Source organism: Scomber japonicus, chromosome 22 (genome assembly GCF_027409825.1).
Source record: "Scomber japonicus isolate fScoJap1 chromosome 22, fScoJap1.pri, whole genome shotgun sequence".
Classification (NCBI taxonomy): Eukaryota; Metazoa; Chordata; class Actinopteri; order Scombriformes; family Scombridae; genus Scomber; species Scomber japonicus.
The window spans coordinates 13,845,787-13,972,500 of NC_070599.1; the positions used below are offsets into that span (position 1 = coordinate 13,845,787).

At 40.2% G+C, this 126,714-nt stretch overlaps 9 protein-coding genes and 2 non-coding genes across 16 annotated transcripts; 8 read left to right on the forward strand and 3 right to left on the reverse strand.

The window, feature by feature from the left end:
- The first annotated feature begins 8,387 nt into the window (after nucleotides 1-8,387).
- On the forward strand, nucleotides 8,388-12,591 carry LOC128383857 (claudin domain-containing protein 1-like). Of its 2 annotated transcripts, XM_053343445.1 has the most exons (5): nucleotides 8,388-8,679; nucleotides 9,137-9,148; nucleotides 10,545-10,652; nucleotides 10,875-11,012; nucleotides 12,299-12,591. In XM_053343445.1, the coding sequence occupies exons 1-5, from the start codon at nucleotides 8,388-8,390 to the stop codon at nucleotides 12,517-12,519; spliced, it is 771 nt and encodes a 256-aa protein (XP_053199420.1). In that variant the 3' UTR covers nucleotides 12,520-12,591. The 2 variants fall into 2 exon arrangements, with proteins under 2 accessions (XP_053199420.1, XP_053199421.1); XM_053343446.1 differs by lacking the exon at nucleotides 9,137-9,148.
- Nucleotides 12,592-15,257: 2,666 nt separating this feature from the next.
- LOC128383881 (N-acyl-aromatic-L-amino acid amidohydrolase (carboxylate-forming) B-like) lies at nucleotides 15,258-17,654 on the reverse strand. The gene is made up of 6 exons (XM_053343471.1): nucleotides 17,407-17,654; nucleotides 17,112-17,307; nucleotides 16,918-17,011; nucleotides 16,737-16,844; nucleotides 16,495-16,607; nucleotides 15,258-15,503 (listed from the first exon to the last, which is right to left on the reverse strand). Exons 1-6 carry the CDS (start codon nucleotides 17,652-17,654, stop codon nucleotides 15,258-15,260), a joined length of 1,005 nt encoding a protein of 334 aa, XP_053199446.1.
- A 2,612-nt stretch (nucleotides 17,655-20,266) lies between these two features.
- LOC128383730 (oxysterol-binding protein 1-like) lies at nucleotides 20,267-33,343 on the reverse strand. Of its 2 annotated transcripts, XM_053343320.1 has the most exons (17): nucleotides 33,052-33,343; nucleotides 32,074-32,246; nucleotides 31,506-31,714; nucleotides 31,211-31,379; nucleotides 30,777-30,888; nucleotides 30,468-30,651; nucleotides 29,560-29,677; nucleotides 29,199-29,256; nucleotides 28,956-29,120; nucleotides 27,480-27,725; nucleotides 25,044-25,164; nucleotides 24,652-24,755; nucleotides 23,908-24,003; nucleotides 23,529-23,716; nucleotides 22,535-22,776; nucleotides 22,352-22,390; nucleotides 20,267-22,221 (listed from the first exon to the last, which is right to left on the reverse strand). In XM_053343320.1, exons 2-17 carry the CDS (start codon nucleotides 32,208-32,210, stop codon nucleotides 22,079-22,081), a joined length of 2,331 nt encoding a protein of 776 aa, XP_053199295.1. In that variant the 5' UTR covers nucleotides 32,211-32,246; nucleotides 33,052-33,343; the 3' UTR covers nucleotides 20,267-22,078. The 2 variants fall into 2 exon arrangements, with proteins under 2 accessions (XP_053199295.1, XP_053199296.1); XM_053343321.1 differs by lacking the exon at nucleotides 22,352-22,390.
- Nucleotides 33,344-36,309: 2,966 nt separating this feature from the next.
- Nucleotides 36,310-36,397, reverse strand: trnar-ucu (transfer RNA arginine (anticodon UCU)). Its single transcript is given in 2 exon segments — nucleotides 36,310-36,345; nucleotides 36,361-36,397. It is a non-coding gene; the product is annotated as a tRNA-Arg (tRNA).
- A 3,961-nt stretch (nucleotides 36,398-40,358) lies between these two features.
- Nucleotides 40,359-48,498, forward strand: coro1b (coronin, actin binding protein, 1B). The gene is made up of 12 exons (XM_053342963.1): nucleotides 40,359-40,652; nucleotides 40,769-40,921; nucleotides 42,287-42,492; nucleotides 42,734-42,856; nucleotides 43,123-43,252; nucleotides 45,185-45,366; nucleotides 45,541-45,660; nucleotides 45,938-46,042; nucleotides 46,125-46,270; nucleotides 46,351-46,408; nucleotides 46,531-46,860; nucleotides 46,957-48,498. The coding sequence occupies exons 3-12, from the start codon at nucleotides 42,289-42,291 to the stop codon at nucleotides 47,077-47,079; spliced, it is 1,521 nt and encodes a 506-aa protein (XP_053198938.1). The 5' UTR covers nucleotides 40,359-40,652; nucleotides 40,769-40,921; nucleotides 42,287-42,288; the 3' UTR covers nucleotides 47,080-48,498.
- Nucleotides 48,499-48,971: 473 nt separating this feature from the next.
- On the forward strand, nucleotides 48,972-52,977 carry si:ch211-119e14.1 (acidic leucine-rich nuclear phosphoprotein 32 family member B). 3 transcript variants are annotated; one of them, XM_053342965.1, is made up of 4 exons: nucleotides 50,348-50,362; nucleotides 50,893-51,024; nucleotides 51,219-51,370; nucleotides 51,691-52,977. In XM_053342965.1, exon 4 carries the CDS (start codon nucleotides 51,693-51,695, stop codon nucleotides 52,287-52,289), a length of 597 nt encoding a protein of 198 aa, XP_053198940.1. In that variant the 5' UTR covers nucleotides 50,348-50,362; nucleotides 50,893-51,024; nucleotides 51,219-51,370; nucleotides 51,691-51,692; the 3' UTR covers nucleotides 52,290-52,977. The 3 variants fall into 3 exon arrangements, with proteins under 3 accessions (XP_053198941.1, XP_053198939.1, XP_053198940.1); XM_053342966.1 differs by lacking the exons at nucleotides 50,348-50,362; nucleotides 50,893-51,024 and adding an exon at nucleotides 48,972-49,014; XM_053342964.1 differs by lacking the exon at nucleotides 50,893-51,024 and having other exon boundaries at nucleotides 50,141-50,362.
- Nucleotides 52,978-53,629: 652 nt separating this feature from the next.
- trnaa-cgc (transfer RNA alanine (anticodon CGC)) lies at nucleotides 53,630-53,701 on the forward strand. The gene has a single exon. It is a non-coding gene; the product is annotated as a tRNA-Ala (tRNA).
- Nucleotides 53,702-54,495: 794 nt separating this feature from the next.
- Nucleotides 54,496-67,538, forward strand: dtx4a (deltex 4, E3 ubiquitin ligase a). Of its 2 annotated transcripts, XM_053342962.1 has the most exons (9): nucleotides 54,496-54,570; nucleotides 54,782-54,996; nucleotides 56,803-58,009; nucleotides 64,146-64,207; nucleotides 64,523-64,684; nucleotides 64,807-64,868; nucleotides 65,319-65,639; nucleotides 65,741-65,830; nucleotides 65,913-67,538. In XM_053342962.1, the coding sequence occupies exons 2-9, from the start codon at nucleotides 54,789-54,791 to the stop codon at nucleotides 66,141-66,143; spliced, it is 2,343 nt and encodes a 780-aa protein (XP_053198937.1). In that variant the 5' UTR covers nucleotides 54,496-54,570; nucleotides 54,782-54,788; the 3' UTR covers nucleotides 66,144-67,538. The 2 variants fall into 2 exon arrangements, with proteins under 2 accessions (XP_053198937.1, XP_053198936.1); XM_053342961.1 differs by lacking the exon at nucleotides 54,496-54,570 and having other exon boundaries at nucleotides 54,717-54,996.
- Nucleotides 67,539-70,555: 3,017 nt separating this feature from the next.
- msantd1 (Myb/SANT-like DNA-binding domain containing 1) lies at nucleotides 70,556-72,394 on the forward strand. Its single transcript, XM_053343595.1, has 3 exons — nucleotides 70,556-70,809; nucleotides 70,892-71,185; nucleotides 72,103-72,394. The coding sequence occupies exons 1-3, from the start codon at nucleotides 70,556-70,558 to the stop codon at nucleotides 72,392-72,394; spliced, it is 840 nt and encodes a 279-aa protein (XP_053199570.1).
- Nucleotides 72,395-74,021: 1,627 nt separating this feature from the next.
- rgs12a (regulator of G protein signaling 12a) lies at nucleotides 74,022-110,838 on the forward strand. Its single transcript, XM_053342988.1, has 18 exons — nucleotides 74,022-74,062; nucleotides 75,913-77,744; nucleotides 79,941-80,033; nucleotides 94,464-94,485; nucleotides 96,727-96,896; nucleotides 97,675-97,767; nucleotides 98,526-98,669; nucleotides 99,356-99,538; nucleotides 99,648-99,798; nucleotides 100,557-100,654; nucleotides 100,881-101,072; nucleotides 101,692-101,765; nucleotides 101,876-102,002; nucleotides 102,423-102,519; nucleotides 102,846-102,904; nucleotides 103,379-103,490; nucleotides 103,737-104,294; nucleotides 110,551-110,838. The coding sequence occupies exons 2-18, from the start codon at nucleotides 75,936-75,938 to the stop codon at nucleotides 110,829-110,831; spliced, it is 4,263 nt and encodes a 1,420-aa protein (XP_053198963.1). The 5' UTR covers nucleotides 74,022-74,062; nucleotides 75,913-75,935; the 3' UTR covers nucleotides 110,832-110,838.
- A 297-nt stretch (nucleotides 110,839-111,135) lies between these two features.
- On the forward strand, nucleotides 111,136-125,606 carry LOC128383466 (hepatocyte growth factor activator). Its single transcript, XM_053343084.1, has 15 exons — nucleotides 111,136-111,150; nucleotides 114,693-114,756; nucleotides 115,136-115,229; nucleotides 116,382-116,455; nucleotides 116,544-116,690; nucleotides 117,576-117,707; nucleotides 119,173-119,283; nucleotides 119,800-119,974; nucleotides 120,860-120,957; nucleotides 121,786-121,788; nucleotides 122,048-122,309; nucleotides 123,340-123,479; nucleotides 123,834-123,974; nucleotides 124,739-124,881; nucleotides 125,433-125,606. Exons 1-15 carry the CDS (start codon nucleotides 111,136-111,138, stop codon nucleotides 125,604-125,606), a joined length of 1,773 nt encoding a protein of 590 aa, XP_053199059.1.
- Nucleotides 125,607-126,714: the final 1,108 nt, after the last annotated feature.

Genomic DNA, 126,714 nt, shown 5'->3' on the forward strand with positions numbered 1-126,714 from the left:
AGAAACAATATCCACAGCAACACAAAAACAACTAAGTTCACCCACAACAGAATTGTCAAGAACATCAACTGAAACTACTTCATCTGTGGTAACACCACCGCAAAGTACAGTTGTAACCACAGGATCAACAACTCCAATACAAAATAATATATATGAAACAACAGAACCAGTTACACCTACATTAACAATGGTATCATCCATAGCTGTAAAACAAGGTACTGGAACAACAACAATTCACAACACAACACTAACACACAGTGGATCAGTGACCACAACAACACAAACAGCAGAATCCATAGGAAATGCATTCACAACACAAACTACAACATCGGCAGAAATAATATCAACAGCAACACAAAAGCAACTAAGTTCACCCACAACAGAATTGTCAAGAACATCAACTGAAACTACTTCATCTGTGGTAACACCACCACAAAGTACAGTTGTAACCACAGGATCAGCAACTCCTACACAAAGTACAATATCTCAAACAAACGAACCAGTTACATCTACATCATTAACAATGATATCATCCACAGCTGTAAAACAAGGTACTGGAACAACAACAATTCACAGCAACACAACACTAACACACAGTGGATCAGTGACTACACCAACACAAACACCAATGACATTCACAACACAAACTACAAGATCTGTGGATACACTTTCCACAAGTACACCAACACAATCTATTTCACCACCACAGATATCTACACAAACTACAACTGTAACCAAACAACCAACAGCTCCAGCAGAAGCTGCAACACCTACATCAATCAACTCAGTCACCTCACAAACATTGGCATCATCCACAGTTACGAAAATAAGTACTGAATTAAAAACAAGTCATAGCACAACACCAACAGACCATAAATCAGTGACTACACCAACACGAACACAAGAAACTGAAAAAGCATCATCTTGGGTAACACCAAGGCAAACTACAGTTGATGAAAGAACAGCAGAATCACAAACAACAATTCATACACTGAAATCAACAGAACTAAAACAAAACAACGAAACAACATTTCGTAGCACAACACTACAAAACACCAGCTCAATAATTGTTCAAACAAATGCAAAAGCATCCACAACAGCATCAACCACAAATTTAAAAAAATATTCCACACCCAAAACAGATTCACCACAATCAACAACTCCAGTACAAACTACAATTACTGTAACAAGTGGATCTCCAAAAGAAATCTCAACTAACACTCATGCATCAACACCAAATCATATAACATCTACAAAAAGTCCAGTGTCAAAAACAACAGCGTCCACAACAATGCTAACTCAATCTATGACATCTTCAACAGAAACAATATTCACAACATCAGCAGACATTATAGTATCAACAACAAATAAAAGAGAACAAGTGATACCTTTTACAACATCATCACAGATCCCTTCAACACAAACTAGATCATCTGTAACAACAGAACCACAAACCACAGCTGATGATAGAGAGACAAGAACAACAAAAACTACAATACAATCAGCCACATCACAAACTGCAGCATCATTAACTATGGTACCATCCACAGCTGTAAAACAAAGTACAGTATCAACAACAATTCACAGTACAACACCAACACACCATGGATCAGTGACCACACCAACACAAACAGCAGAATCCATAGAAAATGCATTCACAACACAAACTACAACATCTGCAGAAACAATATCCATAGCAACACAAAAACAACTAAGTTCACCCACAACAGAATTGTCAAGAACATCAACTGAAACTACTTCATCTGTGGTAACACCACCACAAAGTACAGTTGTAACCACAGGATCAGCAACTCCTACACAAAGTACAATATCTCAAACAAACGAACCAGTTACATCTACATCATTAACAATGATATCATCCACAGCTGTAAAACAAGGTACTGGAACAACAACAATTCACAGCAACACAACATTAACACACAGTGGATCAGTGACTACACCAACACAAACACCAATGACATTCACAACACAAACTACAAGATCTGTGGATACACTTTCCACAAGTACACCAACACAATCTATTTCACCACCACAAAGATCTACACAAACTACAACTGTAACCAAACAACCAACAGCTCCAGCAGAAGCGGCAACACCTACATCAACCAACTCAGTCACCTCACAAACATTGGCATCATCCACAGTTGCAAAAATAAGTACTGAATTAAAAACAAGTCATAGCACAACACCAACAGACCATAAATCAGTGACTACACCAACACGAACACAAGGAACTGAAAAAGCATCATCTTGGGTAACACCAAGGCAAACTACAGTTAATAAAAGAACAGCAGAATCACAAACAACAATTCATACACTGAAATCAACAGGACTAAAACAAAACAACGAAACAACATTTCGTAGCACAACACCACAAAACACCAGCTCAATAATTGTTCAAACAAATGCAAAAGCATCCACAACAGCATCAACCACAAATGTAACCGAATATTCCACACCCAAAACAGATTCACCACAATCAACAACTCCAGTACAAACTACAGTTACTGTAACAAGTGGATCTCCAAAAGAAATCTCAACTAACACTCATGTATCAAAAACAACAGCATCCACAGCAAAGCTAACTCAATCTATGACATCTTCATCAGAAACAATATTCACATCATCAGCAGACATTATATTATCAACAACAAATAAAAGAGAACAAGTGATACCTTTTACAACACCATCACAGATCCCTTCAACACAAACTAGATCATCTGTAACAACAGAACCACAAACCACAGCTGATGAAAGAGAGACAAGAACAACAAAAACTACAATACAATCAGCCACATCACAAACTACAGCATCATTAGCTATGGTACCATCCACAGCTGTAAAACAAAGTACAGTATCAACAACAATTCACAGTACAACACCAACACACCATGGATCAGTGACCACACCAACACAAACAGCAGAATCCATAGGAAATGCATTCACAACACAAACTACAACATCTGCAGAAACAATATCCACAGCAACACAAAAACAACTAAGTTCACCCACAACAGAATTGTCAAGAACATCAACTGAAACTACTTCATCTGTGGTAACACCACCGCAAAGTACAGTTGTAACCACAGGATCAGCAGCTCCTACACAAAGTACAATATCTCAAACAAACGAACCAGTTACACCTACATTAACAATGGTATCATCCACAGCTGTAAAACAAGGTACTGGAACAACAACAATTCACAACACAACACTAACACATAGTGGATCAGTGACTACACAAACACAAACACCAATGACATACACAACACAAACTACAAGATCTGTGGATACACTTTCCACAAGTACACCAACACAATCTATTTCACCACCACAGATATCTACACAAACTACAACTGTAACCAAACAACCAACAGCTCCAGCAGAAGCTGCAACACCTACATCAACCAACTCAGTCACCTCACAAACATTGGCATCGTCCACAGTTCCAAAAATAAGTACTGAATTAAAAACAAGTCATAGCACAACACAGACACATCATAAATCAGCAACACCAAGACAACAAGATAACACTGTAGTATCAACAACAGATAAACAGATATCAGACAGCACGTCTGTAGCAGTGGAATCAACTGCAACACCTCAAAAAATCACTTCATCACGAACTACATCATTAGTAACAAAGCAGCCACAAACTACAGCTTATCAAACAACAATGAGGAGATCAACACAAACTGCTTTTGCAACCACACAATCAGCATCTCCAGTTCAAAGCACAGCATATGTGGCAACTACATCTGCACTTATATTAGCGTCTGCAACTGTAAAACAAAGCCTAACACCAGCACACAGTGGATCAACAGTAACACACACTACAACACCACTGCAAACTACACAAACTAATGTTGTGACCACACAGTTATCAAATCGAGTACAAGCTACAGCATCTGAATCATTCAGGTTACCAACACACAGTGTGGCTTCAACAGCATCACCTACAATTCACACATCTGTGATACAAGGTACACCCTTTGTAAGCGAAGGGAAATCCATACCAACACAAACTACAGAATCTGTCACAACAGCAGTACAGACCAACACACTGATGGCAACAGAATCCATAGCAGTGGCACAAACCACAACATCCACACCAGCACATACAGTCAAACCACAAGGTTTTACTTCTGCAGCAACCTCTTCATCAACATATGTACCATCAACCTCAATGACACATTTCGGAGAGACTACCAAGCAACCAGGAACAACATCCCCAACTGTAAACAGCACCAGTCTGCCGAGTTCAACTCCTCCCATCACACTCATTCCATCCTTAACTAGTGCTTCAGTTAATACACCAACAGGACACTCATCAGTTCTTCCCGACACATTGCCAACCGACGGATCAACAGTACTTACAACACGATCCACAGGCATCTCATCTGCCTCACAACTGCAAAATGTCTCATCTGTTCCCCACAATGCATCATACAGTACTGCTTCAAACACAACATCCCTTACAACAGGATCAATGCATACAACCCGTACAACGTCAACATCTGTGCCAACAGATGTTACTCTTACCCAAAATGCAGATGTCAAGGGACAAGTGAATGACTCTTCCACAGATACACCAACAAACATGACGGTGACACCAACTTTGTCAACTGATGACCCTGTTTCATCAGATACAAATACTGCAGCAGCAACAGTACCATCAAGCTCTTTGCCATCAACTGGACTTGTGTCTCAGACCACATTATCTGATTCTAATTCTATGGGAAATATAGTGTTCTTCGAATATAGCCCAAAAATTGCAACTGTGAGGCCCCTTGTGTTCGATCATCCAATTGTGATCCGGACCACTTTCAACTTTTCTGAGGAGGATCAGGAGGAACAGAACAGCACAAGTGAGGTAATTACAAATGTTTTAAAGGAATGTTTTTGGAAATACACTTATTTGGTTTTTTGCCAAGAGTGAAATGACAAAAATACTATACCACTCTCATACCTGTATGGTACATATAAAGCTACAGCTTGCAGCCATTTAGCTTAGTTTGTTATCATGAATGGGAATGCCAGGGAACAGCCAAAGGTAACAAAATTTGTATACCAGCACCTCAGAGCTTGAAAGCTCACTAATTAACACATTATACCTAATTAGAAGGTATTTATAGGAATGCTGGAAGTGGTGCATTTGCTAAATAAGCTTCAGTTAATGGTGTTGGTAGGCACATTTTGTTACCAATGGACAGGCAGATTGTTTAAAATTGTGTAAAAATGAGATCTACTTTGTCTCATATTAATTATTAAATATTCTTACAATTTCACAGACCCCCACAGTTCCACAGTGATTGTGAAATAGACACTGCAGAGGAAGAGTGTCTGTCTGACTGATGATCATCTCAGCCTTCTTTTATTAAGCCACAACACACCCCAATTCAATGTATGTGGAAGAGCAGTGTGGCAACAATGATGGACTGCCCTCAAATCCTTTTAAATGACCCCCCCTCCCAAAAAAACCCCCCAAAAGAACAAAACAATGAAATGTCTGTGAAACTTATAAATTTCATGTCCTACACTCATCAAATCTCCATTACTTAGATATACTTGAGGTTTCTCACCCTGAATGTTAGTTTGCTCAGCTCAGCTACCCATTGATTGAGTGCAGTGGACTGTAAAGTAACTGTAACAGTAGTTGTCATGTACACAGTACATAGCTATAAATAGTTATATCATTCAGTAACAAATGCCATGGATCGTTATAACAAGGACTGTGAAAGTAAGCCAGGCACTGGATGATGTCCACAGGGCTTCTTCTTTCATGTTTGTGGTGGGTAGGCTAGTTAAACACCCAATTATCACTGTGTGTGGCTATCACTATGTCTCAATATGCTGCCCTTGAGGAAGATGACACTCAAATACTGATACTATCTTTAAACACAATATTTTAAAAGATACATGCTCCTAAAAAATCTCATACATGATTCAAATGGATTTTATTTGTTTGATTTATTGTTTAAGTTATAATTTATTTGTGTATATGTTCTTGTTTTGCTATGTATTTTTCATAAGTTCAATTGTTATTTGATTCACAGTTATATTCAGGTTATCATTCTTACTTTTATTTAGATATTGAGGTGTCACATTTTTTTATCTGGCTTGCAAAATTAGAGAATACCTTTTCTCCTCTGCTCTCTTATTTGACATAATGTCCATAATTCATACCTAACATTAGTAAGGAGGAATGCCTTTACCTACACTTTCATTATTGATTTCTTGAGTTTTTTTAATTATATTTTGTGTTTTACTTATCAGTGTGTTGTTGTTTTTTGTGTTGTTCATATTATAATTTTTATTGGAAAGTTGTTGTGAATTTGGCTGACTCAGCTGCAGACCCCTAGTGTTACTCTGCCCCTCTCTGGTGTTTCCAGTGCTCCTCTGTTTGTCTCTCTCTGTCGCTCTCCTTTTTTGTTTTTGTCCATGTGAACCTGGCATGGGTGTGGTTCTCCTCCCAGCTCTCCCTGTCTACTGGCTCTGCTGTGGCACTCACACCTGCTTGCAATCTGTCCAGTCAACACACCTGGCTGCCTCTCATAAAGTCACCTACCCCGGCTCTCCTCGCTAACAATCCTTGCAAGATTGTTATCTCATCTCAGTGGTAGGTACACTTGAGGCACGGCAATTCTACTTTAGTGACTTCTCTGCTTGTTTTTTGCTGTTTACTAATCACATTTTTCCTTGTGCCTCAGGATCATCTTCACCTTATCCTCAGCCTGCCAGCCAGCTATTCCCACGTCAGTCCGCTCCTTCACCCCGCCATTCTACCAGCAGCTCTGAGCACCATACCTTTCTGCCCTCGGCCTCCATCAGAATTCAACCTGGCAATAAATACTACTTTACACATTATCCTGCTCTTGGGTCTGACTCTTGTTCATAACAAAAGTCTATGGGAGGAATGTTTTAAACTTGATATCTCAAACAGTGTCAAAGTATTTATAATTCATGGACAGGTGTTGCAAGTGAAAATACTTAACATATTAAATCATGGTATCTATAGCCCCACCAGTTATGTGTTTTAGGTTTTGGCTTATAAATCATGAACCATGAGGCCTGGCAAAGCAATATGTGTGCAGTGTGTTCTTTGAATGAAGGTGATTTGACTGGTCTATGCCCTGTCCATTTGGACCTGGAAAAAAATTCTGCTATTCCATATTTTAACCCATTTTTGGCTTCTTTTGGTACATATTTAATCTAATCTTCATGGAACATGGGATATGCCATATTCTGATGACCCAAAAACAAAACTGTTCACTTACTGTTTGTCTGTAATTGGTTACCAAACTTTTAAAGGAATGGCCTGATGTCCTTAAAGGGCCATAACTCTTTTAATGTTAAATTTGAAAAAAAAGAAAGAAAAGATTAACAGGCTGTTGCTGAGGCTTATTGTTCAACTTTTTAGGGAAATGATTGGGAAATTTCTTTTTTCCCCAAAACATACAACTTGTCTCTTGTGATTCAGTAAATGTTTATCAAAGTCCAGGAGGAATAATAATCTTTATGTTTTTAATACCTTTAGTTTGAATGTCCCAAATAGTCTATTCTAGTGATCTAGAGCTGAAACAATATTGATTAAGTCAACAAAAAATGGATTATCAACCTTTTTTTTATGAGTGAGTAATAATTTGCTTTACACATGCAATATTTTTTAGAAATCAGGTTGACAAAATGTGTAGCTTAACTTTAATAATTTCTCTGCCAGGATTTTATTTAATCATCATCTGCTATTGCTCATCTTGACTTCAAAAAATGCTTTGTGTTGTGTGTCATGCGCTTTACAAAGTGACCGGCTGTGAAAATGTTATTTTTATATCTGCTGATCAGCGGAACCGGAAGAGGAAAACGCATGGATTAGTGTGTTTACAACTCAAATCATCCTGGGTGCGTTCGGCATCACCTGCCGCTCTAAAACGGACGTAGCATAAAATCTGCATTTGCATGCTGGTGCTGCCAACGACACACTGTGTCTTACAATATAGGCCAGTTTTTGGCTCGTGTCTTTGCTGAGGACTGTTATTGCTCTGTGATATCAAACACAGCATCGGGCCACCCACCATCTGTGGAAGTGGGACAAGGGAACAGATGGCGCATCCAAGCCGGGCTTCAGGGCTGCTCACTGTTAGGACAGCACTGGAGATGAGTATCAATCATTAAAACAAAAGGCTGTCGTTGGCTATTGCACGGCACAGCCCAGCATCTTTTATAGATTTAAGGATGCCAGAGTGACTGAGAGAGTGAGAGAGGAGTGGGAGACAGGAAGCATCGCAGATCGGTTAAATTGGATGCGCGGCGACTCGGCCACCGGCATCAACTTAATCCCTTTTGACGTGTCTCTGGGTCGGTGAACAATGGTTGACAATCGCTACGCCACAGCTCTGGTCATCGCCTGTGTGCTAAGCATACTGGCCACCGTGTATCTGTCGGTGGCCATCGGGACGCAGCACTGGTACCAGTACAGCAGCCCCACCGTGCGCGGAGAGGCCAACGTGTCCGAGTTGCGCTCCCTGTATGAGGAGTTCATGGACGGGGAGTTTGATGAGAAAACCTACAGTGACACCTTGTTCCGTCTCAACGGGACCGTGGGCCTCTGGTGGCGGTGTGTACTCGTTCCTGTCAGCACACACTGGCACAAAGAGTCAGGTATGTTTATATAACCTCACTCTTATTACACCTCTTTAGACAGGTGGGGCCACAAAGTAAGCACCTGCCACCAGCCAAATGCAGGTAAAATATTCAAGTAGCTGCTGGTAGATTTGCCTAACTCACTTTGGCAGGTGGATAAAAAGTAAATTTTGTACCCTGGCTGTCTAAATATGAGCCTCACCTTGTGTTAGGTAGATTCCACCAGGTGTGGCTCATTACCCTAGCAGGTAGCCACCTTGGATTATGGATGGTATTATCCCTAGTATGTGTCTGGCATGGATTATCATTACAGTCACAGAGCTAACTAAATGGGCCATGCATATCCCTTTTCTAGTCTTCCAATCACTGGAATTGGCAAAGTTCACCCTCTCATACACATTTATATAGTGATAATAGAAGCTGTCATCAATAAGCATTCCATTTTCTGATCAGTAATCTTTGAAAAAGTCAGAAGGCAGAACCAAATGTGCAAGAGTTATAAAGTTATTGGGTGAATTTGATTTAGTTTTCACATGTTTGTCACTGGAAACAGTTGAATGAAGGTGGTAAATATTTGTTTCATCATCAATTTAGTTAATACATGAGGCCTAAATAATAACTTAATATAATGTGTTTTGAGGGTAATGTCATACTATACCACTGGTATAACAGACACATTTCAGTACAAACACATTCACGTAAATCATTCATCTGTACACAGAACTTTAAAAAAAATCAGTATCTCCCATAATCAATTCACATTTAAAAACTTATTTTTCTAAGCCATAACATTAATAGAGTGATGAATGTCATATAAGGAATATAATTGCGTGTTTTGGCTCTTGTGATTTTATAGCAGTTAATTTCAGCTGTCAGCAAAAACCTCACAAAAACTGCTTCTTAGTGGGATCATGTTTCTTATGTATGGGGTTAATGGAGTGAAAATTTAAAAAATCAATTGTCATATCAACAAAAGTTATGGAAATGATCTTTATTTGGTTATTGAATTTCCTGAATAAAAACAAGTGGCTTCTTAGTCTCACAAAATATGTTAAATAATGTACATTTTTATTGATATTAAGTGCAAACAATTTCTCCACAGAAGTGAGAAAATATAGAATTGTACTAATACAAACTTATATACTGGTGCTTTAAGGAAATATACATATTACTCTTATTGAGTATTATATATTCTTAAAGTTTTGGCTAGACAGCAGACTATATTAAAGATTCATATTCAGCATTTTGACCCAAAAATTAAAACTCTAACTAGGCCTCTATAGAATTAAAGGCTGTCTGTCTTCTTCCAACCGTAAAGCTATTGTGCAGTCAACCGTCATATCTGTCCTCTAGTGTGCGGTTATTCTGTACTGTCACGCTGCCCCATCATCACTGAGCTAAACTGCGTGTATCATAGTGTATCATAGGCTTCATCACAAATGACAAACCATCATCGTTCTCTGTATCCCTGGGCTGGATAGACTTCCCTACAGTCAAGAAGAAATAGTCCTTTCATATTATTCATCTATAAATACATGAAGCTTGATGTTTGAGCGTTTGAAGCTTCCAAACTTCCTCACATCTCTTCTCTCATTTAAATCTATCGATTCAGTAACTACTGAACCTCAGATATCCCTCATGTTTGTACTAATGTTGGCAGAATCAGTTTCAGGTACCATGCACCTTTTTAAATGGAATGGAAAAAGCTTTATTACCTGATGTTTTTTATGACTCCTCTAATTGTTTTTTATTAATTCCCTTGTTATTATGTAGTCTTTTTGCTGATGGTGTGCTTGTCTTATGAATGTTTCTTGTTCTCAGGTCTCTCTTAGAAAAAATATCTTAATGAGACAAAGATTAAATAAAAAAAAAACCTCTTTCAGATGCCAAGATGGTGCTGGAGTGTCGGAGCTTCACTCTACCTCAGCAGTTCACTCCTAAATATAAAGAACCAGGAAACCACAATAGCGGAGAGGACTTGGTGCGCACCTGTAAGTTCAATCAATTTAATCTTTTTAAATGATACCATAAAGATGCAAAAAAAAAATCAGCCTCTTCTCATCATTGTGCATTAATAATGACCAATATGTCATGTTGAATAATACATTGACCCCAATCAGGGTGCCGTTTTCTGTCCAGCACAAGATGGTCAGTAACTGTGATGCCTCCAGACTCATTCCTGTATCTGTGTGTGTGCATGTATGTATTTGTAGACCTGTGGAGGTGCCAATTTCTGCTGCCACTGATCTCTCTGGCCCTTGTGGTGTTGGCAGGCCTGACTGGGTTCTGTGCCTGCCTCTGCCGAAGTCTCGCACCCACACTTGGCATAGGAGTCCTTCACCTGCTGGCTGGTAAGACCTGTGCCAGGCCGTTTGATCGAAAACCGACTCATTTTTAAAGTATTCAAGAAATCAGCCTTAAGCAGTAAAAGGGTTATTATTACAAGCTTGTGATTGTGGATTGAGCCATGTCAGTGAAAAGGATTCTTTAATTAAATAAGGAAACAATTACTGGGCTGATGTAAAATATTTTTTGCAAAAGGTTTCACTCAAAAAAAACCCCAGTCTTAGCTCCCTGCAGTTTTAATATCTTTCAGCTCATCGTTTTGGCTTTGCGGCCCATAACTTTACTGTTTCGGTTTCACTGCCACCTTGATTGCAGCTACAGCAGGCAGCAGACAAAAAGCCCTCTGTTTGCCACCTACCAGGCACCAAATGTGCAGAGGAGGTGTAGTGTGAGCAGCCAATACTCGATTTGTGTGTTATACTGGAGGAGATGTTCAAGTACAATGTAGGTAGAGTGGTAGGTCACCTGAGTTTTGGAAGAGCTCAGAGCCCATGTTGCATTTATGGGTTGAAAGCAGAGGAAAATAGGCTTGAAGCTTAAAAATAGTAGCAAAGCTGTTCAGTCAGACTCTTGTTAGGTGGACACTGCAGCATTTCACAACTACATAGCCAGATATTTCAGATATTAATGGGAACAAAACAAAGCTTAAAAGAGAGCAAATACTGGATATTTGTCAGATGAATGAAAACATAACTACAAATGAATGCTAATGATGCTTCATGTCTGCCGGATGTAAGAATAAGCAACTGTTTGCTAACTGTTCTGTGTATAGTTTATTGTGCTATGCTCAACAGCTGGCCTGTTTTTGAGAAGATTGGGAACAGTATTTGGTTTTAATAATCAATATAAATTCTCACATCAGTTTAAGAATCATTTGTAGGTTAATAGTCGGCATCACTGCCATCCAACTCAGGGAGACCTCAGACTGCATCTCAACAGATTCACTGGAGGATTTTTTGACCTGTTACAGTAGAAGAAGCACAGATGATGATAATAATAAAATCAATGAATAGCTGTATTTCATTAAGCTTCGGTTTTAGGGCCCTGCTATTGTGTATGCTGGCTCACTGTCACGCTTAAGTGGGATACTTGAGTTGAGCAGAGCCATGGTTAATGTTATTAGTAACACTTGTGCTTTTTCTATTAAGAAATCAAAATGTCTGCTGTGAAAAAAGCAGTAGCACTAGATGAGTGTGTGTGTTTGAAGTATCAAAAATGTATACATACGAAATTATAAGCCCAAAAAATTCAGCTAGCAAATGTTTAAGCCCCCTCATCCTGTATCCTGCAGGTCTCTGCTCCTTAGCCACAGTTTGCTGCTACCTAGCAGGGATGGACCTGCTCCACCGGGTGTCGATGCTGCCCGACAAGGTGGATGGCTCCCTGGGTTGGTCCCTCTATTTGGCCCTCATTTCTTCACCGCTCCACATGATGGCCGCCGCGCTGCTGGTGTGGGCAGCACGCAGCCACAGTCAGAACTACTACCGCATGACCGCCTACCGGGTGGCGTAGACTGAGATTCAGCTCTGGATCTCTGCCCTGTTTCAATTCAAACCCCACTCTTGACACCAAGTGGCATTTTATAATAATCTCAGTGGAACAGGATGTGGGTTAATCTTTGCGTTTTGCCCTGTGATGGATTAAAGTGCATGTACACTATTGTAGGGACCCTATCTGCTGTATTAAAAGATTTGATTTTTATCTCTCTAAGGGTTAAAGAAGCAGTCTGAAAAAGGTCAATCAGAGAAATGTGTCAAGTTAAGCATATGTATAGTTTAGAATAACTTGACACTAAGCTGAAAAGTATTAACTGTGTCCCAGTTTCATACTACACACTAATTAGATCCTGGGCTTTGAATATGGGATGGATTCCCACTTGAAAAGAAGGTACATTAAAGGATCATTCTGGATGATTACAACTTAAATCTTATTTTTACAGTTTTGGCCATAATTTCAACAACGGTTATGATAACATTGTACTTATAAAGTTATTGTCCAACAAGACAAAAACGTGTGTTTGGATGATCTGACAGTTTTTAAGTAAACTCCAAAGTTAGGGTTAGGGTTATGTATTATTTAAAGAGAAAAAAAATAGTTTTTCTGAAAGTTTTTTCTAAAAGTGATACTGATGCCAATACAATACTTCATTTGATACCTTTTTCCTACTTTATTCAATACCCAATAATCATGTGAATTGAAGTATACATTTGCATAAAATGCCATCATTCCTTCCCATCCAAATAATATTTGTACAAATACATTTTGAAAGTGTTCAAATATTTATTAAATAACTGTACAAAGAAATATTACAGCCACAGACTGCCACGGTGTAGTAGAGGGCCAATCACATGTCACATTAAATTAAATTAAATGCTTGTGGTGAAGAAATAAATAAAGTTGTGTTTTTTGAACTCTTGATACAAAAAGGATTGACTGGGGAAGTTTCAATACTAGACGGTACCGTATTATTTTAGTTGATACCTTTTAAAGGTAACAAGTACCGATATCCAGCCCCACTTTATAGTGAAGTATAAGACATCTTACATCCACTTTTGAAATGTACCTAATTTGCATATTCTTAGATTACTAATTTCCAAAGAGGGAGAAGGAATAGATGTGCATATAAATTATTAATCAGTTACAATTTCAGACATGCCTTATATTATTATATTTCTCTCAACATTTCTGTAGGAATCTTTAACGGCAAGTTTTCAGACAACTACTAGTTGTGTATGCACATTGTTCCCAGTACAATGTTAACACAATAGAAGTAGTGTAATTAAGGTCAACAGCAGGGAACGAAACATCTGTCCAAATATATGTGTTGTTTGGAATTTCATCTCCTTTGTTATCATAACCAGGAGAAATGATGGCCAAAAGGCAAAATAGGGGAGTTACTCATAGCTCAAAATATTTAATTAAATTGTGCACGCTTGGAGAGAAAAAAAAATCGACCAATGAGTGTGCTGGTTGACGTGATGTGTGCACCTTGTTGCACATGAAAATAACACTTTGCAGGTGCTCGGGACAGCCTGAGCACAGAAAAACCTTGAACTGAACCAGAAGGTATTTATTTTTGACAGAGGTTTTCTGTTGTGTAGTGAAGTCTTTTACATCAACGGCTTTAAAATATACTTGGTCAGTGGGAGCAAATGAAGAGCACAGCGAGAGACAATGATTAATGTGTTTCTGTTATGACTCAAGATTTGCATTTCTGTTCACCTTTTTTTCAAACTTAAGTGATATTTATTTATTTCTGACAATTATTGAGGTCAGACTGTGTTCATGTTTATAACTTTTGTACCCAATGCATTGTTTTTGTTTGTTTTATTATTATTATTATTATTTAAGGATATTTTTAACGTTTTAAATGATTTTGTAGGCTTTTGTAGAAAACATGAAAAAGTCCTTATTTATTCAACATAGTCTTTTCACCATTTTGTGTTTTGTTGACCTCATATAATTTTAATTTCATACAACTTTTCACTTCTTATATGAATTAAATTGTGTTTAGTTAGTTATCTATTTGATTTGTATTTGTTCTTTGATGTTTTTTAATTTATTAATTCCTATTTATTATCACTATTCTGGGAAAAAAAAAATGACAAAGAAATGAACTGACAGAACAGGATTTAGGGAGATCAATTTCCCTGTTAGGCATTATGAATGTACTTTAAAGGCCATATTGTGATACGCTACTGTATTCCTTTGCACTTAAATTGTTTCTGAACATATCCTGAATATTGCAGTAGTGGTCCGTAGTGAATTTATATTTTTTGACAATATAAATGTCCCAAATATATCAAATACATTTTGAAAAAAAAGCCCCATTATTACCCAAAGAACCATGCTTAAAAGTTGAGAATGTCTGTGAAAATACACACCGTGTGGTCTGAAAGATGTCATGATAAATCCGATTGTACTTTACAGATTTAGCCTTCAAATACAAGAAATGGTTCTGTCCTTGAATCCGCTAAATGTCACCATATCGCTCTATGACTGTGCTTTTTGTGAACCTACAGTGAATGTGTCGTACATTCTCCAGTTGAGAGCTGAAATGGTCAATTTGTCCACTTAAATATTGTGTGTGAGTGTATGCCAACTTAAACAAAACATATGTGCGTGTTCAAAGCAACCGCTGTCATTTCAATAAAAGCTTTTTAAAAATTTATTTCATAGTCACATCAGTCTGTTTTCGCCTCTTATCACGTGGACTCTCACTTTCAAACACTGTCTGTAGCAGGTGTTTCTCAGTCCTCGTCTTCTGAATCGTACGCCTGGGGGTTAGCTAGTTGCTCCTCTTCTGTCTGCACCCGGATTGCGGGAATCTTCACACACTTCTTTCTTGCCAGGGAGAGAGCAATGCCCTTTTCGTAATATGCACATTCATTGATGAAGAAGGGATAAAGAGGTTCGCTCCCTTTATACCTCAGCGTTTCACCAGAGAAAGTCTGAAACAGAGGGTCCCCAGGATGGAGCGGACAGAAATCTCGGTCCTGTGAGGAAAAGTATTCAGTTATTGCTAATTGCTAAGATGACTGCTAAATTATTGAGTTAAAAAGTTCTTAAAAGGGATATTTTGATATTATTATGTTAGTTTTGTGGTTGAGTCACCAGCTACAGAAGAGGATCAATTAAACTTGATTAGCTTAGTTAGCATAAAAAGTAAAAGCAGGGAGAAACAGCCTTTTTAAACCTTTGGACACAGCCCAAGCTAACGGTAAACTCTTCCTGGCTCTATAGCGCCATAATTAATGCACAGACACGATGGTATCAGTCTTTTCATCAATCTGTTTTCTAAAATGTTGAACAATTATAACAGTTGTCCTTATTGTTTCATCGCTTTTTCATCAAAAATGGATGATACCCTTGAGAAAAGGTAATTGACAATGAGCTGACCATGTGTGAGAATTCAATTAACTAAAATGAAGCTTCTTATTACTGAACTGAAACAACATAATTTACCTTTTAGGTGAAAAAGCACAATTTATTAGTTTACGTTCAAAACTGACCAATATGATTTTATACACTAAGAACATTAAAAGAGTGTTGCAGTGATTTTTATAAGGTGTGTCACAGTGCCAAATTACTGTTTCCAAACACAAAATACACAATCTTAAAATTGTGATGGATCCAACAGAAACTACACTGCAACATTCATATGCTGGTTATTTACAGAAAGGCTGCCATTCATTTAAATGTGTCCCAAACAGCAGGTGTGTTCACGTTAGATATTAACAATGCCCTATTAGTCCTCTCTCTTTTTTTCTTAGGACAAAAGGTCTAGCTTCTTTGTTTAGGTCATTATGTATTTGATGCTTCTCTGCTCTCTATTTTTATACGTAGTTTATTTACATGTTTCTGGGTATTTTAGTTATTTTATCCACTCCCTTGTTAAATCATGCTCATATTATAAGGTATAAATTAAAATAGCATTTAAATCAGACAATGCAGGCAACTCTGGAGGCCACAGATCTCAGACTGTACCTGGAGTTGAGGATGAATTGCTGCTGTGATGTGGTGAGTCTCTTTGTCTCTTGGATAGTCAATGTGTTTAACCATGGTGTACACCTCAACAAATCCTCCTTCAATAGTAGCACCTGAACATAAAAGCAGAACAAGCACAAAAACAGCTTAAACAATGACCAAGTCTGGAAAAATTTCGACCAATTTAGGGCTGTTTTGTAGGGCACAAACACTCAATTGGTAACCTGTGTTTAGAAGTATACCTGAGTTGAAGAAACGGATCCAATCAAGCATGTGTTGGACCCCAAGTTTCATGGCTGTGTAGACGTTTGACCTCACCACACCATGGGGCTGAGGACCGATCTCAATGGCTGCAGAAAATGAATTTTAGATGAAAACTATCACAGATGATACAGTATATTGCAATAAAAATGTAAAACTTACCAAATCCGTGTTTCCCAACTGAATCTAGAGAATATGATTCTTTATGGGAGACGTCAAAATGGATGTACCTCACTGGTATATCTGGCATCAGCCTCTGAAAATGACATGTTAGACTTAACTTTAGTTTTCTAGCATTACCTGTCCCCAAAATGCTGGGTGAATTGAATATACTTGTAGGAGCTGCTTGTGCTTGCCTGCAGATGTTTGAATATGTGCAGGCAGATCCAGTCACTGTCTGAGTAAGCGATGAGGCACAGGCCCATGTTGGCAGTGGTGTTGTGGAGGTCACAAACAAAATCCATCGCCTCAGGACTCCCTTTAGGCCCCAGCATGGCGTTCAGTTCTCTGGACCTGATCATCTCGAGGGGGGCCATATCTGATAAGGGACCACTGGGAGACAGAGATACAATCTGGTACTATCACAACTCTTCATCATCAGAACTTTTCACCATGAGTTTCATCACCTCTTCATCATCACTGCTGCCTTACTTGAGGATGGCGTGGGTGAAGCAGCGGTTCAAGTCGGTGTCGATGTATCTACGGCACTGCAGCATGGCCCGCGGGTTCGACAGCACCATCAACACTGACATAGGCGGATCACCTTGCTCCTCCTCCTTCTTCTGTACCTTCAGCAGCTCTCTCACCAAATACACCCCAGACAGCTCGTTGCCATGGGTACCGCCGCATACAGCAACCCGGGACAACCTTGGCAGACTCACCACCTCCTCTACCTCCATCTGACTGCAAGCTGGCAGAGGAAAAAGTGAAAGAAAAGTATATGCAGCTGGTTTATGTAAATTTCCAGTCCTCCTGTATTATATCAAGCATCCAGTTTGAGCAGATCACATGCACAGATTGGGTTGCATTTTCTCTGTTAATACACCATCTGTATCTCTTTTCATTCAGTATGCATCCATGTCAAATGCTGTCAAACCAAATTTGATTTCCCTCTTGTTTCACTCAGTGGGAGGTATCAGTTTCTCCAGTGCGGATGTCACCGGGTACATTGTAGACAACACTGCAACACAAAGCAGAGATATTGATTTAGGATATCTTACCTCGCTTTTCTGGCTTGCTGAAAACTGTCAGGGCAGTTCCGGCTTTAAAAAAGCTAGACGTGTGCTGTCTGTACTCTAAAGCAGCTAAAATGAAAAGTCTGTTTAAAGTCTGTTAAGTGAAGAGAAAAGCTCTTGAGGTGTATCTCGGTGAATTGAAAGCTCTGCAAATAAGAAATGAAATGAATGACAAGGCATCACACTGTACATCTTACCCAGTTTACCCTGGCTGTTACCTTTCCCCTTCCCTCTCCCCCTGCCGTTTACCCCCTTCCACCCTCTCCCAGGCTTTCATGCAGTTTTCACTGATTCAGCATTCCCATCCCTCCCTCTGTACAGGCTGTGGCTGCCTGTACACTGTTGTGCAAACTCTCACTGTGCCTCTCACTCCTCTTGTCCACCGCACTGTACTACACTGTACCATACACAGGGTGTGTCCTTAGTGTGATGTGGTGCAACGGTTGCTTCCTTTGGTCCTAACAGCTGTCAGGTCAGCCGAACCGTAAGCCCCTCCCCAACTTTCCCCAACTCCCTGTTTCTCTCTCTGCCTCATGTATAGGATGGTAGGTTCCAGTCTGCCTTTCAGAAAATTGGCTAAAAATAAATCTGCTGGCATGACACAGCAGAAGAGGCGCCTGTGAGGTGTACAGTGGAAGAAATGGCTCTTCTCACTGGACAAATAACAAGAGAACCAGCCAGTGTTATAAAAAGAACAGAGAATTAAGCTTAAGGTTTAAATACACAGAGATTACCGCTCCAAGAAAACACAAATACATTTTGATAAGGATGTCTTCAATTTATTTTTGAAGGGATTGAGACAAGTACTTAGCAGGACATGTCGCAGTTGAACAAATCTACAGCTACAGTAGCAGCTCTGTGAGGCAGTACAGTGGTGCTTGTTCACAGTGACAATGCTAACATGCTGATGTTTCATAGGAATAATGTTTACCATGTTCATCGTCTTTGTTTAGCCTGTTAGGATGCTAGTTGTAGCTAATAAGCACAAACCCTGAGGCCAAACCAAGATAGATCAAAATTCTGAACAAATGTTGACCTGATGATGGTGTGAAAGAAAAATGAGGGTGGCACCAATGTATTTACAATTCAGCCAATGGGGAACAATGTTGGTCAGACTGACAAACCCAGGGATGTATAAAGAGAAGTGGATACAGTCAGGGCCCCGTTCACTCATCACTATGAAAGTTGTTTAGCGGCACATGACATCAAAAAGGCCACATGACGCTGTGAAAAAACTACCCAGATGAAAACATGGACCACACTCCATGGGCCCAATGCGTCCTTGGAGCATGCTCACAAGAGGCTACCGCCAGCTTAAACAGCCAACTTCCAGTTCTGGCTAACTTTAATGGGGATTAAATAATTAAATAGTGTGACTCTATTAGACTTTCGAAATGTGATAGAACCAAGTGGCTCAAATTCTGATAGTGAAACAAGTCATTTCGTGGGAGTCGTGATGCTCAAAAAAATCTATCTACTGTTGAACTGCTCCTTTTTCCATGACTGCGTGTGGAGAAAATGCTTTCAGGACCCTTGTTGGACCTGTTGTAATTCCACAGTTTGGCCACTAGGTCAAATTGGCCTCAAAAACGGGCACTGTTCCTGCATGGGGTCTTGAGCAAATGCACATCTTTGGCTTTTGCCTACTGCAATTTCTTGTTATTTAATGGTCAACATAATGAATACACCAATACTAAAATATCTGCAGTAAGCTAATATCGGCCAAATTAGCCCGGATATAACGGACTAGCTCAAATTATTACCTAATGCAGGTGTTTTAATGTTGCTACTTTTGTCAAGTCTATATTCTTAAATGTGGAAAGGACTGAGGTTTTTTGTTTAAAATATATACCAAAAGCTTAAATGATCAAAAAATCAGATTTTGTTAAACCTAATTATTTTCATTCTTGATTAATCTGGTGATAAAATAATAGATTCATGTTTTCATCTCTTTGATTGTCATCATGGTGTAAAACAGTGGCACAATCTCCTAAAGCTTAGGTTTTCTGACCAACAGCATAGAATAAAAAGATTTTCAATTTACAGTGTCATAATAACTGTGAAAACCAACAAAGCCAACATATGAGGAGCTGGAATTAGGGGAGATTTTGTATTTTATTTTGAAAATGGAAAAATATCAAAATTGGTGTTGTAATTGTGACATTTCATAAAACTACTGTTAATATGAATTAAAATAGACTAGAACGCAAAGTAATGGGAGCTTGTTTTCATTGCTTTATTATTATTTTTACTGTCAACAAAAGCAATTAAACTGGGACAGAAATTCCTAAAGACTCGGCAAACAGCTTTCAACTGTCTAATTATTAACTAATGGAAAACGTTGGGAATATTGGAACAAGTAAAAACCAGTATGAAGAGCTATTTGTTTGACATCACAGCATTTGTTTATTACAGATTTTTCTTTTCTTTGTTAATACAAAATACTGAACAATGTCATGTGTCCCCCTCTCACTCAAGAATGGAAACTCCCTTTTTTTCTGAAAATGAAGACAATCCTCTTCCAATAATATGAGAGGAACCAAAAATACATGAAAAAAACTACCTCACAGTTATCAATACTATAATATGAATTTCTATACATTTATAAAATCATAGTTATTTGCAATGTTTTTAAATTCTTTGTTTCTTTATTCTTCATTTTTAAGTACACTTACAAACAAAAATTATGAAATCCACACACACACACGCACACACACACACGCACACAATATATCTCGTGTTTTTGGTGTCAAATATACTTGCATATGTATGAACTCTTTAACTGGGGTGTGACATTTATTTTCGCCGCCTTTACTTTTGTTTTCTTTGCTCATTTGTCTGTTTTACCTTTAAAACCATTTTTACTGTCATGTAACTCACTTGTAAGTCACTTTATTGGCAAAATGGTGCAGTGTTGTTCCAATAATGTGAAATATTGTAATTTCATTAACTGTTATTGAATAAAAGTGTACTAGTGTGAGATTTTCACAGCATTGGAACATGACTTTAGCCATTTTAGCAAGCTTTGTAGTTTCCTTTAATATTTCTTGAACGTTTTTTTTAGTTTGTTCAAGAAACCATCGATAAATTGGAGCCTCATATCCATTCAGTTGGGACGTAAGTATAAGTGATAACAGGTTGCTTGTGTCTAAGGCGAAGAGAAAGTTAAAAAAAAAAGAAAAAAAAGTTCATATTTCACCATCATAATTTCCATCAGAAAAAAGTGTCTTTTACAACTTAAAAAAAAAACATGACGATGTGGAGGGTCAACAATTATTTTGAACAATCTTTTTTCTTTTCTTTTTTTTAATTACACATTTCTGCACAGTGGCAGTGTTGTAAAGTGATGGAAGAGCAGATATGCAGTCATACGCACAAGCACACTAGAACCTTCACTTCATTACATTAAGACACTAAATCAGAGAGAGAAACAAGAAATCCTCACTAACTTCTTGAAGGCCACCAGTTGACATTTTAATGAAATTATTTTAATCATATATAAACGTATATATATAACCAGGTCTCACCCCCCCTCCCCTTTTTTATTTTTTTTAGTTATTACCAAAGCACACAATGCTGTGGATGACGATAAGAACACTATGTTATCTCACAAGATGTTGTCAGCACAGAACCTCTTCTGCTCATGATCGGAGAGACTGAACAGACGTGAGCACAGAGACAAAAAAAAAAAAAAAAAAAAGAGATCTACTATAGATTTGGAAGCACTGCCCATTTCATTTTCGTCCCCCTGTTATATGCTCAGTCTGATCCGAGTCAAAGCGCGACTTCACGATACTTTTCATTCCCAGTCCTCTCAGATGTGTGACAGCAACAAAGGCGTAGATGCTAAGACTCTGGGCAAGGAGACAGGAACCAAAATTGGATGTGAGGGGAGGGGCCGGAGGGAAAGCCCTGCTCTCCCTCTGGATCAGACAGCAGGGACCGTCCTGGAAGATCTCTTAGAACAGAGAGCCTCTGGAGGGAAGCGGCCGTCCAAAGTAAGGGACAAGCAGGCCTTTGCGGTAGTTGTCCACCAGGGGGCTTCGATGGATCAGTCTCTTTAGGGCACTTTGCAGTCAATGCCGAGGTCAAAATATGTCCGGGCAGCCCTCCCAGGTGCCACGATCCTTGGTTTCCCAGTAGCCTCCTTTATAGATATGCACTTGCTCACCTGTGATCTTGTCCTCGCAGCGATCGAACCAAAGCGCTCTATAGCTGTCATGAGGTGCACCTGGTAAAGAAAATACTTGTGTTACCAGAAAAGACAAAAAAAAAAAACAACCATATGGATAGAAGATTGGAAGAAACACTAAAAAGAAAGGAGTTGACACACAAAAAGACAAATAAAGAGGAATACTTGCTTTTTAGGGATGGATCAGTAAGAGAATCCTCATCGATAGCTTTTGGAAGAGAAAAGGGGGGACCACAGAAATAGTTTTTTACCCCTAACTTCAATGTTTATTTTTCCCCATGTAAGATAGAGAGGAACACAGAAGGAGTAAAGTATTAGAGCACAAATAAAAAAATAAATAAAAGAAACTTACTCTCCCCCTCCTCTGACTGGCTGGAGGTGCGTTGGCTGGCAGCCTCCCTCTCTCTCTCACGCCGGGCGATGCGCTGCTTCTCCTCCAGCCGCTGCTTCTCGGCGTTGGCTTCTTCCCAGCGACCGTCTTCCATCAGGCGCTGGTCGGGCCGGCGCCGGCTGTCGGTGGGCGCCATGCCCTCCTCTGGCTCGTTTAGGGTCAGAGCCAAGGCAGTGAAGAAGTACATGGACTCTGCTCCGTCACTTTGGAAAAGCAAAGATGAAGAACAGCAGGATCTAAAGTCAGAACTTTGTGGGTTTACAACACACAGGAATACAAAACATCAAACACACTGCTCTGTATTTGATGATACTAATGACTTTGAATCTAGTACATATAGATGAGAGGACTTATTCCTACTACAAAAGCGGTTATAAGGCACGTGATTTTATTCAACTGCCAGTCCGCTGCCACCACCTGCACGTCATCTTCGTTCAGCCTGCTGTTGTGTACCTTACACCCCGGTAAAATATCAAAAAAGTACGAAAAAGTAGATAACGCCCAAGCCTAATTGAGAGAGAGAGAGGGTTGAATCCTGTTTATATTCTCATCTGGGTGCAAATGTCAGATTATCAGTTCCAGAAAGGTACAGAATTACAGAAAGTCTCATTTATGGCTTCCATTAAAATAAAGTGTGATAAAAGATGAAGTATTATATGATTCCATTTAGTAGTTTATTTGTTTAATAAATAAAAGTAACAGTAAATGCTCTGTTGCATTTGAAAATCATTACAACTGTAATGTGTGCTGATGGATGTGTGACTGATGATGTAGACAGAAGTTTGATTGGACGAATTGATCAATTTTAAACTGGTTCAAATTCAGACCTGATGATCTACAGTACTTGCACTAAACTGAGGTCAGACCGCAAACGCAGACTGCTGTGGTGTGGGTTAGTTTTAGTGTATGTGTGAGTCAGGTTTACACACGTGTATCTAGCAGTAATTATACTTACAGTATAGGGTTCTTCCTCCAGACCTCTCTGGCTTTCAGGGTTTGGTAGACGGTCTTTTGTTTGCCCTCAGTGCCGTTCTCTCCTCCTCGGCTGCTCTGCATCACTCTGGAAAACTCCATCTTCTCATCCCATGTGCCTGAGAGCACGTAGTGGGCCTTGCCATCCTTATCCATCACTACACCCGTCACCTGAGGACAGGAGCAAGAACGGGTTAACAGGGAAGGATACAGAGGAGCAGAGCATCAAGAGACAGGCCACAGTGCAGTGAATTTGGAGGGCATATAAGTCCCCAAGTGTGCATCAAAACAATATCTGAGAGAAAATAGAGCAAAGAAAAGATGAAACTCTTGAGTCAAATCATTCTCTGCATGTCTCTCACCTTCCTGGCGACATCTCTGGAGAAGTAGCTGTACGGGGCAAACTTCAAATGGCAGCGGTCTCCTGTAGTGTGGTTCACGACATCTATCTCTCCTGACTGGAAGGGAAACGGAAAAAGAAAGTCTGAGGGGCAAATTAAATTACCACAGAGAGTCACCCTGTTAAGAGCTGCTGTGGCTGTAGGTACCAGGCATTTACCAAAGTGAGGCCCTTTTGCACCTCAGGGACCTGCAGCCAGAGGGCAGTATAGTGAAGTGATGATTTGTGCTATTGAGGTCTGAGGAGTCAGGCGTGCAAACATTTATTATCTCGGTAGCAGTGTTGGTTATACATGTGACTTTGCCCCAGTTTGTGACAACATATCAACACATCTCTTATCGTACAAGCAGGAAATGCTTTCACATCAACGAGCAGGTATGTTTCATAGCTACACTGGATTTGCAGGATGTTTTGACAGAAAAGCAAATTTGCTAGAATGGATGTGGTTTCAGTTGAACTTCTAAAACATGTTCACAACACGATACATAAATCAGTATTCAAATATAACATTTCATATGTTGACACAAGATTTTTATCAATGTACTCCATCTTTGCATGATTTCCTGTTTCCCTCTCCCCTTATTCACATCTCTCTATTGACCTTATTAAAAGCAGAAAATGCCTACCCTCAAAATATTTGCTACTACTTTAAAGACATTCCAGCTGTTTGATTCTGAGCTGCTTTGTACAGGCGATGCCGTCTCACCTGATCGATCCATAGTTTTCCTACGATGATGTTGTGCACTGTGGTGGTAACTTTCTTCCATGTGTAGTGATTGTTCCCCTTTTCAAAGATAGCGTGAATTGTGCCTGAAAGGAAGAGGAAACAGACATGAGAAATAAACTTCCTGCGACAAGAGAACATTGTTTGTTATTTGATAAATGGCTGACTGATGATCATCTATTAACCAAAAAGGTGTGACAGGTGATTCCTCAACTTGTACTTGCTACTCTCTAACAAGGACACAGTTATAATCAGGTTGTGTTCTCCGTCAGGGAATAATCGATGTGTTCGTATCACACTGTCAATTTACTTCATCATCGGACTGCAAGGCATCCGGTCTTATTGTGTTAATGTGCTCTGAGCGGATCTCTTACCTAAAGGCATGATAGAGAGGTATTTGCCCCTGAACTTGCTGGCAACAGTGATTTCCTGTCTCAGGGTCCAGCCACGATCGGAGATCACATGATGAGCTGCTGCAGGAGGGTGGTGACTCACCTGGCGAAGAGGTGAAAAGGTAATTACAATCTGCTTCAACAAAAGAACATAACTTTGGGCATTGTTTAGTAGATTCTCATCCACCCTAATGGTCATGACTCACATTTAGTTTCACTGTACATCAACATAGACACGGTGACCGACCATACGAATGAAAAAAAATAAATCCTTGCTGTTATAATTATAGTGCAGTGCATGAAAATCCCTGCTGTAAATCTCAAATCCAATTATATTACTCATCTACAACAGGATTTACTAGTTTCCCCCTTTGCCCAATCCTGTTTAAACCCTTTGAGGCTGATCTGAACCAGACTACATACACGACCATCAGCCACGATATTAAAACCACCTGCCTAATATTGCGTCGGTTTCCCCTCGTGTCACTCTGACCCAATCGGGGCATGTACTCCACAAGACCTCTGACAGTGTCTTCTGGTATCTGACACCAAGACGTTAGCAGCAGATACTTTACGTCCTGTTAATTTCAGGGTTTGGCCTCCATGGATCTTGGACTTGTTGTTTCTAACACGTCCCACAGATTGGTTTGAGATCTAGGGAATTTGAAGGCCAAGGCAACACCTTGAAGGCTTCCTCAAATTCCTAAACAATTTTTTGCAGAAATGTGGCAGGGTGCATTATCCTGCTTGAAAGAGGCCACTGCTGTCAGGGAATGACTCTGCCATGAAGTCCTTGGTGTGCAACAATGTTTAGGTAGGTGTTACATGTCAAATAGAGACGAGACTGTTAACGGTTTCACGATAAACTATGGTACAATTCCTGGTAGTTAATATTACTGTGTCAAATTTGAATTATTATTAAAGCCACACTTTGAAAAAAAACATCAAACAAAAGGGTAGCAACAGTCTCCGAGACGCAGGTGCAGCATCAATGAGGAACATGATGGAAGCAGTGATAGTGCTCCAGACTACTTCACTAATTCAAGGCCAATTCATGATTTTTGTGTTGCACATACACAGACAGACTTCACTGAGGTTCGTAGACCAAGGCAAGTTCCCAGATTCCCCCTAAGTAATCACGGTGGCAGTGTGTTAACTGCCCAGAGTAGTAAAATCCACTCTGAGAGTACAAACCACTGTACAACTGTTCAACCTTTAAATACAGTCATCTGTTAATCCAACCGGACTTGCTGGATCATATTTCATTGTCTCACTGGCACCTTAAATAACACACCCTAACCAACACAACTCTTTTCTACTGTTATACAAAGGACAGTTTCAGTCTGAGTGCAGTGAGGAGTTACCTTTTGTTATTGACCAACAAGAAATTGAAAAAAGAAAAGACAGACAGCAGAATACAGCACGTACACAAAAAAAGATGAGACTGTCATTCCTGTTTGCTGCAGTCCAAAGTGCAGTTACTTGTTTATATATTAGGCGTTGGTTATTATTTTAATGTTAATGCAAACAAGTAGTGCATAGTATTGCGCTGCTCATTTTATTTGTGGTTTTCAATTCAGAACTTCAAAACTGCTTCCTCTTGATGCTGAAATCATTTTAGTTCTGTACTGAAAACCACAAATAAAATGACTTGAGATGAAGACAAGCAAAAAGTCACGCAGATCCTTTCCCATCCTTGCCCATTTCCCTGTTTCCAACACACCAACTTCAAGAACTGACTGCTGACTGGCTGCCTAATATATCCCCCCCCCCCCCCCCCGACAGGTGCCATTGTAACAAGATAATTGATGGTATTCACTTCACCCACCAGTGGTTTTAATGTTGGGGCTGATTGGTGTATAGAAAAGCTTATACTCTAAATACAGCTTTCTCCACAGCTGCTTGAATCACCGGATTTGCTGCATGAAAGCACAATTTAATGGATTATTTATTGAACTGGATATATGTTATTAGTCTTCACGAAAAGAAACCTCTCTAAGCTGTGTCCGCCAAAAATACTTTTCTGCTGTTCTTATAAAAATCTTTGCTTTTTAAACACCTTGTGCATCTATTTTAATCCCTTTAAAACAAGGTGCTACATAAAATATACTCAATAATTTTAATACAAAGTGTTCACATTGTTGAATAAAAATTGCAAACAATGACATAATCACGTATTTTGACCACTACTACATGTCTAACCCTTGATTTGGATAAAACTACCTTTCTATTCCTGAATGACTCAGTAGTGGTTCCTTGTAACGAGTGCTACCCAGAAAAAAAAGGAAGCAAGATTTTTTTCAAAATGCTGAGTCAATGGGATTTTTAAAAGGCATCCTTCCTGACATTCATTCTTTGTTCGGGTTTTTGCTTTGTTGCTGGAACCTCTGGGCTCCTCTGTCTCTCTCTCTCTCTTACCTGCTCGCAGAGGGAGCGGTAGCCGCTTTCTCTCCGGCGGTCCAGTTCGAATGTCTCTCCCAGCAGAGGGTTGAAGGGTTTGCCCGTGCGGTGGACGGTGGTTGAGTAAGAGGACACGGAGAAGGCGGCCACGTAGCACATCTGCTCCAGGGTGCTCTGGCACTTGGCGGCCTTATCCAGAAGCTCGTGGTACTCGAGGTCCTCCGACAACCGCTGCAGCATGGAGATGGGCTCATTGAAGTTCACCTGGAGAAGTGATGACAACGTTTAGATTCAATTAGACTTGCTCTGAATATCTAATAAAAGTATAACATTGAACAAGATTGTGCACATTAATTAAAAAGAACCAAACCCAGCCTTATTATTATTATTTTTTAACATCATAAGTCTTTTACTTCTGGCAGGAGAAAGGTAGCACTGACAGATGCTTAATGGGTCCTATTCACCTCAAGCTGTGAGCACAATTATGAACAAATACACAGTAGACAGATAATTGAATTTCACATACAATTAAACAACATTAATAAACTGCCATAATAATTTAAATATGGCTTTTATTGGTTTGTTTTTAAGATATTTGCCTGTGGGGTTGTGCTGTGTGTGTATACAGGATTATATACTGTAGCTGAGTTCAGAGGTTCAAACCAGATTACTGCTGCATTTTAATGTAGTTAATTCAATCATGAAACAAATGTGATGACTACAGTAATGTCTCCAGAGCTTGAGAACCAAATAATTACAAAACACAAACAGCACTATGAAAATACTTTTCTGTCTAACCCCACCTTCAACAAACAGCTATCAAAAAAAAAGAAGCTCAGCAAGTATCGATTTGAGTCATCCTACAAAGACGAAGCTACAATCGGAACCACAACAGTAACACTGACTGAGACAGAAGTGTGTTTATTTAAAGGTATTCAAACTGTTTTGGTCCAGCTATGTGGTAAACAGATTTGATCAGCGCAGGTATTTCTGTCATTTGTTTGGTAGACTCTCTGTCTACGTGACTAAGCCTAAGTGCCGCCCTTTAAAACAGTAATAGAGAAGGCGTGAAAGCAGAAGTCACTGCCAAATATAAAACCACAAATAAAAGACAGTTGATATTTTATGCATGACGGTCTCTGAAGTTCTTCGAATAACAAACACATCAGAACATCTCGTCATAGCTGCTTCCCACAAGAATGCTGTTGAACCTGTATCGATGTTTTGGTTAATGCTCGCGTCACATGAACGGCTGCTGCCAGATGTCTGTGATATTCTGACACGAGTCCTGACCAAGCGGGCTGTGGGCGGCTTGTTCAAGTGATTACATTTTTGTTGTGAGTGCACAAGGACACGACAAGAGCGGCCAAAAAATGATTACAGAAGAGGAGGTGAAACTGTGTGAGGCCTTTACAAGCCAGGCCAGCAAATCTACTTCCTGTGGGGTCAGAGAGTGGACGTTGAGTAACCTTCTGCTATGCTAGAAATACTCACAGGCATCGGGATCTTGGACAGCTCTTTGCCGATGCAGTTCTTCATGATACTCCACAGGTTGAGAGAGTAGTTGGGTTTGTCTGGGATACGTGTCCGCCTCTTCTTCAAGGGCACCAGCTCCTGAGAGGGCGACTCCTGGTTCATCGCTAAAGGCTCCTCGTTAAGCTAAAACACAATAAATGATGTAATAACACTAAAAAACACAGATGAACTGTTTTTCTCAGAGGTCAGAAAGAGACCTACCGACTGATCATCAGCACACATTTCACTGTTGAAACCGCTGACGTTACTGCTCGACCGTCTGCAAGAGATTGAAAAACAAAATTAAAACCAAGAGACTGTCATTGTGTGGAAGGTTTAGAGCTTAATTTAGATTAACCAAAAGGGAAATGAAGCATTGAACCGGTTAAAGTGCAACTAAGTAGCAAATAAAGTAATCAATGACGGCACAAACACAGGAAGTGTGAAGAAATCGACGTGCGTGACATTATGATACATCGTGTAACTTGCTCACATAAAGGAACTTGATTAAAAAGGAGATAAAACACAGAAGAGGTTTTGGGGAAATTCAAACATGAGTAACGGTTGATGAGTGATAACTGACTTGTGGAGTTGAGGGTCTGCAGGTACAGTGATAAACTCAGGAGCTTCTTCCATGGCATCAAAGAACTCGTTGTCGTCGTCTTCGTCACTGGCTTCACCTTTTCCCGGTCCAGAAGCACCTTAAAAAAACACATCAGTTCAATGACATGCTTTTACTACTTAAAACTCATTTACCTGTTTTCTAATGAAGAATAAAACCTTGGAATTCATTTTCATTTACTGCCAATTATTTTCTTTACTAATCAATTGCAAATAAAATGACATCAAATATTAAGAAATAATAAAAAATTGCCCATTAAAATGTTTTAAAGCCCAGTGTGGCAGCAAATAAAAGCTGCAAATCCTCACAATTGATGAGCTGAAGCTTTATTTGGTATGTATTTTTTGTCCTTAATAAATTAACTAATGGCTTAACTGAGTTTCAAAATGTGCCAAATTATTTCACTGCTAGACAATATCTAAATTGATCAAGGAAAAATGTTAAAACTGGTTGATTTCTTCATCTGGAGTCATCAATAGGCATTGCTTTAATTTAGGAGGCCATAAGAATAAAAGATTTATTCAACTTTTCAGAGTAAGTCTTAATTTATGTTGTTTTTTTTTGGATGAATTACTAATGTGTTTGATCAAAGAGTCATATGCATTTATGAGGCCTTAACATTGAAGCACTAGCAAAACATTTCACATTAATACCAGTTTCTCCTGTTGATTATTCATGTGAACTGCAGTGTGGCTCTCACAGCAACAATAAACCACTGATTAATGGGAGGTGTTCACAGTCACACCATCAATAAAGTGGGCAAGGGATTTCCTGGAATGCTAATTATGTGATCATAAAGAGAAGAAGGAAGTGGAAGAGAGGGCGAATTGGGCATTGTAACTTGGAAAGTGATGAGTGTCAGGTCTTACTTTTACTGTCTGTGGCGGTGTTAGACTGTGACGCTCCTCTGAACGCTCTCTCCAGGTGATTGTGCTGCTTGGCCAGCTGCTCTAAAGTCTCCTCCAGCCTCACCCGCTGATCTCGCTCTGCTTGCAGGGCTTTCTGCCATCGCTTGCTGTGGGCCTGAGCCAGTGCCAGGAAGTCTCGGCATGCCTTAGGGGCAAAAACATCAAACACACTGGGTGGAGTTTGGTTGCTTTGTTTATTTTAAAAAAGGGAAAAAGACTTGTGTAAACTTTCGACTTGATATACCGAGGGAGGGAGGAGGTGGCACTTACATTAATCATGGCATTAGAGGTGATGCGGAACAGTGTGGCTCTCTCAGTCACCTGACGGATTTTATCCCCTGCTTCTCCAGTCAGACGCAAACTGTCCAGTTCTGATAAAGACCTGAAATGAAAATCAAATCATCTTTAAGTTTCTATTATTTAAGTACATGAGCTTCAATAAGTTAATTATTATGACTGTTATCTGTTGTTTATCTACCTGGGTGCAACACCTCACCTAAAGTTGGCAATGACCTTCAGTATCAGTATCTTTATTTGATAATTAGGAGGTAAAAACCTGTCAAAAATATTCTAAAATGTACTTCTCAATGCTTTGAAATCTTTATAATTGAAAGTTTTTGTTTGGTGTGTTTTGGACATGAGAGAAACTTATTATAGTTTGAGGAGTAAAGCAAAAAGTGAGCGACAGTATGTTAAAGTCCAACCTTTGGAGGGCAGAGCCGTGCTTTGAGATCAGGTCGTTGCATGTGCTTAGATCCTCCACTTTGCTTCCCAGAGTTCTGAGTGCGGACTGTACTTCTGAATTCTGTGAAGCACCACCTTGTCCAGGCGCCGCCGGAGGAGACGATGGTGAGAAGTCGTCCCCCGAGTCGTCTGTTGACAATGCAAACAGCAGCGAAGCAAAATGAGAAAAACATCAGCTTAAATAGGTTTCAGTTTCTCTTTGTAATTTACACAAGTCACTGCGTAAGGCTCCTCTTCTTCACTTGTGTGTTTTACCTGACTCAGCCTGCATGCGGGCTGCTTTGGCTTTGGCCAGCTCCAGGGCGGTGATCCAACGCTGACGTTCCACCTCGCAGCTGGCTTTCAAGTGATAAGTCTGTGCCCCGCCGTTGGAGATGACAAAGTTGCAGGCGTCGTCCACAGTGATGGTTGCCGTGGCCAGGTTGATAGTGCCCCGACACGTGTGGCCCATTTCTGCCTGGGTCCTAACAATCAGAGGGTTTAGATTTTATTTGTTGGGGGAACAGAGAAAACAACACATCTGTATTCAGGAGTTGAAAGCCTTTTTTAAAGTTGTCCAGCACAGGCAAATTGACAGTATTAGAAAAGAATCGCATCTCAATGTGTCATCAGAGTACTGGATCTGTGTTTAATTATTACAACATTCACTAGGCTTTTGTCTGACATGTAAATTCAACTCAAATATGAAAGAAATATTGATTAGGTGAAGCTGCTGAGTCATTAAACATTAGTTACATAATGTCAACGATGAGGAAGCTGATATTTCTGGTGATATGATCAATGCCTCGCATCGTTCCATCTGCATTTTTGCAGGAGAGCGTACCTGTAGTATGACAACAATCCATTACTGAGGACAAACCACCTCCGCTGATAACCCTTGATGTAATTTGTCCACTTGAACACCCATCCTTTGTACGTGTCGCCAGCAGGGGTTGGAGTGGGCGTCTTGGGCTCCGACATCACACCCCCAAAAATCAAGAGACAGATTTGAGGAAGCTTAAGAGAAAAAAAATGAAACAGAAAAAAACAACATATGAATAAATAAATTATAAGATGATTACACACTTTTAAAAACATTCCCTTCATTGTTTAAGTCATATTTTAGCACAAAAAAAAGAGACAGATTCATTGAAATGTGAATACATTTTCTGGATATTAAACTAAATCTCTTTGGATTTTGGACTAACTTCATCATTGGCCTATTTTCTCACATTTTGTGGACCAAATGATTTAGTCTATGAATACAGTACACAATCAGTAACTCATTGATCATTTTAACAGCTGTTATTTGCAGCCCTACTTTCCATACCGCACTATCTCAACACTGTATAAGACAGTGTGACGATCCATTGCTGGTGGTTGCTGTTGATTTTTCAGTGTGGTGCGATCAAAGGTCAAACTAAGAGATCAATACAAATTCACTACTGACACATTTTTACTTACTAGAAATCTTGTGTTAAAACCTGGATTAGATGTTCTTAAAAAAGAGAGGCTGACAATGTGATTAAAACACTTTTGTGTGACTTTGTCATTTAATTCATATAAACTAATAACGAATATTAGCTGAATTACATATTTTAAAACAAGACACTGTCATTTTCTTTTTAGGGAAGTGTGTTATCAAGTCATTACAACAAAGACAACCACATGATAACAGCAAATTTGATTTAGTACATCACACTGACGAAGTTTACAGGCTTGACACTCGTAAATTTGCGACGTGGTACAAGAAAGACACACAGCTTAAACATTTGTTAGCCTACTAGCTCGCTTTCAAACTCGCCGATAGCTAAATGTTTACCTTGACGTGTCCGAAATGTGAGCTCAGGCAACCAGACACCCGGTGAAGTCACGGCTGACTCTGACACCCATACGCCGCTGTAGCTACCTAGCTGAAGGGGCTAACTAGCCGACACGGGACAGCCGCTGATGAAAAACAACTAATACCGGAGACGTCGACGACAACAGCAGTGTGACATTAACTTAAAGTGACTCCGACTTGTTTCATTAATATATCTCGATAATCGTGCGTGTAATGTTCATAATATAGCTGCGTACGCCGACAAGAATCTAAAGCTAGCTGGCTACATCTAACTAGCCTAACGTTAGCTCGTTGGTTACACCCCGGCGCAACGCTATTTCGTCCCGTCCCGAAACAATCCAGCTGCCTTCAACGTAAAAGCACAGTGTCCGTATTTGCCACGTTTCATCATCTTAAATGACTTTTATGTGTTAGGCTGAATATTTATCCACAAATAAACATACATTCAATAACTAAATCTCAATTCATAAACTCATAGTACGTTTACTTTGCTACACTCACGCTTAATAGTGAGTTTTATTTTGAAAGATATAACCGGAAACTCTGATTTTGACGTGTATTTTTTCCTCACCTGCATTCCGCGAGGACCCGCCCTATCCTGTCTCTGATTGACTCTGACCATGATATCCTTACTCCTCATGCCAACATCTAACCAATAGAACCAACGAAAGCAACAAGTACTAGCCAATCAGAGGCAGAGTAGGGCGGATCATCATGGAATGCGGGTGGAAAAATAAATATGGCCATTTGATGGGTAGAACCATAGACATATAAAGAATAGACGCCGCATTGACTGCTGGTGCGCGAGAAATACGGCGGCCATCTTGGACCGGTCATTCTGCGAGTTACCTACAAGCAGAGTAAACGAGAGAAGAAAGATGCCAGAGCATTGCGCTGCATATTCTTGTGCCAATCGGCGGACTGTTGAGAACCGGGCTCGGGGGATTACTTTTCACAAGTAAGAACATCACTATTGCTTGTATTTTGTAAATAGAATATTATTTTACTGTATTTATGTCCACCAGTGACAGCCAGCTAGCTAGGCTCTGCTTAGTGCCGGTGCTCACCCGGCTATGAACTGAGACTTTATGAGTCATCTTCCATAACACAGACTTTACAACTGACAAAAGAATGCTATTGTACAAAAAAAAGAAATATTACTGGTAGTATATTGACGAGTGAATTTTTCACAGGTGGCACAGACTGTATTAGTCACATGTAATCCATCCTAACAACAGTAAGATACCTGTCATGTCTCATGCCCACCTCACCTAGAAAAATACAGAACATCTGACTGTAGAAGAGTTTGCAAACAAACCTATTCACAAGTTCCATCACAAGGCACAGTGAAGGTTTGATTTAATTATCTTGTTTTTTAAAATATTGGAATCTTTGTATATTAAAGTTGCTTTGTTCTTTGTCTTTATTTTCTCTATTCTGTAAAGTGTCTTTGAGCACTGTTTATTATTATTAATATTATTATTATTATTATTATCATAAGGTGCTGAGAGTTGCAGAGAGGGTGATTCGCCAAGCTGCCACAACTCCAAAGCTGTCAACGGTCACCCACATTGTCCGGGAGGAGATTGGCACGGAGGATGCATTTCTGCTTGGGGAACACGTTGAGGAGACACAGTTTGGCATCGACAACCACCACTACAACTTGTTGTCTTAGGTTGTCTCTGTGTTTCATAAGATCAGGCTGCACCACATAGCAAAAATCACCTCTGTTGAATTACAGAAAGGGAGCACAAGAAAGAAGCTGAGCAACTCTTTCAAGGGTTTTAGGGGTCAACAAATGCCACTCCTCAGCAGGCAGACTTCCTCCTAAGGGTCTGGGGGCTGCCCAGTACAAGGCATTTTATTGTCTTGTAATATTGTATATTATAGTATAGTTTTGTCTATTGTATTATAGTATATTATAGTGTATTTTATTGTGTATTGTATTATAGCATAGTATACTATATTATAGTTTATTTTATTGTGTATTGTATTATAGCATATTATTATAGTAGGGGTTATATTGTATTGTATCATATTATATCATGTCATATATTATATCATATTATATTTATTATATGGAGGTATAAATATTATATTAAGTTTGTTATGTGAAACTAGGTTATCTAATACTATGTTACATTATATCATGTTATGCTATTATATCAATTTATTACATGAGGTCATCCAATTCTTTTTATTTTATTTTCCCCCTACATTATTATGCTACATTGTTTATTTATTCATCTCTCTTTAAAATATATATGTATATCTGTATTTATTATTATAACATACTATTGGATATAATTAACAATATTACAGTATTATACCACTTAATTATACACACACACACACACACACACACACACACACACTGTATACTTCCTACCCTCACATGTAAATATTTTGTGTTATCAGTGTTTGTTCATTGTGTGTAATGTACTAGTCATATTGTTATATATACTGCAGGTATATAATGTGTCCATATATTGTTTATATATGTATATAGCCCGATTTTGTTTCTTCAACTTATTAAAACAGCTGACTTTACTGCCACGATCTGCTTCTGCCTCTATCTATATTTTAACGTGTGTGTATAGTGAGTGTTTTGCTAAATACCGAATACATCATATATCAAGACTTTTCAATTACTGTTAAACCCACTATGAATATTAAAATACGTCAAACCATGTGTCCTGTATCATAGCTACATGTATGACGTTTGCAGCAAAGGAAACCGCGTGAAAATCAGTTTAGTATTCAGTGAGTTATGATTGATTAACTGCGCTGACAGTTCATTGCGCCTGTCAAACACATTACACTGAGTGGAGCGGGTGACCGGTCCAAGATGGCGGCCCCACGTCTCGTCAGCGCCAATAGGCAGTAGCGGTCGCTGCGGCGTCTATTCTTTATATGTCTATGGGTAGAACTATCAACATTGAGTTGAATCGGCCAATTATTCTTGTTGACCACAACATTGAACTAAGATTATAGTACTAATATTCATTGCGCATATACTCCTTTAATCGATAACGTTAATAACACTGCTTTGGTGTGTTGATGTGGTTTGCAACCTTGCATCAAACTGAACTAAAAGGATCCAGTTAACTCTAAACGGTTACTTAGTTAGCAAGTTATTTTATCGTGAGCCAATAAAATGTGTACTAGAAAGCGACTAGAAGGCAATGTGTGTCATGTTACATAAACATATGTCACTTTGCAAGAGAGCAAAAAATGCGACTCCGGTGGGACTCGAACCCACAACCTTTGAATCACTGCAGCAGTGCCTAGAAGTCCAATGCGCTATCCATTGCGCCACGGAGCCACCTGTTGCATATGGAGAAAACCACCGTATTTATCAAAGACATAAACTCCAAACTGTCTATGATGGAAATTTTTATGGAGAATGGGGTCTTTATGTAGCCTCCACCGACAAAAATCTCTTTCTTGTCAAATACTGCCGCTTTGACACGCTCTCCGGGGTGTGATACCGATGAACAGGCGACGTTTAGCATCTGGCTTCCAAACTACTCCAAAGTAAAGCCATCAGCGTATTAGATTCTTATCAGGTTTAGGCACAAAAACACTTGGTTAGGTTAAGGTAAAGATCATGGTTTGGGTTAAAAATATCGCATGCAAGTGGTTTCTACTTCCTTAAAGTTATGCAATATGCGTCGTCATGGTAACAGTAATCAATCGAAGTCTCTTGCCGCTAAATCCACGTTTTGTACCTTAAATATCCATCCACCTGCTCTGTGTCATATTAAACACTGGGTGGCGCTGAAGGACCACATACATTACGTCTGTTCAGCAGTGACAGGAAAGATTACCAGAAAACATGAACACTATATTTCTAATAATAATGAGTACAGCCAAGTAATGAAAATCTACAGATATGGAATAAGTAATTATGAACACGTTTGAACGCAGTGGTGGAAAGTAACTGAGCCTACATTTACCCAAGTACTGTACTTAAGTACAAACTTGAAGAACTTGTACTTTTCTTATGCTACTTTGTACTTGTACTCCATTACATTTCAGAGAGAAATATTTTACACTCCACTTATTTGCTACTTTTGTATTTTCTAGTTACTTTTAAGATTAAGATTTATATATCAGTTTATATATGAATGAATGAATTGCTCAGTTTAGCCCATTTTAATTGATTATTTCCATTTTAGAAGGACATGAATTTGGATCAATCCATTTTGATATAATTTTCTCAGATAAGGTGCCAGTCAAATAATATGCATGCCAACTAAGCATAATGTACATTTCCATCACTTTCATTTTACACATCAATGTAATCTATTCCAACACTTTGTTGTATTTGTAGTAACACAAAAGTGACAGAGGGTGGCACTGGCAATAGCTAAATTTGACAACAGTGACACACAGTACAAGTCACTGAATTTTCGACAACACATTGCTGCAAATATTTCATCATAAAAGCTTCGTTAGGAAATTAAGGAATTCTTTTTACAGAAACACTTGATGGCTTTTAATTTGATATAAATACAGGAAGTGTTTAGTTTGCATTAACAGCATAATGCAATAATGACATTTTGAACTAGAAAGGGCAAACAAGAACATATCAGAAAACAAACAAGCTTGGTACTAAAACATGACCAAATGTACTTACTGTATCAACAGAGGAACATAAAGGCCTGGTCTCTTTTGTAACTGAGGTCATTAAAGGACTATTTGAGAAGTTGTGGAAATGTTTAACTTCCTCCAGCTAGGAGGAACAGATCTTCTAAATTTAAGTCATCTAAATAAATACTGTTCTGTGTCTTAACAAGCTGCCTTTAGAGCATACCAAGATGTGTAATGGTCAAAATATGCTCTTTTCTTTTTTCACATTTGTTATGCATTTTAGTTCTAATTCAGGAGTATTACTTGTATTGGAGTATTTTTAAACTACAGTAATTTTTAGGATCTGGACATTTCTTCCATCACTGTTTGAATGCAACAGGGTTAATAAGAAACAAGAATTTGCAATAGTACAAAAAAGTCCCCCTTGGTCCACTCTACCGTATGCCAGGCAAGTTTTAAAATTCTGGCAACATCCACCTTTGCTTAAGTGCGTTTAGTGTTACGGCTTTATTTATCATTACGATGTCTGTGAAAGCTTAAGTCAAATATTGTTCTTCTACTTCAGCATCAGCATTTAAAAACTATCATTTAAACTTTAAAGGCATCTACATCCTTGTGCATGTGAATGGTCTGGTTTAATAATTCCTCTGACTCCCGGCTCGTGTCTGTTTTGAGATCTCAAATGTCAAATGTGACACATGATTGGCTTGGTCACAGCTTCCAGGACTATTTTAAGACACCTGAGATCAAACAAAGCTCCTGATATAAAAAGACATGGGCGAGCACAATGGTAGAAATAGCATGATATAAAAGTATGCTCAACAGACTGACAGGTGATCAGGTAGACGTTTATTCTGCGTGGGCTCATATTAGAAACACTTAAGCATTGTTCTTATTCATTTCTCATTCATTTATATTATGTATTCTTCCCTTATTATTATTTTAGCATATTATTAGTATTATTTATTGTTCAGCATATGTTAAATACTATTGTAAGTAGTTTATTGGCTTTTATTTAGTATTACTATAATTACTTATTTCTCTTTTTGTTTTTTTTCTGTTGACTTACCACATCCACATGTTCTCACTTGTTGTATTGTATGATGAGAGACATATGCAGACCACCTGTGGTTCCTGTGAGCCAACTTGACGCCAACTGCTATTATTATTATTTCTATTTTTATTATTGTGGTCATCATTGTTGTTGCTGTGCATCTCTGAGCCTCTTTGTCTCTCCTTCCTTCTTTCTCTCTCTACTCAAACAGTCGAGGCAGATGGCCGCCTCTACCCATGCACATTGGGGGGGCAAGCTCTGATGATACTTTCAATTCATGCTGAAAACAAATCTTTTTTTCTGTTTACCTTTCTAATCAGATCACTGACTGTTTTCCTTCTTGATGTAGTTTACCACAACCTTATTAGGGTTATATGATCTCTGATTTAGAATAACTAACCTTAACCTTGTTGTAGGCCAATATTAACATTACTACTTGTGTGTTTGTGTTTGTGTGTGTGTGTGTGTGTATGTGAGTGTGTGTGTCATTGACTGTGTGTATTTTTACATGAAATATTATGTACTTCTTTTTTCTGTTGTTGTTTTTATTGACTTCCACTTTAAATAAACTGAAGTTGAACGTCTGTGATTTGGTGCTATATAAATAAAACTGACATATGCCGAGTGTTGGGGTTTAACTAGTTACATGTAACAGCATTGCGTCATTTAATTACAAATAAATGTAACTGTAATCTGTTACAGATATACTGAGAAAAAATGTGTAATTACAGTAACTTATGAAAATGTTGGCGATTACACAGGGGGGGTCACATATGAACCTTTAAGATGTTGCTCAGGGGGAGGGGTTTTCTTCTTATTTTTAAATATTTAACATACATATATAGCCTATTGTAAATAAATAATGACGTAGACCTTATTTGGAGCACACATGGTCTTAAATTGTGTGACAGTTACATGAACTAATGCATGTATTTTTAAATAAGAGATAAATCTTGATATAAGCAATGATCTCCTTTATAAATCATGTTAGCATCCATGAAAAACAGCTGAACTTAGATTTTGGAGCTTAATGGATACACTTAGACCTACCGTAACAGTTGAAAACATTAGTTTGAAAATGAGAAAAGTAACCAAATTAATAAATTACATTACTTTGATTAAGTAATTGAAATAGTTCCATTACTTATTACATTTTAAATGTTTTATTCATGACAGTCGTGCCTCAGTTTTTATTCATGACATCTGTTGTGCCTGTTTTGTCTTAATGTTTTGTTTATTCTTGTCTTTGTCTGTGTTTTTATAGGCTACTAATGCCCCTTCAGTTGTGGCACTATTGTGTCACAATAAAAGCTTATCTTATCTTATCTTAAATAGAGCAACTATTAATCTGTAACATATTAGGCTACATTTCCAAAGAAATCCCCTCCCCAACCCTTGGTATTTCTCTAAATGCTGCTTCCACCCCTCTAGTTGTTGAATGATTGTGTTATAGTTGCCTTTTAAAAATAATAATAAAAGAATAAATAAAAGCGTGTCTATTCCTTTTTTTGCATACGTGGCACTATGACGCCACTAACAAAACATTATAAACCTTGCTTTAATTGGCTCCTTTGTGCCTTTGAGTCGCTGTTTGTGCAGTTTTTATGTTTTTTTTCGCAGACCAATGTTATGACCACATCCGGTCTGGCTCACAGAGGAGGAATCTGGATGGAAACAGCAGATATCCCTCTTGACTGCTGCGCGTCTTTGACACATCCTGCCGAGAGCGGAAGTGTCTGGGATATTCCGTTCAGTTCATCCATCCAAAACAGTCGATTGTAAAAAAAAAAAAAAAAAAAAAAAGGAGACGGGGCCAGCTCCGTCTACATCTCTTCCCACACCAACACCACCACCATCATCATCATCATCATCATCAGCCTGGCTCACCATTTACACATCTAGCAGCAAGCACTGGGACATGCGCTCTCAGGTCCGGCTTTTTACTACAGCGGACATGCGTAACTAGTGACAAACCACCTGGACAATAAGTGTGGTAATAATCGGATGGGCCTTTTTTTGTCTCTAATGGATATCTTTTTATTATAGGTCTGCGCAATCGACGTGAACGCCTGCTCGGACACGGAAAAGGATTAAGTTACTGCTACTGGTGCCCGAGGATTATTTTATTGGCCTCCTGTCACGCCCGAGTCTGTCCGTGGTGATCCTTTTTCCAATTAAGAGAGATCGCTCAAAAGCCAGGTATGTTGTTAATGATCTCGACAACAACAAGCACCTAACCTCACCGTTTCCTTCCATATGTCTGATCGCAGGTTTTTTCTAGCCTAATAGTCTGCAGCTCCTTTTTATTGCTCATGCATCTAGTTTGGTAAAAAAAAAAAAAAAAAAAACACATTTCCGCGTAATGTGTGCAGACAACAATAGAAAAGCCTTCCAGAAATGGAGTTAGAAACACTACGTGGATGTTTCATCATCACGAAAAACTCCATTAGACAATAGGATCTACACTATTTGTTAAAGCACACCTATAAATACCGATGCAAGCGTGACAGTCATGGCCTCTACTTTGCAAACCTGTGTGGATTTGGAGCACTTTTTTTCTTTTCTCTCCACACAAATGAATGCTATATAGAAAAAGGTAGACAACAGCGATGCAAACCTTTTTTTTAAATACAATATGCTTTGACAACTGTGAAGCATTAGGTGGTAGGTGGCATATAGAGTTACTGGAGTTCAATGCCCAACCCCCTTCCCCTCTCTCTCTCTCTGCCACTGCATGCTTTGGTTTCAGGCGGATCATGCCCTTTTGTCCACTGAAGCCTGACTGTACTTTTCAGGGCAGACTCCCAGTATGAAAGAATTTGCCTGGTGTTTTGACAACCCCACACCCTCCCATTCCCTCTCTCTCTCTCTCTCTCTCTCTCTCTCTCTCTCTCTCTCTCTCTCTCTCTCTCTCTCTCTCTCTCTCTCTCTCTCTCTCTCTGGCTGACTCTCTGAAGGTGTCTGTAGGTTCAGTGAACAAGCTGTAAAACCTTAAAATGATCCAACATCAGCTGGACACAGATGCCAGAAAGGCACAGCGAAGTTTATTTGTTGTTTTGGAGATCTGGAAAGACTAAAACCGAGAGCTGTTCCTTTATCCAAAACCGAAAGGAATAACATCAGTTACGTCATCAGTTATGACATTTTGATTCTGATTTAGTAGAAGACATGAAAGGCTACAAACTTGTGTACGTGTATCAAGATGAAAGGACTTTTTCCTCCAAGTAACTGACTCATTTATGGATTTTAGATCTGAACAGTAAACTAAAGTAGTGTGTGGTTCCCTGTAAAAAGGAGAGTAGAAAACAATAGTATAAAGACTGCTTAATGTAATGTATTGCAACACCATCTGCAGCTCATTTTCAATGTAGACAACCATGATTTTCATTCTGATCGTTTCATGGAGTCCAAAGTGATTGTTTTCAAATTGCATGTCTAAAAAAAACCATCCGCAAATATTCAGTTTTTTTCTGAAATTGTTGCGTAATAATTTCTGTTTCCTCAAAAGTGTAACCACATCACTGTTTGTGTTCTAATTACGTTATGACATTTCTTCCCCCACAGATATGTCTTTCCGGCGTGGTGTAGTTAGGCAGAGCAAGTTCCGCCACGTCTTCGCCCAGGCGTGGAAAGCCGAGCACTGCATCGACGACGTCCGAGTGTCCCGGGTGACGTGGGATACTCAGCTCTGTGCCGTCAACCCCAAATTCATCGCTGTCATCGTTGAAGCTGGCGGAGGAGGGAGCTTCCTCGTCGTTCCGATCAACAAGGTTCAACCTCTTCTGCCAGCATCAGATAAAAGCTGAATCAATATTTTTTAAAAGCCTCCATCATGTTTCCTGTTGTCCACTCTGCTTCTAAAAGCATCAGCAACTATGTAATGTGTTGCTTCCTGGTCTGGCGGATGCATATGCAGCACTTTTTTAAAGCTCCAAGACATATAGTGGTCAAAGGTTAGGAGTCTTGTGATGTGTTCAAATGTATCCAGCTACTTTTTGTTTACTCTCACAGAGCGGCAGGATCGATCAGTCCTGTCCCACAGTGTGCGGCCATGCAGCGCCGGTGCTCGACATCCAGTGGTCTCCTCATGATGACAACATCATCGCAAGTGCCTCAGAAGACTGCACAGTAAAGGTAGGTCAACATTTCCACACATGACTATCAGTTGTGCCAGCGGTTTGTGGCCATTCATCGGTTTTTACTGGCACAAGCTATCACGTTACCACAACAACCACTTGTAATCTAGATGGAACTCTTCATTTTAGACACAGGAAGAAAACTGTCCTTTATCTGGTTTGATGGTTTAAAACACCTATTGGTTCATCGAGGCTGAAATTAGCACTGAATAACAGATTTTCTCTATTCTCTGCCATGTCTCTGCTGTGACTTGGTGTTTGTAGGTGTGGCAGATCCCAGATGGGGGCTTAACAAGTCCCATGACCGAGGCCATTGTGACCCTGGAGGGACACAGTAAAAGAGTGGGCATCCTGGCTTGGCACCCAACTGCCTTCAACATCCTCCTAACTGCAGGTAACACCATTTTTCATGTGTATTAATGCATTTACATGTGAGCAGTTTTATTTTACATGTTGTATACTGTAGAAAACGTGGGTTAAAAATTAAACCATACAACCTGCAACGAGACCCAGAGTATGTGGTTTATAGGCTGTTTTACTTAAATTTACATAAAATTGGTCATCTACAGGAAGGGTGTGTGCTGGCAGGCCATGTGAAAGCAGTTACGTGTGTTGTAATGTAGTTCTATGTAACAAATATAAGCCAACTTGTGTTAAATATGTCACATTAACCTGAAAAAAGTGATGTACACTTGTCTGTTTGTAAATAGTGAGAGTTGAAGAGCAGCTCTTATCTTACGTTGCTGGTGTTCAGTGACAGTGAGTTCAAATACTACTGCATTATACAAGCAAGGAATTGGATTTCCTTCCTCAGCAATTCATAGCATGTATAGCAAGTTTAAAGGAGACCGTGACAAGCCTGAAAAATAATTACACTTTGTAATTGCAAAAGTGCATTTTCTTTCATTTGGAATAAAGAATACATATATACTATGGTTGGCCATGGAGGCACACAAATGCACCTTTATACTGTATGTATAACATGTCATCAAGAGAGTGGCATCTTCTTCACTCTGCATTGTTTCTCTGACTTACTTACAAATAGTTGCATTGCTTCTGTTCAGCTCTTTCCACGGGTGTCTTTAAACCAGTGCTTCTCAAACATTTTCTCTTTAGGGACCCCCCACAAAGTGACACAGTGAGAAAGGCCAGCAGAATAAAACAAAAGCAAAAACCTGAGTATCCCTAACCCTAATAACTGACCCTAAAATAAACTGGAGAAAACCATATAAAAGCTCGTAGAATTTGGTTTCAAATCTCAGTTTTTTTTTTCTATAACAAATTTAATATGGCAACAATCAAAACTCTCTGAGAAACAAACACATCCTTTGGTATTGTTCAAACACTCATAATAACTAATGTGCTTCATCAGGACTGCATGGGTGTGGTTTGGTCAGATTTGATTGACATTGTCGTCAGCATAAGCAAATAACCCCAACTGTCATCACATTTTATTCAAATATTGCTTAATCCTGATTGGTGCTCAGAGAAGTGGTTGACAATGCCTTTTATTAGCTGAGCTCTGTCTGCTTCAAACCACTGATACAAAAACAGCAATCTCTTGTGCGTAGAAAACCGTGTGATAATCACTCACAGTTGAAAGGTGATAGGGAAAGTAGTTGTTTTTTGGTGGGCTTTCACACAACTGGCAACCCAATCAATTACAGTCTCATTAATGACACTTAAAAAAGGCAAAATTGGCAAGTTATTGATCAGTAAAGTGGTTACATGCACAGCTTTAAATATTGGATTGTCTCATCCTTACAGTAATGCAATGTAATGTAATGCAAGTATCTCTGTATGCAATCAATTCAATCAGATCTTTATCACTCACCACATCTGTAAAGGCTTTCTGAAAAAACTATTTAAGATCCTCTTCTTGGTTTACAAAGCTCTTAATGGCTTTGCTCCACAGCACATTATCAGACATGCTCTCAGTTTATAAAACCAGCAGATCTCTTGGTCACAAGGCACCAATCTCTTTTATGTTCCCAGAGTATTTTTAGATTAGTATTACGTTTAGCATTTACAGTATGTGCCTAAAGAATGGAAACGCCTAAAGACTTGTATTTACAGTCCAACATTACTTTCCCTTAGCGTAATTGTTGTTATATATGTAATTATGTACAGTATAAGTGTATCTGTGTATGTGTGAGTGTGTAGTTTTATATGCCTCTTAGTTAGTCTTATTGTTTTTTTTTTAATTCTGTAAACAACTTTAAGCTCCTTTTGTGTAATATGGTGCTGTTCCAAATTTCCACTTAGTTGTATTCCCTCCCGTGGATTAATTCCTCTAAATTGGATGTTGTGTTGCCCTCTGTCACAGGCTGTGATAACGTGGTTTGTGTGTGGAACGTGGGCACGGGGGAGCTTGTGTACCAGCTGGGTGATGCTCACCCAGACCTGATCTACAGCGTCAGCTGGAATAAGGATGGAAGTGCCGTGTGTACAGTCTGCAAGGACAAAGCCCTGCGCGTCATTGACCCACGAAGAGGCACTGTGCTCAAGGTTATTTCATGTTTTGCTGTGTGTGCAGATGCATAAAAAGAGGTTCATATAGTACTGTACATCATACCTGGATATATGCTGACAGTAAAGTAATCCAATGGTGTTTCCTTTACTCATTACTGTTATGTTTCTTCCACATTAGTCTTTTATCAGTTTCACTGATTCCACTCCTAGGTGAAGGAGAAGGTCCATGATGGCACCAGACCAATGAGAGCAGTGTTCCTCTCAGATGGGAAGATCCTGACCACAGGATTCAGCCGTATGAGTGAGAGACAGATGGCCCTGTGGGATACAGTAAGTCCGACCTTCCTCTTGTTTATGTATCGGAGCAGCCCATAATATTAAGAATTGCTTTGATATTGTTAAATCTGCAATGCACAGTTTATGTTCAGTGTCAGTGTTCAATTGCATTGCGAGAAGCCATGTACCCTTTATTCAGAAACATGTAGAGGTCAGGATGGTGGATGTAGAGCAAATCATTTCCATGCATTTCCATGCTGGGGATTGTGTGTTTAGTCCCATTGCAGACTTTTCCCTATAGGATGCAAATAAATGTTTTTTTGTTTTACAGAAAGATCTCTCTGAGCCAATGGCTGTACAGGAGATGGATACAAGTAATGGGGTTCTTCTACCCTTTTATGACCCTGACACAAACATGGTGTACCTGTGTGGAAAGGTATAATCCAGGATAGCATGATGAATTAGTGTTATTTCTTATTGGTTTAGTCATATTCATTTTGTTATCTTTTGGTTTTCAGGGGGATTGCACCATCCGGTACTTTGAGGTGACAGATGAATCCCCATATGTTCACTTCCTCAGCTTATACAGCAGCAAGGAGCCTCAGAGAGGTGCAGGCTTCCTGAGTAAACGAGGTGTGGATGTCAACAAGTGCGAAATCGCCAGGTAAGTATTTTACATGCCTTTTTAAAGGATAGTTGATATGAGTAATTTTTAAAGATGACTTATTGTGAGCTCTTTTGTAGATTCTACAAACTGCATGAAAGGAAGGTTGAACCCATTTCTATGACTGTACCACGAAAGGTAAGTTGAACACAGCTGTTACTGACTTAAAGTCACTTAAACTTTATTCTAACCGTTATTTCTAAAATAAAAAAATTGCAATTCATACATTAACAGTAATTTTCTCTATCTTGCATCCCCAGTCAGATCTGTTCCAGGGAGACCTTTACCCCGACACTGCTGGCTCGGAGCCCGCTCTCCTGGCTGATGAGTGGATCGCTGGACAGGATGCACCACCCCTGTTGGTCTCCCTGAGTGGCGGGTACTCGGCTCCTCCATCTAAGCACAGAGACACCCTCAGGGGTAAGCCCAAGCTTGTCTCGCAGGACTCTGGGTCCGGGGCAGTAGCAACTTCAGCAGCCAATGCAGCAGCCCCAGCGTCTACATCTGCCAAGGAGACAGAAGAAGATGTGCCACAGCCACGAGTAGCCACGAGAGAGACAGATGGAAATACTGACAGAACGAAGAGAGAAGTAGGATGACAAAAAGAGACATATTGACTATACTATAAAGGTATTTATGCTGACAGTCCTTATCTGATGTATTCCCTTTCTACTGTCTCCTTTTAGGACGACGTGTTGAACGAGATATTGGCAGAAATGAAGGCCCTGCGTGCCGTCGTTCTCGCTCAGAGCCAGAGAATCGAGTTGCTGGAGAGGCAGCTGGCTCGGATCGAGGATGGAGACGTATGAGCAAGGGGGACGACCACTACATTCAGAGGGCGTTCTTACTAAATCAATAGAACATAGCCTTACTAGAAACAACAGTACCTTAAACTGTGTGAATGGGGGAATGTAGTGTAGGGTAACGACTACAACTTGGTCAACCATTTGTGTCGTAAAATGAGACCACAATTTGTTTCTGTGATTCTTCTTACAGACTGTGGCAGAGATTAGAGTGTCATCTGCATAGAGTGGTTTCTGTCATATGAAGGAGTATTGTAGCAGTTATTTGGTGCATATAGTGCAGCTTTGCAAAAATCCATGTTTATTTTGAAGGGCTATGGCACCACAGGCTCAAATGGCTGCAGAAAGTAGTAACAAGCAGCATTGTGTTTAAAGCAAATGAAGGATAACATAACAACAGTTAAGTACCTCCAATATGATTTTTTTCTTTTCTCTGAAGCACTCAAATGTAACCATTAGGGCTATATAATCAGGTAGTTAAAGCTGCTAAACTGTGATATATCAGATCCCAACTGTCGAACCATTGTGTAACTTGTGCTTTGTACTTTATTAATTTCATTAAGATACCATCTGTAAGGTTAACGGTAGGAAAAATCTTCTGATACACAAATCATGACTTTGACCATGAGAATTGTGTGAATGATAGCCAATGAGAGTGTAGTTGAATATTTATGTGTACTGTAACTCTGTGTAGTCTTTGCAGTAAATGAAAAAGGTAACACTTGTGATTTTGTACCTCATGTCGTCGCGAGAGAATAGCGGCTTCGTGAAGTTTTCTGTAACATTCCTGAGACACGATAATTGTCTCTCTGGAATCTCTCTTCAAATTTTTCTGCCTCTTTCCTTTCTTTGGCATGTGTGGAAAGGCTGCTGTACCACATGCCCCCCAAAAAGAACCAGGATTTTGACTGCGTATTAACCATGCAGTGCCCTGTACAGTACTTGACACTTTGTAGTCACAACTTCTTCTACGCCTTTTTTCAAAGTGTAAGCAGTGTTCACAGGGCACAAGTTGTGCTGCATACAAACACTAGTTTCTGTGCAATTTCACGAATACACACTAGATTTATTCAGAAAACCATTATAGAAACGTGCAGCTGCAAAAAAAAGAGGAAGTTACGAGGAAAAGTGAAACATTTTCTATTGTTTGCAATTGTATCGGTGTTGGAAAGCTCTTTTAGAGGTTTGTTGCTTCCTATTTTTAAGTTTCGTGAGGGTTTTGCCATTACATTTAGAGGCATATATTTGTTACCTCCCCATCAGTCGATAGTAGTGTAACTATGGTACATTCCACATCAAGCTTAACCCTTTATTACTTTAGGTAATTTATATTTCTTTATGCACTGACCTCTTAATACTTTATCTCTGTGGTTGTAAAACCAGTAGCAGGTCAAATGAAATTGCAATGTGAAAACTCAATAAACATTCATTCCTCCTTTGTATTTATGTCTGAGTGGCTGTTTTCTATTACAGAGAAATGATCAGCTCATTATCATACAGTGTATTTGTGATATGTGTTAGGGTGTTAGGGTGGAGTGCTATATAAGCGACTTGTAACTAAAATTGCTCACTACTCAAATGTGAGAAAAGATGGTATACAACACCCTAGAGTTTCCACATTTTATACTTTTTTTGTTTATTTTTGGCATTGACTGATTGACACAATAGAACCAGTAACGTCAGTGTGAATTGGATATTTTCAAGAAGTCCCGTAGTCAAATAAGTTTCTTGAAAAAAGTGACACAGAAGCAGAAGTTCGATTTTAGCAGTCTATCACTAGTTGAAACTCGTCTACTCTTGCCTTGACTGAGATATTTGATCAAAGGACAAGAGAGGACCACTACGTGACATAACTACAGAGCCTCATCTGATCTGATTGGAAGACCAGCAGAAGAGAACCGAGCTTCATATGAGGAACAGCAGTTGGGAGTTTGCAAAAAGGTTTGTAACTTACTCTACTACATTGGCACTGAAAAATCTGTTCATTGATGGTGTAAAAGAAAAGAAAGCAATACATCTAGGCACACAAGCAAATATACATGACTGCTGTTCTGCATGGTGTGTCATTCTCTAGAGGTAGCAATGTAATTAAATGCCATCATTTAGCAGAAGGGATCAAGAGATTTGAAGGGGAAGCTGAATGGATGTAAAAGTAAACAAAGTTTCAAGTAAAAAATGCTTTAAAGTAGTAAAGATACCAGATAAGGATGTTCAGTCACTGCTGATATGAAGCAATTAACAGTGGAATGAGCTTCAGAGGAATCCTAAACCTCAGATCGGCTGGGGATCTGTAGCACCAGTTGTTCCACCAACCAAGAAAACTGTATCACACCTATTAACATTTGAGAACCACACATTCAAAAGTGTAAAACTAGAAACAACACAGGAAATGAGGGGGTGTCTTCAGTGAACCCAAAACGAAAGATTGGATGATTTCTGGAATCTCAATTTGACTTGAAATTAAATTGAGTGGTGCATGGAACATTAATGTTGCCTGCATGGGTGATGCAAAGTAACTTTACAGTACAGATTGTTGTTGGGTGTGGGGGCTGAGGCTGTCTGGTCACCAGAGCAAAAACAGGATGTGGTTGGCTTGTTTCATACTGATGTTCTGTGCAGCTTTTGTGTTTCTTTTGATGGGTTCAAATCTTACAACTGTAGTGTGTAATAATAACCTAAAAAATGTCTTCGCATATATCACATACTTGTTTAGGTTACAGTACAGTTCTTGGACTCGTGTAACACTCTCAGACTCATTTTACAAAGTCAGAAGTAATGTCAAAAATAGATATCCTCCACTTATCTTGATGGTAATGTGGAAGGGAGGTGTCATCAATAACTTGCTGACACATATGACTGTACAAGGTTGGCACGTTTCAGAGGAAATTAACTTAAAGTACATTTCTGTAATGTGTATGGTCCTGTTATACATTTAGTGCAACTTGAAACTGTAACGCATTCAACTCTACGGGGAAAATTCAAATATGTTTTAAAAAAACACATCCTTCCTCTTGCCATAAATATGTGCAGTTTATCACAGCTTTCTGCCACCCAGCTGCTACATGATTCTGTCTTTTCTTCTTTCTAATCTGCATTCACACTCATTCTCCACCTACCTGAAAGGGGCTTCAGCTAGATACACTCCACCACAATTCATGCAACATTGCCTCTCGTTTCTGTCACTCCCACACACACACACACACACACACATTTCATACCTCATACCTCAAATGACATTTTACCGCCCTTCGTATTTTCTCTCAAACTTAATCTCCTGCTCACAACTCGGGTAAGTTCTTGAAATCTTGATTTTGAAAATATGATCAATGATTAATTTATCTTTTCTTGAATCACTCAAAATGAAAATGCCTCATCTTATACATTTATATATAAGCTAAAATTGTACGGAAGAGTATCTAAAGCCAGACATCACATACTTTTCTTTTCAAAACTCTTGGTGTTCTTCCACATTGTAGACGGCAGCTTCTCAAACTCTATTAATGTGGGTTTTTTTATACATTCATACAAAAATAATGGCATCTACACATTATGTATATGGCAAAAAACTAAACTAAAATATTTTTATGATTATAAGAACAGACAAAAAACACAGTCTTCATGGTTAATTACAAAATAATTGCTCTATAATAATTAGATTAAAGAGCACGATTAAAAGGAAAAGTAATGAATAAAAATAACAAACAGCCATCTTCACTGACACAATCTGGAGTGCAATATTTCTATGTTTTTATATCATGTTGCAATACTTAGTGCTTACTACTCAGATACCCATAACTAAAAGGTTTCCTCCCATTGCAGGCTGACTGATGGTTCAATTATCATTTTGACAGGAAACTAGCAACGTTGCACGCGGTCTGCTAGCTTCCTGTCAATGCAGACAGCTCATAACTTAGTCAAACAAGATAAAGGCACTGCTGTTACATCTCCACTGTATGTATTTATGACAATAATTACTCTATGTTACATTTCAGCCTGCATAGATAGTGACTCTCATGTTATAATGGTATCAGAATAAGATTTTGATATGCTCTTGTTGTGTTCCAGATCATCCATCATAAAGCCATTTTGGTCATTTTATGCTCTCTAATGTTTTAATGTTAACTGGATGCAATTTTTTTCCCCAGATCCTGAATGTAAAGTTGCTGATGGATTTCCTTCACATGATAACTTCTGTACTGCTTTGAAAGTATCTGCAGCGTGACTGCAAACTTCTGTCCGTAATTGTGACACCAAGGCACTGGGATTTCTTCTACTCAACAGGGAATTTTCTAAGGAGGTACAGTACGTTCCTTAATTGAATCTGACTCAATAATGTGGGATTTAGAGCTTGATGACACAGAGAGGGTTTCTAGTGCTCTAGGAAAAGAAACAGGAGTGCATTCACACCCTGCTCACACCTACATAATGTTTACTATGTGTCAACCTTCTTTTAGCATATCCTTTGTTAAATAGGGGTAGTATAGTAGAAAACATACATGCTATTAAATTCCATTTAAATATGCATAAAATGTGAAATGATTCCTTTAATAGACACTTAAAAACAAAGAATGTGTGACCACACTAACTCAACATTTCTTTCCTATTTCTTCACTTCAGGCATGTCTGACAATATCGACTATCATACATCCACAAAGACTGTGTTGCTTCTTCTTTCCCTTCTGGTAGTCTTAATTGCATTGCTCATCTTCTTTTACAAGAAGTTGAACAAGGAGAACAATGGAGACTATACCATCCGTCACATTGTGACAAAGGAAGGAGGGCTCAGGGACCAGGTGAGAGGTGCAGCTACTTTCCTGGGGACACGCCTCGGGGTCCAGCGGAGTCCTAGCTACAATTCAGAACAGGATGAAGAGGAAATGCAAGATGAGGAGCAACACAGTAGCCAGCACAGTAGCCAGAGGAATGACAGCGATGATGACGAGCAAGATGAGGAAGATGATGAGGAGCAACCTGGTGAGAGAAAGCGAAAAGGAGGTAGCACCTCAGATGACGACTCAAGTCATATTGGTTCAGATCTGGAGGAGGAAATCAGTCTAATGGGTCAGTCAGAAGCCACGGGAGGAGATGAAGATGGTAAAGGGGAAGCAAGCGCAGGAGGTGGGTTGCTGATAAACCTTAGTCAGTTGTCAGGAAGTGCCATCTGGTCTGATGACAAGGGAGACGAAGTCAAGGTCTGTGATGTGACTGCATTGTGAGAACAGGATTTGAAAAATTGAAATACAAGGGAGGTTTAGGAAATGCTCTTAATCAGGATTTAAGAAATACTGGGGTCATTAAATCCAGGCCTCTCAGTTCTGCTTTTACACAAAGGTCTAAATGCTCTTTTAATGCCCTCAGGAATAAAATGCTGAATGCTTAGTTTATCTATTTTTCTTGCAAGTCAGTTTTTAAGATCTGGCATGTTTCACAATATAGATAGATACCCTGTCTTGAATAATAATTCATATCTAATAGAGTTTCCTCACAAAAAAAGTTGTATTACCTAATTTAAATATTTACAATGAAATATTTTCCTTCTTCCTCATTCAAAAAAACAAGAATCTATAAACATGCAAATTAATTTCGAAGGTTTTATTACTGGATGTCTTCTACTCCACTGTAAGCAGTGTAACGAGCACTGATGACCTCATGTTTCCGGATTACTATTCTGTGAGTTTGCATAGGCTATTGAACCTCAACTGGCTTCAAACCAGTTATGATGTCATACACGGTATTCGTAATTACGCGGCTTTAATTGACATTTAAAGTGAGCGCAGAGAAACTTTCCACTTTCAGCAGATGAATGTGAAAACGTCTTCCAGTATTTGTGTAAATGTATTGATTTTTTTTCTGTATGGTCAAGCTCAAACATCCATGTGAAGCAATAATAAGAAAAATGTGTGTGTATGTCGCTCTCATCAGGATAATATGGTGACTTATGAATGATGCTGTTATAAATATGCAGACAGAGCACACTGTATTTTGAATGTTTCTGTAAAGAGTTAAGCTTTAATAATGTTAAAATGCTCAGTTATGAAATCAAACTGTTGTTTTCTGTATATTGTTGGCTGTGTTTTGTATTACTTATCTTTAAAACATATTACATTCAAATAAAAATTACTTGACGGTTGCTTTTATCGTATCTTCTGTAGGCCTACTTCTGAGTCAGAGAGAAGGTCGGGGTCAAAGTTTCCATCTTTGACTTTGAAACAACAAGTTGTTGCCCTTTTGCAACGATTGCATCAATGAAATATAAACTTTAAGCTCTGCAGTATGATGAAAGCTAAATTTAAAACCGTACAGTACAGTAGGCATATAATTGTGTGTAGCTGCCTTACTTCCCTGTTTCACTGTTTTTTCATGAAGAGTTTTGCTAACAGGGCCAGCGCCTTTTTTTTTTTTTTATGTCTTTCTTTTCTTCCATTTTGGTACTTTAAAACTGTAACTACAAAAAGAATCAATAAAAAAATCACTGTCAAATAGAAATCACCTTTTGTGTGTGGATACAATCACTGTCTTTCATATAAATAACACTGACGACTCCTTATCAACCAATGGGGATGTAGCTCAGTGGTAGAGCGCATGCTTCGCATGTATGAGGTCCCGGGTTCAATCCCCGGCATCTCCACTGATTTTGACAACCTTTTCTCCTTCCCGGATAAACTAGGGGAAATATTATGTGATCAATCTCTGTTATTATTTTCCATAAAAGAGCTAGAAATATACCCTCTGTGTTTAACTACAGTGAATAATCCTGACATAACAGTCGTTCGTGATTGGCCAAACGGAGGACTTGCTCGACTCTGATTGGCTGTTGGAGGCTTTACAGGCGTGGGAGTGCTCAGGCACATGAGTGTCAAACATTTATTTCTCACCGCGGCACTGACCAAATTAATTTCCAGTGCTGGAGAGAGTTACCGGACCCAGAAATAATGGATGAGCCAATAAGTATGACAGAGTCAAAGTAGATGAAACATAACTGTAGCGACACATGATTAAAGTCATGATGTAACCAGAAATCCAGGATTTTACCACAAGACTGAGGAGATTCTCACATTCAGTGACAGATGGATTATTATTAAAGCAGCCAAACTGTTCAAGCGATTCAAGTGATTTGGCTTGGACTGGAGACACTGGAACCAATCTAACCCGGTAAATATTTAAGTTATTTGCTCTCAACAGTTTCATTCTCCCTGACAGACATGACAGATTCAGTTAAAAAAAATGCCACCTTGCACGATCACAAACCAGTCTGTCACAGTAACCCAACTTACTTCACTAGTGCCGCACCACTGTGAGCATCCAAGTTGCATTTTTCTCCTCTCACCCTAACTTGATTGTGCCGGAGAAATGATTTCAGTAGACGTCACTCATCTGCATAGGGAGTAAAATGCAACCATCCTGCACGGCTTTTTGCGCCCTGAAACGCTCTGTATCCTCACCGTGTGATAAAAGGACCTACTAATTGCTGCATATCCGAAACTACAAACATGGAAGGTACAGTTTGCATGTAGTGTCATCCCAATATATATATTTATATTCACAGATAGGAGACACATCTGGGTTGCAAACTGTCCAAGATGGATGCAGCGCCGCTGTGCGCAGGGATGCACGGCGGAGTGGCAGCAGGGTATCTTTAAATGTCCACCATCCCAGCGGTTTCCATCTATGCCCAGATATTGTCATTTCTATTTTTTCACCTTTGCAGGAGTAGGATGTTACTAGCATCCGCCGTAGTGGTATGGGAATGGCTGAACGAGCACGGACGCTGGCGGCCCTACAGCCCGGCTGTCTGTCATCACATCGAGGCAGTCATCCGGAGCGACCCTCGGTGTGGTAGTGTCGTCCTCGGCCAGGTGGACTCTCGCCTCTCGCCCTACATCATCGATTTGCATTCCATGCACCAGTTCCGACAAGACACAGGTGAGGAGCAGAGAAGACACACACACACATACACATACACACACACACACACACAGTGGAGGGTGTAACGGTGTAGCCGGGGGCCTGAGGTGGGTAGGCCTTTTTTATTGCTCATGTGTGTCTACTTTCTATTTTAAATCCCTGATGTTGATTATGCTCCAGAAGTTGATGCTTTGGTGGGAGTGCTTTGCTGCTAAGTGGCTTCTCATGTCTGCAGGATTGAAATATTATCTTGTGCATGACATAAATGCAATTGTTTTCATATTAGAGCCCTCAAATCTCCCATTGGTTCCACTGATTTCCCTCCATTGTGTTACAGGATTAAATGATAGGGAGCGGGAGAAAGATGTCAATATTCACTGGTAAAGTGAGTCATGCTGACCTATGTGTATGTGTGTGTGTGTGTGTTTGTTTGCATTTGGCACCTAGGCCACAGTAGCCGCTGAAGTGTCCAGTCATAGTCACCAGCAGTAAACATTTTACTGCAAACACCATCATCACTACTGCAGTCTTTTATATGGACATAAGAAGTAGCTTGGTAGAGGGAGAGCCAGGCAGGGCGCGGTAAGACAAAGAAGAGAATTGTCAGATGTCTAACTTTGGCAGAGACCCCAACATTGCCCTTCTCTCTCAACATTGGCTGACAAAAGCTTTTGTGCAGTTTGTTTTCCAAACCCAGCAGACACTGAAGTGGGAGGGAGAGGGGTAGGGGTGGGGGTGGGGGTGGGGGGCAGACAGGGTGCCCCAAACTAAACAGGAGAGGGGGAGGAAGGTGGAGAGGAATTTCAGGAGTCCGAGGTCATTGATGAAATGGGGTCGACGGGGGCAGATTTTATGAATGAACTCTTGTGTCGTCTTTGTCGAATATGTGAATGCCTACTGTCCCTCAAATAATGTACAGCTCAAATTCCAATTAAGTTTTCTTTATAATGGTTTCTATATAGGTTGGGTCATGTATGAAATCGTTTTTGTTGTGTTCTCAGGGAGCTTCAGATAGGTTTTGCTGTATATTTCATCCCACAGACTGTAATCAAACATTTCGTTTTAAGTTAATATTCGTTCAGATACATTTCTTCCCTGTTTTCACTATAATTGTTGTTGCTTATCATAGAAAAAAGGAACAACACAAGCCAAACTATAAAATGTAAAAAACAAAAAAAGCATTTTGCAGTTCTGCTTCATGGTTCCATCTAAAAAGGATCCATCTCTCGCTTCAAGCTCACACATCTCAGTGAAATCCTCATACTTCTTTGTGTTCCAGGCACAGGATTTGATATGGAAAGTCTTTACAGTATGAGGACTCTGTAGAGTTTCTCTGGACACCCTGGGAAAGCAAACACAGCCAGCTTTGGGTCGGATCAAGGCTGCCAGCCAATCGGAATTCAGAACTCAGTGTGCTGTTACCAGGGGCAACCTGTTTGCCCAAATTCTTAGCAAGCAAACACAGATATGTTGAATTTGTTAAGGTTGTAATCTACTTGTCTACAGCAAATGGTGGTGCAGTCATTTACCTCCTCTTTGCATCTGCCTCTCCTCATTTTCAACATGATGATTTAGAGGTTTAGTTGTTTGAGTCGAGAAACAAAGATGCTCAGTATACATTTCAAACTTTATAGTTACAGTAGTAGTAGTAGTAGTCTTGCAGATGTCAAGACATATCCACTCATCCATCAAGTAAATCTCTCCATAGTGCCATTCAAAGATGTCTCCAAAAGCAGTATTACTGTATTTCTAACAGGTGTCACACTAAGTGGATGTCTTCATAATGTGCATTTATATTTTGTGATGCTGTGACCCCCTCCTCAGGTACCCTTCGACCGGTACGACGTAGCTTCTACGACCCCACCTCAGCGCCAGGCCAGGGCTGGTTGTGGGAGTGGGAGAACGACGCTGGCAGTTGGACGGCGTACGATACGGACGTGGGCATCGCCATCCAGGCGGCACGTGATCGTCAGCAGCCCTGGCTGGACCTGGCGCCGCTGGGTTTCTGCTACCTCATTGACTTCGAAAGCATGACCCAAATCAACGGGCAGACGCAGCGCTGCCGACGCATCCAGCGACGCTCCGACCTGGCTTACCCGCTGGTGTCTGGGCCACTGCCCAAATCCCACCACGCCTGGGGACCTACGTCCTTTCCTGGTCACGGAGGATTACTGGGCGTGGATGTGTCTGGAGTGGGCATGGGGATCAGGATGAGCAGCAGTGGGACTGGGAACGGGAGTGCGTATCCCAGCGGGGCACTCCCTGCTTCAGCCATCACCTCTTTGGGACAGCCCTGCGCCTGTCAGCAATGTATGTTGGTGCTGAGTGTCAAAGCGGGCACCATGTCGACTCACACTCTGGGTCGGAGACCTCCACAGACCAAGCCACCTAGCCCCAAAATAAGCAGCCACTCGATCCCAGGAGGGTCATACTCACTAACCCTGCCTCGGCCTCCAACCCTGTCACGGTCATTTTCCCCGAACAGGACATCCATAGTCGGGGCGACAGGTGGCTTTGGTATAGGTGGTATAGGTGGTTTAAGTGGTTTAGGTGGTATAGGCGGTGCAGGAGGTGTAGGTATCGTTGGTGGAAGTGGTCTTGGCAATGCCGGTCTTGGCATCGGAGGAGGCTTCAACCACTCCGTTTCCCTTCTTGGCTCAGCCACCGCCGCCCTTTCCATCTCCTCCACTCGTCCCCCTCCTCCACCTCTCCCCCCTCCTCCGCCGCCTCCTCCTCCACCATCCACCAATCTCTCATCCATCGCCACCTCTACCCCTCATCCCTCCACCTCCTCCTCCCTCTCTGCCTCCTGCTCCGCCCCTGCCGCGCCCGCTCCAGGCCCGCCTCTCATCTCCACGGCCGCCTCCACCTGCACGCCCTCGCCTTCCGCCCGCGTCCTTGGCCCGGTGCCCTCGTCTGGTGCTGCTGCCTGTGCGGCCCCTCTGCCACCACGGTCCAGCCTAGCGGGGCTGAGCCGACCAGCGCTGCAGCGCATCGCCATGGCTCAGTCACGTGCCCTTATTGCCTCTGGGTGAGTAGACAACCACTGTAGCACACATCACCTGATTTTAGAAGTCATGTGCTTTAGTGGGCTAAAAATAGTCCTTTACAGTCAAAAAGGTTCAATCCTACAAGAGAATATTCTGTCGCTAAAAAAAGTCTCACAAACACCACCCATTAGAAGAAATCTTTTTTTTTGCTCAATAAAGCTGCTTCATATTTGTTTAGCCCTAAAGTGATTTTCTCCTCAATGGAAATGAAAGGACTGGTTTGTAAACTTACCAAGCACTTTATTAGGAACACCTTTCTAATGCTATCTGATACAACAGCTCTGTCACAAAGTCTACTTTTAGGAAGCTGATGCATTTTTAGTTTGTTAACAATGTCTGAAAGGTGATAGTTCTATTTTATTATTGAGGGCATAGTGAGTGGTGGTGGTGGTGGTGTACTGGAGTACACTATATTGAATGGTGTCCCTAATATTTTGCCTCCCCTTATGTATGTTAATATATTAACATACATACGGGGAGGCACAATATTAGGAACAGGAAAGTTTTGCTAAATCATTTCATGTATTATTCAAATGAAATGTTCCCAGAGATTAGATTGCTGATTGTAACTCTGTATATGAAACAAAATGAGCTTGACTAAACAGGATTTGTAAGAATAAAATCAATGTAGACAGGAATTCCCAGTTTGTTTGAAGCCCTCGTTACACATTGTCCGACATCAGCACTCATTAGCATTCATGAGCCTTTAATCTTTGTGACAAAGTCCATCAGGCTCTCTCATTTCCATCGAAAAAACAATGAAGAGCATTCATACTGAACAAGCCGAGCTCTCTGGTGTTTCCAGACATTTGCCATGCAACCACTTAAAGACGGATTTAACACACACACACACACACACACACACACACACATTTCATGTAAATACCTAGTTTGTATAGAGTTTTCACGCAAACAATTGGGGGCTTCTGGGAATTAGAAAAGCGTGTGTTTGTTTAAGCACTTGGATTGGTAACCTTAGCAACCATTGTGAAGCAGGGGATGGATAACTTTGCTGATTAAAACCTCGCGCCTACTCAAATTGGAAAATGGGCTGATATAAAAAGATGTGGCCCAGAGTTTAGACACTGTCCAGACATCAAGACGGAAAGTTGACATGCCTTTAAACAAAACACAGTTTCACAGACCTTTAGCCTTCTACCTGCCCCTCCTACAGCTGCTGTCAGTAGCTGGGAGTGAGATTTCTTTTCATACAAAAAAAAGTACTATCCTAACATAAATATGTCATTTCATCCTAGAAGGCAGAAAGATGGGGCTTGGCATTAGCTCTCAAGAGAGTAGAGGCATGAAATGAACATGATAATATTAAGTCACTGATCAGCTGAGGTTCTGATTACACCAATTAAACTTTCAGACTTATGCTATTGAATGGAAACGCCTTCTATATGATGACATCTACAGTTTGTGTGTGAGCTGTGGTTTTGAGGTGTTTAATGATTAGCTTTGATAGATCTTTAGCATTAGTAAGTGATAACAGTGAAGGATGTCAGTGTCCAGGTACTATAGCCAGAGGGCGCTGGTTAGTAAGATGTCAGGAGGGCAGAGGCACCAACTGAGAAGACTTTTGAAGCAAGACGGTAGATTTAGTTTTTTAATTATTTCTGTTTTCCACATGCTTTAGTTGTGAGGATGTTACAAATTCTAGCATCTAAATTTCATCAGATTCCAATTATAGCCTTCCTGTTTATAACACTTTCCCCCCTCACAATCCTTAAATCTTACTGACGCACAAGATCTCAACATCCAACCATTACATTTATGTTTTAGAGCAGGTTTGCTTGCACTCTGATCAAACAACACATGCTGAGGGTAATTTCCATATGAGCCAACCCAACAGCGCCCTGGCATATTAACCCAACTCTATGAATCCTCGCATTAGATGAAATTACTTGTAAAAAACAGAGGTTTAGCAGCAGCTAAGCGTCAGATTAATACCAAATACCACAGGCTTAAATTCACCTGCTTTAGTAATCTGTGTATTTTGTGTCAGGTGAGCTGTGCGACTGACCCATTCTTTCAACATACCAGGTGAGAGTATTTTTTCGGTCCAGCAGATGGTTGTACCTGCTGCTGCAGTAAAACTACCAACGTCACACTTGAAGAGACTCTGATCCCGTCAGCCTGGGCTTTCCTCTTCTACTTGTGCTTAGCTCAATCTCCACTTAGGGCTCCTGCTGTCATCATCTTATTGCCTTATCCCCAAATTCAAAACTATCACCACATGCGACTGAAGCTGGTGCACTGACTTTATCATTTAAATCCACGGGCTGCATGATAGTAATTAGCATCACATTGATAAATCGAGTAATTTAAAGAAGTGTTAGGTGGTTTTAGGTGGTTTGTGTTCGTCTAATTGGTTCACTGTTGCAGATACAAAACTGTGTAACATAATAGTCTTTTGAGGCATTGTCCTCATTAGTTGATGTAATGTTTTAGCTTTCTGCTAACACTGCTGTTACTGCACTTTTCTCTTGGTGTCAGTGATATTTAATTCACATTTTGTCACAGGTTTAAATGTGCTTTCATTTATTTCTACTGAATTGTGTTGGTTCATTTTGGTAAAACCAAAGTGAAGATTTATCCTAATTACTTTGAATCAAGAGATCAAAGGCCTCAAACCAATTGACTAAGCTATGTTAAAATGAATTCAGTCCTCTGTTTAACATGAAGCAACATTAATATACTTTTGGGCACAGTAGGGCAGCTGAACAAGATGTAAACACAAAATGATCATCTTATGAGGTTTTATAGCTAAAATGTTTATAAAAGAAGTGCCTATTTATACATCCAGCAGACACAGAGTAACATTAATATTCATTTACAGTCATGTTTCTGGCCATCTGATGAATATACAGCCAATATTCACACTCTCCAACAACTTCTGGGTGCTAAAAGCTCTACTATGTTCACCCAATAGTCAATTACTGCTGTTACTGCTAGTCTGTTTGGTGAGTATATATAGTGAGTTATTTCTGAGTTTTGTCATGAAAAACAGCTGCCTGCTGCTGGAAACCAGTTTGATAAGAGCAGTGAGAGTGAGTCAAAATGTTAAAGTTAAGAGGCAGAAAACCAAAACAATAAAACGCTCTGTAGAGCTGATGGGAGCTGCAGAATCAGGTTATATTTATCTGTAACTACAAGCAACACACTACCAACAATTAGCAACAATTGTCAGTATAAAAATATTGATTAGTGCAGCTTTAAGGGACTTGGAATGTGATAGGATTTGGTACCCTTACTCAAATAAACCTTTCAAGTCAAAAGTCAAATTAGCTTATAAAAATTAGCTGTGACTTTAAAAAATGAACAGTGACATTTTGTTATTTAATGTAATATATGCAAACATGCATTTATATGAACAAGTTAAAAAAAGTAAGGAAACAAAAATGTATATGTATATTATTGATATTGAACTGAAGGGAGCAAAGCTTTCTGAAGATTACACCATATTGTCATTGTAAGAGTGAAACGTTGAACTCTGAGGGTCTTAAAGGTCACAGATTATCACAGTGACGAAAGTTGCCTTTGGTCCGCACACCTGTTGCGGTCCTTTCTCTTGTCATCACGGTGGTTTTGTGTTCTGCGGCACCGCCACAAACTTCAAGATATCTGAATGAGCAGAGTACAGCGTATCTCCAGCTTAAGGGTTTATTCATATAGCCAGACTTGAATCAAGGTGTGACCTCGTGACTGTAAAGCGTGTGTATAAATATAATGAAGAGTTGCCATATGCTACAGCTTGTGTGTTTCCATCATCCAGTTCTCCAGATGGAGGCAGCTCTAATGCTGCTAGATTAGCCAGGATCAAAGAAACGTGGCAAGCTGACACTCCTCACCTCAGGTCGTTTCCCACCCTTTCTCTGCTTCATCCCACCCTCCTTGAATCTTTTCATTATATTGTTTACCTTTTTCTGCCTGATGCACAAATGCCATTCACACTATTCATGCTCAGGTTTGACCTAGTCATCGGTCACGTTCTCTGACTTTGTTAATCACTTTAGGCACATACACAGGAAGCTTATACCATGGCTCGGACACTTTGCTTGTTGGTACACAAACAAATATAGTAACAGATCCCAGATTGTCCAGTACTGGAAATGTACAGTACACTAACTATTGACTCTGTATTTTCCATGACACTTATTGCATCATTTACCTTTAGAGGGAAGATACCATTTATGTGATTAAACCTCAGCTAAAACAGCCTATACCTCAGGTTATTGTTAGAATAAGAACACAGGTGAAAAGGCCATTATTTATATGCTAAGGAAATTACTGATAAACTACCATAGTGGATTATTATGTGGTATTATTTGGTATTCGGTCACTTTTGGATTTCTTTGCTTCAAAAATATATTACATTTTCAGATAATCAAACAATATAAATGTATTATTTTAAGTTGATCGGGTTCAGTCACAGAAACCCTTTAATTAATTGATCTACCACTAACAAGAGCACTTCCTTTTGGGTGAAAAAAATTATATTCTGTCCCCTACCCTCTCTTTAAGTCAAAAAGAGCACTCTGCTAGTCATCATAACTATTTAAAGCTCAACTTAGTAATATATGGTAAAATAAATGATGCTGATGTAGCTATGCAAGTATATTAACTGTATAGTTTTTATTAGATTTTTGTCTTTGACCTTGTATTGCATATTAACTCTATATTGTATTCACTCGTTTGTAGCGTGTGACAGATGTTTTTGTCTGTTTGTATTGTTTGCTATAAGTACTGTAGGTTGGGAAAGATGAAGTTCGTGATTGCAGTAAAAGCAAATTGGAAAACTTTATAATGTTAACTAGGTGCACACATTCACAAATCATATTTTTGTGCCAACATTACACTTCATTACACCACAATGGCCAGTATTAATTAATAGTTTTAATCGGTTATGGATCATTAAGTATTAAAATCTTCCCCATAAATATTTGTGTCAGTATGTTGACATATTGACACACACATAGCATGTGGAGGTTTATGTTGGTATACTGTTGTATATGTTGGTGTCTGTCAGCAGTATGGTGCAGTGTGACGTGGTGGACAGGTAATCCCTGCCATGACGAATCTCTGGCCTACAACCAGAGTTCAGTCAACAGATGGAAACAGGTGGATTAGGCCTATAAAAGAGGAAGGAGACGTGACACCAGCACACAAGATCTGACGGAGAGACAGAGCGTGAAAGAGAGAGGCAAAGACACACTGCTGTATAACTAAAGAATAGATCGGAGACAGAAAAAAAGGAAGGATAAGACTGAGAAGCTAGTGGCAGTTGCTACTGGAATATCTTGAGCTGTGTTGGTGATCTTTGGCTCTTTCAAACAGGAAATATGACTATTATCAAAACTGGCAGACCGTAAGTACACACTTTAAACTGGGCAGTCATAACAAAGGTGTTACTGTGCTATAACAAACTGTAATTGTATGTTTTGTATGTTTTTAGCTGGTAATGAGCAGAGACACAGTACAGAAGTATTTCAGGACAGTTTGACATTTCATTAAATGTTGTCATGGGCTCATTAAGCTGATTTAAGGAGTTTCATTGTTTGCTTTTTTGAAAAATGTAAAATGAAAACATGTTGCTGTCTATGTTCACAGAAAAATCAATGCAATGCAATCAAAGCTGTAATTAAGTGGTTAGAAAAATGGAAATGAGTTCAAAGTTGAAATTTACTTTAATTTGTCTTCCAAATGAACATCTTTGCTTTCTCCAAATTTAGGCAGTTTGTAGTGATATTTTTCCTCCTTGGTTCCTCAGATGTGTTAAGTGTACTCAAGAACAGTCAAAAGTCTAGTGCTGCCATACGCATCCTAATCTTAAATCTCACACAGCAGGAAGCCCTACTTGGCATTATAGGACAGTATGTCAAGGTGTGATCAGCAATGTCTGTCTGTATGTCTACATGATTCGGCAAAAGCTCCTTATCCTGCTGGCAAGTTGAACTAGAAACTAGCATATGTCGCGGCTGTTTATAGGTGACTCAGCAGATTTCTACACCTTTAATCTTAGGATGAGGTTATGGGGTCCAGCTGTGAATCTGAGTTTAGTGTGTCAACAATGTGTTTAAGTTTTAATTTAAGTTTGTTTGTCTTGTGTTTCAGAGTGCCAACGGTTCCAGTAAAGAACCTCAATGGATCTAGCCCTGTGCACCCTGCACTGGCAGGTAAAAACAAACACAATTTTTCCCATTATATTTAAATGGATCGGAATTGCCTGAATCCCTGAAAAAGGATCTTTAAGGATAACCATAAATTAGTTTTCCATAATTCCCAGCTCTTAGTGTAAACTTTTACTAGACACTGATGTACTGACAAGACAGCTAATGACACCATGCTCGATATTTAACTGGCTGAACTGCTTTCCCGAGTATGGTTTGTAGATGATTCCCTGGATAAAGAGCTCATCATGATAAATCTCTCACTAAGGCAGAAACCCCAAATGCAGTGTCTAACACACCCCCTCTGCTGTCTGTTTCCAGGCATTACAGGCATCTTGATGAGCGCAGCAGGACTTCCTGTCTGCCTGACTCGCCCCCCCAAGCTGGTGCTCCATCCTCCACCTGTCAGCAAAAGTGACATCAAGCCTGTGCCCGGCTTGGGCCACTGCTGCCGCAAGACCACCAAGAAACAGGCCCGCAAAGGTGGGCTTGATGATGAAGAGTAAAAACTCTTGTTTGAGCTCTTGCTTTCTGGCCTTCATGAAAACTTAAACAGTGTGTGCTCCTTAACGGATTGTCATACTTTGTGTTTTTGTGTCCTGTAGGCAAGACCCCTGAGGAAGTGGTGAAGAGGTACCTTCAGAAAGTCCGCAATCCCCCTGAGGAGGTGAGTTCTCCTTCATGATGGTTTTAAGCCAAAACTGGTACTACGATTTTGCTCTGCAACACTTCACATTTTTTCTGATTCGATAGTAAACCCCAAAGATTTACCTTTCAAAAGAAACAAGGAGTATGTTTGGTAATCAAAGGGACTCAAGACAGTAACAGCTTTAGGGTGGATGGTCTTCTGGCCTGTGCACAAAAAACATTGTGCTTGTCAAGAATTAAGTGAAAGCAGCACTAGTGCTACTTAATTGTCAAGGGTTTGTTTTCTAGTGAATTGGAAAATGTTTTTGTTCACACTGAAACAACAAAACACCAGAAAACACAGGCTTATGTAAAAGCTTTAGGTTAAGCAACATGACATCATGTGTCTGCATTTTGAAAATTAAAAGTGTTAAGAACTGTCCATATTATATTGGACAAGACATTAATTGTACTCGTCTACCCAATTTAGGACTGCACCATCTGCATGGAGGCCCTGGCTGGACCATCGGGATACAAAGGCCCTGGGGTTGGGGGCATCTCCCGGGCTGAGTCGGTGGGCCGCCTGGCACAATGTGGTCACCAATACCACTTGCAGTGCCTTGTTGCTATGTACAACAATGGCAACAAGGATGGCAGCCTGCAGTGCCCCACCTGCAAGACCATCTATGGGGTCAAGACTGGCAACCAGCCCCCTGGCAAGATGGAGTACCATGTTATCCCCCACTCACTCCCCGGCCACCCTGACTGCAAAACCATCCGCATCATTTACAACATCCCTCCTGGCATCCAGGTAAAGTCAGGTTATCAATATTTTCATGACACCAATATGATGAAGACAGGGTGTGTTATTGGCTTTGCTCTAATGATGAAATTAACTTTCTCTTTCTTCAGGGCCCAGAGCACCCAAACCCAGGAAAACCGTTCACTGCCCGTGGGTTCCCTAGACACTGCTACCTCCCTGACAGTGAAAAGGGACGCAAGGTAAATGAGACATCTCCTCCTCTTTTTAACCTCACCTTTGAAGGTTACACATGATTAATCTTGACTTAATCTCTCCATCCAGGTTCTGAGGCTGCTTTTGGTGGCGTGGGACCGACGACTCATTTTCTCTGTGGGCACATCTAGCACCACCGGCGAGTCTGACACGGTCATCTGGAATGAGGTGCACCACAAGACGGAGTTTGGCTCTAACCTGACGGGCCACGGCTACCCCGACCCCGGCCACTTGGATAATGTTCTTGAGGAGCTCAAGGCTCAGGGCATCACCGAGGAGGAATGTCTACCCAGAGACTGAACAGAGTTGCCCAAGAACGAAGAGAAAACCAGTGTCTGTAAACACATGATCCACAGGTGGTATTTTCAAAAATCCAACCTGAAAAAAAGAAACTGAGAGAACTTTTCTCACCATAGATGGAAAACAACTTCAAAAACTCTTAACAAGAACTGGTGGTTGTCAGCAGAATTCGCTGAGGTCAAAATTTCTCTTACGACTGCATGAGTCAGTTTTGATACGTGGGAAATCTTTTTTTCCTCCTGTTGCAGTAACAGTGTCAAGATCGCAGATGTTATTCAGTGAGACATTTGAGACCACTGTGCACATACGAGTCAGTGTTAGATCAGAAAAAAAACTGTCATTCATACTGTGAGACTTCATATCAAGAATGTAAACTAAGTGAATTTTGCTGAATTGATGAAGTGTTTACCACTACTGCTGCTATGTGGAATTGAATGGAAGAAAAGAAGTTGGATCTGTAATTTTTTTTTAAAGTGTTAGTCCACAAGCAGAAGAAACTTCTCACTGCAGATAAATATTTCAAGTGTATAACTGGATATCTGAGCATGGATATTTGCTGACCTCTAGTGGTACTTTTCCAGAACTACATTCCTTTTTAGGTTTGATTTTTAAATTGTATTGTTGTATATTATGAATACTTGATATATTATACAATATTGTTTCCATTCTACCATGTTTTTTATATTTTAATTTGACATCTTGTTTTATATGGTGTATTGTTTTTGGATGATGGGCGAGACACGTGAGGTGAACTTAAGAGAAGCTACTGGGTTACCAGAGTTTGCCTGACACTTTATTATGCCATTTACCAACCCCTTTCTTTAAGTATTAAATGTTACTTTCAGTATTTTGTATTTAATCACAAACATACATTCCTTAATTGTTCTGCCCTCAGAGCATGGGTACATTTAATAGCTTTCTATGTCTTCTTGTATCTGCATTAATTGTTAAAGACCGATAGAAGAAAAGCTACCCTGGATTATACCATTCCCCCTCTTAGGAGGAGTAAATTAGGATTGGACCTCCTGCCTGAGCTCAGATTTGCACAGAGCTTTCTACTTAGTATGACACTAAAAAGGAGACAGACAGCTTGTATCTACTGTATTTCGGTGTAGGACACACACCAGCCTCAAATGCTCTAATCACTACAAACTGTGGTCATCAGTTGTTTTCGTCTAACTTAGTTTTCGCCATTGGGAAGGTGCAAAAGACTATCTCTTGTTGTGGATCCAGCTTTGGCCAAAGTAGTCCAGTCAGTCTGCATTCGGTCTATTGTGGACTGGTTTATTATGAGGTAGAGATGTACAATGGTATGCGTTAACATACTAATGTAGGCCAACATTAGAAGCATTTATACTTTATGATACTTTCTGTATGCAGTGTACTGTATGTATGTGTTTTATGTGCACAAATTTGCATTAAACGTTTTTCTAAGGTTCAGAGATAACATTTACTCGTCATTTCATGTTATGTCCATTATGTAATGTTGAAGTCTATAAATGTGCTAGCTTTCATTACTATGAGAGTCATATAATATGAGCTGAAACCATGAACACTACATCACATCTCACCATGGCAACACACATAATTGCTGTTTTGCACACAGACCAACCATGCGCCAGTTATGAATCTGTTGAAGAGTCATCCATGATTAACTTCACTGAGGACCATCACATGATCTTTCAAGAAATTTAAAACTCAGATTCTGCCATGTACATGAAAAAGAGATTCTTCTCTGGTTCAGCTAAATTATCCATATTGACTTAGTGTTTTCTGCTGCATTGTTTTTAAAACTGTTCAGTTATTGCTCAGAGTTTGCAATGTTAAACCCTCATTAACTTTAATATTTGTGAAAAGATTAAATAAGACTGCAGACACTAGGTACAGTAAAAATAGTATGTATGATGCAATTTTCATACTTAGATAAAGTACAACAGGAATATTAAACAGGAAAATAAGATCTATCAGTTCTTTCTTGCCTGTGTTTGTGTATCCTATTACACTGTTTTATTTTCTTTACTTCACCATGCAACATTAACACACTCAGATACATGTATATACTGTACATGTATAGAAAGAAGCAAATCATATATTCCTATTTAGTCCTGGCAACACTTCTCAGTATTCTCCATTCCTTTTCCATAAAGCAGACTAATGACTAGTAAAACTACTTTTTATGTTTCTGGCTACAACATATTCAGTTGCTAAATTTACAGTGGCTTTGGAAGGTTTTCAGACGGTTTCACTTGTGGCATACTTTACTGTTATACATTTCATTTTAAATGTAATCAATCTACACATAATATATATCTATAAAAACAAAGTGAATTTAGGCTACTGTAAATGATATACAGCTGTTGTTTGTGCTTTCATTTAACTAAACTGTGAACTATTGCACTTTGAGTGGTTTTGTTCACTAAGCGGGTACATTGATAAAAAATATCTTTTAAGGTGTATCGTTCCTTCCATTAAAATGAATAGAAAACTGTATCCTTGTTGGTCTTGACATATAATTCGATTTTATCACCCACTATACTGACTTCTACTCCTAGACATTAGCGGCGCATGACCAGTTTATCTGTAGATTAGTCTGGCTCCTGGATTAGTAGTCTGGATTACCTCTACCTTAATGAATGAAAAAACTAAAAACACAATTATAATGGACCCCAGCAAGCGGATTCTGTCATTATACTGAAAGAGACAAGAGCTGGTAGCCCTTCACTATTAGTTGTGATAGTTAAATATGTGAAGTAAGAAGTATTCATGCAAACATTTAAGACTTACATAGGCATCAGGGTTTTAAGGTGGATTGTTCTGTGAAATATCCATCTACTTTGGTTTAATTACCCTAGCTATCACCATTCTAAAAATAAATGTTTTACTTTCAGAAAGTCAGTGGAATGATAAATATGAAGCCATATCTACACAGAGTGTCACGCCAGTCACACCAATCAAATTTCGGAACATTTTGAGGCATGGATCTTTTAAATGCACACTTGGGAGGCAAAGGAGAAAAACAGACAAAACCTTTCACATCAACTTTCATTGGCTCCTCCATTTCTGCAACAGCAGAGCTTAGCGTTTGTCTTAAGTGACAGATGTGATGGATCAGGCAAAGCTGCCAATTTGCAGTATGAAAATGCACTGGTCGCATGTCAAGTTGTGGAGCAGATGGGGTTAGGGGGGTCCTAATCAGGCCAAAACTGAGTTAAGCCGGGCTGACAGCAACTAGTGGCACTAATAAAGATGAAGTGAGATTGGTGGCTTGTGTCACTGCATTACAATTTCCTCTCCTTTCAGAAATATAGCAGTCAAGATGATAGAAAGAGTTTTGGGGTTTTACTGTTTATGTATTTTATGGCTGTGGTGCAAAAATATTCCTGAAAGAAAGACGAGAACATAGAAGGAGGGAGAGAGAAAGGGAGAAAGAGACACAGAGGGGTGGGGAGGGGGGTGTAAGAGTGCATATATTATAGTCGATAAGGGTGCTTCAGATGGGGGTGGGTGGAGATCCGCCCCTTGCTGGGATCTAAATGGGGGAGGGGTCTCGAACTGGACAGAGAAACACCTTCAGTAGGGGTCCATTGTCTGCTAGCAACAGCTATGAATAGAAAGCTGATTACAACAGTCAGCATATTGTACCCCTATTGCCAGGGTGTCTATGTTTGATCACCACATGTTGCCATTTTGTCTGGTGTATCCCCCCCTCATTTCCACATAAAGTGTTTCACAGTTTTTCAGTGAAAAGCTTTTGTTTTCATTTTGCATCTAAACTGCAGGCTGCAAGTGTTTTCCTCTCCTCTACATCATGCCAGATAAAGCAAATCCTCCCTCTCCCCATCTCAAAACGACTTGTCTATTATTAAAAGCTTTTAAATGGAGCAGTGTCTTGGCTGACTACCAAATCCAGTGCCTTGTTGCCAGGGAAACACATACCCGTGGTTTCAGTTCTCTCTTTTTTCTCCCTCCCTGGTGGCTCATATTTCAAAACTGTCAGCAATCTTGTGCGCTCACACTGCTGCCTTTCAGCTAAAAGCTTTTTGTGTTGCCAGTGGAGCAGAATGGAGGGGAAAGGAGAGCGGATGGGAGTGGTTATAAGAGAGGGAGGGAAAATGAAGGGCCTCCCTCACCGTTGCCAAGGCAACTTGATGTCACGGTGACATCACGCACCACTAAAAGCTTTTAACCGGATTCCTCTCCTGCCTTAGGCCCCATTTTGAGTCCTCTTTCAGCTAGGCTAGGGGGAAGGGCATATGCAGGAACAGTGTGTGTGCCTTCTTGCATGTTTTACTCCCTGAATGCAGACTAAACACAGCTTATAGCACAGTAAAATACTTTCAAATTCAACCTCTAAAGAGCCCATCTCTGCAAAACACAGCCAGCACAGGCCAGGAGAACAATCTTTTTTTTAAATGGCATCAGACGATGGTTTCAGCTACTTAATGCCAGTCCACAGTGAGAAACACAGGCGGGCCCCAAACTGGACCGATGGTGAAATGAAAGCCCTCCTGTACGTGTGGGAGGAACACCACAACGAACTGAAAATGAGCAAGAGGAACGCAAAGGTTTACGAGAAGATGTCCCAGAGGTTTTTCCAGCTGACGGGAGAGCAGCGTTTCAAAGAGGAAATCAAGATGAAAATCACCAATATGTCTTTCCAGTACAGGCAAGTGCACCTGATCTAAATGTCCAGCCAGACGCCAAACTGTTGACTGCATGACTATAAACATCTATTTTTGTTTTCACAGGCGGCTGAAAACCACAGTCGGCGAAGGTGGCGAAGCGCCGGACTGGCCATATTATAAGGCCATCGAGAAGATCCTCTCCAAGCCACTGGAGAACGGGCGGGTGAACTCTTTGGAGTTTCAGGCCTCCACTGCAGGTCCTTCCACTTCCTCCCAGTCTACAGATAACCTGGTGTCACAGGGAGAGGAGGGGATGATGGGATTCCTGCCAGAGTACACAGGCTCCTCAGATGAGATGGAGATAAAGCAAGAGGTGGACTCTTTGAGCTCTGACAGTGAGCACACGCAGGGCTCCAGGTAATGAGAGAGAGGGGGGGGGGGGGGGGGGGGTGTACATGTTTTATGTGTGTGTGTATCTTTTGATAAGGGTAATAAGAGTTTAACAAACTGACCTTTATGTTCTAGTTACACAGAAAACATCCACCATTAGTAGTCAACTACATAATGGTCTTACAAGGCTTTTTTCTCATGTCATGTTGTAACATGTGTTTCCTATTGCATGTTTCAAGACAAACTGTGAACATACACTGTGAACCAGATCATTGCTAAATTCAAAATTCCTCATGTAGGAGAACTCAAATTAAAAATGCTGTCTGCATACATTATGTTACTAAGAGTTAACAATTTATCAAATCAATCTCAACTCAAGGTTCTCTTACTCTGCAGTGTTTCTGAAGCTTTTAGCAGCTTTCAGCAGATGGAGTTGCTCAGTTGTCATTGAAATGGTTTATTTTTTTTATCACAGGACCTAAGCATGCAATTTCAAACATGTGATAAAAGGCTTTCACATGAATTTTACATATAAATTGATCTGACCATGTGTATATTTTCCCCCCCAAAACTAATGTTTAAACCTTCAAGCTGAAGATTTAACTTGTTATTGGGAATTACCTCTGGAGCTGCACCATAGATTATGTTTTTATAGTATTATAGATATTGTATTAATTTATTATACAAAATTAGCTTTAATTATGAGCTTCAATTTCCAAATTAACAAAAGGCAGTTTTATTTATGACCCCCCCAACAAATATACTTTTGACTCTTTTTTTGTGTGTGTGTGTGTGGGGGGGGGGTTGTTCTGTTTCTGTTCATTTTCTGTTGTCAGACATTTCAGACTGGACTGTTTTAGACCATAGGAATAACACAGAGGCAGTTACTTCTCATGATACATAATCACTGCCTGTTCTAAAAAGGTTCCCTCTCTCTTTACCAGCTCCCATCCTACCTCAGCCAGGAAAAGGCATGCCAACAAACATCTGTTCATGAAGAGGAAGAAGCTGCGTGTGATGCAGGCCATGCTGCAGCAACAGAAGAGGTCGAGCCGAGCCATAGAAGAGACGTGCAGGGAGGTCCGCCGGGCCTTGCACCAGCAGAACCTTCTCCAGGTCCAGTGTCTGCAGCTGCAGGAACGTATGATGAATCTCCTGGAGAAGATGATCCAGCCTTCCTCCGCTCCGTCAGCATCGTGGGGTCAAAGTGGCGTCAAAGATCCTGGGAAGCCTTGAAGTGAAGTGTGAGGGTTGGGAGAGATCATGGTCCTGTTTTCACCTTTAGCCTCTTTGGAGAAAAAACAAAGTATATTTATTTGGGATTTCCGTTCAACATTAGACATTTTTATTGTGTTTAGTGTTGCATACGTCGAAATATAGCCCTGATCAGCAACAAAATGTACAAAAATATACTGTAAGCTTTAATATATTCAGTGAAAGTTGATCCTTTTGACAATAGACATATGCTGGCACCTTTACAGCATGTCTATCAGTATCAGTAGAGTATCAGTGTTCATGTTAAGGATATTTCAGATATATCAGATCCTCTTTCCTGATACTATTCAAGAGTCCCATTAATATCACTGTGGAAACAACAGCCTCGCAAAAACAGACTTCTTTTTTTGTCACTTCTTTTTTTCACTGTGCCAGGATAATTACAAGTTGGGAAGGTTTGATGCCAAACTGGATAATTAGCAGCATTATAAACCAGACAGTTTCAAGAGTTACAGTAATAGACTCTCCTGATACTGAAAAGATTAGGAATCTGACAGAAAATGGCAAAATTATCAACAAAAACTACATCAGATGTCTTTCCAAAAGAAGATTTCACAGCTCTCAAAAGATGTCTTTTTTGTGCTCAATAGCAGTACAAACAGTCTTTGATGAAAGCATGGCGGCTTTCCATCATTCATGGATGAGACAGAATGGCTGCTAACCTTGATTTCACAATGTCAAGCTGATGTTGCTCCACTGAAAAGAAACTGTAAAAGACACGAGTATTGGAAAAAAGGAACATTTCCTGCGTTCTGGTGATACAACTGTTCAACGTGAAGCTCATTTTGATTTAATCAAACATATATTGAATCCAGGTGCTTCAGATTGGTAATCTGCCTGTAGGCTAATTGCACTTAGAAACAAATACGAGTTATACAGTGTTCAATCTTGGGTGGCTTTTAGAATCAGATATTAGTGCAAAACTTCCAAGACAGACACAGAAAAGCACATTGTTTCTGATGTATCAGTACTTTAATATGTGAAAAATGCCTGTTCTTGTTTGCATTTCTGCTGAATTAAACTGCACATGGTTTGCCATCATTTGTGTATTTCATTTCATTGTAATTTTCCCCACTGTTAGGCAGCATATCTGTTTCTGCAGGGTAATTATTGAAATGCAAAACACACAGAAGGCGAGGACTGATAGAGCAGAAAATGTTAAGGTCTTTGCCTTTCAGCCCATTTTAAGAGGATTTGGAGAAATTAGGGATTAATAGTTCTATCAGACACACTACACCAGCAACTTCATGGACTCTTGCATGAAAATGTAAATGCAATAGTGTCTGTTTGAGGTGTAAACCAATGTGATTTGATGTTACTGTCACACTCATATAACACAACAAGTGTAACAGCTTGTATGGTCTATCACTAGTCTGTCAATAATCATCCCATGACCTCACTTCCATAAAACGACTTTCGGTTAATTCCCTGTTTACTATCAGCGTGTAGGCTGAGACATGTGTAGTTAATAAGCCATGTGACCGTGTGTACAACCGTTGCAGCCCTTTGACCAGAGAGGTATTGTTTACTGACCATCCGCAGAGAAGTGTCACAGCAGTGTGAAAGAGACGGACAGGGGTCGACCCACATTCAAGATAGTGACACAGCGGCGATAGCTAAATTATATGGGTAAGGTTGCTAATTTGTCGTGTTTTGTATACTCATGGAAAACTTACCGTGTTTACAGCGTTGTTTGTTTTGATATATAACGTGTTTCTTCGTGACAGAGCTTAAACTGTCGCCTTAAACGCAGTGTTTGAGCACCGTTGTTCATTTAAAAACTCCATACTTTTAAATTTGATTCACTTTAGCACACATGAAAGATTAGCAGTCAGTATCCGTATCAGCCAATCACGTCGCTCCAATCGTTTGAATCTTGAACGTGAGACGCGTGCTGATTGGCCAGAGACGCCACGTCACAGACTCCAGAGACGTTACGCTGTCATGGTTACTATGAAAGACGCTTTGTGATAGCAAGCGTTGCAGTGTGGAGTACTGAATCACGGCAGGGAAATATTGCTGAATAATTAATAAAAAATAAATAAAAAGGAGCTGTAATGTGAGAAATGTAAACGTTTGGACTTTTAGCAGCGTACGTGTAAAGCTGTGGGCGTTTGGCGGAAGTTTTCAACACTGGGAAAAGGTAATTTCTAAAGTTAGTCATTTAACAACCTCATTGTGGGTGAGTTACTTTGTGATTTACCGTAAATTATGTGCGTGCGCATTACTTTAAAATACTATTAAAGGAGTCACATGGCTTCGTCTGGGTGTTTCTGCTGTTTCAAGCTATTTAACTTGTGGTTAGAAGAATATTGTTACATTTAAAAACAGTGGCTTACCGAAACCCAAGAGTCTGGTTGTCATTAAAGTGTTGTTGGTGAGTAGGGAGCCAGCTGGCACAGTTTTTTGGGGGAGGTGGGTGGAGGAGGGGTGGGACCCTTAATTTACAAGCTCTGTTGGGACATAAAAGCTTTCTGTGTCTTATCTTTGACAGATAATTGCTAAATTAAGATGTATATCAGTTTCACGTGGTTATTTAATGCTTTTCTAATAATAATGTGCACCACAAGAAACACTCTCCTTCTTAATGTGGCTAATACATATGGCCTATTTTTGTCATTTCTGTCGTAGGCTTCATAATTTAGTGAAAGAAATGCATGTGTGTGTTGTATTTTGATTGTATTGTAAATTCAGTGTTTCCTCTGTATTCATTTCAGCTTTATGTGCCACCACAGCAAGAGAAAATGTTAAATTAATATAAAGATTGTAATATAGCCTTTTATGTCAGCTATAACTAAAGTGTAGTCCAAATGCTTTAGAAGTAGTGATTGTATAGTGATAAGATTTGTTTTATGATAAAGCCTCAACTTTAAACACAATTTAGACCTAAACAGTAATAGATATGGGATAAACTAGAATTATTGTCCAAAGCACCACAGCTGTTTTAAAATTACAGAAGGAACACTAAAATTATTTTGTGATTCTTTTTTCAACAATTTCTCTCAACATTAAGTATTAAATATAACTATTTAAGCATTAATAAAGTGTAACTTAATATACTTAATGATGTAGAGAAAGTTGAAACATTTAGTCTATTAATTGATTTGTCCAATTAAAGTTATTGTAATTGACATAGAATTTGATCAATTAATTGTTTAAGTTAGTTTTCAAGCAGAAAAATGCTAGAAATGCTGGCTTAAAAGTGAAGATTCAGACATTTGAAGATTAAATGACAATTGTCTATGTTTTAATAGTTAATGGATCATGAAAACTGTCTAATATAATGCTTCAAATTAGTATTTCACCATATGTCTCTATTAAAAGCAGATGGTCAACCGTATTATTTGGCAATGCATTGTAATTATTGTCCTCATTCCTACTCCATGATTAATTGTGAACAAACTACTACCACTTAAAATTTGTGTCTTCCTGTCTTTTGTCCACGTTTGTGCAACTGTAGGATGACAACAACACAATAGTGTTGGCGACCTGAAAGTGTTTCATGACAAACATGAGGATACAGGGACAGCCTGAAGGTGCGAGGAGGCGTCTGGATTTAAATGCAGCCGGTGATCTCAGGGGTGTGGAGGTCATCCGTGGTCGGGCAGGATATGGCTTTACTATTTCAGGACAGCAGCCATGTTTGTTGAGTGGTATCCTGGAAGGAAGTCCTGCTGACCTGGTGGGACTCAAACAAGGGGATCGCATTATGGCCATCAATGGAGCAGATGTGTCCACAGCTCTGCATGAGACTGTGGTGCAGTTGATTGGCAGCTGCAAAGGGCCTTTACGGTTGGTTGTGCACGCCGAAGGCCGAATCATGGAGAACCCCATCCTTAATGATGAGAAATTTGGGATTGGACAGAAACAGCGTCTTTTCCAAAAGGCAGGTGTTTTTCGCACCATCTCGCATGATTCAAGCAATTCCTCCTTTAACTCGAGTCAGTCGTTGACCCCCAAACAGAGGCCGGTGTCAGAGCCTGACATGTCACAGTGGTCACAGCAATGGAGCGCTTTAGCTGAGCAGCCGAAGGAAGAAATGTCCAGAGTGGGGGACACAGACTCTGTTTTTACAGACACAGAAGAAGCTAATTCAGACTGGAGTATTTTAAACATGACCTTGGTGGTGGGCTACCTGAGCTCTACGGAGCTGATTTTAAACACTACAGAATCAGAGGAGGACTGTTTGAAAGCCATTCGTGAGCGAATACGTCAGCTGGGCACAGAGCAGGATACCCATACTCTTGTGTTGATGAAGATCATGTTTGACTGCGTCCGACTTTGTGATGACGCCGGAGCTGTTTTGGCAGCCTTTCCTACTGAGAACCTGGTTTTAGGAGCTGTGTGTGCTGAGGACCCACGTTTCTTTTGCCTGGTCACTACAGCACATATAATCAATGGCCATGTCCCAGAGGACGGTCCTTTGAGGGCCTCCTGCCATGTTTTCTTCATCGACCCAGAGCTGGGAAATCATGAGGACCACATAGGGATTGCTGGGCGCTTTGGCTTTGAGTGCACTCCAGATCCAGATGCTTTGGGCTGTCTGGAATTCCCTCAGACTCCTCCAGATGTCCTTCACTTTGTCACAGTCCTGTACGGCGATTTGGGAGAAGCTGTGGAGAGGCTTAGAGTAAAACTGGACGCAGAGGCTCAGCAGCAAGCCAAAGAAAACGGCAGCACTGGCAAGCAAGGCAGTGCCAGCAGCAATGGGGACAGTGGAATTGGCAATGCTTCCCCCCCTGAGGAGAGAGCGGACAGGGATTTCCCTTCTGCAATCCGAAACCACCCTGGGGCCCACCTCCCCAGCTGTCCATGGGATTATCCTCCGGCTGAAGACCTCACCCCAATAAATCTCTCCAAGAACGGCCACAAACGTAATCCAGAGAAGAGCGCCAGCACAAATTCCCTTTCAGAGTCTCTACCTGGCCCAGATTCTCTAACTAGCTTTTATGGTGGCCCCCCACCCAGGCTCGAGTTCCAGTTCAAGCCCCCACCACCACCTCCTCTGCCTTTGGGTAAAAAAACTAACTTTTTGGGAGACCCTCTCAGAGGTAGCCAAAGGTGGTTCTCTAAGCCAAAGTGGCCTAAAACCTTCAGTGGTGATCCAGAGCCTCTGGTGGTATCCAACAATAACTGGTCCTCCAGCGTTAGCCTCAGCAACAGCACAAATAACCTGCCGCCCCCCATGAGCGAGATCCCCTCAGACAGGTATCAGTCAGCAGAGGTTATGATGCTGCCCCCAAGAGAAGAGTGGACCAAAAGGTTTCTTGAGCAGAGAGAGAAACCACGGAAGGATGGTAGTACCAAAAATGTGAGTAAAGCACTTCTCTCTCTACATTTTACGACTATATAAACTCAGCTGGATCTGAAAGCAGTGCCTTAATCCTAGTAACAGATGCTTTCTTTAATCTGCTATTGAGAAATATTGATCAGGTTTATCAGATCACACAAGTGAATAAATCAGTTGTTCCCAAACTTTTTTTTCTTGTGACCCATTAAAACAAAGCGATGTCTACTTCTGACCGCTCGTTACCAATGAGGACTATTTGTCTACGAGTTGTGAAAAGTTCATCCAAACAAAAACTGATTCTTGTTTTAGTTTCATTATTAGAGGGCTGAAAAGGTTTATTTATTAATCATCTACAAGAAAAAAAGGCAAATGTTGGAGGAATTTCTGGAAACGATGAAGTGAACTAGATTAAAAATGTTTTACCTGTGGCTATTAAACATACATTTACACTTGATTTCTTGCTATAATAGGATTTTCTGTTTGCTTTTTGTGTATGTGTGTCCATGCAGGTATTTTCTGCGCCTTGTGTTAATGAGAAATCCTTACACAAAGTGACTATATAAATAGCTCCTTTGTAAATACGGTCGCTCTGAGACGAATAGCATCTGTTTCTGTACTTAATTCATGTTTGACACAGCAACACAGGAAGTATTAAATAGTCAAAGGGAGTTGAATTTCCAGACACCGAGGGGTTTTCTTTTGGTGGCACCTAATATGAAATACAATACCACTTTTTCAGCAGTCAATTGGTGCTGAGTGTGACCTGAACCACGAAGAAAGCACCTGTTGTGAGTCAATGATGGTGTTGTCATTAACATGTAGAAAGAAGGAAGCAGGTTTTTTTTCTTTTTTTTTTTAAAGTGTTGCTGTCCTCATTGCCCACAAGATGTCTCTGTGTATCCGTGTAGTCTCACAAATGAGGCTCCTCTCAACCAGAAACTGTGATTCATGTACAATAGCACTGATTTAGTTTCCTTCTCTCAGCCACATATTCATAAAGTTGGTGATTCATATGCTGAAATGTAGTTAATAATGTTTTTATACATCAATTCAAATTCAAGGCATTTTAGATTGTGAGCAAATGTGTATTGGATAAACTTCATCCTCAAAATCTACACTTCTTTATTGGTGTTTTCAACCTTTTTTAAAAAATGAAAGCAACATATTTTTCTGTGTTTATAAATCAGAAGTGGATTGTCTCTTTGTCTGCCAGCTCGCATTAGATCAGAGACAATCTTACACAGGAAGCCTGGCAAATTACAGGGTAGAGCCCATGTCATGCAGCGCTAATTATCCGCAATTCAACTCTCGTTCAAACATCAGACCCAACCTCTCCAATCATAAGAACCAGGGGTGGCTGGTTGAACTGCATTTTCTTTTCTAAAGTGATAGCAGGGAAGCTCTATGTTATCTCTTATGGTAGTTTGAACAGTAGTAGTTCAGGTTTACTAATACCTTAACATGCATCAACTTAATACAACAGCTTTAGCAGGAGTTTGCTTAAAGCCCACAGATATACAGTACTGTGCAAAAGTCTTATGCTACCACCATCTTACAAACAGAAAATATATGAAATATGTACACAAAATTTAACATTAATTATTAATTATTATTATTAATTGAGGCTCCATTCCATTTAGGTTTAAGAGAGCCAGGTTCCTGCTATTGCTCAAGCTTAAGGGTCACACTGAATACTTACACACTATAGCCTATAGAAGCTGCTTTCTTTTCTGTTTTTAAAACACCACACACATTTCCTGTATTTTTTGGTTGTATTCTAATTAAGAGACTGAGAAATAATTATATATGGTCATTATAGCATTGCTTAAACAACAAATCTAATGGTTGCCTAAGACTTGTCAGAGAGGATTGTGTGTCTTCGGCCCCCATTATCTGTAAAAAGCTGACATTTCCACATCAAAGTCCCTCATCAATTTGGTTATAGTCCGCAGATATACATGCTTGTAACTATGTGTATGATGGCTGCCTCGTATATCCTGCATCCATTTGGAGCATTATGATGAACGTCCTCAGAAATAAAGTTTTACAAGTTAATAGAGGTCAGTGTTAGATTGGAGCAGCGTGAGGAACGGTTTGCGAAACTCTCACAAGATTTATATGCTTTGTAACACACCGACTGTTGAAGTATACAAAGTTATCATAAGTGTGTATTGGTTATTGTGTCCTTTCTAATTCATTTCTCTTGTGTTGTGACAGGGCTCCAGGTTTTGGGTTAAGGGGGTTCTACGAGCATCCAAACGCCGCCCAGCTAAACGCCTCAGCCTGGCACGATCCCTGGATGACCTTGAGGTAGGCGCCAAGGTCTTTTTCCCTATCATTGGTTTTGCTAAGATGTTGGATGTCTGTAACTTTTCTTTTTCTTGTTTAAACCAGACCTTGATGAAGTTTTTTTTAAGTTGTTGTCCTTGCAGCCATTGTTTTTCTTGTGTCAAAAATGATAAGCAGCAGCAGTGTTTTGTAGGAAGTCAACCACATTTTTTTCCATTGCTAGTTTTCTTGAATACGTATGTATGTTTTTATTTTTCAGTCCTCTGCACTTTCACTTCTGCTCAGCCTGTACACAGAAAACTTCGACAGCTAGACTTAATGTACACATTTAGTCCAACCATCCCCCCCTCTCTTTTTTTTCATTCTGCACCACTTTTTCAGCTCTTTTTTAACCTTTCATTTCCGTTGCCTTGAACTCTGCGTTTTGCTGCCACACTTGCGGCGAGCGGTGGCTCACAAAGTGGTCTTTGTACAGGGCCAGAGGCATGGCCCTATTTGTTTGGGCTTTGCTAACGAGCACTGCTGCACGACCGAATATCACGCTCACATTCTCTCATATTAATGTTGCCCAGGAACTCACAGACTCCCCCCAAATACATGCATGCCTTTTTCAGACATCCCATAGTTACTCTAAACGCCCCATGTACAGACACACACACAAAAAAACCAGAGCAAGAAATGACACAGTGTACTGTATATCCATGCATTAGTCACAGTCGCACACAGACACACCCGCAGACCACACATTGCACTCAAAGAGGCGAGCTACAAACCTCCTCACAATTGTTCCAAACTCACACTTAAAAAGCACTGTTGTTATAAAGCTTCAGTGTGTTAGCAGTCTGCCCCAGATATACCGCCACAGGATTAGAGATGGCTATAAAAGGTTACAAGAGCTGCATAACATCTATGCCCTCTGTCATTCTTGATTTATTGTAATCAAAAGCCCCCAACCCCCCTATATCCTTTCTGTATCCTCAAATGACAAAAAACTCCCTTTGTTTTTGCTTTATTCTGACAAGTTCTGGGCAGTGTGTCCGGTAGAGTTACAAGCTTTTAAACAAGTTATAAATTATGCTTTTTTTATTATTTTATAGCTGAGATACAAGTCGCCTAATGGTGAGAGATCCCCTCACCATGTGTTTTTTTGTTTCCTATTTAGCTGCCATGTCTCCTCAGCAATTGCTAATTAGGTGCTATCAAGAGTAAATTGTGAGACATTAATTCCTGATTTCTGTGAAGTTGAAATGTTCTATTCTACACTTCAAGCATTGTTATGTTCTCTCTTTCTTACACCGTAGAGTTTGTTTTTATTCACCTGTGATAATACGTGGACTTCACAGCTCTCAGCTACTGTCGAAACCAAACTGGGTGAAACAAGCTGGAGTTGGTTTGACATGATATACTGTGTCAGTCACCTTTTCCACGTTAGCGTCAAGGGTAATGTGATTTCTGTCCATAGTCAAGCGCTGACATGTCCGCTATAAAAGGACGACTTTAAACAGACGAAATAAGCTGAGTTTGATTTGGCAGCCATGTATTGTGGAAAATGTAATGTGAGCTTCCATATGATGGCATTTATTTTTAGATTAATGAGCTATCAGTGTGATTTTTCATTGTTAGGCTTATTTCGTGTGGGATTGGCTCATCACACACTAACCACTTTGAAAGCCTCATGGTTTAATCTAATTGTTTTTGACTGTCTGCATTTGGTTTTCAAGACAGAGCCATCATTTTTGTTTATATAAAATACCTTTTAATGAAATATAAAGAATTTTAATTTAAGAATTTACAGCAAGTCATCTGTTGCAAAGGAAACACCAGTGTAGAAATTAAACATTTGGTCAATGAATTGATCAGGGAAGCAACAGACAATTGATTGCCAACTATTTTGAGAATCAATAAGTTGTTAAAGTCATGTATGAAGCACACATATTGATCATTTGTTGCTTCCAGCTTCTCAAATGTGACAATTTGCTCTTTTACATTATTTTAAGCAGACAAAAAAATATAATGTAAAGATATTTCCTTCAACATTTTTCTCAATTTCTGACATAGCTCATATCAAAACACAGCCATGAATTCTTTCCATTTCCATTCATACAGTTTCAACATACTCACTGCTGGGATCCACCCAGTGCAATCAGTACTCAGTCAGTTGTTTGTTTTTGCTCACGGCCATATCAGTTGCACAAGCGAAGGGTGAATATTGTTTGACATTACATTCTCAAAATATACGTGGTCCAACATCTTGTACCATTAAACGTTTTTGTAGAAATATTACATAAGACCATCTCCAGGAGAGTTTAGAATATTTCCAAGAAAAAGCATCAAACATGTTGGAGCTACTCGCCGCATCTAGTTGAGGACGATAATTTACCCGTGAAATTTAATATTGTGGCAGGCATATACATTCCAGGTAATAATACCATAGTGGATGTTTCATGGTCATTAAACGCAATTAGATGCTTACCTTGCCCCCGGGGCTTTCATTTCAAGGGCTGAGCCTCACCCTGGGTTCATGGTCACAGATCAGTCGGTGCACTTCTAAAAGCCCCTTTTGTCACAAACAAACCTCAGCCCTTCTAATGGCCACCAATTATCTCCTCATACATATGCAAAGGTTGGTGGTTTTTACTTTAGCATCAGATGTGGAGAATCACTTCTGATTTTGCTAGAGGCAGCCAAATATGAAGTTTGATACAGTTATCTGTTGAGAAGTTGTGCATCAAATTCAAACCTAGAGCCTGAAAAACGTATCGAGCCATTGAGTTACACTAAATTGTTGACCTTAAATGACTCCCCGCTCATCTAAATTCAGTGATAGCAGTGCTGCTATGTGCTAAAGGGGGTTTTAAGTGTTTGGTTTCCGCAGCACTTTCTAACTTCTGTGTTGTGAAGGATGTTTTTCAAGGACTGTTCTCACGCTACGTTTTTTGAAAACAAAACAATGACAAAAAAAAAAAAAAAAATCAGTGATAAGCTCTCCGTCACTACATTGCATCTGGACACACAAGGACACCGTGAGACTATTTTGGAGTTCACCACCAGTGCTCGGGGCAGACCCCTGCGGATAACCCCTGTATGTGGCCTCGCTGCATGATGCGGACGAGCCCAGGACAATTTGAAACGCGTGTAGCTTTTTCCACGGTCGTCGGTTTTGCGTCACAGCGGCTAGTACAGGAATGAGCAAACACTTCTGCACGTTACAAAAAGCTCGTAGCGTTTACAACCCACACACCGAGTCACAAAGGCATCGAGATATATATATATATATATATATATCGTGTATAATCCTGTGTTTTTGGATGGGTTTCAATGTTTGCCTCTCTGGCTCAGCAGAGGTTGATATTGGAAATATGATATTGAGTTGGTGCAGATTTCTGTGATGAAGACTATTTTGATGCACGCTGAGCTTTTATTGTCAGATCCCCTTATGTTTGGGCATGCCGACAAATGTGCCGCTTTGTACCCCTGCGTCTTAATTCCACACAGAGATGTTCAGATCCCAATTGCAGATGCCCCCACATCCCACCTCACCTCACCTCACCTCACCGCTCCACCACAATGAGCCTATTTCTTCTTCAACACCAACTCTTCGTCTGCAGCTCCGAGCAGATGCTGTGCACATGCAACGCTCAGCAGATGACGGCGTGTTCAACTTTGCAGAGGTTCTCCGCTCGCTCCGTCTTCCCCACTGACTCCGTCTTCTGAGTCTGACGCGTTGCTGCTTGTGAGCACATCTGTTAATGTGAGCCCTTAGTTAAGGAGCTCTGTTTATACTCAGTGCCCCGCTGGGACATTTTGGGGGCTCCTCTCTTGCACCATGCGCGTGAAGTTTTCCCTTTTTTTCCTTTTAGGTGTGGAGACATTAGGTGCTCTTGTTTGCACGCCTTTGGGTAATAGATCTATCCTGTGGGCGTAGCAGAAACCAAGAGAGGGCATGAAGACACAGAGACGGGGAGGGAGGTAAACACAGAGGGAAAGAGGAGGAATTTACAGCACACAGAGAGAGAGAGAGAGGGAGAAAGAGAGAGAGAGAGAGAGAGGAAGGTAGAGCGAGAGAGAGGAACCGGCAGCAGAGGAAGAGAGAGGGAGCTTTTGAACTCCCAGTAGCTGTCAGGATTTTCGTCTCTCCTCTCCTCCCCTGCTTGAGCTCGGTCTCTCTCAGCACTGAAAGCACAGATTTGCGACACGCACCGCGGAGCTCCAGCGGATGGACCCGTTTACACACACCAGGCGTCTGGAGCAGCAGCGCTGAAGACGAGCCAAACGCACGCACACAGCGCCATACATGGAGCAAACTTTAACTCTCAACTCTGTAAGTCTTGTCATGAAAAATCTTGGAGTCTTCATTCTCTCGCCCTGTTCTTCACTTCTCCTCTGTTTGGTGATGCCATCTTCATCTTTCACACTAGTGGTATCTTCTCTGCCACCCCTTTACTTTTCCTTCTTTGGGCTCTTTGTAGCTCCTGTTGTTGCCTTTTGAGCGGCATACAGTGGTTAGCTTGTGTGGTCTGTCAGAGGAATGTTTTGACCAGTGCCAGCTGAACTCTCATGTGCAGTATGACACACACTGCACCGCTGTATACAGCAAAATGTGGTCCAGCATCTATATCAGGACGCACGCTGACTTTAAATTAGACGTTATACTAAAGGGGGGTTTTTGTGAAGTGACCCAGGATTATTGAGCTGCACATCAAGGGTTGCTTATGGGCCTTTTGAATGTGTGCGCTCTGTTGCACTCGCCCCTGAGAAATTGACCCTTTTTTTTTTCTTAAATCAATCGGCGGCATTAGTGAGAGGTTAGATTTGGTGTGAAAGGGGAAACAGAGATCGTAGGGGGGTTGTGTCAGATTGAATTAAATCGTCAGCGAATGTTCACTTGCGTTTTGTGTTTTTTAGGTTGGCATGTAACAGCCGCAGTTGAGTTTGAACTTGAAATGGTTGCCTGTGTTGGTTTTTTTTGCCTTGCCGCTGTTGGCTCTGTGCAGGCATGTCCCCGCTCTGATTCACCACTTTATCTCTAAGCAACCTTTGCTAAAATATGTCTCCTTTTTTTTTTTTTACTGCATGGTCTTATACAGTGTGTCTTAAAGGAGCTGGTACATGCAAGCAACCAGCCTACATGCACATGTTGAGTTATGATTACTATTAATTTTATAACAGTTGCTAAAATTAGATGCCGTACTTCATTATGTGAATTTTCCCCCTTTTTTTCCCATATGGGTGTTATGACTTGAGAAGATGAGCTAGAATCGTGTGTTCTCGGGGATTAGCCGTAGATGCAGGAGAACACGACGCACTTTTATCTCGCTGACATCACATGGCCAGCTCTGGAGTGTGGGTGGACAGTTGCGCTCACGAAATGTGTCCTTAGGCTAGCATTACAGGATGCAAAGACTAAAGCTGCAGCCTGACATTTTCTAAATGTCTCTCCACTATGATTCTTTTTCTTCTTTTCTCCTCCTGCAAGAGGTTTTTTTTTTTTATTGCAATTACACAGACGGCTCTCTCCAAACCCACTGACTGGAAAAACAGTACATTAACAGTGCAAAACTTGAGCAGAAGTTATTTAACTGTCCAGCTGCTCCGGGTATGAATATGCAACAGCCAATAACCAGATGACCAGATGTGGCTGTGGTTGCTGAGTTTGCTGTATGACCAAAACTGTAACCACGGAAAATACCCGCTGCCTCGCCATCTCTGGACGGACACGCACTGCAGCTCCGCTTTTGGCGGTTGTCACACCAACACTATGACGTCATCTATCAACATTAAGGATTATGATATATTTTTTAGGCTAACCACACAGCTTCACGTTATGCCCCAATGATTGGCTTGTAGGGAATGCTGTCTGAGTCAGTGTATTCGATGTGATACCCAACTTCTGGAAATGATTCATCGTCCACACACTGTTTACCTTCTTCAATTATACTATTATTAAGTTTCTCCGCTTCACCAAAAGATAATTTATTGCCAAGGGTGTGGAGGTTACTCAACAAGGAACGGCCTCAGAGCTGCCAAAGACTTTTATCACCTCCTTGGTAACAGTTTAGACATGTCTGGGATACATTGGGGCCGCTCATCACGTTCAACTCTTTACCTCACACCCGTGGTAGCTCAGATGACGACGGGGCGCGTTTGATTCATGGCTTGGACGTTGAGCAATACAGCGTGTCTTGTTTGAACTGGAGAGGATTGCAGGGAGTTTGAGAAAGTGAATACAGTTGGTATCTTTTCGTCCTTGTGTTGGCACAAGACGATGCAGAAACAGGCCAAGGTCTGTTCTACGTGCACTGTGTAAGTTGTGTAAACAAGGATTGTCAGGGCGGCCATGTTACCCTCACTGTGATATTGTGAGGGATTGGCTTTACTCTCTACTCTACGACAGCCGAAACACTAACTTTCACTCGTGTCTTTTATTACATGGTCAACGATGAAGAAACAGGAAATATCTATTTATATAATTTGATTATTGCATCACATGCTAGTTTAGTAAAATGCTACATATTGTTCATGTTGTGACCTGCAGCATGTGTCCTGGTATTTCTAAAGGTGGTACATATGACGGCTACTCTGAAATGCAGATTAGTAGTATGAGTAATGCTAGAGTAATACCATATTATAGAAAACATATGCTGTAAGTCTCAAATGGTACCTAGAGGAATACTACATTTTTTGCCGCTGTGAGCATTGACATTAACTTGTCGCCATGCCAAACACCCATAAAAACTGAATAGCATCCTATATCCCTCAGCCTAAAGGGTTAAATTTAAGCCAAACTTGTCTCTTTCCTTTCTTTCACAGTCTCACCCTACCAGCTCAGGTTCCTTGCATGACCAAAAGGATTAGACAAGTAGGCTGGAAAGTCAGTTAGACTTGCTCAGGAAGCAAACAATCATGGTAGTTCCTCATCAGTGGCGAGGTATAGCGTTGTACACATCCAGGAAGCAGATATTGATTCATATCGTGTAACAAACAGGCACCCAGACTTTTCATAACACTGTACACTGAGCTTTCCTGTAAGTTAGTTTGGTGGAAAATGGGGGGGGAGTTGGTGAGCTAATTATAAGTGTCAGGTTTCAGGTTGGAAAGTCCATTTTGGGTGTTTTTTATGGAAGAGAAAGAGCAGTATGAGGGTGTGGTGGCATCTTATGTGGTTCACCCACCTCAAGCCCTCCAGGCTCATGTGAGAACAGCGTCTACGATAATAAATTGAGAAGGGAGGGGTTGTGGTCCCTGGTTCTAGTTTCCCTCTCTGAAGTTATCTTATCTTTGTGAGGTTCAGCTGGGCCTGTAAATGGATAAATAATGATCACTCATTTTTATGTAGCATATCTTCCTTCCAACCGGTCCACCTGTGCTGTGCCAAGATTCATGTTTATTAACTTTGGGTTCAAGCAAAGTTAAAGCCACACTACTGTAAAAAGTTAGGAAAGACTGGTATTGGTTTCCTGACCCTGAAAGTAGAACAGCAGAGGGAAAAAAGGTAAACATCTCCATTCAGAGGAATGCTGAGACTCCCCTTCAGCCTTTTTTTCTTTCTTTTTTTTATCAGCAACAAGTGGCTCACTCACCCAGCAGCAACACTGCACAAATCATAGTAATGACACTTTAATCCAGACAGGAGAGGAGCCGTACCCATCTGCTGTGGTAAACTGGTTAGAGTTGAAGAACAGGCAGTAGATTACTGCTGATCAGGGGGATTAAGAGATGAAACGCATGTTGACGGTGGGCTCTGTTTGCATGCAAATGGCTCATGGCTTGAAAGACATAGAGAACAACTCATTTGTTAGCTGAGGGGGATTACACTTGAAAGCCACCTCCACGGATGTCTGGACTCTTTACTTGGCTCAAGACACACATCCTCCCAGCGTTGGCGTAAAGTCCTCATTTCTTTTCTTCTAATTTGAATAGATTCATTTAAGATTAAACATGATTACAATCACAACTACCCATTCACCTCTTGGTATTTAGTCTCATCTACTTACATCTGAATTTGTCACCAGTTATATAATGTTATATTTCTTGTTTCTTTTTATGTAAATCTTTAAAATACGAAATATCTATCAGTAAAGGCCTTGATCAACAGATTCAAAGAATGTTTTTTCAGGTCTTTGATGGTAAAGATCTAAAACTTACATAAATATTTTTTGATTTGCAGTGACTACAATGCTACATGCACACCTGTAAAGTCACCTGGGACTCCTCAGTTAGTTGCAAAATACTTTTATTTAATCTAAAATTCAAATTGTTAAAGAAGATTTAACCCAAAATCACAAGCCTTCTGATTTCATATTTTTAAAGTAACAATAAAACTCAACTCCGTCAAGCCTTCTGTTTGACTCATATCATTGAGACAAAAATAACTTGCTAGAACATTTGAAACTCAATTAGATCACAAGGGAGGTGGAATTATATCACTGACATAAGTTCTGAGGCTCTTGTGATCGAAATAGGATTAATCAATAGAGCATGACAACAAGTCACATATTAAGATATTAACTGTGTACTGATTGTGAAAATATGTTGTTGTGGTTTGAAGGGACTGAATAGAGTTGCTCAGTCCTTGATCCGTGAAAATAATGCTGATAGCAAATCTATAGGGACGCTAATTGTGTTCATATTGTTTACCATTCCTGGTCCCCTAGCATCACATAAGCATGCTGACCTCATCAGTTCCTTGCTAATGTGTGTCTGGTGGATTTTCTGCGATAAACAAGATTTCTCACAGTAAAAACACAGTCGCACTCCGTAACCTTCAAAAAACACTCAAACACGAGGTCGTCTGTCTACACGATCGTCACTTAGATATTGTCAGAGGAGTTTCATAATTCTCTAAAGAAGTCTCTTTCTCCGCTTCTCACTCCTTTCTCTGTTGGGATGTCTCTTCTTATCAGTCACCGCACCCTTGCATCCCTCCCTCAAAAGGAAGTTGCCTCCATGCGAAGCTCTTTCTTGATGTTATTTTCAGGGAATAGTCTGCCACAGATAGCAGGCCGAGATATTTTCCGTCTTCGGTCAAGATTGCCTGATGGAAAGCTTTACATGCAATTACATGTCTTGTGACAAGTAGTGCCCATTGTCGCAGTGAAGTCTGTCTAGAAATGTTTTACAAATTGATTCAATCAAACGGAGGCTCAGAGCTCACGTGAAAGCTGTTTATTTCATGGCAGACTGTCGTCAGTCAGCAACATAAAATAAATAAATAGAGAAATGCTCAGCTCAGTCCCCTGAATAGCTTCTAATTACTGCATGTCTGCATCACTGCATACATGAAACCATACACAATCTGTCTTCCTGTGGCCCAATGAAGTACACTAGCTATGTAATAGTCTGCATAGTTTAGTGTTTTTGTGTCAGTCTATCTAAAAAAATCTTACTTTTAAAGGAGATTCTGCTACTTTTAAGTTTGGAATTTAAGACATTTCCCCACAGACTTCATAAGACTTCATATAATATTTTGGAGATTTTCATTGAGCTGTCTCAAAGCTGTCCACAGCTGAGAGTGGCTTGTTAATTTATGTTGTGGTTTACCATATCGATTAAATTGAGCTTGTACATATTACTCTGTGATTTCTATGAATGTGCAATGTACCCAAAACCCAGTTTGAAGAAGTAAGTAAAAAATGGAAATGGAACATGGCGTCTTCAGGCCTCAGTGTGCTTCAAAAGAAGCGCTCGTGGGATTCGAACACTGAAATCATCAGATGTCGGATGGATGTTTTCCGAAACAGACAATCTGACAGTAATGCCGACTGTGCTTCACGCAGTCATTGGTTGGGTGTGCAGAGGTGGGAAAGTAGGCAGGATTTTACACGAGAAATTCCCTCACTTTTTATGTGTACAAGCGAACGCAACACATGAATACCTTCGAGAAAAGACAATCTGAAAGTGCGCGTTGAATAACCTAGATTCCTTGAAGCGTACTGAGACTTTTTTTTCTGTGAGTATTTCCCCGATGTGCCCCCTCTCTCTTTCATATGTTCATGTGTACATGTATGATCACACGCCCCCTCCCATAAGACCGTGAGCTGTCATCTGTGACTCGCCTGTCAGGGAGACCAGATTGGCCCCTCCGAACCATTAACATAGCCACCACGCTCATATAAAAAACCATCCAATTTCCAAAGTGATAGACCATGTAGAAATCTAATTAAACACGGGGAAATCTACCGTGAAAACCAGTCTGTTAATAAACGCTGCATCTGATCCATTATTTACGGCAAAATTAAGACTAAAGAATACTAGCTCTTTTGTCACGAGAAAGCCTGAGAATTGTGCCACCCATGCTTTGAGAATAATAGTCGGTCCAGAAACAGACGGCGTAGTTGATTGTAGAGATTTGCCAGAAATGTGGAGGCACGGTGCTGCAGCGGAGACGAGGAGCGATGCCAGAATAAAAACCTATTTTCTTTTTCTGGTACATGAGCTAAATTGCTCGCAGAAAACACCAATTGACATGATTACCGTCGGGGGCGTACGAATGGCGCTCTGTGACAGCAGATAATGAAGCTCGGAGTTCAATTTGTGGGCTAGCAAACTTTTCCTCTTTTTTTTTTATGATTAAACAAAATTCATATGGTTTCAATTTATCCTGACTGGGTATTTTCTCTTTTTCTTTCATGTAAGGAGAGAGCACCCCGGCTGGAAACAAAAGCGAGGGGAAAGGCCAATGTGGTTTTGACAGAGCGAGCGTGTGTGTTTTTGTGAGGGGAATGAAGGGGGGGGGGTTTAATTCATCTGATTCCTTCATGCCACTGTGGCAGAGGCTGTATGTATTGTCAGGCAGGTTACCATAGCAACAGCTGCAGAGTAAGGAAATCTTTCTTTCCTCCTATGTACCCCCCCTTTCCCCTCCTCCTCCTCCCTTCTCTCCCTCCTTCTTTCTGTCCAGTACCATGTCACATTTCTGCCTCTTTCTCCCTCCCTCTCTTTCCCTCTCTCTGACTTGTACAGACATGGTTTGCAGAGTTTTTGGGTGGGGAATGTTCAGGTATGCGTTCGCACACACACACACACACATATTCTGTCTGTGAGCTGCTTGTGTAGCAGACTAGAGAACAATGAGTCTCAAAAAGAGACTTTCCTTCAAGAGGACGTGGAACTTCAACACTGTAAGTAAACTGTGGCCGAGCCTCCTCTTCCTCCCGTGTATGAAGTGGGGAGCCTCCTTTTGTTCAGTCAGCTGTTTTTCTCATTAATCTCCCTCTTTGTCGCTCGACTCGCTCCCGCTCTGAACAGCTGTTTGAAGCGGTGGGGACCGGTGGTTTGTTTGTGATTTGTTTGCGGGGTGCTAGAATCAGCCTTGACTTGTGTAGAAGTTTAGAAGAGGCTGTTTTTTTTATCTCGACTAAAGTGATAAAAAGGGTACATCTCAACCCTGTTTTAAAGGCAACAACATGCCTAAACAAGCCCAAAAGATGAAGAACTCACTTTTGAAACATCAGAAACTCTCTGTGAGAGGTGTCAACGAGTGACATTAACATTTGAGAGTGTGCGGTGTACCTTTCAACTTATTTGGCATTGAGAAAAGTTTGTTTTTGTCTCAGTGGCTCAGTTCAGATCATACACATAAATCTGTCATGGTGGGATCATCTACGTTCCTTCAGCATGTGGTGTCTCGAGATGCCAGACTCTACGGCGTGGAGGCTGTACCACAGTAAAGCTGGAGGAGCGTTTTCCAACTGGAGAGCCAAATCCTGCTCTATTCTGAGCCAGGGTACTCGCTGTGACTTAAATTGTGATTTTTGTCCATTTGGTTGACAACAACCTAACGTGGACAACTTCCAGTTGGTTTCCAGCTGGGAAATGGCATAATTTGCAATATACCCTCATATGAAAGGGATCAAAGAGGGCCTGTACTGCTCCACAGCCACCCACAGTGGACCGGCTCATTATGGGAGGTGTCAGCAGAGGAAGGGAATGTATGGACAAGAGGTGATGGTGTGCCTGGGTCATCACTTCTGCCTCATTGTAGGGGACTTGTGGGTAAGGAAGCAATAACAAGTTAAAAAACACACAGTGGTGTGTGTGGTCTAACCCCCGCTGCCTCATGAATACATACACACAACAACCTCTGTATGTTTGCAGACCTAGTGAGGTAGACCAGGTAGGCCTGTGTAATGTGATGTCATCGTATTATTTTACTGAAACACTTTGTTATTTAATATTTATTCATATTTTTTAAATGACAGAGTTGTTGCTTAAGTCATTTAGAATGTAAATATTTGCTGACTCTGACTTTATAAGCTTTGAAACTGAATATTTTGAACTGTTAGTCAATCAAATCAAGCAATTAGAAGACTCTGGGAACTTTTAAAAGGCAGTTTTCACTATTTTCTAACTTTTATACTAATTTATGAGCAACCTTATTTGATAATAAAAATATAATCTGACTTTAATTTCATACGTTTTTAGTTACAGTAGGTCAAATATTTTTGCAATATTTCCATTCACTCTGACATTTACACGTAGTTACACAACTTATGACGCCATGCATCAACATAACTCTCCTCTGACATGTATGTGGTAAAGGATTAGATATTACATCAACTGTGTGTCAAGGCAGCATTGATTATGATTTACTGTCACTCCCCCACTCGTATGTATCACTGAATAAGTGGAAGTTCCAATGTTACAGGAAGTAGACGTCAATCACATTTGTCAGAGAGAAAAAAACTCTCCATTTATAGTTTTTAAAGGTCCTGAAGTATTAATATTCCTTCTCATATACCACAATCTCTGCTTAGAGTCTTTGTTCAAAACCAAAACATACGTCACGATTTGTGATGTCTGTCTTGTTCCCTAAAATGAGACGCAGTCGCAACACATCTATATATTTAAGGTTTGAGGTTTAGCTGCTTTTAGATCCAAAGGGACAGGCAGATGGAGTGGGTGTTCTCTCTCTTTTCTTTCTCTCTCTTTCTCTCTCTCTCTCTCTCTCTCTCTCTCTCTCTCTCTCTCTCTCTCTCTCTCTCTCTCTCTCTCTCTCTCTCTCTCTCTCTCTCTCTCTCTCTCTCTCTCTCTCTCTCCTCTGTGCCGGCTTCATCCTTGCCACCATGATTACTGTACACATGCTAGCCACCGCAGAAGGGGGTGGCTCTTGGGTGTTGACTATGCGGGGGTTGGACTCAGCAGCCGTGGAGTTGTAAAGAGCCTGTGACAGACAATTAGTGGTTTTAGTGGTCTATGTCTGATAGAGCTTTTACATGTGGTCAGTCCCAAAATGGAAACGAGCTGTCACGTCATGACCCTGCTTTCAAATGGCCGGTTTCATCAACACAGACTTAAAAGAACGGGTTGGTCCACAATACGTCCAGACTTGTTCTATGAATGATTGATCAAAGTGAAAACTACCAATTAAATCCCATCTAACAGCCAATTTAGATATTATAATATGAATAAAGTCAGGCAGGAAAAAGACACCATTATTTCAAAAATCCCCACAATCCAGTATTATGAAACAGCACTAAAGCACAAACTGCATGCACTGCTCACACCAAAGCATTAGCCTGGCAGTAAGTGCCTTGTTTAGACGTATCATCAGCCTTGAATATTCACACTTTGAAGTGGCAGCTCAGAAAAAAAAAACACTCTTCTGGAAATAGTCGCCTCGTTTCAGACGAATCCTCCAACGCGCTGATTTTTCAAGTGTTCTTGGACCAAGCCCTGAGATGTGCCTCTCATATCCTCCCCCTGCATTTAAATATATTTGCCACAACAGCGTCACAGTTTGGGGCACTAAATCTCTCTCTAATCATAATCACACTAATAGCTCTCACAGAAGCGTGATGCTGATGCGGTGATTTCAAACTGAAGCCAAGTAAATATTTGTTTATCCGTCATAAGATCAGACATGGTTGGTGTTTTATTGGGTGTTATTATTTGACTATAATTACACCCAATTATGGAAACTGTGAAATGTTTCGTGCACATGAGGGTTCTTGTGTTGGTTGCCTTTTAGTCAGGGACGTCGACACATGCATAAACCACTCATTCCCTGGATTAGCAAGTGAAAAGAGGACCATTACAGCCAGTGATGGCCTTTCAAGTAGTTCGGCTACTTGATGAGCTCTGATAGCAGTTAGCAGCAATGCATAGATTCAGGGCTGTGAGTGTGTGTGTGTGTGTGTGTGTGTGTGTGTGTGAGGATAAAACAAAATGAGGGGTGGGTCCTGCTGTGGAGGTGTGAACAGCTGTGCGTGATGGAGGCCAGGGGTCCACCCACTTACAAATTAATGGTCTTGTGAAAAGACCCAAGATCCAACCCCTTCCCAGTAGCACACACACACAGTCACTCACACACACCACAAAGAGACACACCTCAGAGCGACCGGTGGGATGCCTGGAGACACTCTGCTATCTGCACACTCTTCAGTCCCTTGTCTCAGCACAGGAGGTCATGAGGGCAGCTTCTCACTCATGTCTTTCTTTGTTCTCTTTCAGTCTGCTGCTTCCTCAGATGGCGGTGAGTACAATTCTTTTATTTATACTGAAAATAATCAAAAATACAACATTGAAACATGAACCTTTTGATATTTACTAGGAAGTGAAAGCTGTGTTAAGTAATGCTTGCAATCCTGAAACTGAATTTTTAATCTTTCCCCCCTAATCATCCCCTCTCACTGACCTAGTGAAAGTTTCTGATGTTGTCCAGCTTGTAATTCTTTGTTCAGCATTTTCAGTGTCTTGTGTTTTTATTTCTCATTTTCTGCTCTACCCTCAAAACAGCACTTTGTAGTTGCTCAATAAAATGGTCTAATAAAAAAAAGGACATTTTAATAAGGATGATGTATTCACTGTAGGCAGCATGCCTCATTAACAAAAGATGTTTGCTGAGCGTGGTTTGGGTTACAGTCGGGGTGAGTGTGTGTGTGTATGCTGTCTGGTCCTCCCTTTCATAGCAGTTTTAATAACATTTGCTAACAGGGTGACCTCTTAGTGCAGCTCTACTCCTTTTTTTTACTGACATGCACGGCTGTTTGCTTTCTAAAGCCACCTCGCTAACTGTGCAGCACACAATGCGGTGAACACGGATCCCAAAGCCTCAGACGTAATACATTAAACCAACTCCAGGCATATTTTTTAACAGGGACTTTCAGTGTCGCTGACAAACAGGTCATTTGGCCTTATTGTAAAATAGGAAATTCCACAGTTTCTCTGATTGTACTCAACTCAGTTCCTGTGCAATTTTAAAGACACATCTACTGATTCACCAAATTGCAAAGAAACAAGGATATACTGTCAGTTTTTAAGGTCACGTCGAGGCCACATTAGTCATAATCTGAAAGGCCTCACTGTTGGACTGTTGGTGATGTCATGTTTTATTTACAGTGCTTTTATTTCACAATGACACAGTTGACCTCAACCTATTTGTAAATCCAGCCCACTTGTGCAGGCGTATTGGCAAGATGAAGATATGCAGAGCCGTACCTTACTTGACCCAGCTAGCGTTTCTGTTCTCATCAGCAAAGATAAACGCTGTTAGTGCTGGTTGCCCATGCCAACCGGTTAACTCTCCGCAGAATGACAAAAGCTATATCTGTAACAAGTCCTACTGTGTCCCTTTTGTTTTTTTCCTTTTCACTGCTTGGTCGTTCAACAGCTCTAAAATGGCCATCTGCCGCTACGATAGCAGGTACTGTTCAGGGCTCCATTTTAGTAGACCCCCAAATACAAGACCCTCACCCATTATCCTTCCTTTTAATCAGCTGTGTCTCCTCTCTTTCTTCTCCTTTTATTCCGCTCCCTCTTTGCTTGCTCTTTAATCTTTTACCAACTGAGTGACATCAGCATTTCTTCTTCATAGGACGCAATCAGATCCATTACACCTGAGCTCCAGTCTGGCCTCATAACCTGTTTTGAACCTTGACATTAGCTTATTGTGTAACATTCATCGATGAGAAGTATAGCAACTAAAGAAAACCATTTGCTTTCTTCTCAACCCCCTTGGCTTTTGCCTTGTAGTGTAATGCATTTTCTGTTGGCAATTTTATTTGGTGCAGTTATAGGGCATAACCCTCTTCAAATAATCATTGTGTCTAGATAGATTTAGGATTAGTTCATCTCTCTTTTCTTTGCTTTTCTCTTCTCTTCTTTTAACTCCACTAGGATCAAGACTTTCATTAAATTGCTGGCAAATTATGTGTCTTTTACTTTACTCGCAATTTCCTCTGCCAAACTTAAGCCCTTAAGGAAATTGTTGAAAAGTTTGTATTGAGAGTTTGTGGTGAACTAGCTAAGCTTGATTATATTAACGCTAGAACTAGACTTTGATATTCTTCCAATTATACAAGTTTGGTATTTGTGTGGGTTTTTTTACTTCCTTGCCTACATTTTCACCAAATATGACAGACATGCCTAGTTTTACCATGGATGTTTTTTTTAAAGATGTGTATCAATTCTTTCAAAAATTGTGTTTTTATGGTTTCCTTAGCTGCCAACAAAATCTTTATCCATAAAAGCCATAAAAGCAGGGATTAGTACAGTTAGCCCTCTCAGAAATTGAATGGAGGAATGTGGTGTCAAGAGTAAAGAAAACCCACACACACACATACACACACACACACACACAAAAATCTAAAATCCACAGGAATATTTAAAAGGTTGAGAGGGCACACAGGAGGATAGCTCTAATGTTCCCTCTGGCTGGAATTAACCTTTAACATTAGAGCCTTTTAACCTTTACAATGCTATCTCATCTTTGCAGATTATAGTGGAGTCCAGTTGCAGGGATGCTGCAGCCAGAGCAGCCTGAACAGTAATGGCAGTCTTCCAGGAGCAGGAAGCCTTCGAGGGGTTCCAGAGCAGCGTGTGGCGAGCTGGGCCGCCTGCTTCGAGCGTCTGCTTCAGGATCCGGTGGGCGTGCGCTACTTCTCGGTAAGCTGACCTCGAAATAAAAAATGTTGAAAAATTATCTAATATCTAATATCTAATCTGGAGCCCTATTTCTGTATACCTGACACATGTCCAGTCTAGTATTCACTCTCCTTTAGCCTTATCTTGCTCTCCCCCCAACCCCAGAGGGAAATATCTAGCTGCTAAATGCTCCACTATGCTCACCAGCAAGTCGCCAACATCTTCCATTTAGTGATGGGAAAGTAGCGTACAGTATGTTTACAAGAGCTTGTTTCACTTCTTCTCACTATGTCTGGAAATGATACTATGAGAGAAGTGCGAGTGATCCCAGTACAAACAGTACATTTGCAGGATAGATAACAACAAAAATATTGATTTCCAGCAGCTTTCACAAATTCCAGGCTCTTGATAATTTGGTTCAGGTTCCAGTTCAGAACTATAAATCAATATTCAACCCCAGCGAGCCCAGGCTTTTCACAAATGTCACCACGTAGCTACCTCCCACATAAAAGAAGTCTTTACATGTAGCCCACAACAACATTAGAAAGCTCGACACTAAGTTCTGGCTCCTGGAACCACCTCTCTCCTCACCTTCCCTCAGCACCGATCAGCGCTGCACTCGCCTACACTATCCTGCGCCTACACAGACGCAAGTCTTGTTCACAACATTACACCCAATAATTTGTATCCTCACTACTGATCTCAACAACAACACCAGAGCCGGAATGGAAAGAAGAAGAAAAAAAGTTACCACCAATTTGAGACCATATAGAAACTCTTACAATGTCTGTCTCCACAGGAATTTCTCAAGAAAGAATTCAGTGAGGAGAATATCTTGTTCTGGCAGGCCTGTGAATACTTCAGTCATGTCCCTGCAACTGATAAAAAGCAGGTAAGTCCACAGTATGCAGCTACAGATGAAATCACCACTTTTGGGTGCTGTTGTCCACTGTGAATTGACAGATCATGACACACTGTACGCATTTTAGCACTGGGGAAACCCTATTCTTAAAAATGTACTGTATACACTGGATAAGCTACATTTCTCTTTGTTTGTTTGTTTTAAGCTAACATTAGCATGCCACTATACTCACAATGGAAATGCTAACCAGCTGTTGGAAAGCAGGCATAATGTAAACCTCGTTCACCAATGCTTTTTATTTGGTTAGCAAGTTAACATTTGAAATAAGGCCTAAAAAGTAACAAGTACAACTGATGCTGATGGGAATATGAATAGTCTATAAATATTTAGTGATAAATCAAAGTACATTCATGGCAATTCATCAAATAGTTGTTGAGATATTTCAGTCTGAGCTGAAGTGGTGAACAGACTGAGATTTATTTTTAACCTTGTTATTAATATGGCTAAAAATGAACTGAGAAAGTCAGAAGATTAAACATGATTTTATGTAGATGAAATATGATTTAGAGTCTCTCCTGTCCTATTAATCATTTCTGACCCCTCAGATTTATCTTTTTACTATTGCTTTATATTACAATAAGGCTCCAATGAGGCTAAGAACAAAGACTCAATCTAATCTCTATAGTTACCTTGAAACCTGTAAAACACATTAATAAAATAGCAGATAAAAACACATGTAGCAACGTGGTTTTCTACAGTTCTTGAACTCATCACTGTCTTTCCTGCAGCTGTCCCAGAGAGCTGGAGAGATCTACAACAGCTTCCTGTCCAGCAAGGCCACCATGCCGGTCAACATCGACAGTCAAGCCCAGCTGGCCGACGACGTCCTCACCTCCCCACGGCCCGACATGTTCAAGACGCAGCAGCTACAGGTATCAACAAGACAGAGGTTGAGCTCATTGATTAGAACACAACAATCTGTTGGTTGATAAATAATGTGGTGTTTCCACATTTAGGCCCTCTCCTTGTTTAAATTATTCAGTCGCACGTTCCTTCAAATGGAGATCAAGACATTTTTTAGATGGTATTAGGAGGGATTCTGTTTGCACTTGGAGGGGGGGGTTCTCATCTAGCCTTGAGTCACTTTACACAAGCATATTGGGTTCTTTTGGTGGCCATCTGGGTTTGTTTACGAAAGGGCTGTGAGGCTTTACCAGAGAGATAAACACAAACTGGCATACACCCACAGAGAATCTAGCGCATACTGTACACTCAGACACATAGACGTGCAGTCAGAGATCTGTATATTATCGGCTTGCACAGGGGCGTTATACAACTTTAACTGTCAAGACACCTGTCATAACATCAACTGTAACCATGTGTTAAACACCAGTACTTTCTTTATTCTCTTTTCTGTCTTTGTTTTAATTTTTTCCAAGTTACCCCCTAATTTTTGTCGCCACATGCCTCGTTGTGTGTTTGACCTCACCTTGTCATTTTCTTCTCTTAACACTTTTCACGAACCCACATCATCCTCTGTCTGTCACCGCTCGTTTACTTACAAACACCACACACACACACACACACACACACACTCACTCTTTCTCCCCCCTCACAGATCTTCAACCTGATGAAGTTTGACAGCTACTCACGATTCCTCAAGTCCTCGCTTTACCAGGAGTGTATACATGCCGAAATGGAGGGACGACCCTTGCCGGATCCCTACCAGATCCCCTGCAGTCCTGCGCCATCCAAACACAGTGCCAGCTCCGATCGCTCCAACCTCTCCACTCCGAAAAAGGTACCAGTATTGCATTTGGACTGTTTTAAAGAGACTTGTAATGGAAATATATGGTTAATCAATTCAGTTTTGCAGGTTAAGTACATATTATTTGTTCTCCACCCCATAGGACGGTAGAAAACAGAGGTCAGGGAGGTCACTCAATGAGGAAAGCAAAGACGAGAGTGCCGACAAAAAACGTGGGATCTTCTTCTCATGGTCCCGCAACAGGAGCTTTGGGAAGGGTCCAAAAAAGAAGGAAATTGGAGACATTAACCTCGGTGAGAGCCTCAAGTCTTTTGGATTTTCTTGAACAAACTAAATTAACAAGCCTATTGGCCGCTGCATACAAAGATACCCACTGTTTTAAGCGTTTGTAACACATCAACTTCTCAAAGTGATGAAATGTCCTTGAACAAGAGACCGAATCCCTGCCAGCTCTGGGGTTGCCATGAGTTACACACAGGGGAGGCATGTAGAAACACAGCTGCCCTGCAGTGATCAAAGTGTTACACACATACGTTGGATACACTGGAAAAAACGTGAACTTCTTTCAACGCTGCAATAATGAAAAAGCTGAATAGACTTTCACCCACAGATAGTGTCGGAAAGTAATCGTTTTAATCTCATAATGACTTTGCTCATAATGCTCATTCAATTCAGTTCACAGATCTTGCTACAAGACAACTCTAGGAGTGTTGAATTAGAAACAAGTGAGGTGGACCACTCTTTAATTTTAAAGGCTATTTTTTTACTCTTCAAGCTTCGAAATATAAACTACTAATGATCATACTTCATTTTCTTGTAGGCAAAAATACAAATAAAAAACACATATAGCCATATCAGGATTGTAGCCACACTTACATTCAATTAATCTACAGTTTATTCACAAACTTCTTGTTTTATTACGTACACTTTTTTCCATGCCAAGATGTTGAGTGTTGAGTCATTTTCCTGCTTTACACACCGTGTCTGTGCTGCATACTGAAAGTGTTTCTGATCTGCATGAGCTCATCATCTCCTGTGCTGTTTTGTGCAGACTACTGGGGTAATAATGGGCGGAGGGAGTCCCAGGGCTCCTTGTCGTCCGGCACCAGTCTGGAGATGGCCACTTCCTGTTCTACTGGCAAGATTGAGGTAAGATTCCTCTGGACACATCGCCATGGCAACATGGAGCCCAGCGCCTGCTGAAACCATCATAACAGACCAGAAGTTATTTTATTTTTTATTTGTCAGCCCACTCATGTTTTGTACATGGAACACATGAGGAAAAAAATGCAGCTACAATTACAGTTGCTCTAGAAATGTAAACTTGTAACTCTTATTTTTAAAAAAATCACTTTTTTTGTCTTCTCACCTCTAGTCTGACAATCGCCACTCAGTTGGAGTTTGGGAACGCACTCCCAAACATTGCAGTGTGATGTTACCCAACGGCTCCTGCTCTTCTGTCGTGCTTCGGCCCGGTGCCTCCATTAGAGAAGTCCTCCAGGTTCTCTGTCACAACATAAGCGTGAACATCGCCGCCGTCGACCTCTTCCTGGTGGGAGGGGAGAAGGTACAATAAACTTTATTGTCCAAAATGTCACCAGTGCACTGAAACAGTAAACTTCACTGGGATTAATAATTATAAATAACTACAAATAAAAAACACAGAACAATAAATAACATATTAATTGAATCAAGAAAAATAAAATATTTATAAAATGCTGCTTATAGAACTTAAAATATTGGCTTGTATCAGACAGAACATACGCTGATACTCATATGATACTGATAAATCTCAGGCCTATATCAGACGATACAATGAGCCGACAGATATGTTGGTCAGGCTCTACAACAAATTACTGACAAATGCCAACATCTGCTGCTAATATAACTGGAAGCAGACTAGTGCTGCAAGCAGCTCTTGAATGAATCAAATCAACCTCCTGTTTATTATAAACCAAACCTAAACTGGTTAATCCAGTATGACTACACCTCCAATTTGAACATGCTTTATTTTCTGAGGAGTCATTGTTAGAACTGAACTGGAAACATCTGAATTTAATTGAAGTGAACCGAAAAGATTTGCACATGATTAAAATGGAGACTGAATCTTTTAGTCAAGTCTAAAAGATGTTACAGGGCTTTATGTGTTGTTAATGTGTGGCGTCATGTTTTTTTTTTTCTCACAGCCTTTAGTGTTGGATCAGGACTGCATGACCCTCAGCTCACGAGACTTGAGACTGGAGAAGAGGACTTTGTTTAGGTATGAATCAAAGTGGGCTTGGATCTATTGTTGTTCTATAAATGTAGCATTTTCTGACTTTCCTTTAATGCTGTCACACTCACTTGGTTTTGCTCTTTCTCTGCTCTTAGATTGGACCTGGTACCCATTAACCGCTCCGTGGGGCTGAAAGCCAAACCTACCAAACCTGTTACTGAGGTCCTGCGTCCCGTGGTTGCCAAATATGGCCTCCACCTCAGCGAACTTGTGGCCAAAATAGTAAGTTGTCCCTGGTGGCTATAATGCCTTAATCTTTTTGAAGCTCCTGTGTGTTCAGAGACCAGCCCGTGCAGTGTTTGACAGTGCCACAGGGTGGAGTATTATGGTTAGGGGAGGGAAGGGACCGCATCCTTTTCCATCTCTACACGGTGGTTAGCGCTCTGACTCAGCCCAGCCTCTGAATATGGAGCACCAAGGCTATAATTAAAGAATGACGACACTCCTCAAACATGCCGACTCCTTACTCCTCCCCTAAACCCCTACCAGATGATGTATTTTAGTCCTGTGGGTTTCCAAGAATTATAACTGTATTATATACTCGACCCAGAGCTTAAAAAACGTTTCATAAATTAAGTAAAATACTCATGAGCTCAAATGCCAGCTTCTAACCAGGTGAACGTGCTAATTGTTTTGTTTCAGAGCGGACAATCTGAGCCTTTGGATTTGGGCGCCCCAATATCGAGTTTGGATGGCCTGCGGGTTGTGTTGGACCGAGTGGAAACAGCTTCAGGGAAAGGTACCTCCATCAATCACACCAAAGCCCAATATTTAGTCCTAAATATGCAAAACGCTTGAAATAAAGAACTAAACTTGAAGATAAATGGGTTGTAGAAGCAGTTTTTTGCCTTTTTGGACAAGACACCAGCTTCTATTAATTTTACTGCTGCTTGGAAATGGTTTGAACTTCTGTAACTCCACTGATTAGCACATTAGAGTTTTGCAGAACATGTCTCTCATGTCTTTAAGGGTCCTCTCCACCCTTCTCTATCTTACTCTCTCTCTCTCTCCTCTTCTCAGTCTTAACCTTATGAATTTTTCATGTTCCCCTTCTCTCTTCAACAGACAAATCCAAGTCATCCTCCCTAAAAGGCCACCCTCCTACCAGGAGTCTTTCTGCAACAGTAAGTACTCCAGATGTCTAGATGTGGTGTTTTGTCCTTTCCTAATGCTGTGCTGCTTCTGCAACATTCAGTATCATTTAATAGCAGCCCATATTAATCTTTATTAACATTGAACCAATGCTAACCCTTCAATTGGTGTATATTTCCTGTTTGTTTGGTTTGGATTTTTTTTGGTATTCCTCACCCTAACACTGCCTGCGGCTGACTTACTCACTCATATTTTTTCTGTGCATACGCTATGAAGACATGTAGGCAGATCATACTCGCTGTAGATATTAACAAGGACGGTCAAGACACAGAGGCAACAGATGGACCGGGCTCATCTTTACATGGCCCCAGTAAATCTGGACACTTTGCTCAGTAGGGTGCTTGGCAGCTCATGCTTAGCCTCCCCTTATGACCCCCCCCCCCACACACCTCCCCTCCCTGTCCCTCATCCCCTAACAGAGTGCATTGTTATTGTTGCATCTGCAGGGAGATGAGAGGTCAACACCAAAGGACTTTTCTGTGAGAGCAAGTGGACCAGACTCAGCACTCCCAGGGGAAAAGAGAAAACAGAAAAAGATTAATATAGATGAAGCTGAAGGTAAAACCCCCTTTTCCTTCTTTCTTTCTCTCTCTCTTTTTTTATTTTTATTTTTTTTATTTATTTATTTTTTTACCTCTGGTGGATTTCTGAGCTCTGCTTTGCCTCAGGACTAACTGCTATCTTAGGCAGCTCTAGAGGGTGAGGCTGCTATGCTGCATGTTAAACCCAACTAATCCTTTTTCTCACACTTGCTCACCTATTTGGAAAGTTTCAGCGATGAAACGTCTTTGATCTGTTTTTCAGAATTCTTTGAGCTGCTGAGCCGGGCACAGAGCACCCGAGCCAACGACCAGCGCGGGCTCCTGAACAAAGAAGACCTGGTACTTCCCGACTTCCTGCGTCTGGCTCCCCCCACCTCCTCTTGCTCCGTCTCCTCTGACCTTGCCTGCTCCACTCCTGACTCGCTGAAGCGCAGCAACGGCGTCTCTTCACGCGGGCCCCTCACCTCCAGCCTTCGTTCGGAGAGCTTGGACTCCTCCCTAAGCTCCAGTGCCAATGGACACTCCGGGGGCAGGCGGTGCCTGTTAACCCCTCCTCGCCACGCGCCTTTCGGCACCCACTTGTCCCCCATCCCCCGGTCCTCAGACCCCCGGCCAACCCTCCGCACCGTGGAGGAGGACTCCCACAGCGACCTGACCCTTGTGGGGGAGGGCGACATCAACAGTCCCAACAGCACCCTGCTGCCTGCATCTCCATCCCCTATGCCATCCTTCGAGGGCAGCCTACCCGAGGCCAACTTCACCCCGCCACCCCCCTGCTCCCACCCTCAAGACGCAGGTGGAGAGGGAAAGTCCAGTTCAGGTATTTCTACAGCGTGATAAACCAGTGCTCCGTGTGTTTGCGTGTGTGTCGTACGTGCATGTGTGCGCTCTCTCTCCAGTGGTCTGAACCGGACCACCTTCATGATTAAATTCTACACTGACTCTAATGCACTTTAATGACAAATTGATATTGACTCTCTCTCTCTCTCTCAGTTTGCCAATGATTCAAAACTGATCTGTTTTATTAAACATAGTAAAGCATGTGTGTGATTGACTGATTCCACTCAGATCAACTTGTAAATAGTGATGTGTATATTTTGTTCAGTGAGTTAACGTTTACTCGGATGTCACTTCCCACGCCACAGATTGTTGGGTCGGCCACATGACTGGGATTAGTTTATTCCAGTTAAATATTTAGGGTTTATTTTTGTTTTGGGTGCATGAGAATGCGGATGTAACTGATTGCAGAGCTTATGAATATTAATAATATATGCATAATGCATATGGATTAACGATCAATATTTGACAGTACTGTAGTCAGTAAATGTACTGATGATTATAATTCAGCGCAACTGAGCGATTTGACAGTGATGAGAATAAGCAGCTGTGTTTCCTGGTGTTACGGCTTCATCATGTACAATTAGAAAAACATGGTAGCAAACCATTACAAAACAAATGCTGTATCCCTCTCCATCCCACCACCTCTAGTTAAGTGCAATTCAACAATGTCAATGTCAAAACGCCATTTTTTTTCTTTTTTCTTATGCAACTCTCTACACCAGTGAGTCACTAAACGGTGTCAGCTCCTGCCATGGCAGTTTGAGCAATGGTTAAAAAAGAAAAAAATTAGTCATTGGAGGACAAATGCTCCTCAGCGCTAGTGGTGACATTGTTGAATTGCCTGTCATTCTTTATCTGGGTCATTCACTCCCTCTCCAGATGCCTGTTATAATGCCTAGATAATCACTACCAATAAACTCTGTACCTGTGATTGAGTAGATCTAATAAATGTTAGAATTGGAAATCACTCTCGTCTGTCTTTTTACACGTTTGTGAGCTCAGTTTTTCCCTCCCTCCCTCCCTCCTTTCCACCTCCACCAACACCACCACCACATCTTCTCCTCTCCGCCTCCGCATGCCTTCTTCCTGTACTCCCATAGCTTTGTCTCATTTAATCTTGTGGCTTCATCCTCTCATCAGCTCCCACTCCTCTGTGTACTTTACTGTGCGCTGCGCTTGTTTCTGGGTGTCACTGCTGTTGCTGCTGCTCGGTGTGTGTGTGTGTTTGTGCTCTGATTGCTCGGTGTGGCGGGGGTTCATGCGGTCTCGTTTAAACGTTGTTTGTCTTTTTAGTGTGCTCGGTTTACCTGCTTCGGTGTATTGTGTTTTCTTTTATGGTCTCTTATGGTACGTGTAGCATTAGTGGGGCTTTATGGATCTCTGTGGAACTTATTCTTTTTCAGAGCTTGCCCGTTGTGTGCAGTGTGTGTTTGTTCATTCAGAACGGAGTGCAAGATCATTATCATCTCCTGCAGATGGCTTTCATTTTCTATTTCCCGTCCTTACTCAACATTTTCCCCCCTGCTCCTCCACTGTGTGAGATCTGATGATCTAGAGGTGAATTGATTTGAAACGGTGATTGTTTCCTCTACAGATGATGTGCATTTTAAAAAAGTTAAGTATGTGAGGAAGGAAAAAAAAACACCAACTTTCTCTTTAGTTTCAGATATCCCAATTACAGTCAGCATGTTTTGAGTCTGAGCTTGAAAGAAAAATCATCTTTGACACACTGTGATCTCTACAAAAAGAGAAAATAATCACACTCAACATGTTTTCCAGCAACAAAGCCTGCTCTTTTGATGAGTATCTCGCACTTCAAAGCACTGTATGGGAAGAGGGGAGAGACGAGCATGCTCACTCTGACCCCGCTGCCTGGTGTTAATAGACGGGCTTTAATGTAAGGTGATATGGACACAGGATGATGAGGAGGAATCGAAGCCTTTCAGCGTGTCTACAGGCTCGCTCCCTCTTTTCTGGTTGCTAAGTGCATCAGCGCTGATTCTTCCCACCATCGGGCGCCATGGTAACCTTATCCACGAGTTGACGGAGCCACAGATAGAAACTGTCACTACTGGTTTTCATCTTTCTCCATGCTATTACTCTCTTGTCTTTTTTCCCTACCAACACTTTCTAAAATAGAAAACACTATGATTCAGTATGACTATATTTTACAATCAAAACACAGAAATGCATCAAGTCAAGACGCCCCTACTTCACTTTATAAAGTTGTTACATTTGGAATAGAGCGGGAATGTCATGATGATGTGTTTAAAAGACAAACAGCCTTTAAATATGTCAGAGTCCATCAACCTAAACAAGAGAAGTTCACTGAGTACGGTTTCTCATCTTTTACTCAGTATACATGATTCAGTCATTGCTCTCCAGACTGTTTATTACTGTCAGACTGACGCCCTCTGCTGTTCCAAGGGAATACATGTAATTGCAGCTGGGGTGGATCAACATGCTCCTCAAATCAACTTCAGTCAAAACTTACAAGACACATCAAAAATAATGAAGTGCTGGAAAAAAGGAAGAGAATAGTCAAGATGTATAATTTATCTTTACATATGTGGATAAAAGAAATACTGATTTGAGGTTCTACAAAATCTCCAAACTACACATAAACACAAACAAGATGAAGGGAAACTTTGATATTTTTTTAGTTTAGTTTATATGTGTCAGTCAAAGGATGTCAGCCAAAGGATAACTACAGTTTATCTTGCACTAAAAAGACACCAGTAATTTACAACTGCACATAAAACAGAAGTACCACGATTATTTCTGGCCCAACACCTCGTTTACTGCATTCATTTGGCATATCCAGTGTAAATTGGCCCATAAATAGACTGGAAATCAAAACCACAGGGGCTCTGGTCTGTATCCAGAGGAGCACAACTGCAGTGTTATGTTACCAGGATTATTTCTTAATTGTTGCTGTAATAACTTCTCCCTGTCTGGCAGAGTGTTGGGTCTGTGTTTCCGGTTGACAGTGATTCAGGGTATCCACTAGGGGGAGACATCACACAGCCTAACTGCACTCATATGATACTGATTAGTATAAGTCAACAGTGCAGAAGCTGCTTTCCTCATAAACAAAAATTGATTATAGCATTTCAGTTTTTAAAAAGAATTTATAATAATGTATTAAGTTCATACAGAGACTGTTTTTACTTTTTCTTCCTCTTTGAAGTTTTTAACTTTTCAGTCAGATGAAAGTTTTGGCCCATACATATCAGATTAAAGGATTCCTAGAAGTAAATGGAACATCTATCTTATGGCCATGCTATCTCAAAAGAAAGTACTCTGTAATTACTCAAAAAGAGTTTCAGCAGTTTTCACCTGAGGGGCCACATGGTTCAGATTTGATCCAGACCAATTTCACTTGTCTTCCCTCTTGTGTCTCTGCATCAGCTTTGAGAGCTGGCAGTTGTCGACCCAGGGCCTGCCTTATCTACCATCTGGCGGTCAAGGAGGACTCAACGCAGATTTTGGCAGTCGAGACTGTGTATCTGGGTCCTTTCCAGTCTGGCTGGTCTGCCTCAGCTCCCTGCTGCGGATGCCATGTCTGTGGACGAGACTCACCACAGGAGGCATACCCAAGTTAGACAACTGTGCCAAGAGAGCTCTTTTTTTTTGACACAGCCCAAAAACATGTATTTTTCAACTGAAGTGGTAAATAATAGGACACAACTATTCTTGTGAGGCTCTGTATGGCAGATAAAAGAGGATGTAAAGACATACTGAATCTAAAATAATCAAATATATTGTAATGATTGATGAGTAGTGATTTCCCCCTCCTTTAAAAGATGTATGGGTAAGCAAAATCAGCAAAATCACATACCCAGATTTAAGTAACCGATCAACCACAACTTCATCCTCATACAATCTGAAAACTCTAAATATATATATTTTAATGTCAAAATAAGTCATTTATTATACAAAAGGTCCTGTGTTCAACCCTCAGTGTCCTACTTGTTGACCATGAATGGGTAATAGGTGTGTATAGTGGGTATTAATAATGAAGCAATGAGGTTAACTTGCAAATTACATGTTCTATGAGCTATAAGTAAATGTTTTAATCTCCACATATATCTGGATATATTTTATAAGCCTTCAGTATTTTAAAGTATCCAATATTTCACAATTAAATAGCCATTATAAGATAAATGAACTAATTTTATGTAATAGATATAAGGTTTTTTTCATTGTTAATCACCTTGTGACCCCTTTGGAAAGATCGATGGATAGATGAATAAATTTATGGCTGTGAAATTACAAAATTTTATTAATTCATTAAATCCTAATTCATCAAAATGCGTCACCTAGCAGCTCTACATACCAGCCTAAATACATCACATCCTGCGGAAAACCCTATGATGGAGATTTGTGATGATTAAGCACCATCGACGACAAGAGAGCTGAATGGTTTCAAGGTTTTAACACAATCCCACCATGCAAGTCATGTCCTTGCACTTCAGTCAAGATGTTGGCAGGTGCTGAGAAGTCCTTGGATTAGTTGGAGATACAAGCCTGTGCTTTTAGTTGTTATTGTAGTCATGCTGAGGGTCTGTGTAATGTCAGCTGTTGGAACTCACCGGCTGTGTTTACATCTGTACGGAACGGCAGTGAATCACATTCAGAGGAGTTAGAAGAGTCTACGGGTTGAAGTGCTGTTTTTGAGCCACTCATGCCTCTGTGTTTAGAGTCTTTAGGGTCAGGGGGTTCAGATGAGTGGAGAGTTTATCACTCATCATAACTGTAATGCCACCATCACGGAAACTTTGGTTTTAGTCTCCCGAACACACACTTAAATGAGATGAGGGGAATACCGTCCCCATGCCCAACTCATGCTCTTTAAATCTGATGTTTATGGTTTGTGGTTTGGCTTGTATTCAGGGTCTTGTGATGAGGTCACAGGGCTCTGAAATGTTTGAAATGACAAGTGGTAATGTTGAAACATAACACATTTGACAGAAAGCCAACGCTTTATTACATTTAATCCTGGTCTAATTTCATTTGCAGTTCTTCGCCATGATTTGGCAAGCGTGTTAAGCAAGTTCCAGCGGAAACAGTTATGTCATCAAGTTTGTCTTGACAACAGCTGTCCAGATTACACAACAAGCCTATACAATTGTCACATTATACAAACATATTAAACTGATGTCTTCGTTCGAGCGACGCAGGGTTAAAATGTGTGTGCAGCCAAGCAATGATAGGGTACAAAATTTTCCATTTGTTAGACCCTCTAAAATCTAATATAATCATGCTGAGCATCTGGCCAGTGTAATAAAGAGGTGATGCTTAGTTGCCTGCAGGCTCATGTGTCAAAGAAACAGAGATGAAGTGAAGGCCAAGTATGACTGGGTTTTTTGCATCTATGTTTGGACATTGTCATTTTTTAACAAGCACATGTAATTTGGTGCTTGTTTGGTTATTTAAAGCTGCACTGATCCATATGTATATTAACAATGGATTAAATGTCTATGTGTAATGTTAAATAAGTCACTCATAATGATAAATCCACATATAATTATTGCCCGACCCCGCAGTGTTTAACTCATTTAAGCATCATTTAGCTCATTCTGTTGGTTAGCTGACCCACAAACCCAGCACTAAATGACAAAGTTAGCAACTAGCTATTGAGCGTAGTGGAGTGTTTAGTGTGAAAATATCCAGATATGTCCCTTACACATGAGTGAACATCAAAACAGAGATAAATTTTGAGCTTGCATTCCATATCAGGAGGGCCGCTGCTGCCTGGCAAACTTCCTACCAAAGCAGCAGTATTAATCGACTTTTTCCCGCCTTTTTACTCAATAATTAAATTTCTCAATACATGTACATCCCTACATGTTCAAGCCTGATTCTCAAATATGTGAGTGGGCAATGTGAACAATCCCTGTTTGAGGGAATGTGTAAACAATCCATCATTATCAGTTGAGGAAATACAGGTGCCTTTGCAAGCCCTGGCTTTTGACTTCAAGGTGGCTCAAGTTTTGGAACTCTGACTATGTCTAACAAAGACTTCCGACAATATAACAATATATAGATAAGAGAAAATCACAAAAAGCATGATATGTCCCCTTTAAGTTCACATATTTCACAATCACCTTCATAAACATTAAAATCATCACATCTTGACCATCAAAGCTACGCTAATCTATATTTACATTAACAATGGATCAAAAGACAACTCATCTTGACTTTTCCATGTCCTTCTTTTCTCTGGTACACAGAGGGAAAAACAGACACAAGCTCCAACAACAAAACACCCGCAGACAGAGCCGACGTCGCAGTCCAGGAGGTGATGGATGTGGAGGGAGTACATCTGGAGGAGGGAACAGTGGAAACATCCCAGGGAGAGGACACTGAGCTCAGCCTGAGTTTCCAGGGCTACGTCGCAGAGCTGCGACAGTGCCAGAGCAGGATGAGGAACGCCCAAATGCCCCAGAATGGCCGCAACCCACCAGAGGACAAGGACTGCAAGACAGACCTTTACAAGGCCACTGTTGTCTGAAAGGGAAACCCCACCACTGCTGCACTTTTAAACCCTGAGGCACTGTCTTTTAAAAAGGGAATAAGTCCATTGATGGGCTGCATGTACAAAACTGTTAATATCCACTCCACAAAAAAAAGAAAAAAGAAAAAAAATTCAATATTATGGTGATAGATATTGTAAATTTGTTAAGAATGCTGGTGTTCTATTGTTGATTTTTAGTACTGGTTGTAATTTTGGGACTGTGATATATGTTCTTGTTATATAGTTTAATAATGAAGTGCAAAGTAATTTTATTATGAGCCATGCAAGACCAAGGACCACCATGGTAAGAGCCCAGGTATCCTGTTCTAATAAGGCATACTTGATAAATAGTTTATAAATTGTAATTAATGCAATCGATCATAAACCATGAATTTACAGTCAATAGATATCGTTCTTAATGAAGGCTTTTTACTGTTCTCTGAAGCGCTACTAAATGACTTGATGACTAAATGTTAATGAATTAATTACAACCTATAAACACTTTAACGTGAAAACCTTAACTCAATGCACATAGTAGCTGAAAGCCATAGAAAAAAGCAAGTAAGTGGACCTTGAGTTGGGATTTTCTGATCAAGCTAAAAGTGAAGTGTGCCCTATGAGAAAGTGGTGCCCACTTTTGTTGGACCAAATGTAGGCAGGACCTTGTTTTTAGGATCATATGGGAGGCAAACCACAATGTTCTTCTTTCTATTTAAGTATTTCTTCATGATATCTTCTTCCTGTTTCACAGATGATACATGATGGTACCTGTATTGCCTGTGCTTCCTGGTTCTGTGGTCTTGAGGTTGTTCAAATGTTGAAGGATTAAAAAACTTTGATAGCTGTCATTCCAAATATATGAGGCTCCTCTTCCTTTTGAAAGCATGTAATTATTTATTTGCAATATGTGCATTTTATCCAAATACTTCTGGTATTTATGGGCGGGAGGGAAATCCTCACCAAGTTACCTCAAAGTCCACCTTTAAAAAAAATACTTTAAATACTCATCTGTCATGGTTTATAACCTAAAGTCCAAGAACACACAGCTGGATTCTCCCACTTGGCATATTTGGCTAGCTAAATGTGTTTGCTAAGTTGCTAATAATTAACACTACTGTTATCTTAGTTGAACAATCTCCTCTTGTTAAACACACCAACCTCACCTGGGGATTCCTTATTATTGTGGACGTGCCGTTTAGTTGTCCGGGCTCCTCTTTGTATTTTTAACTCAGCATCTGGAGGGAGATTATTACAGCTGGTGAAAATTAGAGGTTAGATAATGGCACTGGGGAGTTTGTCTTGATGCAGCATGTCACTGCTGGAATGCTGACAGCTTACTTGGCCAACAGTAGTTAGCTCTTCAAATTTATGCTTCACTAAATTCAAATATGTTGCTGTTACTATTCCTCAGTGGGAACAACAATTCCTTTGGGATCCCTGATCTTTAACTCACCCCAAAATTGAACTCTTAGGTCCAGTTTCTCAGACATAGATTAAGACTAGCCTAAAACTAAAGACAAGATTCTGTGGAAATATCCATTGAGAAATGACTCATCTTGGACTAGACTTAATCCCTGTCCTGCAAATCAGCCCTTGATCTCAAAAACTGGAGATAACTCAGTGACCCAGATGTGAATGTGTTGATGTCTAGACCGCTTCCACCGTTGACTTTTCTGCCATTTGCCATCATAGCTGCAGTGGCACCATCTTTGTTGGGAATCTTGCAGGCACACCTTTATTTCTTCAGTCCCATTGAGAAGCAATAAACTGCAAAATGATGCAATTCCAACTTTTTGTAGAAGATTTTTAGTCATTTACAGCAAGTGTTAGCTACATTTTGAAGAAACAAAACCATGCAGAGGTTCATTATAATTACAATAAACTTAAATAGTCTTAGCTACTCTATGTCGTTTCAGTTTTTAGACCTTCATCAGTAAACCTTCTTCTAACCTGATAAATGACAGTGTGCCACCTGTTGGTTCCTTCTCAGTGTTTGATCCAATGCAGAATTTATGCCTGTGTGCAAGAACCTTTCTAACATTTAAGGGATAGCCTACTCTAGAAATGTTGTATTGCATCTCCATAACTGAGGGACTTGGCCCACAGCCGTTGTTTAGAGGTTAAGAGGGGGCTGACCATGAACCGAGATATCCCAAGCCAGGGACCTTAGTCGTAGATTCTTTCCCCCTCATTTCCTGTCCTGTCTTATACTCCAAAACATACTTTAAAATGAAATCAAATAAAATTGGTGTCTTGTGAGAGATAGATTTATAAAGTCTCCAAGTTTTGTTTTGTTGTTTTGTCAGCTTGATGAAGCTGCTCGTAAGACACCGTACAAATATTATCACTCAAAATTAAGTAAATTCAGCTTTACAGTAGCTAGAGTCATAAATATAGTCAAGTGGACACTCTTTCTGGCCCCTTGGTGAACACACTACTGTAAGAAACAACCATCATAGCAAAATGTTAAACTGCATAGGGAGAATTGGGTGCTTTTCACTGAGGTCCCCTGAGGACTCTGACACATTGATGTTTTTAAAAAGCACTAATCTAAAACTGAAACAGAAAACAATGATATGAAGTCATTAGGAACCAATTAAATTAACAAGTCATGAAAAATTAGACAGATAGAACAAAGCTCCTGTGAGATATAAGAAAAAAATATTCCTCTGGGGTCTGCAGGGACCCAAGCCGGTAGAATTAAGGTTAAATGAATAACAATGATTAAAAATAGCATAAACCTTTACTCTCTGTGGAATTAATTATGCTTGTATTATGACAATATAACCTAGATATTTAGACTGATGTCACTTTGAGTCACTGACTTAATTGTAACCACATGTGGGCTGCAGGTTTATATTGCTTTCTATATGAGTTTAAGTAAATTTCCTTTCATATTGTTACTGTTGTGGCTTTAATGTTGCTCAAAAAATAACTTACTTGATGGTTACACCTCCTCCTCTGGGAAAATGTGCTTAAACCTTACCTTTCTATCTTAATATGCTACACCTTTATTATCCATTTAGCCCTGGAGATCACAATGGGGCTAAATTCAAAGGCTGCTGTTAGTTAATTGACCGTTAACCTGCAATTAACCACAGATAGTCTAAATGAGATATTGTTTATTTGGGAATATTTATGAACATGCAGAACAATGAGGCATCACAGAATGAAACACATGTAAAATCTGATCATGCTGAAAAAGTAGATATCTGATCACAGCTTTAAAAGTGTTACATTTTACATTGGATGACTCAGACAAGATGTGAGGTCCCACTCTGAGCTCCATGCTGCTGGAAAAGTGAAAAAGGGGAACCCTGCTGAACCACCGTGATCCACGCCTCCACCCCTGGAAAACTTTTGGTCTCGCCTCTGTCTTGTCCATAACTTGCAATGATAAACCGTGGGCGTCTGCAAGAAAAAGCTGTTGGGGGAACACCAGCCGGGGATATAGGATGCCTCAGAGATAGACAAGCCTAATGACGCAACGGGTTTACTCAATACAGCTTGAAATTGTGAGGAACAGGATACTACTTGCAGACTTTTCCACGTTTCCTATGACCAAAAGCAGGCTGAGGACTCTGAAACTGACAGATATAACGTGACAGGCACACAGACACTCTTCAGGAAATAAGCTCCAGCTCCTGCGGACACCAAAGGACCAATCGATGCAAACTTTCATCATGGCATACATTATCCTACTTCTTCTACCTTGTGTTTTCAGTGCACAGGTGGTAAGTTTAACAAATCCTACTCACCTATATGTGCGACTTTTTCTTTTCTTTCTTTTTTTAAAAAAACATTTTGCGTGCGTAAAAGACGAAAGACAGTGTAATAACTCCTCTTCCTTGATTTCAGCGCCTATTAGTGCCTGGATATGAAGCAGCCATCTCCAAAGAGCCACACATGGAAAGCCGGAAAGGTAGGTTTTTATTTCACCTTGAAGAAGTCCTGTGTTTAATTTAGAAGGCTTAAAGGAGGGGGGTGGAAGGGGGTGCACAGTGAACTTGAAGTGAATCTGATGTATAATTAACTGAGAAAGTTACTGGTGCACCAAAAAATCTTCAAGCATGCGTGAGCTGGAGCTTGTTTGGTCTTTAAACTTGTCTCAGAACAAATATGGTTCAACTGCCTGAGGAGAAGTTGAAAGATTTCCAATGAGATGAAAGTCAAAAGTTTATAAGGAGGGAGACTGCACAAATATTTCTGCACAATTTTCTGATTTCATTATCTTGTGTTTTGCTTGTGTCTTGTCCTCAGTCAAGGTCACTAACCAAACCTTTTTTGCTCTGCTGCTCCAGTTCTTACTACGACAGGCAAAGAATGTAAATTCCCATTTCGTCAGGGTGGAAGGATTCATCACCACTGCATCACTATCCTCTTCTCAAGACCTTGGTGAGTCCTTGCGTGGTTCTTTGGTAGCCCCAGCTGTCTGAATCTACTGTTTTGGTTACACAGAGAATCAGTAATGTGTGTGTAATCGCAACAAGTTACCACACACTCACGTTAGACAAAGAGGCAGCTCAACACTTGACAGGTAGAAGTACTGACTCGTCATAATTAGTTTTATTCAGACAGACATACACTCACAAACCACACGTCACAGGCTTACGGCATGAACTCATATGAGCATGATCTGGTATTTTCCATGATATGTTGCAGCCAGTAATGACACTTATGTGGCATGTAATTGGAATGTGTAGTTGCACTTAATTACAGCTCTCAGTGATGTGGGATTTATGCAACAGTGTCATCAGTAAACATAATGCCATTCCTAATGAGGTAATGAGCTAGTCGGCTTTAATAAATTCCCCCATTGCTGAAATCACTGGCAGGCCTTATAATGACTTGTGTGTCACTAAGAGAATATCATGTTTTTTTTTGAAGGTGTCATGAGATAAAGTGTTGAAATTTCCCTTTTAATCTCTAGCCATAGCTGTAGTTTACACCGCATTTATGACTTGATGTAGTTTATCCTAAGGGAGTATAAACAGCTGTCACAGTAAAACCATCATTTTTATTGCTCCAGATTGAGACACAGCAAGAAAATCTTCCTTTTATTTTTTGCATTACATAAAAAGGCCATGCTGAAGGGCTTTCCAGTCATCATTCCTTGGAGTTGAGACAGGAAGGGTGGGTGCCAGCAAGTTGGAGCAACATGAATCCAATTATATAAGGCTCCACACAGCTACACATACAGTTACTGAAGTATGCGTTTTTCTGTGATGTGATGTGATGTGCTCAGTGCTGAGATGGATTCTGTGCAGATTGTGTGAGAGCTGTACAGGTATGCTGATGTTGGTGAACAACTGACAGAGTTGGTTGGTCATCGTTGAGAGAGAGGTCCCTTAATATCATACTGGCAGTCCAATGTTGCCATAAAACTCTCCTACACACGGATTTGCAGCATTTCCCACGGTGTTTTAACTAGTTTAAATATGCATTAGTCATATTGCCTAACCTAGATGTGTCATCATAAAAGTGTCCTCATGTTAGAAATCCACTTGACGTACTAGTGACTGTATTATGATTGCTTTTCTGTTACAGGTGCTCTCTTACGCATAATTTTGACCGGGATCGGCGGGGGGGCTTCTGTGCATTGGAGAAAACTCAAGCAGATGGTTAGTTTAACAAACACACATACATTTTTAGGGAGGATTATTAAGTGAAGTGTTTTGCTTTTGTTTATACTTTGTTGCTGTGTTTCAGTTCTTGTCCACACGTCACGAAGAGTCACAGTCAACCCGTGCCAGGTGAATCCGTGTCAGAACGGAGGTGTCTGTACGCAGATCCCAAACACACACTTGTTTGAGTGCTCCTGTCCTGAGGGCTTCTCTGGGAGGCAGTGTGAGCAGAGTAAGCAGAATTTTGATGGTTATTATAATTGGTTAAAATAAAATTAAGCTTTTCTTTCCCTACATTTAGAGAAAAAAACATGTCATGTATTCTGATTTTGTATTCAATTTCATTTATACACTACATATGTTTTTTTCCTAGATGACTATTTGTTGGCACGGTCAATTCATTCTTGCTTTCCATTCGGTTTTTGAGAATAAGAAACATAAAAGATTGATTTAATTGCCAGACGTACTGTGGGCAATCTATCGCAGTAAACAAAAAATCCTTTCATTTGGTTTTGTCAGATTCTCTGTGCCATCTTTATCTCATTGTGCTTGACAGTGCACCTTTCAAACACATCCCATGGTCTTCATCAACGATTGAAGTTTGCTCAATTGTTATGGAGTTGCTTCAGTAGAGTAAACACCAGTACAGAAACAGATTGAAAGTGACCCCTGTTTATCATGCAATGGAAGTTCTTGAGCACTTGAGCCTTTTCATGTATGTTTTAAATGTTAATGTCAGTTGACATGCATTATAAAATAATTGGGGGTACATGGACTCTATTGTAATTATTCTTCTATTTTTCTTTCTCGATGTTCTCCCTTAAAGAAGCGCCAACTTTCGATTCAGAGACACGATAGAGACGTGGTGGAAATACCAACCATGAGTCATTTTCAAATAGGTTTTTACTTGATATTTGAAGCTATTTGACTTCAAACTATGGAAAAAAACACGAGAAAAAAAAACAAAAACCTGCACATTAAAAAAAAAAGGATGTACTTTGAATGCGTCCTTTGCAGCTGAGCCATCCAACTTTGCTCTGTTACGCTCCATTAAACTCCTCTATCCCCTCTCACATTTCCACCTATCGCCTTTTATGTTTTGTGTCGTTCTTTTCAGAAAAGTGCTATGAAACCATACACCTGCGCTATTATGACATCGGAGATTCTTGGGGACGAATTCATCTCCGTAATGTGGAACAGTGCACATGTGTGGCAGGGGAAATCAAGTGTGAAAGAGTTCGCTACACAAGTAAGACATGATTTCAGCTGCTGTTGTTCTGCTCCAACTTGTCTTTTTTTCTGTACACTGCTTTGGCTGGAGTGATGAGGGTGGAATTCAATAAGGTGATATAGTCATGCTAACCAAACTTTCTTAATTCTAGTTACTAATTGGCTACATTTATAACTTATACATTGACTAAAGATGGAGAACAGTTTTCCCATTTCAGAAAAGTTTTGGACTTATCACACCTCAGAAAATAAAAGTATCAGGTCTCCTCCCAGCTTGAAAAAAAATAAGCTTTTTTTTCTCTCTCTCTCCAAAATCATCTCACAGCAAAAGATATCAAAGGCAGGCCCTACCCTTTCTTTGATCACAGCACCATAGTTACAAGAGAAACCCTGCCATGGAAGAAAAGACAGATTATATGACTCACTGTGACTCAGGAATGGTGTTTTAGGACACACCCCATGGGTCCATAAGATACTTTCATCTCAAAGGGGGGATGTTCATGGACATTTAACTGATCCGTGCTCCCTGAGCTGAAACTCTTTTCTTTCTCATGATGGTTGGAGCTTATCTTACAGTGTACATATGAAAAAAATCCCATTGTTAAATGAGCCTGAATGTGCTTATCGGATGACCCCAGATGTGCAGATGAGGGAGCTTTATTTCTCTGCATATTTCACAGATGCTGCAATGTATCTCAGGAGATTATTCAGGGTCAGATATACTGTGTGTACATTAGAGCATAGCAACGATTCAAATCAGCATTTCAGTAGTAAGATGTATTTTCTAAACCTCCACTAATGTAATTGTTTGCCCTTTGGTACATAATAAAACACTGACCTATTATTATCTCATCAAATTAAAACAGTGATTGTGTTACCAAGCTTACATATCTGTCCACAAAGTGAATGTAAGTCTAATATTTACTCTGCTTTCCACTCTATTTATGTCTCCACCAAGTCCTGATGTAATTATCTAAATGCTCCAATAGGGCTAATGATTATTACCGTCATTGATCTAATCTATTTTCTTGATTAATCGTTTTGCTTATAAAATGCCAGAAAATATATAATTTCTTAGAGTGTATGTTGACATCCTGAAATGTTTGTTGTCTGATCTGCAGCCCAAAATCCAAACATATTCAATTTACTGTCATGTGTAACACAGAAAGGCTTCAAATCTTAACATTCAAGAAGCTGCAACCAGCAAACTAACAGCAGACTAATCGATTAATCAACTAAATTTTGCAGCTCCATCTGGAAACAAGGTTGATAACAGTGATATGAGGCTGCAATTAAACTCAGATAATAATAAAAGCATGTATGGATTGAGAGGTTTGTCAAATTAAAACTGTGAATCATCTGCAAAGAAACACACACAGGAAAATGTATCCAGAAAGCGAACATATTCTATTTGAAGTGAAAGTTATAGCGGAAATGTGGTAGATGGTGTTCAGATGTGACATTGTGTGCCTTCATGCGTCCAGCTTGCCGTTTCAACCCTTGTCAGAATGACGGAGCGTGTCGGCTAATCATAGCCACCGGCAAGGAAGTGTGTAACTGCAGACTTGGCTTCGCCGGACCGCACTGTAGCTTTGGTGAGTCAAAGAGTCAAAAGAGGTGCATGACTCATTGTGATTAAACCTCATCACTATCATCAAGTAATGCTGACATTTAACTGAAAATAACAGATGGTAGCTTTAACATTAGAGCACATCTTGCATGCTTTTATCGGGCAGTTGAAAATCATTCTTCATGTGTGCTGTCCTGTGTATTTGTCCGGTATAGTGTGTCAGTGCAGTTAAAGCGTGTTCATGCATGTGTGTGTGATAAGTGATTGAACAGTAGCAGGCGAAGACATGAGCAAACTGCTAAACTTGCACACATTGGTTGTAGCTGCTATTGTTAATTTACACAGTCGTTTTTTTTAAGACTTGTTCTGACTGATTCCACTTTGAAGATCTGTCATCACACCGCTCCTTGTCAGCATTTGGAAACTGTGTGGTAGCATTTAAACTGTTTACATCACCTGCGGAATCAAGATTGGCACAACTGAGATGCGTCTCTGCCTGTTGTTTTTGTGTGTGTGTGTGTGTGTCTGTGTGTGCGTACAGAGCCAGAGACAGAGTGTTATAACAGCAGGGGCACAGATTACAGAGGGGTGGTGGGCACTACAGTATCTGGTGGCCGCTGTCTGCCGTGGAACTCGAACCTGCTGTATGACGAGCTCCATGTGGGCACTGTGGTTGCCTCACCCCTCAGGGGCCTCGGGGAGCATGCCTATTGCAGGTGTGTGTGTGTGTTTTTACGTTAATAAGCTGCTACTGTAGAATTCTGGTAGCATCATGATGAATAGAAGCTACTTTTAATTATAGTACAAATTTACCGTATGTTGAAACCTGTAGCTTTGTGTGACATGTTCTTGCAAGAGCTATTATGAGATCCATAAAAATGTCTTTGTTTCTCAGACTTGCAAACAAAAGTTAGTGTTGTTGTTGCCAGTACTAATTGGCTTATCTTTGAGGCCAGATTTCCCTGTATTTTCCCCACAAGTTATTCTTTGAAGCTGCAATAATCAACTTTTTACCCTAAGCTAGCAAAGCCGTCTGCGAATCCTACCCCTTATCTGTGCAGTTCATATGCTGACACTTGTCATTCATGTGGATGAGCAGCTCAGACGGCATCTATTCAGTGTCATTGAGCGACCATAAAACCACCACAAGCATTCAAAAAGCACATGGTGAATGCAGCCTGTCTGCGATGAAAAAAACTCTTATCTCCTGCACACTCACTCCTTTTTTTCCCGTTTCTTACTGCTTTCCTCAGATATTGTTGCTACGCCTATCCCAGCAAGCATAAGGCATGCCAACAAAAAAATTGTACGTGACCCAAAATCTCCCAAACATTTAAAGAAAAGCCTATTTCAAGCAAACATTTGGATTTCGGCATAAACAAAAGCTCAGACTGATTGAGTACCTCAGGTTCTGATGGTTCATGGGAATTAATTGTGAGTTTATTGCTTGGATAAAAGTTGCATATTGCAGCTTTAAAATCACTGAGAAATCCTTGTAGGCCAGTTTGCTAGTGTGTTTGCACTGAGTGATGAAGTGAGTGTTAAAAAACTACGATGCCACACCTACACACGCTCTGTCCGCTGTGTTTCTGTGTGTGCAGAAACCCAGATGGAGACAAGATGCCGTGGTGCTACACATTAAATGACGGCGCCATCTCCTGGGAGTACTGTGACGTCCCCTCCTGTGTGATGGCTGTGTGTGAGTAAATGAGGCACAGGAATTTTTGTTTTCTTTTTTTTGGCAGCGGCAAAGTGATTTTTGGGCTTATGAATATTAAATTATTTTTGTCAGGGCAAACTACGGATCATATGGTGTTGCAGAAGTTGATTGTAATAAGATGGTTAAGACGTCATATATCTGGTAACTTGGCCAGATATATCTTGAAAACAGCATGATTTTGCTTGAGTCTTGCCATTCCTGCATTATTAACTCTGTTGTGTCTATTAATTGTTGGCCTTGGATTAATGATACATGATATTTGTTGTTTTGGTCATTCTGACATTTTTTCTGACATACATTGTCAAGGAAGTCACATTTATTCAGCTGTCCTTATCACAGACCTCTCTTCGAAACATTCATCTCATCATAACAAAAAAATAGAACGCTAATCTCTATTTCTCTCAGCCTTGATTAAATGACACAGCGACACTTCTCGTCTGGGAAAAATTCAAAACACCTCATTAAATGCCTCCACTTTTAATTAGAAATCCAATGTTTGTGATAAAAAAAATTAAAAAAGAAAAAAAATCAAGAGCGCGGAGAATACAGCTAATCTTTGCTGAGTCACGCTACTCTGAAAATGTCGAATCAAGCCAAGTCGACTGGTTCAGCAGCAGAGCTTTAAATAAAAAAAACAAAAAAAACAACAGCGAGGGCTTGATGAGACATGGGAGGGAAAAAAGAAGAGAAAGACTCACCCTAAATCAACATGTCATGTCAGGTGAAGCCAAATGTTTATGTGGTGAGTGGGATTTGGCACAGTTGGCCTTCTGTCACGATGCCAGCGGTATGCACAGAATCCACGAGCTCGTTCCATCCGCTGAGCCCTCCGCAGCATATGATTTGCAGCAGGAGGATGCTTTGTTACCCTGACATTATCACCCTTCTACTTCTTGCAAGGGAGAATCAGTCAGCGGCAAAATCCAAAATAATCAGAAGAGGTATTTCTAGGAGGCGTGTTAGCAAATTATTGTAGTTGTTGGACTAGTTTTTTAGTAGTTTGTTGTAGCGTAGCATCAGCAAATATTATAGCTGTTCAATAATCATGTATTTCAATTTCTTAATGTAGTTTCTCGAAGGATAATCCCACTCAATGCCCTGCCTGGTGTTAAAAAGCCAAAACCCTCCAAGCCTGGCAGAAAGCCTACATGTGGGAAAAAGCACAAGAAGAGGTTATCGGTTCCCAGGGGCCGGATAATGGGAGGAACCTCCGCTCTGCCAGGTACTCACCCCTGGATGGCAGCCATTTACATCGGACAGTCGGACTTCTGCGCCGGGAATCTGGTTTCCTCTTGCTGGATCGTCTCTGCAGCCCACTGCTTCTTCCGCAAGTATGTCATGAGTGCACTTGGATGGTGATATTTATATTTATGCTACTACAGCACCATAATGTACAACATGTTCTTTTTTTTATTCTGTATTTCATTCATCAAACGCCTCTGAAACACTGTCAGTGAAGTTTCCTCGGTAACCCCTTTTTGACCTGTGTATGAAAGGTTCAAAGCATATTATTTAAGTCCTTCAATATCCTTCAGAGGCAAATCATTCATGGTTCAGAAGGCAACATTATTTTCTCTGAGCTGTTTTTCTTACCAACGCCGCTTACACAGAGGTCACAACTCAAAAAGGCGTGCGATTTAAAGACTTTGACCCCCACAGCATCACAGCTTTATGAACACACTATATTTAGACAAGCATCCAGTTCGAGGAAAACCTAAAAACGTCTCACACACAGATGCTGTTTACATGCTGGAAAAAGCATACATTTCCCTTGTGATATCAACATTGTTCAGGTTCAAAAAATGCTTTTATGAGCATTAAATCATTAAATTGGACTACAGTATATTATATACTATATCTACAAGCCTGCTATGTTTCTGTAAACTGTATTTTGGCACCAGCTGGGATTTGATTAAACTAATTAAAGCAGAACAAGAGTGCATTACACTCCACAGTACAAATGGTTGAACATAATGAACATCATGCTGGGGGTTTAGTTATTATTAAAGCCTTTATTATTACAAGTGGGGCTGAAAGTGTAAAGTTAATTTTGTGGAAATTAAAGTCAAAAGGGTTCAAATCAAATGAAAAGGGGTGCATCTTCTGGGGAGCAGGAAGGTACTAATGGACTCATTTTATGGTTGGATTTTAATATTTCCTGTGCAAACCTGGAAATGTTTTGGTTAATGGTGATGCTAAAAGAGAAGTCAAGGACACGTCCTCTTGGGAGCATTCTCAATGAATTTCAAGGAAATCCAGTTGGTAGTTGTTGAGATAACAAATTGTTGGAGAGAGTATTATGAGTATACCATTGAACTACCTACCTACGATAGATAACATGACACATTATGTTCCCTACAGCCCCCTGATGTCCCAGATTCGTGTGGTGCTCGGCCAGCAGAGATTCAATGTCACCGATTCCAACACCAAGACGTTTGGAGTTGAGAAGTACATCTTTCCAAAACAGTTCTCAGTGTTCAATCCAACGCTACATGACATTGGTAATAATTAAACCCACACTCACACTCATACACACACACACACACACACACACACACACACACACACACACACACACACACACACCAGTGACTCACATTAACTAGAAGACCTCCTGGCCCCCATTCAGAAACACACAAACTCACTCAAGACCCCAGTCTATGTGCACAGCTGTGCGTCACTGAACAGCTGTGTCTGTGTGCTCCCCCACATGAACACACACACACACACACATTGATGGCAGGGTGGGTGAGTGGGGGAGGGGGGAGGGGGGGTAGAGCATCGGAGTCTTCAAGTCTACCACTTGCTTTATTATTTGTGTGCTTGTTTTCTAATGCTGCATTTCTTTGTCGTAGTTCTGATCAAATTGAAGAAGCAAGACGGGAAATGTGTGAGAAAGACTCCGTTTATCAGGCCCATCTGTCTCCCAGACAAAGGCATGACGTTCCCTGACAACTACTGCTGCACCATTAGTGGCTGGGGACACATGCACGAGAGTAAGTGATGAAGAAATTGGCATCATTACAATGATTTGATCAAAGTTATCTACATTCATACTTGATCACAGATGCTTTGTTTGGTATGAATGAATTTCTCCGAGCAGAGCTAGTGTTTGTTTGCACTCTCGCACTTTGACAAAGGTTTTTCTACATTTTCAATGCACTTAAAGTATTTTGTATCATTTTGGAGCATGAGTTCTACCACTAAGTGATGTTTTTACAAGTGGGTCCACATTTAATTTGGATTTATCCAGTGTTTCTTATAAAACTGGCTTTCCAGATGTTTTATAAGGTAATGCATCCATCACATTAGTAAGACCTCAGGGATGCACACAATTTTTACAAGTTTTTGTAACTCTGAGTTTAAATAGGAACAAGAAACCTTCACAGGGCACCTTTAAGCTCTTGGTAAATATGTCACCAATTTTGTCATTCCAAAGGTCTCTGTACTTTCATACCATTGATTTACGGGCTCAGGTTGCACCATTGAAATGTTAAAAATGCCACCGCTTGTGAAGACTTCTGTATTGTGTAAATTGGTTGCTAGGAAACATCTGTAGCTCTATCCAATCAAAAGCCTTGTAAACAGGAAGTCTGCAATTGCAAAAGATGTTGTAGATGTAGGTATGACTTTGTTTTATTTATATAAAAATACACAGAGAAATATGTGTTTGTACTTCTATAATCCTGGCTCTTCAGGATAACAAGGATACTCTTTTTTGAATTATTTTGTGACTCTTTGTTTACTCTTTATTTGATAGAGGCAGAGGCGTACTCCAGTCTGCAGGAGGCTGGTGTGAGACTGATTCCTCATGAGACTTGTAGGAAGCCAGACGTCTTTGGCAACCATGTCACCAATGACATGATTTGTGCGGGGCTCAACGGCTGTGTCGACGCATGCCAGGTAAGAAAGTGTTTGGAGACAGACTGCTATTAATAACTCCAACACTACAGACTGGAATCCTTGTGTGTCGTGGATTGTCACACTATTTTACCTTCTGCTATTACACATTTTACATTACAGTGGACAGAACATACAAAAATGCACCTTTTATTTTTTTCATTGCTCTGCCTTATTTGAAATTCTGACTAAATAGACTTCTAAAACCTACGTGGTTGTTGACTTCCTCAATATCAGAAAGTTTACTTGAGGTATCAGAGTAATGGAACAGCACATAAAATGGCAGCAGGGATTCCCCTGAGTAAAGTCAGGAGGATCTAAAGTTTGCAGTGCCATACTACCCACTCAACCTGCTGTGTTAAAATATTTAAGCTCCTTCCTGTTAAGTGAAATGTCACAGTTAACTGTTTATCTCAGGGCAGAGTGCAAGTTATAGTAATATATTAGGTTTCAAGTGTGTGACTCAGCTGTTTGTGTACCTCCGCTTTGATCCACGCATATATGTTTATATGTGTGGATTTCATCTACTTACATATGTGTTTGTGTTTCTCCAGGGCGACTCCGGGGGCCCTCTGGCCTGTGCGAAGGATGATGTCAGCTTCCTGTATGGGATCATCAGCTGGGGAGAGGGCTGCGGTCGCAATGGGAAACCTGGTGTTTACACTAAAGTGGTGAACTATATTGACTGGATTCATTCAGTGATCAGACGCAAACCTAAGACTTCGTGAATAGACATTACCTTCCTTAATGTATGTGATATTGTATTATATTGTTATCTATTATTTTATGCGTAATTCTTGTAAAAATGAACAGGATATCTTTTTTAACTGTGAAAAATTTTGTGACTGAATAAAACTTGACTTGATAAAACTTTGTGTGTCTTTAAAATCAGTCAACCAAACTTTTGTACACATTTCATACATGAAGTTACATGTAACTGACAATAAGACAGTAGAAATATAAACAATAAAACCATAGAAAAATAGAAATGACAATACATACAAAAACACAAAGGCAATTAAATAAAGGACAGTAAAATTGACCTAATGACCATCAAATATCAGATAATATATAAATGAATATGTAAGTCACCATATTAACTTAATTATTGAAATTTAGCATTTGTGCAAACCATGCAAAATATTGTTAAGCCTCACAGTTCATTTTTGGCATTGGCAAAAACAGTCTCAACTCAAGGTCTTGTTATACTTGTGTGTTGTGGAGCTTTTGGCCCTATCACATTGTCTTTATCAGCAGATTGAGTTTGCTCAGTTGTGATGAAAATGCTGATGTTCAAACTTCCATGATTCTGGTTTTAAGCCAACATTAATGAGACGTGGAAGGCAAATTCAGTGTGTGGAGGAAGATCATGTCACATGGTTTAAATCCCCAGAATAAGACAGTAAGTGAATGAACTGAACTGAAAAATGAACTGAAGGTAATTTTGTCAACTGTCGACTGTGATTTCAGCACAATGCAGTACAATTTTATATCATATATCAACTTTTTAAAATTAGAAATAAATAAACAATAATAAAAGGGTAAATTTGTTTTACAGTGTACAAATGCTATGTTTTCACGTTTCAACCACTTAACATTTTCAATGTTTTTTAATTTAATTTAAAAAAATTCCTATAGGCTATTTATCGTCTTAGATTTTGGATATCTTAATATCATGATAAATCATTGTTGTTTTTTTCCTGGTTTTAAAGGTTGCAATTCAGTAAAGTGATGCCATTTTCTGAATTTACCAGACTGTCTTAGCTGCTTCATTAGTTGCCTTTATTCACTTAGTCATTATATCCACATTTCAATCAATTATTTATCAAAAAATGT

What these genes read in the sequence shown, in the direction of transcription:
- LOC128383730 (XM_053343320.1), bottom strand. Translation starts at nt 32,210, where the DNA reads ATGTCGGAGCCCAAGACGCCCACTCCAACCCCTGCTGGCGACACGTAC. An exon ending in GGATTGTTGTCATACTACAG is followed by an intron (nt 31,715 to 32,073) that starts GTACGCTCTCCT and finishes TCTGATTGTTAG; the next exon opens with GACCCAGGCAGAAATGGGCC. An exon ending in CACGGCTCTGCCCTCCAAAG is followed by an intron (nt 30,889 to 31,210) that starts GTTGGACTTTAA and finishes TTTTCATTTCAG; the next exon opens with GTCTTTATCAGAACTGGACA.
- msantd1 (XM_053343595.1), top strand. Translation starts at nt 70,556, where the DNA reads ATGGCATCAGACGATGGTTTCAGCTACTTAATGCCAGTCCACAGTGAG. An exon ending in AATATGTCTTTCCAGTACAG is followed by an intron (nt 70,810 to 70,891) that starts GCAAGTGCACCT and finishes TTGTTTTCACAG; the next exon opens with GCGGCTGAAAACCACAGTCG. An exon ending in GAGCACACGCAGGGCTCCAG is followed by an intron (nt 71,186 to 72,102) that starts GTAATGAGAGAG and finishes TCTCTTTACCAG; the next exon opens with CTCCCATCCTACCTCAGCCA.
- dtx4a (XM_053342962.1), top strand. Translation starts at nt 54,789, where the DNA reads ATGTTACTAGCATCCGCCGTAGTGGTATGGGAATGGCTGAACGAGCAC. An exon ending in TCCGCAATCCCCCTGAGGAG is followed by an intron (nt 64,869 to 65,318) that starts GTGAGTTCTCCT and finishes TACCCAATTTAG; the next exon opens with GACTGCACCATCTGCATGGA. An exon ending in ACATCCCTCCTGGCATCCAG is followed by an intron (nt 65,640 to 65,740) that starts GTAAAGTCAGGT and finishes CTCTTTCTTCAG; the next exon opens with GGCCCAGAGCACCCAAACCC.
- rgs12a (XM_053342988.1), top strand. Translation starts at nt 75,936, where the DNA reads ATGACAAACATGAGGATACAGGGACAGCCTGAAGGTGCGAGGAGGCGT. An exon ending in GAGAAGAGGACTTTGTTTAG is followed by an intron (nt 101,766 to 101,875) that starts GTATGAATCAAA and finishes CTCTGCTCTTAG; the next exon opens with ATTGGACCTGGTACCCATTA. An exon ending in GCGAACTTGTGGCCAAAATA is followed by an intron (nt 102,003 to 102,422) that starts GTAAGTTGTCCC and finishes GTTTTGTTTCAG; the next exon opens with AGCGGACAATCTGAGCCTTT.
- LOC128383881 (XM_053343471.1), bottom strand. Translation starts at nt 17,654, where the DNA reads ATGGAGGTAGAGGAGGTGGTGAGTCTGCCAAGGTTGTCCCGGGTTGCT. An exon ending in AGTTGGGAAACACGGATTTG is followed by an intron (nt 16,845 to 16,917) that starts GTAAGTTTTACA and finishes CATTTTCTGCAG; the next exon opens with CCATTGAGATCGGTCCTCAG. An exon ending in GATCCGTTTCTTCAACTCAG is followed by an intron (nt 16,608 to 16,736) that starts GTATACTTCTAA and finishes TTTTATGTTCAG; the next exon opens with GTGCTACTATTGAAGGAGGA.
- coro1b (XM_053342963.1), top strand. Translation starts at nt 42,289, where the DNA reads ATGTCTTTCCGGCGTGGTGTAGTTAGGCAGAGCAAGTTCCGCCACGTC. An exon ending in CAGAAGACTGCACAGTAAAG is followed by an intron (nt 42,857 to 43,122) that starts GTAGGTCAACAT and finishes TGGTGTTTGTAG; the next exon opens with GTGTGGCAGATCCCAGATGG. An exon ending in GAAGAGGCACTGTGCTCAAG is followed by an intron (nt 45,367 to 45,540) that starts GTTATTTCATGT and finishes TTCCACTCCTAG; the next exon opens with GTGAAGGAGAAGGTCCATGA.
- si:ch211-119e14.1 (XM_053342966.1), top strand. Translation starts at nt 51,693, where the DNA reads ATGTCTGACAATATCGACTATCATACATCCACAAAGACTGTGTTGCTT.
- LOC128383466 (XM_053343084.1), top strand. An exon ending in GGAGAAAACTCAAGCAGATG is followed by an intron (nt 116,456 to 116,543) that starts GTTAGTTTAACA and finishes GCTGTGTTTCAG; the next exon opens with TTCTTGTCCACACGTCACGA. An exon ending in GGGGAGCATGCCTATTGCAG is followed by an intron (nt 119,975 to 120,859) that starts GTGTGTGTGTGT and finishes CTGTGTGTGCAG; the next exon opens with AAACCCAGATGGAGACAAGA.
- LOC128383857 (XM_053343445.1), top strand. Translation starts at nt 8,388, where the DNA reads ATGGTTGACAATCGCTACGCCACAGCTCTGGTCATCGCCTGTGTGCTA. An exon ending in AGAGGACTTGGTGCGCACCT is followed by an intron (nt 10,653 to 10,874) that starts GTAAGTTCAATC and finishes ATGTATTTGTAG; the next exon opens with ACCTGTGGAGGTGCCAATTT. An exon ending in AGTCCTTCACCTGCTGGCTG is followed by an intron (nt 11,013 to 12,298) that starts GTAAGACCTGTG and finishes TGTATCCTGCAG; the next exon opens with GTCTCTGCTCCTTAGCCACA.